General features: G+C 38.1%; 2 protein-coding genes and 1 pseudogene across 3 annotated transcripts; 1 reads left to right on the forward strand and 2 right to left on the reverse strand.

Moving 5' to 3' along the window:
• Positions 1-13,131: 13,131 nt before the first annotated feature.
• LOC149022964 (putative aquaporin NIP5-1) lies at positions 13,132-36,567 on the reverse strand. Of its 2 annotated transcripts, none has more exons than XM_089147376.1 (5): positions 36,335-36,567; positions 36,048-36,199; positions 34,921-35,340; positions 34,562-34,623; positions 13,132-13,504 (listed from the first exon to the last, which is right to left on the reverse strand). In XM_089147376.1, the coding sequence occupies exons 1-5, from the start codon at positions 36,546-36,548 to the stop codon at positions 13,462-13,464; spliced, it is 891 nt and encodes a 296-aa protein (XP_089003502.1). In that variant the 5' UTR covers positions 36,549-36,567; the 3' UTR covers positions 13,132-13,461. The 2 variants fall into 2 exon arrangements, with proteins under 2 accessions (XP_089003502.1, XP_089003501.1); XM_089147375.1 differs by lacking the exon at positions 13,132-13,504 and adding an exon at positions 30,698-31,123.
• An 11,434-nt stretch (positions 36,568-48,001) lies between these two features.
• Positions 48,002-51,065, reverse strand: LOC149022965 (TMV resistance protein N-like). Its single transcript, XM_089147739.1, has 2 exons — positions 50,884-51,065; positions 48,002-48,881 (listed from the first exon to the last, which is right to left on the reverse strand). Exons 1-2 carry the CDS (start codon positions 51,063-51,065, stop codon positions 48,002-48,004), a joined length of 1,062 nt encoding a protein of 353 aa, XP_089003865.1.
• Positions 51,066-53,067: 2,002 nt separating this feature from the next.
• Positions 53,068-116,254, forward strand: LOC149022966 (disease resistance protein RPS6-like; annotated as a pseudogene).
• The last annotated feature ends 5,094 nt before the right edge of the window (positions 116,255-121,348 follow it).

Raw genomic sequence — 121,348 nt, forward strand, 5'->3', positions numbered from 1 at the left:
TGCTTTGAATAATTGCAATTCTGCTTTTTTTTGAGCTTCTAGCCTCTGAATTGTTCTCTTTTAGAAGATTGTTCAAAATGTAATTTATTGACTCTTCTTGTATTCGGGCAATTTGATCCAAAGAGTTCCTTGTTCTTTATTTCTGTTCACACCGTTTACACAAAGGCCTGTCTTTGTGCTATGTTGGAGAAGGAAGGTTGTTGTGGAGGAGCATACCTTTAGGATGAACGTAATAATTGGCTCCAAGCATCAATTGTGCAAACATTTGTGCCTCTTCTAAGGTTGCATATCCCTTAAAGAGTGGTTGGGAATGTCCTCTTGTTACTTCAATTACATCTTCCCAGTCCAAGAATATTCCTATAATATTGCCTTGTGAAACAACATAAAATTCTGATTTGCCTTTTTGTGTTCGAAGTTGTCCATATAACAAGGCGTAGCATGCAAAGCATTGGCGAGTCCAGTGCTATTTTTTGTTGAGAGACACTTTTGTTCGCCATTTGCCATATGTTGTCCAAGCAAATTTGTTCTTCATCACTTATCATGTACCCATTGTAGTTTTCAAAATTCATGTTGGTATTTTTGAATAAAATATGTTGACCAATTTTGATGGTCTCTGGTGTGGGTATTCTCTGTGATGATGAAGGAGAAGAAAAAGTATTTGTACCAGAGGGTGATTATGTTCGGGTATTCGAACCGGTTGGTGTTCTTAAGAAATTGGCTGGTAATCGCCGAGTTTGAGGGTATTAGTGGTTTGTGGGACACAATTATGTAGGAGGTGAGCAGGTGTTAGGAGAAATGGAGAAGAGGAGAGTGTTTTGGAGATGTCTTTGCTCCGTTGTATCAACTCACTGAAGCATATCGTCTTCCCCGCAAATTATCCAGGGTCTTGTAAGATTTGATGTATGCGAGATAATAAATCCGCCGCTTTATTGTCCGTTCCTTTGATGTGCTTTATTTTATTTTAAAACTCGATATTATAAAGGATTTCTTAAAATACTCATCTCCACGTATTTTCTTCATTCAAATTTTGGTATGCTTTTACTATGGTTTCCAATCTATTCCTAATTGTGAATGGTCTATTTGTTAATATTTTCCATGCAATCAAGTCTCCTTAATAAGGCCGCAATTTCATATTCATCTTGGGTTAATGTTTTTATACCTGAATTTTTTCAATTGGTACCTCTTGATTTCCTCAGATAGAATTTAGGATGTTGTTCCGATGGTTTAATTTTAGAATGGCTCTTACCATCTTCACAACCATTAGTTTATATTATTCGGTAGTTTACTGTCAATGGGTAACCTCTGTGGGGTATGTTGTTGAAAAGAGTTTTGATTTTTGTATTAGTATAATATCTTGATTATTTCATCTATGTTCCCCATTTGGTGATGTTTTATGGTATACGGTGTCCTAAGTATTTTCCTAAATTTTGTATAAATGGTCTAGCTTGATTTGCTAATCCTAAAAATGACCTTATTTGTGTGATTGATGTTAATTTATCAAGAAATTCTTTTATTTTGGTGGCAATAGGTGGTTGTAATTTTATTGTTCCATTGCTTAATTTCATACCTAAAAATTTTATATATTTTTTTCCTAATTCCATTTTCTTTTTTGAGATTATTATTCCATTATTCATAAATTCTGCAAATATTATTTTCAAATGGCTTATGTGTTCTTGGGAAGTTTTGTTGTAGACTAAGATATCAATCAATATATACTATAACAAATTTCCTATGTTTAAGAAATATTTCGTCCATTCGTCTTTGAAAAACAGATGGAGCATTTTTCAATCCAAATGGCATAACTAACCATTCGAAATCAGGTCATTTGAATGTTGTCCATTCAATTGATTCTTTATGCATTTTTATTTGGTGAAAACCTGATTTACAATCAAATCTACTAAAAATTGTATAGTCTTGTATATAACTTAGCAAATAATCTCGTTCAGGTATTTTATACGAATCTTCATGTGTATTATCATTCAATCTCTTATAATTTATTACCATTCTAGTTTTACCTCTAATTTGTTCAGCATGATTATTTACTATAAAGGCAAGACTAGAATGTCTTGAATTTGATTTTTAAATTATTTGTATTTTATTAATTCTTTCATGTGCATTTCAAATTCTTCATTATCTTTTGGTGTATACTTAGCTTGTCCAGTGTCTATTCTCATTTCATTATTAATGATATTTAATTTACATATAAGTTTAGCTATTTCCCAATGTTTTAATGGGTTGTCTTTCCCTATAATTTCTATTTTTTTTTTAGATTTCTAATTATCTGCATTGGATTTCATTATTTAATTCTATATTGTAGTATAAGGATTTTCCCGTAACTAAGTGTTCAAAATGTTCGGCTCTATTATACAAAGGTCCTCTATTGTTCCTCTACATATAGTTTCATGGTGCTCATTATATTGAAGTTGTAGTGGGGTAAATCCACATTGATTTTTAGAGCATGCACAAGTTTGTGTTTGGGGTTTTTGTGTTGGTGTGGATTTTAGTTTGTTGACTTTAACTATTCCACTACAAATAGCTGCGGACTTTGATGCAAAGAATTCTTGATCAGAAACGGTTGGAGTAAGGACAGATTTGTCAAAGACAAGAGCTTCCTTAGAAGAAAACCAGAATTCAGAAGGAGGAGAAATTGTAAGCCCAAAAGCATGTCAATTAGGAGGCATGTCGGTTTTGATGTAAACATGGTAGATTGGGTAGCGTAAAGCATATTAGTTACATTGATCACGAAAAGAAATTTTAGCGGGTATAAGTTGATGAGTTTAATTATGAGGAATGTTATCTATACCGTAACTAAGAGTAGATTTGGGATTGGGTATAGGTTCAATATTATGTTCAAAAACGAAGTGAGATGAGAGGAGATTTTTTGTACGGCCAGTGTCAATAGTGGCCATAAGATAAATTTCTTTGTTATTTTGTAAGATAAGTTTAATCTTAACATGTAATGATCGAATTGTGGGATTAGAAGAACATTGAAAATCGATGGATTGGGTATTAGTTAATTCAGTATTTTCGTAAGAATCAAGGGGTTGTTCTATAAATAATTCATCATGGAACTGTTCAGTGGGTGTTTGTTCAGACGGTTGAGAAAATCGAATCATATTAATTAGGTATTGAATTTGCTGTTTTATTTCAGTAATTTGGGTGTCAAACCTTGTATTCAGATGTGTAAGTTGTGTTTTAATATTGGAGATATCATTTTTAATAGTGACAATATCAGATTCAATATGGGTTACATTGGTATTTAATTGTTGAATTTGATGGGTATGTAACTGTGTGGTTTGTTCCAATTGAATAAATCATAGGTCTAAGGGCGCTGTTGTAGATGGAAGATTTTAAGGAAGAATTATACTCGGAGGAGATGCTGATGTTTTAGGGAAGGGTGAAGGTTTTCCTGTTAAACAAGATTTATATGCTTCCTTATAACATATATTAAATTGATATTTATTTTGAAGTGATGGTCAAAAGCCGCAGTATGGACATCCTATGTGTAAATTTCCTTTATTATTTTCCCAAGTATGTTGACAAGTTATCATTTAATAAATATGAGTTAATGTAAGGTTGTGGAATTGTTCTTCGCCTTATGGTATTTCCTCGATTTCTTGTTCAAGATCTTTGACATCTGGTTGTATTTCTATTATACTATATATAATCTCTGTGTTAGATACATCAATATCCACTTCTAATAATGCTTGATTTGTATTTTATATTAAGTATGCATTTCTAGTATATGTATTTTGTAAGTTTGGGCAACTATTACTAAAATGTCCTGTATTGCCACATTTATAACATTTTAATTGTTTAGTATATGTTCTTTTTGGATCATATATCTTAACATGTTTATCTTTATCTAAAAATAATTTTTTAGAAGTAGATTTTCTTATAGAGTAATTAGATTTTCTAGGGTTATTTTGAATATTATAGCTTATTTGTAGTCTTTGTTCATATTGATGGTTTCTCATTTGCTTATATCTTTTTGCTTGTTTCCTATGAAATGATATATTTCTATTGTATTGTTGTGGTACATATATTATATCGTAATAATTATTTTCTCCTTTTAATTGTTTTTGTGTTAATTGATCCGCACATTTTGCTTTTAATACTTCCATTATAAATTCAATTTTTATTCCTAGACCTTGTTTATCAGATCTATTTTTTCTTTGTTCATCTAAGGGTTCATAAAATTTATTCCATTCTTCTATATTTGTTAGCCTAATACGCCAGGTAGTTTAAGAAATAATTTTGTGCTAAAGTCCTTATCAAAATATAATCTTGCTTTTTACACTATGATACATATAATCATCACAAAATTGTTAATATATTTATAAATTGTGTTAATGACATTTGTTCTATTGTTTTTAGGGCATCTCGCTTATTCAATGACATTTTCTATATTTGGATATTTTCCTGTTATAATTTGTCCTATATAATTTATGAAATTAAATAGATTATTTTCCATTGTTATAAATGTTGGTATTCGAAGTTGAAATTGTTGTTTATATTTTTCCTGCAGTTGCTTTTGTTTGAATCACCTAAATAAGTTTCTAAGCGTACAAATAATTCTTCAGGATAAATGTTCTATGTCAAAATTTTTATAAATATCATTTACTACTAATTGTTTCCATACATTAATTACTGAGTTCCATTTTTGTAGATCATGATATGTTAGATTTAAAATTGTTTATTTTCCCATATTTTGGAATTGTATTGGTTCATCTCGTTTGGTATCTTATTCCTCTAGATTTCCATTGTAATGATGTGGGGTTATTATTTTTATATGCTTTGGTGACCAATATACATCCGTGGGTTTTGCGGATGGTCCGGGTAAATTTGTTCTGATGTTCCTTGTTGAGAATTATAGGTTTGGTTTTGACCAACACTACTTTTTGATTCCCTGTCTATTAACGTATTCATTATCATTTTGTTCATTGTTTAAGATTTTTTGTATGCATTCGACTTCGAGATCAATAACATATTCATTATGTGGTTCTATAATGAATTCTTTTTTTATGTTAGAGTGTGTTTCTATCATTTTTTCTTTTTGTAATCTTTTAATTTAGCCTGTTCTATTTTTCTATTTCCTTCTTCCATAATTTTAATACATATTGCTAAATTTGCTTTCATATTAGAAAAATGATTATCCATTTTTTCATGTATTCATAAAAGTTTTCCATTATGTCTACTTATTTATTCACTAACGGATTCTGTATCTGTATCATTTTTAAATTGAGACAATGTTTTATAATTTTTAAATTTTATTATAGTATCTCCTTTAGCTGTTTGATACATTGAATGTTCCGAAGGAGTTATTGTGGTCTGTGTATCATTTTGTATTATTTGATAAATGTTCCAGGGTAGTCCTGCATATTCCAATAAATTTATTTTAGGTGGTGTTATGGCTTTTACTCCTTTACTAGTCATACTTTCTATTATGTCTCGTATATTTATTTGTAATTTGTTGTTGAATTTTGTATTCCTCGCTCCTAAAATCCTGTGCTAATTATAAGATTGTTTCCTATAAATCCTTCGTATCCTTTTGTTTGTATTCCCATTTGTATATTATTTATGAAAGCTTTTTTATCAATTAACATATCGGGCGTGAAGAATACCAATCCTATATTGTCGTTCATATCTACCTCCATTAATTGTATTATTGAATTTGTATTTTTCCATCGAGAATCATATATTGTTACTAAGGCTTTTGTACCTAAATGTTTTCTAGTGAGAGATTTTATTCCTACAAGAAATATTCCAAGTGTGTATTAATTTACTATTCTTTGGTTTTAATAATGTTTGTAGTTCTCTATCAACTATGGGTAATCTAACTGTTTGTCCTTCTAAACAACTTATGATTTCTTCATTTTTATGTTTTATGAATACTTGTATTTTTTAAAATTTGGCTGTGTTATATCTTCGTATCTCTTGGAAATTTGGTGTGTTATATAATGTTTTGGGGTTTAATAGATTTAACGCATTATTCCTAAATACTTCGTATTTTCATTTATATCTATTATTTCAGTTATTTTGTTTTCCTATAGACTTTCATATGTTTTAGATGATTGTCCTATCATATTATTATTATTGGAAATTTTTCTTATCATTTTGGTTATTCGGTAGTTTTTTTTACTGGCCATTTTAGAAGAATTTTATATTCTACATAATGAAAGAATTAGTTGATATTTATACTTGTGTATATTGTTGCCTTACAATACCGGCCATAGTACTTCGGCCGTCATGTTCTTCGATTCTTGTAGAAAAATCTAACAAAGATATTTGCACAAAAAGGAGTGAGCTCGAAAGAACTCAAGCAAGGCAAGTTATTCCATAATAACATAAATAACATGATACAAAATATAGAATGAAGCAATATGATATGAAATAGACAATGCACGTATGAATCTAACTCCATGTATGCTGGTCTCTATGGCAAACATGCTTTAAGTCATAGCATCATAATTCTTTGGGTAGGTCTCAACCACTCAGCACCGGTTGGTAATGGGTTCTGCATCCTTCTCTGACAATCCATGACTGGGGTTTAGGTCACCGCTCTTTCACATCACCGTTTGGTTTAAGTATTGGCGCATGTCAAGGTAAAGCCTAGCCAAATGCAAGTCATCTACTTAGTCATATCAACTTAGATCCAGATACGTTCATTCCTCCCCTCTCGGGATCCTTTCCGGATCCTTCACACTAGAGTCAAGATATCCGACTCTCTCAAATACAGACTCACCAACCCTATTGGTTATCCACAAATAATAGAAGGGAAGCTATCATGTCCCCTCACAGATGTAACACACCAGTCTTGGACGCCTATGAGCCTAGGTCTACTATTTGCAACCCTACCAATAAATGGCCCCCACAATGTGATTTATGTCCTCTCACGGATATAACTCACCGGTCTTGAGTGCCCACAAATCCCCATTGCTACCATGGGTCATTCGGTCTCAATACCCTTCCGAATCGGGTCTAATACAACAAGGACATCTTAGCCAAACACCGCTAGACAAGCCCTAGGTATGACATCCAATAATTCGGGAAAGCATCAAAGGGCACCATCGAAAACATCCCATACTATTCCCACTGATGTCAAAGGACAGAAATGTCTAAAGGACATTCCCCAATCCCAAATCATACCTAACATACACAATAGATGTCCCATCATATAGAAAGATAACATGATCAATCGCATATGTAAATGACAATGACAAGTATTCATAATAACAAAGAATACATAAACATGATACTACCGTACTTAAAGTACTTATAGCAGTAATACAATATTAAGAAATACAATAATGAAAGTGAATCGAAGATTATCTGAAATTATGGTAACAATTGTCCTTACCTTAAATGGAATCGAAGATAATCTGGAGATCGAAGAGAATGGTCCCAAAGTTAGTAATTGAACCCTAGACAAGCATAGATACAATATCAGAAGAAAAATCTAGAAAATCGGAGGTCAAATGGATCGAATAGGATGAAAGCACCAATGATGTCCTCAGCTGGCTGACTGCTTGGTTTACTGACCCAGTTGACTAGATGAACAATAATGGGGCCAAAACTGAAAATCTGATCCGAAACCTAGCTTTTGAGACTTGGATCACTCCGAAATTTGAAAAGAATATTAGCAACAAGTGAACTAAGACTATCTAATGAAGATTTATCATTAAACAAGGATCAAACCATGACTTTCCATTTTGAAACCCTAGCTTTCTAATTTGATAAAATCATGTTCTTCAATGGAATCAACTATAAATGCAAAGAGAAATCAGGGATTCAATCAATAAGATAATGAGCAATAGATTAGAGATGATTACTAGCATATAATCAAACCTAATATGCTAGAGAAATCAGATTAGGGAAAGAAGTCATGTTGTCATGTAAGATATCATAAGAAAAACAAGGTTAAGAATCATGTATGAGATTCATAGCATTGATAGAATAGAAGGAGACTTATTCTAATTCATAGAGACAATAGAAGAGGTGGTTGCAAGGTTTTAGCATCTTCTTCATAGTCCCAATAGCAAGAACAAGATCAAACAAGAGTAGATTAGAGGGAAAACAATAGATTACATACCTTGAAGATGAACTTAGAGAAGAAAACTAAGAATCTTGCAAGAGCTCACCAAGGAGAGACTTAAGTGGAGGCTTCACACATTCTCAAAGAGTTCTAGGAATAGAATAGGCTTATAACTACGAAGTCCACTTAAGTAGAACCTAAAATAACCTAAAAATCAAATATTCTCGGATTTATAAAGCAGCTAGTCGACTGGCTGGTTGACCGGCCAACGACCAAGCACTAATAGCAACTTAAGATAGGGAATTTGATGCCAAGATCAACTCAAAATCAATTGGGCTTCTTCCTACATCTTAATTGACTAGTCTAGGTTAGAGAGTTACCTTTAAATCATGTCCGAGAGTGCATTAGGTCCATCAACTAATCTCCCCTTCTTCAAGGTGTAGTTTCTTATCAAACACTGACAAAGCTTCCAAGTATGGAGCACCATCATCAATCTCCATGGGTTCGGGATCAAACACCATGTCTTCCACCGAGAGGGCCCATAGTTGTCTTCTTCCTTCCCTTCGAGTCTTTGGACCTACAATCAATTAGGGTTTCGGGTCAAGGTTAGGGTTAGGCTAGGGCTTGATTTCACACATGCGCCAAAGATCGCACCAAACGGTGATGTGAGAGAGTGTTGACCTAAACCCCAGCCAAGGTTGTCCGAAGGTTTCAGGACCCATTACCCGTCACATCCCCCCAGTCGGTACCCTAATTGGCATACCTGGGAGTGTGACCCACAGCCCCGAAGATCAAGTATCGAGGAAATCATCCTCCCACATATACAATAACATAATCATAAACAGGAAATAATCAAGGTTTTAATATTATAAACAAAAGATTCAAATCAGAAATGAATAATCAATTTAATCGAGTGCGGAAATGATACCAGATGTAATCACATCAAAAGAAGTAGAGTGAGGCAGAAATTCACTCCACAGCTACAACGGAAATGTAGTGTGTAAGTCTAAAAAGAATTACAATTGTTTCTAAAGAAAAGCAAGAATAGAATGTTCAAAGTAAACTACATGTTTTCTAATCTATAGATGACATTTTCAAAATAGTGGACTTCATCAATCAAACATAGATGTTCCATCACTATGTTACGTCAAATCGTAGTACGCAACGTGATCGCTCGATGAATCATCAGGGTAATCTTCATTGTTGCCAACACCTTGCATGTAGTACGCTTCATCGGCTTGCGATTCATCGTACTATCCTTCATAGTAATCAGTACCTGTAGAATAATCTAAACAAACGATTGTACAAAAAGGAGTAAGTTCGATTGAACTCAGTAAGGCAAGTTAACTCATAACAACATAAGTAACATATAGCAAATCATAACAAGATGCAATGCAAGTATGAAACAAATAATGTATGTATGCATCTAAACTCTATGTATGCTGGTCTCTATTGGCAGACATGCTTTAAGTCATAGCACCATACTTCTTTGGGTAGATCTCATCTCACAACGCCGGTTGGTAGTGGGTCCTTCATCCCTCTCGAACAATCCATGGCTGGGGGTTAAGTCACCGCTTTCTCTCATCACCATTGGTCTATGTAATGGCGCATGTCGGGGTAAAGCCTAGCTCAATGCAAGTCATCTACTCGCCACATCAACTCGGCCGAGATACGTCCATTCCTCCCCTCTCGGGATCCTTTCCGGTATCCTTCACACTAGAGTCAGCGTATTCCCTCTCGGACTACGGACTCATCAACCCTATTAGTTATCCACATATGGTAAACGGGAAGCTCTCATGTCCTCTCACGGATATAACTCACCGGTCTTGAGTGCCCATGAGCCCAAGTCTATCCATATGCAACCCTCCAATAAATGGCCCTCACAATATGATTCCCGTCCTCTCACGGGTTGGTTACTGGTCTTGAGCGCTCGTGAATCACATTGCTACTACGATTCATTCGGTCTCAATACCCTTCCGAATCAGTTCGATATGATGGGGACGCCCTAGCCAAACACTACTAGACAGATCCTAGGTATGACACCCAATGATTTGGGAAAGCGTCAATGGGCAACCCCGGAAACATCCCATACTATTTCGATAATGTCCAAGGACAGAAGTGTCAAAAGGACACCTCTCAATCCCAAACCATACTTAATCAAACACATTCTCATATCAGTAATGACATACACAATCAACAACTCATCATATAAAAGAGAATATAAAAGCATGATCTAATCATTAAACAATATAGTAATAAGCAATTCATATAAGCTTGAATAATGAAAAAGAAAACATAAGTAAAGTGCAACCGTACTTACAGTAGTACATCAAGTATAAAATACAAGAACAATAAATAAACTTAGAGTTTCTTAAAGTAGAAACCATAGAGTATGCGATATATGTTATTATGAAATAACTGTCCTTACCTTGATTATCACCGAAGATAATCCAAAGATCAAAGAGAGTAACTCCAAACTTAGCAAATAAACCCCTAACAATCATAGATACAACATTATGAAAGATACCTAAAGAATCAGAGAGCAAACGAGTCAAACAGAGCGAAAAATGAGCTACTGACATCATTGGTCGAGTGCTTGGTCTACTGACCCATTCGACCAAGCAGTCGACCAACCGAGTCAGTATGGAATTGCAAAAACTAGATTGGTCATAACTTCTTCATTTGAAGTCGGATTGATCCAAAATTTGAAGGGGAACTTCCTAGAATGTATTAGAACTATATGGGAAGGTAAAATCATCAAGTCAAGGTCAAAATATGGGTTCTTGATTTGAACCAAGAAGCTAGGGTTTCAACCTTATGGCTCTCATGAAAAGGCTAGGATCACAGGATGAAAGGGAATAAGTTGCTTGGCCAAAAATAACAAGAAAATCATTGAAAAATCAAGTTTAGATTAATCTAAACATTACCCACGAGGTTTCCCTCGCATGGGAGGTTACTAAAGGTTTCCAAAAAATCAAGCAAGGGTCGGGATTTCAAGAAAATATTCGGCTAGGGTTAAGATCATGACGATGATCATAGATCCTAAAGAATAGAATGAGATCATGGAATAGATGGTTACAAGAATGCAGCATCTTCTTCCTGATCTCAATCAAAAACAAGATTGAAGAAAGAATAATTAAAAATTCAGAAGAGATACTAACCTTGAATTGTCAGATTAGAGATGAGAGGCTTCAGATCTGCAGAGGAGTCTTCGAAATCACCAGAAAGAGTTTTGGAAAGGTCTTCCCACATTCACAAAGTGGTTAGGAGGCAGCCGTAACTAAGAAACACGAAGTAGGGTTAAAATAGAAGTGAAAAAACCTAAAATTGGATTTTCTCGGATTTAACACACAGTTGGTCGAGTGCTTGGTCGACCAATTAGGTCAGCAAGGCCAAAATAGGGAAATGGAGGCCCAACTCAAGTCCAAACCTCATGAGCTTTTGCACACACAACAAGTGACATACCTAGTGTGTAGAAATGCCTTCAAACCAAGTCAGATAATACTCCAAGTCCTTCAACTAATCTCATCTTCTTCAAGCTGCAGCTTTCCTTCTAGATCTGCACAGACTTCCAAGTATGGAACTCCATCATCAACATCCATGGGTTCATAGCCAAACACCATGTCTTCTACTGAGATGACCCATAGTTAGCTTCTTCCTTTACTCCTGGTCTTTGGACCTAAAAACAACCAGGTTTCCGGGTCAAGGTCAGGGTTAGGTTAGGGGCTGAGTTTCACATTACCAACCGAAACAGAGTGATTTGAGACCTACCCAAAAGAGTATGGTGCTATGGCTTAAAGCATGTCCGCCAATAGAGACCAACATACATATATAGAGTTAGAAGCATACCGCATTTATTGTTTCATATCATTGCATTATTGTTTGCTTTGGTTGCATGTGAAGATGCTTATTGTGATTGGATATACTTGATAAGTTCTTTTGAGCTTACCCTTCGGGGGACTTGTTTTTAGATGACATTGCAGGTCCGGAAGAGAACCCGTGCCATAGCACAGAGAACCCTTCCATATATGATGTAGCTCCGGAAGTCCTTGGACAAAGTGATAACCAGCAAGGCAGCCAACACTCAGGTTTGGAATGCATTGATGGCTCCTATTGACGGCATCCGGCATCATCTTGTTCGCCGATGGGATCATGCGCTAGATGCTGATCTGAAGCTTCAAGAGCATAACCCAAAGGTGAAGAAGAAAAGCCGATGGAAGATGTTGATTAGACTTCTCTTGTTTCTTCTAGACTTCTATTTTACTTGTATTAGCTTAGAGCTTTGCTTTAGATTTCGATCTACCTTCGCATATATTTTTGGGGTATATTTCTGCTATACTCTATTGTTGTCTTATGATTTGGTATCTTGTTCTTCGCACTCTGATATTCTTTTGTGATCCTTTAGAGACTCTTTCTTAACTTTTATTAGTAAAATACTTGAATATTATGTTATTGTGCTAAATGGATATGGTCGTTCCTAAACTTGATCTTTGGGGCTGTCGATCACACACTTGGGTATTCCAGATAGGGTACCGACTGGGTGGATGTGACAAGTGTTGATATCCATCCATAGAGCTTTTCTATCAACTGCAAGGTTAGATTCGTAAATCATGGAAATTTCAAATATTTGTTGCGTACCTTTCAGAGTGACTTGGAAAGTTCGAAATGATTTTATTCAACTTCTTTTCCTAAGTTGTGATTTATAATTTCTATAAAATCCGTTGGTTTCCTTTTCCAGATCGGATTTTACAAATTTTATCAAAGAGGAAAGCTTAAACAGACTTTCTTTTTTTTTTTTGCTTTCCTAATTCCTAACTTTTGATTTGTAGTTTATTCGAAATTCATTGGAAACATTCTCTTTTCTATGTCAATGCAGGGTTGGTAGAGTGGTAAGATCCATACTCTCAGTAGAGAGGTCATGGGTTCAACCCTTGTGGACGACAAAGCTCCCCCCTGAGGATGTAATTGAAGTATGAAAGAAACCAACCTCTCACATATACAATAACATAATCATGAACATATGTAATCAATGTAATATGATAAGAACAATGAGATCAAGATAAGAAGAAGAGAGACAATATAATCAGAGTGTGGAAATAAATGATACCAGTATATGAAAAATCACAAGTAGAGTGTGTGTGGAGAAATCGCTCCCCAAATCGCAGCTGAAAAGTAGTTCGAATACAATTAAGGTTACAATCCAATTCTCAAAAGAAAGGAAAGAAAGGGATAAACAACTAAGCTAATGTCTCTTCGGTCTTATACAGTGTATCCTCATACAAATAAACAAAAAGAAACAAGACATGGCTGCCTCCGTTCCAGAGTGGGACTAATCCTAGTACGCAACATTATCCATCGAGAGATCTTCAATGTAATCTTTGTGATCGCAAGCACCTTAAGGGTAGTATGCTTCATCAACGGGCGTCTCATAGTATGGGCCATCTTGTTCTTCCATTCCTGCAGGATAGTCTAACAAAATATTTGCACAAAAGGAGTGAGTTCAAAAGAACTCAGCAAGACAAGTTATTCCACAATAACATAAATAACATGATACAATACATAGCATGATGCAATATGATATGAAACAGACAATGCATGTATGAATCTAGCTCTATGTATGCTAGTCTCTATGGTAGACATACATAAATAACATGATACAATACATAGCATGATGCAATATGATATGAAACAGACAATGCATGTATGAATCTAACTCTAGGTATGCTGGTCTCTATGTCAGACATTCTTTAAGTCATAGCACCATACTTCTTTGGGAAAAGTCTCAAATCACTCATTATCGGTTGGTAATGGGTCATGCATCCCTCTCGAACAAACCATGGCTGGGCTTAGGTCACAGCTCTCTCACATCATTGTTTGGTCTAAGTGTTGGTGCATGTCAAGGTAAAGCCTAGCCAAATGCAAGTCATCTACTTAGTCATATCAAGTCAAATCCAGATACTTCCATTCCTCCCCTCTCTGGATCCTTTCCGGTATCCTTCACACTAGAGTCATCGTATCCTATGGCTACAACCAACTCGGAATACGGACTCATCAACCTTATTGGTCATCCAGAAATAATAGACGGGAAGCTCTCACGTCCTCTCACGGATATAACTCACCGGTCTCGAGCGCCCATGAGCCCAAGTCTACTATTTGCAACCCTACCAATAAATGGCCACTCACGAGTATCCACAATGTGATCTATGACCTCTCATGGATATAATGCACCGGTCTCAAGTGCCCACAAATTCACATTGCTACCACAGGTCGTTCGGTTTCAATACCCTTCCGAATCGGGTCTGATACAACAAGGACATCCTAGCCAAACACCACTAGACAAGCCCTAGGTATGACATCCAATAATCCGGGAAAGTGTCCAAGGGCACCATCAAAAATATCCCATTCTATTTGCACTGATGTCCAAGGACAAAAATGTTGAAAGGACATCCCCCAATCCCAAATCATACTTAATCAATCACATTCCCAATTCAATCATTTCATACACAACTGATATTTCATCATATAGAAATATACAAATAACATGATCAATCGCATATGTAATGACAAGAATAAATATTCATAATAACAAAGAATACATAAACATGGTACTACTGTACTTGAAGTACTTACAGTAGTAATACGACATGAAGAAATAAAATAATGAAAGTGAATTTAAACAGTTCCCAAAATAGAAACAAGATTTACGCAATCTATGTAATTATGGTAACAACCGTCCTTACCTTAATTCGAATCGAAGATAGTTTGGAGATCAAATAGAATGGTCCCAAAGTTAGTACTTGAACCCTAGACAATCATAGATGCAATATCAGAAAAGAAATCAAGAAAATCAGAGGTCAAACGGATCGAATCGAACAAAAACACCATTGCTGTATTCAGCTGGCGATCGGCTTGGTCAATCGACCCGATCGACCAGATGAATAGTAACGGGGCTGAAATTGAGAAATTGATCCAAAACCTCGCTTTCGGGACTCAAATTACTCCGAAATTTGAAAGGAATGTTAGGAATAGTAGACTAAGACTATCTAATGAAAATTATCAATAAACAAGGATCAAATCAAGACTTCCCAATTTGAAACCATAACTTTCTAATTTGATAAAACCATGCTCTTCAATGGTATCAACCATAAATGCAAAGAGAAATCAGGGATTTAATCAATAGGATGATGAGCAATAGATTAGAGATAATTACTAACATATAATCAGACCTAATATGCTAGAGAAATCAGTTTAGGAAAGGATCATGTTGTCATGAAAGAAAATCATAAGAAAACAAGGTTAAGAATCAATATGAGGTGCATAGCATTGATAGAATAGAAGGGGGTTTATACAGATGCAAAGAGGCAATAGAAGAGGTGGTTGCAAGGTTGCAGCACCTTCTTCATAGTCTCAACAGCAAGAATAAGATGAGACAATAGTAGATTAGAGAGAAAATGAGGGATTACATACCTTGGAGAAGAACTTAGAGAAGAGAAACTAAGAATCTTGCAAGAGCACTTCACCAATACCAAGGAGAGGCCTAAGAGGAGTCTTCCCACATTCTCAGAGGGTTCTAGCAATAGAATAGGGTTATAACTACGAAGTCCACTTAAGTAGAGCCTAAAATGACCTAAAAACCAAAGATTCTCGGATTTATAAAGCAACTGGCTGACTGGCATGGTCGACTGGCCAATCGACTAGGGCAGTCGACCAGGCTAGGACAACAACTTTAGACAGGGAAATGGGGGCCAAGATCAACTCAAAATCAAAGGGGCTTCTTCCTACATCTTAAATGACTAGTTTAGGTCAAAGAATTACCTTCAAATCAAGTCCGGGAGTGCATTAGATCCAATAACTAAACTCCTCCTCTTCAAGGTGCAGTTTCTTATCAAACACTGACAATGCTTCCAAGTATGGGGCACCATCATCAATCTCCATGGGTTCGGAGTCAAACACCATGTTTTCTACTGAGAGGGCCCACAGTTGGCTTCTTCCTACACTTTGGGTCTTCGGACCTACAAACATCAAGGTTACCGGGTCATGGTTAGGTTAGGCTAGGGCTAGATTCCGCAGATTTTCCATCTCTTTTAGGAGCTAACAAAGAATCATTGGAATTCTTTGAGATACAAGATAGTGATCTTGTAATTCCAAGGATTCAGACTATGGATAATGAACCTGAGGTTCATCCAGAAGATCCTAGTGGGAGTGGGAGTGGGAGTGTAGATGTAATAGCTACCTCAGAGAGTGAACAATCTAAAATGCACTTGTGCCATAGTGGGCGCGGGCTAGTTCCTCGTCGACGTTTCAACATAGAGGATGAAGTCTACATGGTAACTCCTGAAGAGATAGACTACGAGATGGCTCCAGTCGATAAGCATGAACCGAAGAGCGTGCAGGAAGCTCTTGCGGGAAAAAACTCAACGGAATGGTTGAAAGCGATAGAGGAAGAGTTGGAGTCGATTAAAGATAATCATGTCTAGGACTTGGTTAACTTACCGCCGGGCCGAAAGACAATTGGGAACAAGTGGGTTCTCAAGATCAAGAGAAAGATGGATGGATCTATTGAGAAATTCAAGGCTCGTATAGTGGCTAAGGGCTACACCTAGTGAGAGGGCATTAATTATAAGGAAACTTTTTCCCCTATGTTTAGGTTTACTTCCATCCGCCTCATTCTAGCCATTGTTGCTCAGCTTGGACTTAGAGCTTTATCGGATGGATGTAAAAACTGCTTTTTTCAATGGAGAACTTGAGGAAGAGATCTATATGGATCAACCTCAAGGCTTTGAAGCTAATGGACTTGAGCGCAAAGTGTGCAAGCTTAAGAAGTCCATATATGGCTTAAAACAAGCATTTAGATAGTGGAATATGAGCTTCCACCAAGCTATGATGGAAAGTGGGTTTTCCATGCTTGAGGAAGACCACTGTGTTTACACCAAGAGATCTGATAGTAATAATGTCATTTTGACATTGTATGTGGATGACATAGTTATGGCTAGTAATAACAAGGAGCTATTAGAAACCATTAAGAAATGGTTGTCCTTTGTATTTGATATGAATGACATGGGCGAAGCAAGCTATGTGCTTGGTGTCAAGATTGTCAAAAATAGGCAAAAGAGATTACTGGGTTTATCTCAAGAGACCTATATTGACAATTTCTTGAATAGATACCAGATGCACATCTGCAAACCAATTGATACTCCAATGGAGAAGGGTTTGTATTTGAGCCTCGATATGGGTCCTATTGGTGCTAAAATTGCCGGAGGCTTTGAACCGTAATCCTTCGCACCAATCCACTCGGATCCGGATCGATCCGACTCGATCCGACTCGCTCTTCGATCAATCAACCTCTCGCTCCTCTCGCTCCCGAAAGATAGAACACCAGTGAGAGACGAAGCCGATCGTCTTGATCGGCCCATCTCCGACGATCTAGTCAGTAGTTGATCAAGAGTAGAGCTCTCAGAGAGCTTTAATGGAAAATAAGCGAGAAGTGTGTGAATATTCGAATGAGCTTACCTTTCATGAAAATCTTGGCTCTATTTATAGGCTTCAATACGTTGTCTCTTATCACTGATGACCGTCGGATGGAAAGTATAGATCGGATGGCTATGATTAAGACTTTGTTTAACCTTTGGGCGGACCCTTAAATTCATTCATCTCATCAGGTGAATCCGGTTGAACCTGGTTAGACCGATATAAACCGGAAGTGGATATTTTAGTCACAACACAAGCCCCCAAGCCTGCTGATCAGGTCGAACTTGTATGAGACTCTGGTCAAGAGGTTTGAATCTTTTTTTCAAGTGACTTAAGAATATTCTTCATCTTGTATTGGTTGTGAGAATTCTTCAATACTTGAGCTTATCTGCTGCACATCTGACCACATACTATATTTCTGACCACTTGTTATATTTCTAATCACTCGTTGTATCTTTGATCACTTGCTGTATCTTTGATCAGTTGCTGATGAAGTATTCTTAGGAAAGAGTGGCTGATGAAACTTTTTGAGAAAATGGCTGATGAAGCCTTAATAACTGATCAGATGCCTTTTTGAGAAAATGGCTGATGAGAGCCTTAATAATTGATCAGAAACTTTTAGAGAAAATGGATAATGAGAGCCTTAATAGCTGATCAGAAACTTTCAGAGAAAATAGCTGACGAAAGCCTTAATAACTGATCAGATGCCTTTTTGAGAAAATGGCTGACAAGAGCCTTAATAGCTGATCAGAAGTCTTTAGAGAAAACGGCTGACAAGAGCCTTAATAGCTGATCAGAAGCTTTCTGTCCTTTAGACAATAATTGAAGAGAGTCTTAGCAACTTTGATTAGAATCTTCAATATAATCTGCTTTGTGTGAAATTTTCTTGATCAGCTCCTTTTGGCTTTGACAGAGTAGTAGTTTGAAGGAATTCTTTATCATATTGACTTATCATCCTCTGATCATTGCATATCTGATTAGATATATATTTCTGATCAAACTTGTATTCAGTATTAGTTTCTGATGAGATATTTCCGAAGAAAATATAGCTGATGAAGCTTTAATAGCTGATCAGATATTCTCAGATAATGGCCTGCAGAAAATCTTTGAGCTTTCGATAAATAATCCTCCGCATCCTTGAATTGTTTTATTCATTAATTCCATTGTTCTCAATCAAAAGGCTGCCTTGAAGAGATGTTGCCTTAGAGAGATGCTGCCTTAGCGAGATGCTGCCTTAAAAAGATGGCTACTGGAGCCTGACTTCGGAAAGTCGGGATCATTCCTCGGAAGGAACAATCCGGGATCACCCTCGGTACGGAATGATCCTTGATCAGCTACAAAAAGCATGACCAGGCCTCAGAAGGCCTCGGAAGGCTTTTAACCATGTGGTCGTGGGTTCGATTCCCATAGACGGCGCCAAATGTTGGTGCTAAAATTGCCGGAGGCTTTGAACCGTAATCCTTCGCACCAATCCACTCAGATCTGGATCGATCTGACTCGATCTGACTCGCTCTTCAGTCAATCAACCTCTCGCTCCTCTCGCTCCTGAAAGATAGAACACCAGTGAGAAACGAAGCCGATCGTCTTGATCGGCCCGTCTCCGACGATCTAGTCAGTAGTTGATCAAGTGTAGAGCTCTCAGAGAGCTTTAATGGAAAATAAGCGAGAAGTGTGTGAATATTCGAATGAGTACGTTGTCTCTTATCACTGATGACCGTCGGATGGAAAGTATAGATCGGATGGCTATGATTAAGCCTTTGTTTAACCTTTGGGCGGACCCTTAAATTCATTCATCTCATCAGGTGAATCCGGTTGAACCTGGTTAGACCGATATAAACCGGAAGTGGATATTTTAGTCACAACACAAGCCCCCAAGCCTACTGATCAGGTCAAACTTGTATGAGACTCTGGTCAAGAGGTTTGAATCTTTCTTTCAAGTGACTTCAGAATATTCTTCATCTTGTATTGGTTGTGAGAATTCTTCAATACTTGAGCTTATCTGCTGCACATCTGACCACATACTATATTTCTGACCACTTGTTATATTTCTGATCACTCGTTGTATCTTTGATCACTTGCTGTATCTTTGATCAGTTGCTGATGAAGTATTCTTAGGAAAGAGTGGCTGATGAAACTTTTTGAGAAAATGGCTGATGAAGCCTTAATAACTGATCAGATGCCTTTTTGAGAAAATGGCTGATGAGAGCCTTAATAATTGATCAGAAACTTTTAGAGAAAACGGATAATGAGAGCCTTAATAGCTGATCAGAAACTTTCAGAGAAAATAGCTGACGAAAGCCTTAACAACTGATCAGATGCCTTTTTGAGAAAATGGCTGACAAGAGCCTTAATAGCTGATCAGAAGTCTTTAGAGAAAACGGCTGACAAGAGCCTTAATAGCTGATCAGAAGCTTTCTGTCCTTTAGACAATAATTGAAGAGAGTCTTAGCAACTTTGATTAGAATCTTCAATATAATCTACTTTGTGTGAAATTTTCTTGATCAGCTCCTTTTGGCTTTGACAGAGTAGTAGTTTGAAGGAATTCTTTATAATATTGACTTATCATCCTCTAATCATTGCATATCTGATTAGATATATATTTCTAATCAAACTTGTATTCAGTATTAGTTTCTGATGAGATATTTCTGAAGAAAATATAGCTGATGAAGCTTTAATAGCTGATCAGATATTCTCAGATAATGGCCTGCAGAAAATCTTTGAGCTTTCGATAAATAATCCTCCGGATCCTTGAATTGTTTTATTCATTAATTCCATTGTTCTCAATCAAAAGGCTGCCTTGAAGAGATGCTACCTTAGAGAGATGCTGCCTTAGCGAGATGCTGCCTTAAAAAGATGGCTACTTGGAGCGCCGACTTCGAAAGTCGGGATCATTCCTCGGAAGGAACAATTCGGGATCACCCTCGGTACGGAATGATCCTTGATCAGCTTCGGAAAGCATGACCAGGCCTCGGAAGGCTTTTAACCATGTGGTCGTGGGTTCGATTCCCACAGATGGCGCCAAATGTTGGTGCTAAAATTGCCGGAGGCTTTGAACCGTAATCCTTCGCACCAATCCACTCAGATCTGAATCGATCTGACTCGCTCTTCAGTCAATCAACCTCTCGCTCCTCTCGCTCCTGAAAGATAGAACACTAGTGAGAAACGAAGCCGATCGTTTTGATCGGCCCATCTCCGACGATCTAGTCAGTAGTTGATCAAGAGTAGAGCTCTCAGAGAGCTTTAATGGAAAATAAGCGAGAAGTGTGTGAATATTCGAATGAGCTTACCTTTCATGAGAATCTTGGCTCTATTTATAGGCTTCAATACGTTGTCTCTTATCACTGATGATCGTCGGATGGAAAATATAGATCGGATGGCTATGATTAAGCCTTTGTTTAACCTTTGGGCGGACCCTTAAATTCATTCATCTCATCAGCTGAATCCGGTTGAACCTGGTTAGACCGATATACATGTGTTGTGACTAAAATATCCACTTCCGGTTTATATCGGTCTAACCAGGTTCAACCGGATTCAGCTGATGAGATGAATGAATTTAAGGGTCCGCCCAAAGGTTAAACAAAGGCTTAATCATAGCCATCCGATCTATACTTTCCATCCGACGGTCATCGGTGATAAGAGACAACGTATTGAAGCCTATAAATAGAGCCAAGATTCTCATGAAAGGTAAGCTCATTCGAATATTCACACACTTCTCGCTTATTTTCCATTAAAGCTCTCTGAGAGCTCTACTCTTGATCCACTACTGACTAGATCGTCGGAGATGGGCCGATCAAGACGATCGGCTTCGTTTCTCATTGGTGTTCTATCTTTCAGGAGCGAGAGGTTGATTGACTGAAGAGCGAGTCAGATAGAGTCAGATCGAGTCAGATCGATCCAGATCTGAGTGGATTGGTGCGAAAGATTACGGTTCAAAGCCTCCGGCAATTTTAGCACCAACATTTGGCGCCATTTGTGGGAAACTGAGCAAGAAGCTATAGCTCAAGTACCAGAAGAGCAAGATGATTCACTGATCGTTCTTCTGCAATCTTTTTGTTTCGGAGATCTTTGGCTCAGCGATCAAGTTTTTCTTCTAAGATCTGTCTTGAAAAAGCATCCAAGATCTTACGCTCTTTTTCCGATGAAGTTTCATATCCTGCAAGCTAGATCTGAGACGATTATGTGAATTTGGAGAAGAAAGCAAGATCTTCTTCACAGCTTTTATATCTTGGTTTTCATAAAGTAACAATAAGGGTGGAGCAAGAAGCATCCTGCTATATCTTGTTTCTTGATCTTTGGTTCTTTACCTTCGATCTATTGGATCTACTGATTATGGTTCCAAAAAACAACCAGCAAAGCGAAGACTTTTCTTCAGTAGCTACTACTTCAAGATCCCTGCAGCCAACGATGATACTCTGCCCATCATCAATCTTGCTGATAAGTTTTCCTTTCACTCGGAAATAAGTATCTCTGTTTTCAGATCTTAGATCTCGATTACCATTTTTCCAGATCTAAACATTTACGTTTCTTATATCTGTCACTGTTCTCTTATATCTAAATATCTCTATTTTCTAAAGATCTTTTATCACTCTTTTTTGATAAGCATGAAGGTAAACTTGTTGTAAAGACATCAGAGAAAAGTTTTCTTGTTGCAGTGATTACACGGATCGGCCACACATGACAATAATGGTGGAGCAAGAAACATCCTTCTTTCACCTTCAAGTGTTGTGTAACCAAAACCAAGCGAGACGACTAACTGATTGGCATCTCAGATGATCGTTGTTATTTTGATTAGCGTCTCGATCGGTAGTTTTTCTTTTTATCCTATGACCAGCGTTTCTTTTGGATTTGGTTCTTTACCTTCGGATCTACTGATTTGCTTTTCCATGTGCTGTTCTCCATTCTCTTGGATCTAAGTATCTCATCTCTTTCAGATCTGAGATCTCTATTGCTGATTTTCCAGATTTCCATCTCAAGAATCTTAATTAAGCCCCTCGGAGGAGTTGTGCCTGTGATCGTCTCCTATGGATTCAGAAATCAGATCAGATGAGGCAAGATGGGTTGTTCCATACCTTCTGTGGAACCCCTGCATATGTAGCCCTCAAGTTCCGGCTCGCAAGGGTTATGATGCGGCCAAGGTACAAGAATCACGATTCCTGAAATTATGGAGAACTGGTGGTTCAAGAAAGTATTCAAACACTATTTTTTCCCCTGAGAACGAAGCTCTGGAACAGGTTTTCTGACCCTGAATTTAAGCGTTTCCTTCTTGCTCCTGTAATCTTAAATCTCTCCAAATTCTGCTAAAATTGCCGATCGGATCTAGATTGGCAACAGATGAGGATGTAGGCATAAAATTAGAAACGATGTCCTTGGTTACTAATGTGCAGCGTGAGATGGAAAACGAGTTGGTGACTTTTAGCAAGAGTTCCAAAGAGAGGAGCAAAGAAGGCGTTGATCTCTTTGCAGTTAATGAGACATCTGAAGAGAATCAGAAACAGGATTTGGGGGAGAATTCTGGTTTGCAAATAAATCTAGAGAGAACTTCTGACAATGAAAATCATAAGTTGGAAACAGATGCGAGATACATATGGAAGACTTGATCCAAAATTATCGATTACTGGTGCGCACTGTGAATTGGAAAGTAAAACAATAATTTCTACCATGCACTGAAAAACTGGTTGAGGTGGGAAATAAAATGAAGGTGCAGAATATTGATACTCAGAATAAGGAGGATGCGAAGGTTGTTCAGAGAAAGCTGGACACAGATACTTTGATTCCAAAATTTGAGAAGTTGCTTCCACCAACATCTAAGAAGCAGCAGATTCCCACAATGCATGAGGCAATGGAGGATCAACTTGTAAAGTGAATTTTGACAACTCATTGACACCACCTTCTTCTGCAATTTCATTTGGCTACTGTTTAGCAATAGAATTGTTCGATGAAATGCCTCAGTACATTTTGGTGAGAATAAGTACAGAAATCGCCACATCAGCTACATCTCACATCTGTTCTCATGCAAAAGCTTCTGTTGTGTTGAAGGAGCTCCTCTTGTTTCTTGCAATTGAATTCGGCCAGCTTTTGCAAAGCAGCCCTGTTTTCTTCCAATGCTTGTGAATGGAAGTTGGTAAGATTCATGAAGCAATGCCATTCCTGCCTCTTAACTCTTCCTTCATTTCTGTTTGCTCTTCACGAAGCTCTAATTGAGAAGCTACTATTTCTTTTGATTGCACGAATATAGCCTTTGAATGTTCTAATGCAGCATCAATTTGAATTATAACATCCTTGGAAATCTCTGACATTTGTTGGGTTCGGAGATCAATTGATGTTAATGAATCTTGGATTTGGTTGGAGCTCTGTAACAATTTCCCTGATCTATTTTCCATGCTTCCTAGTTTATCCTCAACGAGTTCAGCTGATCTCTTTAAATCATTTATCAATCTCTTTGTTTGTTGCTTGAATGCATCACTCTGTAACTGATGGCGAATTAAGTTGGGTCTACAGAAAGAATTCAAGATACACTTTATGTGCTTGCTCACTTGTTGGTGCAAATCTCGAACAGCATTGCCAACTGCTAGGCTTTTTGAGAGAATTCGATTTGGGCTTTCAAGAATATGTGTTTGTTTCTCGCAACCGCTAATTGCTATTTGTTTCTGTTTTTGAGTGGATGGATTTGGCTTACAATAACTTGACAAGTTATATACATGATGAGCTTACAAGTTTTCCAACTCTACGTGTCATGGATATATCAAACAATGAATTCAAAGGTTCCATACCAGAGAAGTTTGGAAACTCTTCAAGCTTGGTACTTCTAAACATCTCTTTCAATAATATTTCTGGTTATGTCCCTCCAGAACAGATTTTCAGATCCATGGATATGAGTGCTTTCATTGGAAACCTCCAACTACGTGGAGGACCACTGTCACCATGTGGTTCAAAAGAAATTCCACATGTGGCTCGTTTCGAATTGGGAAGCAAAGGCACTGAGAAACTTAAATGGGTTCAGCAATCATGTGCAGCAGTTTTTTGGGCTTCCTCGATTTACAGCAAATGATGCACTGAAGAGCTTCAATTACCCAGAGTCAATAGAACCAGTGCCACCATTATCAGCTGTAGTCAGCAAGGTTGTTTTGCCAACAGGAATAACAGTTTCAGTATGGAAGTTTGAAGTGTAAAGTAATGGGAAGATGCAGGGATGCCACCACATACACCTAGCTGATTATCTACAATCCAGAGGATCAAATGAGAAGAAGCAGTGGCAGCAGCAGCAACAACTGCTGGGGTTATAGAGGAAGGCCATCGCTTGGATGGTTGAGAAAGGAGAGAGTACATGATGACTTTTTCGAAGCTTTCAGAATTTAATTTAATTATGATAAAGGCAATCAAAGGAGGTTGTCAACTAGTATCTTGATCTGAGCTGGACTTGAAACACTTCAAAGCAAAAACATTCTAGCAGTTTCTGAAATTTTGAGAACAAAGAAGTAGCAAATGTGAAAGGCTACATCAAATAACAGCCCAGATGATGGTAGCTTGAATAGCAGCAGCAGCAATGGATGTTACATTCCCAAAATTCTTATTTTTCGAAAGCTTTTCTATTCAAGTATCAACTCCTCAAAGAAGCATTTCAAAGATTCTTGAAGAATTCGAGTGCAGAAAGAGATCATGGAGCAAAAAATCTACTACAATAAAAAGATAAGTATATTAGAGTTTCTTGGTCATCATTTCTTTTTCTAACAATAGTTGATTTACAAATTCTTGGTCATCATTTCTTTTTCTAACAACATTTGAAATCTTCGATTTACAAATATTCATTCTACATTTGATAAAGAGTGTTTGTCATATATAACTTAGAGATGAATTTGGAATATCAAGAAGAATATATCAAAAACTCTAGATGAGTGCAGCTCTTTACTTGCAGATGGTTACTCACTTCAGCTTCCTTATGATGGGAGTTTGAGTAAATATGCATTTTGTTAGTACTGTATATAGTTAACTTATGATGGGAGTTTGAGTAAATAGAATATAAGTTTAGAGGAGTCATAGAAGTTTTTATTTTGTTTTATATGTTTCTGTTAATTGCAGATAGATATCAGTACCCTAAACAAACATTTGTGAAGTGTCTTATTTGTTTTTATTTATTAATCATAAAAGAATGTCTAGTTATCCTTCTGGCTGCATATAGGAAGGATGAGATATCGTCTTATCTTTGTGAAGTGTCTTATTTGTTTTTATTTATTAATCATAAAAGAATGTCTAGTTATCCTTCTGGCTACATATAGGAAGGATGAGATATCGTCTTATCTTTAATGAGGCAGGAATCCATATATTCTATACTGAACTGATATGAAATGCTTAGTTCCTGACCATTCATTAATTAGGCTTTTTATTAAGTTTCTAACTGTGGGCTTCCCTATAGTGTTATGATATATTATTCTCCTAGTATGATTGTTAGGTTTAGAATTGAAGCTTTAAGTTTGCAGGTGGAAATAGAAAAAGGAGGAAATACATCTTGGGAGTTCATCAGTCCAAAACTACATAAATTAAAATTTCTTGAGGAGTTGCAATTATTGCAAACTTCATATTATCATTTTATTATTTGATCTTGCACTTTATGGCAAACTTTGATCTTTTACTCTGCTCAATTTTAACAGGCTGAACATTAAAGCATTGATCATTGTGCAACTTTCTCTAAAGGCTTCTCTCAGCCACATAAAAGGTTGATTTCGGTTATGAAGGCTTCTGACCAGCAATTTTCTATAAAGCAGAGACTGATCATTGTTCTTGAAGACTTATATTATTCATGAAGACTTATTTCTATCAGTAGAAAGGAGACAGGATTTTCTGGTATTCTTGGAGAAATCAACTTATTAAGCGTGGTCATCTAAAATTTCTTCTTCATTATTAATCCAAAGAACATTTTTGCGAACTAGTCTTCTGATCATGCCATTTCAACGCGGATTCAGGGTCATTCCTTCTGAGGGTGATCCCGACTTTCCGAAGTCAGGCCCAAGTGGTCAGCCTTACGAGGTCACGTCATGCCTTTTCAACGCTGACTCAGGGTCACTCCTTCCGAGGATGATCCCGGCTTTCCGAGTCCAGGCTCAAGTAGCCAGCCATCTGAGGCGTGATTATGCTAGCTGATCCGGATCATTCCGTACCGAGGGTGGTCCCGACTCTTCGTGAGTTAGGTTCAAGTAGCCAGCCTTCCGAGGCCTGGTCATGCTTTCCGAAGCTGATCACGGATCATTCCGTACCGAGGGTGGTCCCGACTCTTCGTGAGTTAGGCTCAAGTAGCCAGCCTTTCGAGGCCTGGTCATGCTTTCCGAAGCAGATCACGGATAATTCCGTACCGAGGATGATCCCGACTTTACGTAAGTCAGGCTCAGGTAGCCAGGTCATGCTAAGCTAATCACGGATCATTCTTTTCGCGAGGGTGATCCCGGATTGTTCCTTCCGAGGAATGATCCCGACTTTCCGAAGTCAGGCTTAAGTAGCTAGCCTTCCGAGGCCTGGTCATGCTTTCCGAAACTGATCACGGATCATTCCGTACCGAGGGTGATCTCGGATTGTTCCTTCCGAGGAATGATCTCGACTTTCTGAAGTTAGGCTCCAGTAGCCATCTTTCTAAGGCAGCATCTCGCTAAGGCAGCATCTCTCTAAGGCAGCATCTCTTCAAGGCAGCCTTTTGATTGAGAACAATGGAATTAATGAATAAAACAATTCAAGGATCAGGAGGATTATTTATCGAAAACTCAAAGATTTTCTGCAGGCCATTATCTGAGAATATCTGATCAGCTATTAAAGCTTCATCAGCTATATTTTCTTCAGAAATATCTCATCAGAAACAAATACTGAATACAAGTTTGATCAGAAATATATATCTAATCAGATATGCAATGATCAGAGGATGATAAGTCAATATTATAAAGAATTCCTTCAAACTACTACTCACAAAGCCAAAAGGAGCTGATCAAGAAAATTTCACACAAAGCGATTATATTGAAGATTCTAATCAAAGTTGCTAAGACTCTCTTCAATTATTGTCTAAAGGACAGAAAGCTTCTGATCAGCTATTAAGGCTCTTGTCAACCGTTTTCTCTAAAGACTTCTGATCAGCTATTAAGGCTCTTGTCAGCCATTTTCTCAAAAAGGCATTTGATCAGTTATTAAGGCTTTCATCACCATTTTCTTCGAAAGTTTCTGATCAGCTATTAAGGCTCTCATTATCCGTTTTCTCTAAAAGTTTCTGATCAATTATTAAGGCTCTCATCAGTCATTTTCTCAAAAAGGCATCTGATCAATTATTAAGGCTTCATCAACCATTTTCTCAAAAAGTTTCATCAGTCACTCTTTCCTAAGAATACTTCATCAGCAACTGATCAAAGATACAACAAGTGATCAAAGATACAACGAGTGATCAGAAATATAACAAGTGGTCAGAAATATAGTATGTGGTCAGATGTGCAGCAGATAAGCTCAAGTATTGAAGAATTCTCACAACCAATACAAGATGAAGAATATTCTGAAGTCACTTGAAAGAAAGATTCAAACCTCCTGACCAGAGTCTCATACAAGTTCGACCTGATCAGCAGGCTTGGGGGCTTGTGTTGTGACTAAAATATCCACTTCCGGTTTATATCGGTCTAACCAGGTTCAACCGGATTCACCTGATGAGATGAATGAATTTAAGGGTCCGCCCAAAGGTTAAACAAAGGCTTAATCATAGCCATCCGATCTATACTTTCCATCCGACGGTCATCAGTGATAAGAGACAACGTATTGCAGCCTATAAATAGAGCCAAGATTCTCATGAAAGGTAAGCTCATTCGAATATTCACACTTCTCACTTATTTTCCATTAAAGCTCTCTGAGAGCTCTACTCTGGATCAACTACTGACTAGATCGTTGGAGATGGGCCGATCAAAACGATCGGCTTCATTTCTCACTGGTGTTCTATCTTTTAGGAGCGAGAGGAGCGAGAGGTTGATTGACTGAAGAGCGAGTCAGATCGATCCAGATCTGAGTGGATTGGTGCGAAGGATTACGGTTCAAAGCCTCCGGCAATTTTAGCACCAACAGGTCCTAAGACTCCAAAGGAGAAAACCAAGATGGAAAGAATTCCATATTCCAGTGCAGTGGGTAGCCTTATGTACAAGGCCGGATATTTGTTATGCAGTGGGTTTGGTTAGTCGGTACCAATCAAACCCAGGCGTAGAGCACTGGAAAGTAGTCAAGAGGATATTATGATATCTCAGAAGAACAAGTAGCTAACTACATGTTGTGTTACCAAGGATCAGATTTGCAATTAGTTGGCTATAGCAATGCTGACTGGACTAGAGACATTGATGAGCACAAATCAACCTCTGGATATGCTTTCTTACTAAATGGCAGGGCCATTTTTCGTGGTGTAGCAAGAAGCAGACTTGTATATCCCTCTCAACCATGGAAGCAGAGTATGTGGCATGCTCAGCTACGGTTTAAGAGGCTGTTTGGTTGAGGAGATTCCTACGACATACTTGATTTGTGATGACATCCAAAAAGGTTGCCCTTGTGTACTGTGATAGTACGATAGCTCTTGGCTATGTCAAGGACCCCAAGTATCATGGGAAGGCCAAACATATACAGTTGAGATATCATTTTGTTAGAGACATTATATCAAGGAAGTAAGTTGTACTTAAGCACATATCTACTAGTCCTTCTTACCAAACCTATAGCCAAGGATGTTTTTATTTCTCATGTAAAATCCTTGGGCTTGCGTAGATTGTGACTTACTTTTGTACTGAAACTTTCTTATTATTGAGTAATATGAGTTCATTCAAGCATTTATTTTATTCACTTTCTAAGTGATAGTATTCTTCTAGCATAAAACAAGATATGTCAATAGGCAAGAAAATGGCTCACTCACACGAGCATTCACCTCTGGCGCCTTGGAGGTGAGCAGAGATGAGACGGATTGTCAATCCTAAGTGTAGTGATCATCTGAGGCGAAAGGAACGGTTTGATTCAACTACACCCTAAAAGTGTTTGCTGGCGCCAACTGTATGTGTTACAGTGGTGAACATTTTAAGGACAAGAAGGTGATCTCTCAGAGGGATCGAGATACCTTTAGTTTAGTGAGTTTGAATAAACCTAGGACATTGTGGTATACTAATTCTTATTTGATGTGTTTCTTTGAATGATGTGCCATTCTGACATTCTAGGAAGGTTTCTAGTTTGCGGCTCACCCGTGCAGGTATATCACCGATCACACAACCCATTTTGCCAGTATGACTTGTGGATGTTATTGTTTGGGACAAAAGTGGTCTATGTATCTGGGATGCATAGCAGAGAGATCAATATATGTATATTTGGGATATACATGTGTCTGAGACACACCTGTGATAGAGAGATTGAATGTGTATATCCTGGGATATACATGTGTGTCTGGGACACACTGTGACAGAGAGATTAACATTTGCCCTTGTGCAAGTGGGAGATGTTGGGATTTATTAATTATTTTATTAATAAATTATATGCCCAAGGACAGAGTTGGAAATTCACGATTAGAGCGGTTACAAAATATAGGGTTATATATTTGTAACCACCATATCACTTGGGTGATTACATTATTCGTGTGTGAGATTTTCCTAAGAAAGGCGGCTCCCATCTCTCTCCTAGAAACATAGGAAAAGGGTTTCCTTGCTTTATATCTCTATACCTTCCTTCCACAACATTTTGGTTGTGGAATTTATTCCCTTTCCTAGTGATTGTGGAATCAAACCGGTGGAACTTTGGTAGAGGAACGAGACGTGAAATCCAGATTATTTCCATTGTAGTAATTCTATTTCTAGGAAAGCGAATCCAGGTAAGGATTTTTTTCCCTATCAATTAATTGAATTGAGATATATGGAATTATATTAACCTTCATCTTACATTGAGTGCAAGGATCCATTTAGCCGATCTCATTCAATGGATTAGTGTTCTTCTTTCTTGTTAGTTGTTAGGGTTCTTAAAGTAAAGTAAGGGGATCTTTCAGAATTATAAATATTCAAATCTTAGGAGGATTGGACATAACATTTAAACAACTAACAACATATAGAAGTTCTACAATACTTACGTTTGGTAAATATAACATAGGGCAAAATCTTGATGTAACCAATCAAGTAGTGAAATAACAAGTTGCAGCACCCTTTTTTTTTTTTACTTGGGAGATAACACAATTCATTTATTTATTTATTAATTTTTTTTCTTTCAAAATGACTACAGTTTATTAACATCAAAAAACTATTGAGAATACAATTAAAGGTTAAAAAAAAAATCCAACTTATTAGGTCACCACGTTGGTGAAAAAAATTAATAAAAAAAACACATATAATCATTTATGTACATATTTAGGATATCATCTTTTACATTTATTTCCATTGGAGATTTAGTTACTCCTATTGAGGAAAGCTTCAAACTGTCTGAAGACCCTACTCTTCATCCTTTATATCTTCTTCTGCTATCCTCACCACACAGTAAGCACCTGCTCCAGCTAGAGCACCTAACGTAGGGGCCAAAATATATATCCAAATTGAATCATATCGATGAGCTGCAACCGCAGGACCCAAAGTTCGGATGGGATTCATTGAAGCACCAGTCATTGGCCTGTTGATTTAAGGTAGTTAGTTTGAAATAAAATGAATAATAATTGACCACCATCTATATGAGTTTCTCAAGATGAATATGCAACACATGAAGATCAAAGGGCTCAATCCTATGGCTAGAGAGAGTAGTTAGAAATATATAAACAATCTGAGGAGCAAGAAACTAAAGGTATAAAACCTGGTTTTGATGGTGCCAGTCACCCCTACAACAAATGTTGCCCTTCTACATTGCTAGATGCATCATATGGAGGTTCATTACCCCCTTTGTTCAGAGAATCCTTCAACGGGAGATCCTTGTTGCTTCTTTGAAACATCTCTTGCAACTTCGCAATGGAAGAACGCGCGTCACCATTAACACGGTATGGGTCTACCATCGTTTTATGTCGAGGGTTTTCTAGCACTGACATTAGCTTCCAATGGCTCTAGTTTTCTATCGTTGGTCATCGATTGAGGGATTCAAGCATTTGATCTCTACCTCATTGGGTTACACTATCTTAGAGTGCAAGTTCAATCAAAATGAAGGAGGTGGGAGATGGATGAATAGTCAATTTCGAAAATGCCCTTGTTCCTCAATAGAGATCCATATATATGTGTTCTAGGTCCCTAGTTGCAAGCTTCGTGCAAAGGATTTTCATCTTGTCCATTTTTTATGCATTTCCTTATGTAAGAGTGACACGAGTTTGTAAGTCACCAAAGGGTTCAAGTTAGATTTAGAAGATATAATATTTTTTATTTTATATAATCTCAATTCTTTGATGTGACCTCTTGACATGTGCCACTCATCCATAAGGAAATGGATGATCCAGTTCATTATCAAAAATGGACTGGATAAAATTTCTCCTTGCTTTTACTTTCTACGTTCGGCCTAATATTCCCCCTTAGGACCCAATTACAAAATTCTGCAGTTGGGCTCTTCAAGACCCACTTGTTTTAATACATTGGGTCAAATACATCAACCGGCCCAAGGTCAAGGCTGTGAGTAACCCAACAGAAATTTATCCAGTCCATTTCCTTGTCTGAATGGACCATCCATTTCCTTGTAGATGTATGACATGTGTCCCAACATCACATCAAATGGTTGAAATCCATTTATTTAGTCAAATCAAAGACTTGTGATTAAATTTAAAAAAAAAATAATGTGACTTGTAGATGAACCTCAACCTTTTGATGTGATGTTGGGATACGTGTCACACATCTACAAGGTCCATTTCCTTGTCAGAAATGGACAGGACATTAGTTTGTAACCCAACCTTAACTTGGATCTTGGACACCAGTCCATCCAAGAATCCTTCTTGGACTGTATCTTCCCCAATGGGATCCATAGTTGTGATCAAAACCCTAATTTTCTCCCCCACTTTCACCAACAAACATGTAATAATTTATTCCTCTCCACCCTGGACAAAATGACATTAGAACTCTCACAATAATTGCCCCACGTCACCAAAGAGTTTTCCTCAATCTTTGTCACCCCGTCCAAAGGGTTTCGTTGGAGATCGCACCACCCAACCGTTATTTACTCTTGTTAGATGCATGAGAGAGAGAGAGAGAGAGAGAGAGAGAGAGAGAGAGAGAGAGAGAGATAATTATAGAGAGAGAGAAAATGAGAGACAGAGTTTATGTGGTTTGGTTGTACTTTGCAACCTACATCCATGAGAATGATAATTGTGCTTCCTTAGTCCTCTAATTGTGTTACATCTTACATATATAGACTAGAGTTGTTGTTGCCACAGGTCTAGGACTGTTACACTCTAGAGTTATGTTTTCACAAGTATATCTAGGTACTAAGGCTTTACATTGACAATGCCTAGTCTTGTGTGTTTGAGATAAGGTACAGCTCTAAGTATATCCCCATTGTTGAGATAATGCAGACTTTTGAAGACCTTGAGGTGTTTGAGATAATGCTAACTTCTGAACCTTCAGTTGTGGTTGAAATAATGTAGGCTACTGTGTTTTGGATGAGGTAAAACATTGAGTGTTATTTTCTGCTGAGGAATAGTGTTAGGCAAGGATTGTATGTGGTCTTCCAAAAACACCCTGATTAGTGAAGATGAAGTGGTGGCTAGGCAAACCGAGGTTCAGCCAGGGTTGCCGGTGAATTGCGGGTTTGCTGGAGATCGCACCACCCAGCTATTATTTACGTTGAACCTATGATGACTCTCAACTTCTTGTTCCTATTAACCTCCTCTTCTTCCTCTAGTAAATCTTTTCTATCATCTATCCTAGAATTATTCAGGATAAAAGTCAGCCTTCAACATCTTGTCTTTCACAATGCTATTATGGGCATCAATGTTGAACGTTATCACCGAATAAGCAAGAACATAAGTTAGCTGATGCTTCCCCTCAGCCAAAGGCTGCCCTAAACTCTCAAAAATTAGCTGATGCCCACTCCTCATGAGTTCCCCTTTTTATCTCACACTTAGCAGTTGGTTATGGTTTCCCTCACTCTCTTTCCTCCACGTGTCATGCCCCCAAGGCCCTATCAAGTTGTTGAAAAACTAAAACACAAATCACTTAAATTATACAAAAGTAGAGCGAACATTACATAGTACAAAATTGTGACATAGAAAAACTTCATGATCACAGAGTCCCACAGATTCCTTTAGGGCATGTTTGGTTACATGAATCTAGAGATTTGAAATCTCTGGATTCAAAAATCGGAGATTTATACCCGTTTGGTTGTGTGAATCCCTGGATTCATGAAATCTATAGATTCACCTTTTTACACTAAAAACGTAAATTTGTAGATTTATGGGTGAGGTGAAATCCTCACCCCCACTATAAAAGCGTTAAACATTTGAACCATGACTCTATAAATGTTTTTTCAGGATGAATCTACAGATTTCATTCCAAAGATTCAAGCTAACCAAACAGTTAATTTTATGAACCATGACTCCATAGAATTGAAATCTCTATAATTTTTAAATCTCCAGACTCAAGTAACCAAACAGGCCCTTATGTACAGAGAAAGGGGGGGGGGGGGAAGTCTTTAAGGTAATAGATGAAAAAACAGTCCCTCAAAAAGAGGAAAAGGAAACATATCTAAAGTGAAGCGACAAAGTGTCAAGAAGAGGAAGAGATTGTCTCAACAAAAGTAGGCAAGAAAAACTAAACAGTTTCTAGAGAAGTTTCTAAGTATCAGAAATCCTAAAGTGAATTTTGGACTACTCCAACCAGCACAACGGATGCATCTTTTAAGGTTGGAAAAAACTTTGAAATATAGACCTTTTATCATAGATGTCATTTGTTAATTCTTACCATTAAAAGATGGAATTGATGCATTCTTTGGCTTGATACCTGGCTTTAAAGTGGTGTCTTTATTTTTATTTTTAGATGTCATTTGTCAATCCTACTTCCAATGCAACCAATATTGCATATTGTTAAATACAATATTGGATGAAACCAAGAAGGTTTTCTTTACATATTGATGAAGAACACTTACCCAGCTACTAGAATGTTCAACATTACTGCTCCCCCAATAGCTATTCCTGCCAATTGTCCCACCTTTGGAGTGATAGAAAAGCCACCAATTCACCACCACAGAGGAAATAAACTAGTAAATAAATAAAGCAATAAAGGCACAAAAGGATGCAGGATGTACGTCTCTTTCATATTGGCAGAACCGAATGAAACCCACCCCCTGATGTGTTGAATTCTGACTACCATCAGTGTTTGGGATTCATTCCGTTCCTTGGTCAATATAACACACATGTTCCACCATCGACAATCCGTAAATAAATATGCTTCAATTAAATTTGAAATAAGGTAGGATGTAAAGAAAACTATAAAAACTATACTCACTGCTCTCGGATCAGTGGCAACAGCAAAGATGACAAACATGAGAATGAAGGTGATGATGAACTCAAGTGCAAAAGCATTTGTTGTATTAACTGAGGGTACAGTAACCCCACCAGAGATGAAGGGGTGTACTGTTTCTTTAAGGATGAAAGAGGCACATAAAGATGCTAAGATTTGTGCTGTCACATATGCTGGAACTTGGACCCAAGGGAACTTGCAAAATGTGGCAAAAGCTAGAGTTACTGAAGGATTAAGGTGTGCTCCAGAGATATGACCTATTGATAACACCACAATCATAACTGCTAGTGCTGAACAAGCTGCATTCCCTATAAGAGTCTCCACACCATTATACTTTTGGTTCACAATTGGTCCAGCAGCTGCTGAAAATATCAGGATGAATGATCCCAAAAACTCAGCTCCAACCTGTAATTGCATGATTATGGCATTGTTACAAAACAAAAGGTGGATATACTAAAAAGTCTTGAGTGCATTTATATTAATATTGTTGGTGCCATTAGACTAGATGTGAGTTTCTGGAGTATTTTACCATTCAACTCAAACTTTCTTCTTTCAAACGTAAAGGATGTTCTTTGGTAGTGATCATAGCTCCTGGGTTAAAAGGTCTCATATGGCAAACAACTCTTCTATAAATAGGGAATGAGCGATGATGGAGCTTATTAAATTCCAACCCCCAATTAGCTGTTCCGATTGATAAGGGAGTCTGGATCTTCTACCAACATGGAAATTTTTTTTCTCTCACATGATTAGATTCATAATACGTGTTCATTCTAAAAACAAAATCATCTTTTAAGTGTGAGAAAGAGAAGATTTACATTCTACGTTTTGGGGACTCTGAGAGGAAGGCAAGGGTTTCCGTTGGTTAAGCTACCAGCCCCATTGATTAATTAATTTATTTATTTTCCTTAATATTTTGGTGTTTAGGATTTTATTCCTTGCCTCATGATATATAGAATTTCACTGTTTATGATCCTAGATAGGTGTACTTCCCAGCACTCATGGTATTGGTATAGATATATATCATCATCTGGCAAACCATTATCTATCAATAAGAACAAGAAAAATTGAACCAAATACAACAAGAAAAGGTTACCCATTGGGAAATACGTTACCTTCTTAGAAGAAAGCACATACTGACCACTGTCGACCATGCCAAAGCATGAACAGCGCTTTTGCTTCTTCTTCTTCTTCTTCTTGGGTGACAACGTATTTTCTTCGACTTCTATTGAAGGTTGAAAGTTTGATGACTCCCATATATGTATTGCTTTTCCTCCAAAAGAGAAGAATTTCAGCAACCAAAAAAGAAATCAAAATATTCGGATTTTCCTTTTTTTCGGTAGAAAAATGAAAAAAAATAATGTTATGCTCCAAAAGAGAGTTGTAAAGAGATTTAGAATACCAGTAGATTCTCCGGTTTTTATGTTTTCTGATATGTGAGACTGGAAGACTTCGACGATCTCTGGTGGAACTTGTTCCATGTTATATCTGTAATGAAAGAGAAACCCAGAAATCCTATCCTTAAAAGAAAAACTCCAGAGTTGAGATAGTGAGAGAAATAACGTTTGATTGAGGCTTTGGATCGAAGAACAGGTCTTGAGGTCCTCATGGTGCATAGAGTGGTAATGCAAGAAACTAAACATTCATTAAAAAAACAAAAGGTGCATTTAGTCCAGAAGGATCCTCTACAATTGTTTGACTTTGAGAAAATGATAATAAATGCAATCTTACCTTCGTTTAGACAAACTAAATTCCAAAAAGAAAAAAAAAAAAAAAAAAAGAAAAACTACTTGGCCTTTCACAGGTTGACTTAAATATATATACAAGAAGATGGAGTAACGTTTCCACTAACCAGTTAATCAATTGAATAAAAACTAAAAAACAAGGTTTCCCTTTCAATATAGTAGGAGGAAAATGGATGAATTAGGATTCCGTTGAATACAGGTGGCCCAACTCTTTTTTCTTCTTTTTATATATTTATTTATTTATCATTATTATGTTCAACCTAGCCAGCAGGGCCTCGCTCTTGGTTTCGAGAGGTTTCCAATTCTGACTTCCTACATGGAAGGGTTGGTCTTTTATCAACTAAACCATCTATCGAGATTGATAGACCAACTTCAAAATTACTAGTAACCCACACTTAAGGATCTGTTTGGTTACATGAGTTGATCTGGAGATTTTAAATATCTAGAGATTTTAAATTTATATATTTTTAAATCTATGGAGTTGTAATCCATAAAATTAACTATTTGGTAAATATGTGGATTCATCCTGGAAAATTATTTGGTCGATGTGATTTTTGTGAATGCGCAAATGTTTAGCGCTTTTATAGTAGGAGTAAAATCTGGATTTCACCCCAAACCCATGATACTGAATTTTCACAACCAAACGGGTACAAATTTCACATTCATGAATCCAGAGATTTCAAATCTTTGGATTCATGCAAGCTCAAGAGATTGGCGTGATTCAAATTTTGAATATTAAAAAATTATAATGCCCTTACGTGATTTGACCAAATAACGGCCTAATTGTCACTCACACTCATCTCCTTCACCTTGCTTGTTGAAAACCATCACACCACTTCCACTACTCACTACCCCACCTTCCCCTGCCTGAGATCACCCACCACTAATCCTATTTTATGGATTACACACACTTCCTAACTTGACTTGATTCGGTAGCACTCCGCCATGACCAGTACAAACAGTGGCGGAGCCACGTTGGGACCGGAGGGGGCCATGGCCCCCCCGGATTTTTTGAAATTGTGAATATCCTTGTTTTTTCATTTATTTCTCTATCTTTAAATGTGAAATACCACTATTTGGCCCCCCTCCAAAAATTAAAATTAAAAATTTAAGATAGAGATGATGGGTACAAATGTCATTCATAATCTTTATCCAATGATTATCATTAAATCCCTAGTTTTAAGGAATAAAAGGTTAAATACTAATTAAAAACTAACTTAGGATCCATGAATTTCTCCTTATATATTCTTTACTATTTTCATTTCTATTTTTTCTCTCATGAATCTCCTCTTTTATTCCTATTTTTTCTCTTTTTTTTTTCTCACACGTCTCACAAAATATTGAAGTAGTTAGCAAACTTTGGAATTTTCCTAAATTTTCTTCACATTAGGTATTCACTCTCTCTTCTCAAATTATTCATTTCTCTCTCTCACTCACGAATTTTCTATTAATTTACCTAATTTTTAATGTAGACTCCACATTAAAATATAATAATATATTATGAGATGGGACTTACAGTGGGTCCCACATTGGCCCACATACATTCGCCCCCCCCCAATGTTCAATCCTGGCTCGCCTTCGAGTACAAAAGAGTAGAAGTAGCAGAAACCAATAAACGCAGGTTTTGCAACTCCCAAGGTCTACTGCGATTCAAATTTTTGGGTTGGTGGGGATTCATTTAGGTCAACTCATTTAAAGCTCCATTCATTTTATTTTTTTTTGGTAAGAAGTAAATAATTTTATTCAAAGGAGAAACCTCTATTACAACCTATTCATAACAAGTCAAACAGTAAAAGCCAATAAATAAAGGGTGGAGGAGAATTAATAGTTAAGAAGGCATCTTGTGTGAGTGCACAGTCTTTTGCTAGGGAGTCTGCCACCATATTAGCCCCACGTAGGACTTGTCTAAACGAGATAGACACAAAAGATTCCTTGAGGTGCAAAATGTCTGCAACTATTGGATATATCTTCCAAGGAGCCTTTGTTAGAGAATTTTGTAGAATATTGATGCTTACCTAATTGTCAACTTCTACCTCGACATGAGCTAATTTGAAATCCCGTGCCCAGATCAATGCTTGTCGAATGGTTAATGCTTCCACTTTAAGGATATCTTGAGCTTCCACACCTCTTCCAAAGCAAAATATCATGTGTCCTTGATGATCTCTAGCTATGCCTCCATATCCCGGTACTCATGAATTGTGGATGAGTGTTCCATCCACCATCCACATTTAACTTGATTTGAGGATGAATAGGCGCCTCCCATTTAATGTTAATGGGACATTTTTGAGGGGAGATTTCCTAAATTTTAGGGCAATAAAATTAGAGACCTTTCCATGTTTGTAAGTACGTTTGAGTAGCAGTTGTTTTGTCAGATGAGTCTATCAAGCTGGTATATGCTTTCCAATATAGCCAAAGTGCAGTGAAGATCCTGAGAGTGGATGTTGAAGCTATTGCTGATGGCTTCTGAATGATCATTTGTGAAAATGTGTTCTCTAGGTTACCGGTTATGATCATGTTAGAAAATTGAAGAGCCTCGCCAAACTTCCGTGCAATGAACATTGTATGAAATATGATCTGGGGTTGGATTATTCTCTCCACATTGAAGAGAACTGGGGGGGCATAAAAATCTTCGTTAGAGTAAAAGTGATGCAATTGGAAGCTTTTTGTGCAGTATTTTCCATATGAAATGAGTGACTTTTGGATTTAAAGGCATTTTCCAGAGTTTGTTCCAAGGGATCATCTGTAATTGAAGTGAAGTTAAGGAGTTATTGGTTCTCCTATATACAGAAAGTCTGTATGCTGATTTGACTGAAAATTTTCCATTTGTAGTCTAATGACAAATTAACCTATCCAGTTGTCTTGACAATGGTAAAGGAATTGTGAGAATCTGACTTACCATATTTGGCGGCCACCATTGTTGTAGAGTATTTTTGTTCCAGGAATGAGTGCGAGGATATATGAAGATTGCTACCTTTGTAGGAGTTATATGGGCATACAAATCAGCCCCTGTCCAAACCTGTGTTGGGTATCCAATTGTCTGTCCAGGGATATATTTCTTATCCGTCGCCGATTTGCCACATGAGTCCTTTCTTGAGAAGACCCCGACCCATTAGTAGAGATTTCCATCCCCATGAATCTGTTGTGTGGGGAACTACTTCCAAGAAAGAGAATTGTTTGCAATATTTTTGTAGCATCAATATGAAATCCAACCCTAACCTTGACCTAGAAACCCTGTTGTTTGTAGGTCCGAAGACCCGAAGTGAAGGAAGAAGGCAACTATGGGCCATCTCAGTGGAAGACATGGTGTTCGATCCAGAACCCATGGAAATTGATAATGGTGCTCTATACTTGGAAACTTTGGCAGTGTTTGAAAAGAAATTGCACCTTGATGAAGGAGAGATTAGTTGTTGGACCTAAAGCCTAGTTGGACATGGTTTGAAGGCATTCCTCTGTGCTAGATGAGTCATTTGTTGACTTGGGAGAAGCCCACTTGAATTTAAAGAGGATTAGACCTTGATTTCCCTATCTGGGCCTTGCTGTCAATGCTTGGTCGACTGCCTGGTCGACTAGCTAGTCAACCAACCAATCAACCAACTGCTGATAGAATCAGTGTAAGATCCTCTGATTAGGGTTTTGATGCTCTATTTAAAAGAACTTCATGTTTCTTAGCCTCTTTTGTTTCTAAAACCTCTAGAGAACGTGAGAAGCGTCTCCTTGGTATTGTTGAAGGACTCTTGCAAGATCTTAAGTTCTTCATCTCTTGTTTTCCTTCAAGGTTAGTTGTCTCTTAACTTCTCATTGATTTACTCTTGTATTGATCTAATCTTATTGTTGTGATTATGAAAATGGTATTGCAACCTTGCAAACACCTCTTCTACAATCTCTAAGGTTGAGAATGAATCTCCATTCATTCCAATGATGCTATGGACCTCCATACTTGATTTTTAGAAGAGATCATAGTATTCTCCATGAAAGCATGATTTAATCTTATTGTTTTGAATTCTCTAGCATGTTATATTCATTCTCATGTTAGTATTCATCTCTGATCTACTGTTGATATTCATCTAGAGTGAATCCTTGTTCTCTCTAGTTTCTCTTTTGAATTCATGGTTCGTTTTTTTGAAAACTATGATTTTGATCAAATTAGTAAGTATTGTTTTTTTTTATTATTATTTTTTATCATTGTTGGTGTCTAATCTATGCTAGATAGTCTTAGATTATTATTACTATTCTTCCCTTGAAATTTTGGAGTGTTTTGAATCCTGGAAGATGAGTTTCGGGTCAAAATTATGAATTTTGCTACGAAAACAGTTCACCTGGTCGACTAGACCAAGCTGCCAGGCAGGCTACTAGGCAAAACAACTTTGATTTTTTTGTCTGATTTGATCCGTTTGACCTCCAATCTTCTAGGGCTTTTTCCTAATGATGTATCTATGCTTGTTTAGGGTTTATTTGCTAATTTTGGACTTGATCTTTTTTTCCTCCAGATTTTCTTCGAATCTAATTAAAGTAAGGACAGTTGTTTCCATATTAATATAGATTTCATGAATCTTAGTTTCTAATTTGGGAATTTCATAGATTATCTATTGTTCTTATATTTTCTTAATATGATATTATTGCTGTAAGTACTTCAAGTATAGTAGGACCTTGTTCATGTATTCTTCATATTACTTTGATCATGTATGGATACTTACTCTTGTAATTTACATATTCGATTGATCATGTTTATATGATATCTTTCTATATGTTGGAATATCAATTGTGTATGTTACGAATGAATTGTGAATGTGATTGATTAGGTATGATTTGGGATTGGAGAATGTCCTTTTGACATTTCTGTCTTTGGTATTGGTGAAGAACTCCTACAAAATTCTTAGTTTCTCTTCTCTAATTTCTTCTACAAGGTATGTAATCTCCCATTCTCTCTCTAATCTACTCTTATCTCATCTTATTCTTGTTGTTGGGACTATGAAGAAGGTGCTGCAACCTTGCAACCACCTCTTCTATTGTCTCTTTTGATTTGTATAACCCCCATTTCTATTCTATCAATGCTATGTTCCTTATACATGATTCTTAACCTTGCATTCCTATGATTTTCTTCATAACAACATTATTTCATCTCCTAAACTGATTTCTCTAGCATACTAGGTTTGATTACATGTTAGTAATTGTCTCTAATGTATGGCTTATCATTTTATTGATTGAATCCTTGATTTCCCTTTGCATTGCAATTGATTTCATTGAAGAACATGATTTTAGAAATTAGAAAGTTAGGGTTTCAAATTGGGGAATTTTGATTTGATCCTTGTTACACATCTAATCTTTACTAGATAGTCTTAGCATATTGTTCATAACATTCCTTTCAAATTTCGGAGTGATCCGACTCCTGAAGCTAAGTTTCAGATCAAAAATCCATTTTCAGCCCCGTTAATGTTCATCTAGTCAACTGCTTGGTCGACTGAGTCAGTCAGCCAGCTGAATACAGCTTTGATGTATTCGGCCGTTGTGATCCGTTTGACCTTCGATTTGCTTGATTCTTCTTCTGATATTGCACCTATGATTGTCTAGGGTTCAAGTACTAACCTTGGGACCATTCTCCTTGATATTCGGACTATCTTCAATTCAAGTTAAGGTAAGGACAGTTGTTACCATAATTACATAGACTACTTGAATCTTAAATCATATATCAGAGCAATTGAGGATGAGAGAGAAAATAATATAAAAAAGAGAAAGTCCTCGATATTATCAGTCAACCAATTCATTCTCCGGTCAGTCCATTCACTGAATCAAAATTAACTTTCCCCAAATCTAAGCCTTCTTCTCTCAATTTCTTATATCATCGGTCATTCTAGTCTACGGAATCTATTACTCGATACCACCTCTGTCACGACCCGCCTTCACAGCTTGGTGTGGCCCACATTATAGACATTTAACTAGGGCACATGACAGTTCATTTCTCTATCAACCTATTTATAACTACTAAAACAAAAGGCTAAACTAAACATTCTCAATAACAAAACAAACAACCTGTTATATTTACATTTGACCTTTCAATAGTGTCTAATTCAGTACATACAGTCTCAAAGGAATATATACATCTATAGTCCAGTTAAGCAATGCATCCGTTGCAACAAAAAGAAAAGAAAAGAAGAGTTTTTTTTATCTTCTACTTTAAAGGTATTGTCAGGTGGTAGCACCCTTGCCCTTGTCATATATCTGTGGACCTGTCAACATGTACAATAGTGAGCTTTGTCTGTTCAAGTAAGCAATATAGACAACCATGTAAGTAAGTTAGGCAATTCATCATGCATCGATTATCACATCAAAGTCATATAACATTATGCATTTCAATTTTCCTTTCGTTTATTTTCATTTCTGTTTTCTAACAGTATAGTCTTGAGCCTAGGCAAATCCAGAGGATGCACATTTCTCTTCACCACCAAAGTGGCTTCTATCTCTTCACCACTGAAGTGGCTTCTAGGCACAAGGTCATGTACACCTGGTGGATTGCCATCAGCACAAACTCAATCTTTTCACTTTTCAGTCTTGCTTCATGCCCTTCCCTTTGGGTACATTAACTACCAGGACTTACAGAAGCCATTACATTTCATTTCCTTTTTTAGTTTTAGTCATAAGCCTAAGCGAATCATAGAGGATGTACATCTGTCTATACCACCAAAGTGGTTTCAGTCTTACCACAACGAAGTGGCTTCAGTCACAAGGTACAAGGCTATGTACATCTCATAGATTGTTGTTATTGGCTTAGACCCAGTCTTTTAGCTTTATAGTCTAATCACAAGGATTGGGAACTTCTTAGATTCACTTCATTATTGTATTTCTTAGCATTGTATGACTGCTGTAAGTACTTTAAGTACAATAATGCCATATTATGTATTCTTTTGTGATCATGAATGTTCATTTTGTTATTTACATATGCAATTGATCATGTTATTATATATCTTTCTATAAGATGAAATATCGGTTGTGTATGATATGATTGAATTGGGAATGTGATTGATTAAGTATGATTTGGGATTGGGGAATGTCCTTTTGACATTTTTGTCCTTGGACATCAGTGGGAATAGAATGGGATATTTCTGATGGTGCCCTTGGATGCTTTCCGCGCATTATTGGATGTCATACATAGGGCTTGTCTAGCGGTGTTTGGCTAGGATATCCTTGTTGTATTAGACCCGATTCAGAAGGGTATTGAGACCAAACGACCTGTGGTAGCAATGTGGATTTGTGGGCACTCGAGACCGGTATGTTATATATGTGAGAGGTCATAGATTAAATTGTGGATACTCGTGAGAGGCCATTTATTGGTAGAGTTGCAAATAGTAGACTTGGGCTCACGAGCGCTCAAGACCGGTGAGTTATATCCGTGAGAGGACGTGAGAGCTTCCCGTCTATTATTTGTGGATGACCAATAGGTTGATGAGTCTATAGTCCGAGTTGGTTGTAGTTGTCACATCCACCCAACCGGTACCCCATCTGGCATTCTAGAGTGTGTGATCCACAGCCCTGAAGAACAAGTATCAAGGAAATCATCCTCCCACATATGCAATAACATAATCATGAACAGATTAAAATCAATGTATAATGATATAAATAGAGATTCAAATAAGGAAAAGAAATGACAATATAATCAAAGTCCGGAAATGATACCAAATGTATATATAATAAAAAAGGAGTAGAGTGAGGCCGAGTCTCACTCCACAATTACAGCGGAATGTAGCTCGTAAGTCTAAAAGAAAATACAATTGTTTTCAAAGGAAAGTAAAAAAAAGAAAGTCAAACTAAATTAAGAGTCTTCTATTTTATAAAAAACGTTTTCATAGATATAGACTTCATCAATCAAACTTGGACGTTCCCACTCCACATTAGGGATAATCATGGTACGTGTCATGATCATGCGAGGAATCATCAAAGTAATCTTCATTGTTACCAACACCTTGCGTGTAGTACGCTTCTTCAGCTTGGGCTTCCTCATATGGCCCTCATAATATTTAGTACCTATAGAGTAATCTAACAATAGAGATTGCACAGAAAGGAATGGGTTCAAAAGAACTCAACAAGACAAGTTAATCCACAACAACATAAATAACATGATTGCAGAACATAATATGATGCAATGCGATATGAAACAGACAATGAATGTATGAATCTAATTCTACATATGCTGGTCTCTATAGGCATACATGCTTTAAGTCATAGTACCATACTTCTTTAGGAAGGTCTCAATCAGACAACACCGTTTGGTAGTGGGTCCGACATACCTTAGGACATTCCATGGCTGGGGTATAAGTCACCGCTCTCTCACATCACCATTGGTCTAAGTATTGGTGCATGCCAAGGTAAAACCTAGGGCGATGCAAGTCATCTACTTAGTCATATCAACTCAAATCCAGATACGTCCATTCCTCGCCCCTGGCGATCCTTTCCGGTATCCTTCACACTAGAGTCAACATAGTCCCTGACTACGGACTCATCAACCCTACTGGTCATCCACAAATAACAGACGGGAAGCTCTCATGTCCCCTCACGGATTGGTTACCGGTCTTGAGCGCCCATGAGCCCAAGTCTACTATTTGCAACCCTACCAGTAAATGGCCTCTCACGAGTATCCACAATGTGATTCATGTCCTCTCACAGATTGGTTACTGGTCTTGAGCGCCCACGAATCCCCATTGCTACCACAGGTCGCTCGGTCTCAATACCCTTCCGAATCAGGTCTGATATAACAGGGGTAGTCCTAGCCAAACACTGCTAGACAAGCCCTAGGTATGACAATCAATAGTTTGGGAAAGTGTTAAAGGGCATCATTGGAAACATCCCATACTATTCCCATTGATGTCCAAGGATAGAAATGTTGAAAGGACACTTCTGAATCCCAAATCATACCTATTCAATCACATTCTCAGATCAGTCACAACATACATAACCAATATCTCATCATATAGGAAGATTCACATAAACATGCTCAATCGCATATGTAACTGATAAGAATAAGTATTCATAACCAAAAGAATACATAGACATGATGCTACTATAGTCAACATACTTACATCAGTAATAGAATAATAAGAAAACACATTTATGGAAGTGAATCTAAGATAATCCAAAAATAGAAACTAAGATTCACGCAATCTATGTAATTATGGAAATAACTGTCCTTACCTTAAATAGTTTTGATGAATATCCAAAGATCAAAGAGAGAGGTTCCAAACTTAGCAAATAAACCCTAAACAATCATAGATACAACATTAGGAAAGAGGCCTAAAAGATTGGGGATCAAACGAATCAAATCGAGAAAAAAACAGAGCTACTGACTTGCTTGGTCAATTGCATGGTAGCTTGGTCCAGTCGACCAATCAATCGACCACCTAAATCAGTACGAAGCAAAAATGTGAATTTTGATCCGAAACTCAATCTACAAGATCTGAAACTCTATGAAACTTGGAGGAAACCTCTAGAACAATATTCTAACACTAAAGTAGTATAGATTAGCCACTAAAAATGATAAAAAAAACACTACTTACTAATTTGAAATCATGACTCTCTAATTTGGTAAAAATTCCAAGTTTTTGATGAAAAATATACTATGAATCCAAAGGAAAACTAAGAAGATCAATTCTCACTCCAGTAGATGACAAGCAAGAGATCATACATGATAACATCATGCAAAATAGATCTATCATGCTTAAGAAATCGAATCTAGAGAGTGATCAAAGTTTCATGAGAGTTTTACAAGGATCATGGCGAAGATCAATGTAAATGTCATAGAACCTTAAGAATGGAAGGAGCTCAATGAAGTGATGGTTGCTAATAGAGAATGCAGCATCATCTTCATTGTCTCATCATAGAGATTAAGACGTACTAAGAATAAATCACAACACATAAGAGATTCACTAACCTTTGATTGAAGAATCGGAGATGAGAGGCTTGAGATCTAGCAAAAGTTCTTTGAGTTCACCAAGGAAAGCTTTGAGAGAGTCTTCCCAAGTTCTCTAAGAGTTTTGGAGGTAGAGGATACTAAAAATGCGAAGTTCACTTAAGTAAAGAGCTAAAAACCCTAAATATATGATTTTCTCGGATTTTTGGCTCTGGTGGTCGATTGGCCCAATCGACCACCCAGTCGACCAAGCCTATCAGCAAGGCCAAGACAGGGAATTGAAGGCCCAACTCAAGTCCAAACCTAATGAGCTTCTCCCAATACAACATATGGCTTACCTAGTATAGAAAAATGCCTTCGAATCACGTTCAACTATACTTCAAGTCCATCAACTTGACTCATCTTCAACAAGATGTAGTTTCCTTTCCAGTTCTGAACAAGCTTCCAAGTATGTAACACCATCATCAACTTCCATGGGTTCTAGGTCAAACACCATGTCTTCCACTGAGATGGCCCATTGTTGGCTTCTTCCTTTACTCCGGGTCTTCGGACCTACAAACAACAGGGTTTCCGGGTCAAGGTCAGGGTTAGGATAGGGTTGGATTTCACCGTAGCCATAGGATACGTGACTCTAGTGTGAAGGATACTAAACCGAGTTGGTTGGTGCCATAGGGGAAGTATCTGGATCTGACTTGATACGACTGAGTAGATGACTTGCATTAGGCTAGGCTTTACCTTGACATGCGCCAATACATAAACCAAATGGTGATGTGAGAAAGTGGTGACCTAAACCCCAGCCATGGATTGTCCGAGAGGGATGAATGACCCATTGCCAACCAATGATGAGTGATTGGACTTTTCCCAAAGAAGTATGGTGCTATGATTTAAAGCGTGTCTTCCTATAAAGACCAGCATACATAGAGTTAAATTCATACATGCATCGTTGTAAAAATGTCTTTATATTACATAGATGCTTTTATTCATACATTAAAATACACCTATTTTAATAGAGTTAGATGCATCTTATGTAAAAATGTCTCAATATTATACATATATATATATATAGAAAGCATTACACATTCTATCGTGTTTTTATTGTCCTTGGTTACTGTGCACTTTTGTTAGTGTTTCCACACATGTAAGCATACTTTGCACACACACGCAAGAGAGAGAGAGAGAGAGAGAGAGAGAGAGAGAGAGAAAGATGTTACCCTACGTTCCTCGAATACTTCAACGATGTCATCATAAGACCATAGCCTACTACGCTCACCTGGATCTATGCGGTTCCCTTCCAAGACAATTTCTCTTCCCATGTCTCGAATGTGATCATGCATCTTTAGACGTCTACAATCAAACTTTAGAAGAGATCTTTTCATTAATCTAGGTACTGCTGATTTTGGATGAAAGCCACAAGCTTCCCATATGGAAATTACATCTTTTTCTTCCCATCCAATGAAAAAGCAAGCAGCATCAAGAAATATTTTCTTTGATAATCATTTTCTAGATTGTCGTAACTTATCCTCAACCTTTTTTGAATTTTTTCTGGAGAAATTTCTCTCAACATTTTTAACGTACTTTCCCACTCATCTTTGTTGTATACACATGATAGAGAAGACCCAAATACCTCTAGAATTAAAGGTAACCCTTTAGAATGGTATACCATGTCATGTGAGAGTTGCTTATAATCTTCTGGAGGTTGGCTAGTTTGAAAGGCATGCCAACTGAATAGTTGAAGAGAGTATGCACGATCTAACAATGGAGGCTTGTATATTTTATCTTCATCAACATTAGCCAAGTTCAAAATATGCTCATCTCTAGTTGTAATTAGGACCCTACTTCCATAACCAAACCAATTGAGTGAGCCAGCAAAAGCATCTATGTGTTCTTTACTATCGACGTCGTCAAGAACAAGAAAAACCTTTTCCTTGCAAACTCTTTCTTCTATCAATTTTTTTCCACTATGAGAATCTCCTATGTCAAAGTCCTTTTTGAAAATATCCTTTAGGAATTGCTTTTGCAAAGACTCTAGACCATTGCCTTGTGTTGCTTTTTCTCTAATATCTAAAATAAAACAATGCTTTCGAAAGGTTGAAAGGATGTCATTATAGATAGCTTGGGCAAGAGTCGTCTTTCCGATGCCACCAGAACCACAAATCCCCACAAATCGAACATCATTGGAGCTAATATCTAATAGATCATTTACTCTGGAATCCATATCAATAGAGTACTTACACATAGCAAAGCCTGTGTTGTCGACCAATTTCTGTCGAGCCCTTTCAACAACTAATTCAACTAACTCTGCTTGATCCCTATAGTTAACATATATAAAAAATAAATCACAAGAATTATCATGGGGATGAAAATATCAAGTAAAGCGAAGAATAAACAAATTTAAAGACTTCTTGATCAGAAATCCTAAAACTCTAACTGCTACAGAATGAAAAAAAAAAAAAAAAAAAAAAAAAAGACACCACGTTATGAGACTAACTTAAGAAAAAGTTTGTGGGATGGAGACTTACTTAGTGTCATCAAAAAGTACTTCTCCTTTCAAGCTCCCTACCATTCTCAAAGCTTCCCTCCAACCTTTTACTTTTTGGGGCTCAAACTTCTTTTGGTGTTCTAGGAATTCATTCTCAAAGCTTCCAGTTTGATTCCGAACATCCGATGGATCAACATAGAAGAATATGGGGAGGATTAGTTGATTGTTGAATTTGTTGCATTGAACTATCTGATCAAGTTCTTGAAGGCACCATTTGCTATTTGCATAACCTTTAGAGAAGACAGGGATCGAGATCTTGGAACCCTTGATAGCTCTCTCAAGGGCTTCACTAATTTCTTCTCCCGTCCATAATTTTGCACTATCAAGGAAAGCATTGATTCCTGCATCCTTCAAAGCTTTATAAAGGAAGCTAATGAAGTTTTTGCGGGTATCTTTGCCTCAAAAGCTGATAAACACATCGTAACTAGAAGAAGATATAGCATTGGATCCAGCAGAGGAGGAGGAAACCAAATCTTGTGCAGCCATGATGTTGGATGTAAAAGAACTATAGTTGCAGAAGAATAGCAGAGAAGATAATATGTTCAATTAGGTCTTTCATCAGGATGTATTATTGGACGCTGATCGAACTACATACAACAAGAAAAGAAAAAAAAATCGTTGTTTTTATAAACACCAATTTTTAATTCCATCTATTTACATAATGTCAAGCTCTCCACTTATTTTAACGAAGCTATAGTTGGAATATCTAGCATCTGTTCTTGTGTGTTTGCCTTGTGGAGTCAAATATGGTGCTGACCCCTTCTTTTTCTTTTTCCTTTTGTTAATATTTAGGCATCTGTTCTTGTTTGTTTGCCTTTTATTTATATATTTATTTATTTTTTATTAAGAATCTTGTTCCCTTTTATGTTAGCAAATTTAGAGTTTCCACGAAAGCTCATATATAGTTAAATTAGTCATTGTGTAATCATGGTTGTCATTAACCAACAGGGTTGGTTCAAGTGGTAAGCAGTTTGGTCCGCTTAAGTAAGGTTTCGGTATCGAAACCTTATGGATGCAAAAAATGCTCGCTGAGAGACTCACCCACCACAGCCAAGTGTGCGACCCGACTCGAATACCTGATTAGTCAAGACAAAGCCTTGAAAATCGGGGTTGGCAAACCAAAATAAATAAATAAATAAATAATCATGATTGTCTTTATATGTGTGTGGAATTGAAAAAGCCAATAAAAACCCATCCCCATAAACCATGATGCTTTCTCACGTCAAAAGGAATTTTCTATAGCCCAATTGATTTTTAAAATCATTGATCACCGCCATGTATTTGTACTTCTCACATGAAATTGAAAAAATTAACAAACCCCTCCTACCCATTATAGGGATAGGGATATTACATATGCCATCAGTAGGAGTTGAACCCATTACCTCTCCAGTGAGAAGTCAGGTTCCTAACCATCCTACCTACTCCTCCATCAATGTTGTCTTTATGTACAGACAAAAAATCCATCATCCTTGATGTCCTTCTACCCCATCGATTCCTGTCAAAACCAAAGTTTGTTCAATAATACGTTTCGGAGCCCAATAGGTTTTGTTAAATCAGATCTTCTAATATGGGAATTTTATAGGTATAATCCTAACTCTTTTGATAATTCAGGATTGATAGAGTGATAAGATCTATATTTCTTAGTGAAGAGGTCATAAGTTTGACCCTAGCGGATGACATATTAGTTATATTAAAGTCTCATCTAAAGATGTAGTCAAGGTGCGTTCAAGCTGGCCCTGATGAACCTTAGATCCATTCACAAGTAAAAAAACAGAATTCTTTCAGTGACTATCGTCCCATTGCAATCAGCAGTCAAGTTTACAGGTTCATTGCCAAACTTCTGGCTAATCGAATCAAGATTGTGCTGCACAAGGTCGTTGACCTCAATCAGATTGCCTTCATGAAAGGTCACCAAATATCTGATAACATTCTCCTTTGCAAAGAAGTAGTTCATGATTATCATCTGCAAAGGGGCCCTCCTAGGTTTGCTGCAAAAATTGACCTTCGCAAGGCCTTCGATTCGGTTCAATGGAGCTTCTTGTTTACCCTTCTTCACAAGCTCAATTTCCCTCTAGGTTTTATTGCTTGGATTTCAAGGTGCGTGGTAGACCCTAGCTATGTTAATTTTTTTTAATGGATCCCAGTCATCTAGGTTTTATGCTAATCGCGGCCTTCGTCAAGGATGCCCTTTGTCTCCTATGTTATTCAACATTGTGCTTCAAGTCTTCCTTGATTCCATCTCTGATGCTGCAGTTGATGGGGATTTCGATTATCACTTACATTGTGCAGACCCTCTCATTACATCTATCAGCTTTGCAGATGACTTATTTATTTTTGGCAAAGCAAATGAGAAAACATTGGACATCTTCAACAGGCTTTTTACAGAATTCTCTTCTCAATCGGGTCTCACCATTAATAAGGAGAAATCTCAATTATATTATTGCAATATCTCTCCAGGGCTCTTGACCACCATAGATCAGATCCTTGGATTCAGTCATGGCACCTTCCCGGTTAAATAGCTTGGTATTCCCCTCTCATCTAAGAGACTTCATGGTGAAGATTTTATGCCTTTAATTGAGAAAATTGAGCGGCGATTGGAAGGATGGCACCACAAAACTCTCTCATATGGCGGGCGTTTAACTCTCATTCGATCAGTTCTTTGTGGTATTGTGAGTTATTGGATTGGCATCCTCGCCTTCCCCAAGGCCATTATAAACCGCCTCGAGTCCATATTCTGTAGATTTTTATGGAAGGGTACTTCTGGTGTGGGATCCTACAGAATTTCCTGGCAAGAGGTATGTAAACCTATTAAAGAAGGCGGGTTGGAATTACGTAGGCTTGAACTTTGGAACAAAACTGCCCTTCTTCGCCATACTTGGTGTCTGGCTTCAAAAGCTCCAACAAATTGGTGTGTGTATGTTTGCAAGAGGTGGTTTAGCTTCGACTCTATTTGGTCTATGCATATTCCCTGGGATTGTTCACATACCCTCAAGGTTATTCTGAACCTTTGTTCTAGTCTTACACTTTGCAGTCGTTTTCTGATTAAAGATGGGAATCAAGTTATGTTATGGCATGACCCATGGCTTCCAAATGGTCCGATTGCCAAGCCAAATGACCTTATTGTGGAAGCCATTGGTCGTGGACATCATGATGCAGTATCTAAAATCATTTCTGCCGCCAATCAGTGGTTCAACCCTTGCAATGATCCTTTATTATGTGATAGATGGGAGGAGATCAAGACAACCAAAAAATGGCAGCGGCTTCAACAGGATTCCCTCATATGGTTACATACTTCCTCTGGTCATTTTTCTATGCAAAGTGCACATGAAGTTATCCGGCCTCATGCTCCAACCGTAAATTGGTGGTCTCTGGTGTGGCGGTCCATAGCACCAACTAGGTTCATGTTTGTTACTTGGATGGCTGCTCATCATCGGCTCCCTGTGAGAAGTCGACTGTTTAACTGGGGTGTTGCTCCTGACCCAACATGTGTTCTCTGTCTTGCTGAAGACGAGACACATGACCATTTATTTTTTTGCTGCGTATATTCCAAGCAGATCTGGAATTCGATTCTTTGATTACATGGTTTTAAGCCAAGTGATAGATCTAGCTGGGGCGAAGAGTTGACCTTGGCAGCTTCTCATTTCAACAACCAGGATTTGATGGGTAAACTATTTCGGTTCAGTTTTTGTTGCTTTCTCTATCGTCTTTGGATAGAGAGGAATAATTGCATTTTTCAGGGGAAGTCGGAGACTCACACTGATGTTTTAAACCGTATTATTTATGATACGAGGTTGAGATTCCTTGGGACAGAAATTCCAGTCATAAATAATGATCGCAATCGGTCTTTGTTTCATCGTTGGAAGATCAAGGTGCAATATAGGATTTCAAGACCACATGCTCTAACTTGGAATAAACCACCTGCAGAATGGGTTTCTCTCAATTGTGACGGCTCTGTCATGGGGAATCAAGGAGGATATGGGATTCTTGCGAGAAATGAGATGGGTGCAGTTATCTTCGCTGCTGCTAGTAGATGTCTGGAAACAAATGTTCTTTGCATGGAGCTCACGGCCATTCGTCGAGGACTAGTACTAGCTTTGGAACATTCTATCCAGAGAGTCCAGATTCGCTCTGATTCATCGAGTGCTATTGCGATGATTTTAGGTCGGTTTACCATACCATGGTATGCAACAGAGGATGTCTGTGACATCCAAGACTCATTGAGACGGTTATGCCAATATGGGCTTCATCATGTTGTCCGTGAGCTTAATGCTGGAGCAGATTTTTTGGCTGGGCTTTACCCATCTGTACATGAAATTTCTTTCTCTCCTCATTCTTTACCTGAAGCATTGTCTTGTATTATAAAAGATGACGCTGAAGGGAAGACTTATTTCAGATTGTAACTTTTTCTTTTCTTTCTAATACACGGCTACCTTTTTCCAAAAAAAAAAAAAAAAAAAAAAAAAAAATATAGGTTTTTGGTTTTTTTTTGGAGAAGAAAAAAAAAAAAAATATTAAAAAAAAAATGTTTTATTGGTGGGTTTTTTTTTGGGGAGGAAAAGGGGGGCCCCAACATTTTTTGATGGGGGGGAACTTGGGGGGGAGGGGAGAGGTTTTTTAAATTTTTTTTTTTGTGGGATTTTCTTTTTTTGGGGGGGTAAAACACCAGGTATCCTGTCCTTGCAAAATAGGTACACCAGAATGTCTTTGAGCAAAGTGAGTTGGTAAAAAATTAAACTATTCTATATTCGTGATCCTCGAACCTTATTTGGGGTCAGAAAAGGGGGAAAATACTTCCCTTTCAAAACCCTAGCCCAAAGTTTCGACGAGCCACTTTAATCCCTTTAAAAGATGCCAATTCATGATAGGCATTAAAGAAATGAGATAGCATCTCCATAACACAAAGGAATAAATAGGGGCTCAAGGGGTAGCCTTGTCTAATCCCTCGAGAAGGGGAAAAACACCCAAAAGGGAAACCCTTTTACTTAACAGAAAAGGTGGATGAGGAGATCAAAACCCGGATAAGACTTATATATCCAGTGGGTTATAGAAAATGTGAATAATAACTTATTCGCATTTTTTATAACCCACTTGAGTTTTTAAATAAAATTACACTCTCACGTGCAATTATACGTGGACTTTTCACTTTTGATACGATTAGATGAAATAATGTGGCATATAAATTTTCATTACTAATGTGACATACTGACATGTAGCTTTCGGAAGCTAATGAAGGTAAAGAATTGCTAATGGAGAGAGATAGAGAAAGAGAGGTGCTCATGAGTGTTTCTACTTTGATTTGCAATGAGACGGGAGGTACAATGGCTGGAAACACACAATATACTCACTCTAACTGCATTTCTACACATCATAAGTGACCTACATAATGTCCATACCTATACATTTAGAATATTGATCCATCATTCACTGTCCCTTCTTGATTGAAAAGACCCTAGCCAATGCAACCTTTCTAATCATTAGCATTTGAATTTGCTATTTTTATAACAAATTGATGGAACTGGGTATAAGTTATAATGACCAAAGAGAGACAGCAAAACAACCTTTCTACAGGCTTTCTCTGCCTCTTTTGGCTTTTCTTTGTGGCCTCTTTTGGCTTTTCTACAAGCCACATAAATGAATGAAACAGTTAAGAGTAGAGGGCAAAATATGATATACAGTTGTGAATGTCACAAGAACAACCATTGTGCTGTAAATTGTCTAGCCAGAAAACTCATTGAGCTTCCTACCTCAAAAAGAAGAAAAAAGAAATTTACGATAACACCGTGACATTTACACTCACCACAATGACAAGACACTGTTGAATTAGGTTTTGATTCTCATTTTGCTGTCCCTCCACTTCATGGAAGTTGAGGCCTTTTCTTATGTTGGTCTACTGATGTTAAGCTTGATGTATTGTGGTCCTCAGATTGGTGCATTCATACTCTTGTAACTTACAACTCTTTTTAATGGACTACTACTTTTCTTTACTTGAGCTCTTATGGAAATATTAGGAAATATCAATGGTTAACACTTCATAACTTAGCACAATTTGTTGATAATGCTTGGCTCTTAGGGGGAGATTGGAATTCTTATCTTTCGGGTAATGATAAACTTGGGGGCTTATTACTTAAGCAGCATCGCACAAAAGAATTTCAAAATTTCACCTTCGATGCTAACCTCTGTTCCTTACAAGCTCATGGAAATCAGTTTACATGGTGTAACAAACAAAAAGGTAGAAAGAAAGTGGAAGCTGTCCTTGATAGGTATTTAGTTAATCCCCTTTGGATCAATTCATTCCCTGAAGCCTTTGTCAAACACCTCATTGTAACAAAGTCTGATCACTGTGCCATAATCCTTCACCTTGACCCTTCGCCCCCTAACAATAGAAAACCCTTCAGGTTTGAGAAATTTTGGATACTTGAACCTTCTTACTTGAATATTGTAAACAATGCCTGGCTGACACATTTCCATGGATCTCCTTCCCACATACTCACATCCAAACTTCAAGTGCTCCAACAACAATTAAAAAAGTGGAATTGGTCTCACATTGGAGACCTACATAAAAAGGAATCTCAGATCAGATCGGACATTGAAAATCTCATGAAATGTCCACTGAACTTAAGAGATTTAAATTGGGAAATTAAGGAAAGCAAACTTCATGCTTTACTTAGGTTGACCCTCAACCAAATTGATCTCAAATGGTTCCAGAAATCTAGAACACAGTGGGTACAGCAGGGAGATAGAAATACTAAATTCTTCCACACCACTACCATGAAAAGAAGGGTCAGGAACAGAATCAGATACATCAGCTATAATGGTATCAGCTGTGATGATCATAAACAAATTGAAGCTGCCTTCACCTCTCACTTTAAAGCTGTATACTCTTCCTCCAAACCTTGCTTTGAAGAATCTTATCTTGATCCCATCAGAAACAGACTCACAACAGCTCACATCAGCATCTTGAATTCTCTTGTTACTGAACAAGAGATACACAAAACTTTGATTAGTATTCCTGATCAAAAAGCTCCTGGTCCCGATGGCTTCTCTAGTGGCTTCTATCACTCATCTTGGGAAATTTGCAAGAAAGACATTATTGATCATGTCCACAATTTTTTCAGAACTTCATCCTTCTCTACTTCCATCAACCACACATTTATCTCACTCATCCCTAAAGTTGACATTCCATCTTCCGTTAATGACTACAGACCAATCAGTTTGTGTAATGTCACCTATAAAATTATCACAAAAATCATGGTCAATAGGATCAAGCAAATCCTTCCCAATATCATTTCTTTCAACCAAAATGGATTCATCAAAGGAAGACACATTCAAGACAACATTTTGATTGGACATGAGATGATGCACAAGATAACCAAAGGAAAATAGGGAAAAGAGGCATCATGGCTGTCAAACTTGACATGAGCAAGGCATACGACAGACTTGAGTGGAATTTCATAGAGAAGGTACTTAATGCCTATGGTTTTCCATCTAATTGGGTAAGTTGGATTATGTTTTGTATCACAACCCCTCAAATGTCCATTCTCATCAATGGAAACCCATCCAACTTTTTCAAACCCGAGAGAGGTCTAAGACAAGGAGACCCCCTATCCTCTTATATCTTTGCTTTATGTGCTGAAGTCCTTTCCTCTCACATCGAGGAAGCTAGATGGAAAAATAAAATTAGAGGTATCAAACTCAACAATGGGGGTGAGAGTTTATCCCACCTCGCATTTGCAGATGATCTCATACTTTTTGCTCAAGCAAACCATAAGGAAGTTGCTAACTTCTACAAGATCATTAGCAAGTATTGTCTAGCATCTGGTCAAGCATTGAATACTCAAAAGACTAGAGCCCACTACAAAGTACCCCTAATCATATTGGAAAACAGCTCAAAGAAAAGTTCAACTTGACCCCCACTTCTGAGCTGGATCTTTATCTGAGCATTCCCCTGTTTAGTGGAAAAATCAAGCAGGCTCATTGTGATAGTCTTATTCAAAGAGTCAACAGTAGACTACAAGGTTTGAAGGCTAAACTATTGAGTTACACTGGAAAAACAATTTTGATCCAATCTGTTACTCAAGCCATGCCAAGCCACTTCATGTCATGTTTTATCCTCCCCAAAAAAACAATTGCGACATTAGAAGCTGCCAACAAGAAGTTCTTTTGGTCTAATGGAGAGAAAAGCCACATTCATACTATTGATTGGAAAACAATCTGTCAACCCAAATGCAATGGAGGGTTGAATATCAAAGATCTTGAAGCCTTCAATTTTGCCCTCATTGCAAAGAAGGTATGGGAACTGATTACTAAAAAAGATTCACTATGGTTTAGAACTATGAAAAACAAATATTTCAAGAACTGCAGCTTTCTTCAAGCCCAAGTGAAGAAGAATGCATCTTGGGGCTGGAAGTCTTTGATTAAGGTTCGTGATGCTATCAAGAATAACATCTTCTATTAGATCGGTGATGGTTAAAGCACTGACCCTTGGTCACATAGATGGATTGATCCATCTATCAAACAGCTGTCTTTGCATCCCATACCTATGGATGCCCCCGAAAGGTCTCCTGACTTTATCAATCAAATAACATTTACTTGGGATACTGAAACCATTCACAAATGGTGGAGTCCAGATCTAGCTCAATACATCTTGAATATCCCTCTTCCTTTATCAAGAAACAAGGATCGAGTCATTTGGGATCAAACACATTCGGGAGAACTTACTGTGTCTTCAGCTTACAATATTCTTACAAGCCATTCGGTTCAGATGTCCCAACTACACTGGAGGAGACTATGGAACCTCCCTCTCAATCCTAGAGTCTCTCACTTCACTTGGAAGTTGCTTCATAAGAAACTTCCTACTCCTCTGTTAGCCAACAGAGGTTGTAATATCATTGATAAATGTTCACTGTGCCCAACAGAGAATATTGATCTTAACCATATCTTCTTGGAATGTGATTTTGTTAAACAGATATGGAACAGGTTCAAGATCTGTTGGTGGAATCAGTATTCAAATATTAGTGAGCAAGCAGCTACTTGGATCTCTAAATCCAAACATCAGTTGCTTGAAGAACAAGTACTTTCCCTCCATCTCACCACACTTTGGGTCATTTGGTCCAATTTCAATAAAGTTGCTATCGGTGAGCCAAGCAAAACAACAAAAAAACATTTGGTGGCTAGCACAAACTCTGAACAAAGAATATCTGCAATCTTTCGCTCATAGAATTGGAGACAGAAAAAGAAGAAACAACATTCAATGGACAACTCCTCTAAGTGACTACATCAAATTCAACATTGATGGATCATCTATGCTTGCTGCAAACAACAGAACTAAGGTTGGCATTGGAGGCGTAGCTCGTGATCACCATAGACAGCATCTTCTTAGCTTCGCCTATCCTTTTCGGGACATACCAGCAATACAAGCTGAAGCTGAGGCCTTAAAAAGGGCTATTCAATTAGCAATTTCCAACAAGTACTGGAAAGTTATCTTTGAAGGTGACAATGAAGCCATTATCCACCTCATTAATCAACAACAATCGTTTGTTCCTTGGAAAATCAAGCACATATTGGATGATATCTTGCTTTTAAAAGAAGACTTTGACTCTGTCTATTTTACTCACACTCTTAGAGAAGGAAATTTTGTTGCTGACACACTTGCTACTTATGCTGCTACTACACAATCCCCCATTCTCCCATCTCCCTTCTCCCCCCACTCAATTTGTATTATGATACTACTGGCTGTAATTTCCCTCGTGGTTTTAATTATAAATAAATACCTTTTCATACCAAAAAAAAAAAAAAAACACTGTTGAATTATGGGTCTTCTAGCTTGGGAACCAACTTTTAACTATGTAGGGAAAGACATAAATCAAATTTTAGGTTGACAACAGATGAATTATCTTAATTTACTGCTAATGATCTAAGAAACAAATTTAGCACTCATCTTTAATTCCGTGTATCTAATGACTATTTGCAAGTATTGACCAAATTCTGAGGTTTAACTAGTACCGAATTCCAAAATATACAATTCTCAGAAAGGATATGAAATACCAACCAAGATGATCTAACCCTAAATTACTGGAAATTATGACTGGGGATCGAGGGAATTCTGAATTGTTTCCTTCTGTTTGATCAGACCAAAGACTCCCGTACCATGAAGTCATCAACATCTACTTCTTGCCTTTCTCAACAAAATTAAAGTAACTCCAGCGATACTCAGTTCCATCCCCACTATCCTCCCTTTCCCTCCAATGTCCACTAGGCATCAAGGGGAAATAGGAAAAGAAGAAAGAAGGAAAGAGTGATAGAAGAGAAGGGAGATTGCGAGAAGAAATCAACAAAATTTAAATTATAAGAATAAAAAAATCCGCACCTAGATGATTGCTCTTCTTTCGTTTGTCGATTCTCATCTACTAGTCAATTTGGTTTGAAGTCACGAAGCAACGCCTTTTTCTCTTGATTTCGCCATTATTAGGTCGATACTTATCCCAATAATCGGTTTTCCTTAGGTAGTAAACCAATTGTGATAGAATAGACCAGAAATTTTATAACATCAAACTCAAAGAATTTATAATATTTAAGTAGCAGAAGTCTATTTTAAATTGTAATAAACTGAACATTTCCATTATTCTAAAATATTCAAAATAAAAGGGTTCGACTATTACATTTATCAAATAAAATATTTCATCACCAATTACATAATTATTTAAATATAGATAAAAAGCATATTTTATGTCCTTAACAAATAATATATGAATGAGGTTCATCAGCAATATGGAATTCTTCTGTATCACGACCCAATTCTTCAAAGTCATGTCATACACATTCACCATCTAAAGAAAAATATTGGGTAAGTTTCGAAAAACTTAGCAACATCAAATCCAGCAAGATATCGACATGTTTGAAATAACGTATCGAAATAATACAAGAAATACAATGAAATGAAATAAATAATGTAATAATGCTAATGCACAAAATTATTATTTATCTTATTTGGAAAAAATATGATGCCCCATGCCATTACATGGCATGTACGTGTTATACAGCCTTGACATGTGAATTGCTCCATTTGGGATTCAACACATCATACCCCATGCCGTTACATGGCATGCACGCGTCATACAGCCCTGATATGTGTGTTGATCCCTCTAGTGTTATCATGGGTTTTTCCAATAGGAAATGACGAAGATTGATCCACGCCGTTACGTGGCCTACGCGCATTACACAGCCCTATCAACCCATCTAATTCTCTATCGGACCATGATAAATGGAAAAGTTAATGTCTTCTTCTTATAATGCAATATGCAATGCAATGCTAAATCTTGATATTTATAGAAATTTAGAAATATTAAATAGTCATGGCAAATCATAATGTACAAGAAAAGATAGAACATAATGATTCAAATTTCATAGATAATAATGATTATCACTAGCAATCAAGATTAAGATAAATCCAATGTTTCAAACTGTAGATAACATATATGATCTTCACTTGCGATATAAAAATCAAATAACAAAATGTTCAAATGTGTAAATATACATAAAGGATTCTCATTTGCAATACATATCAAATACACAATTATTCAAATAGGTGGATATAGTGCGAGATTATCACTTGCAATTTGGATCAAATAAAAGACAATATATCAAACATTGTATATATAGTGCGAGATTATCACTTGCCTTTCTAATAGATTTCAAAATATAGAAATCAGCCGACACTTTGTCAGCCAAAAAGCAATAACTAATTCTCTCTCTCTCTCTCTCTCTCTCTCTCTCTCTCTCTCTCTCTCTCTCTCTCTCTCTCTCTCTCTCTCTCTCTCTCTCTCTCTTCCAATTTTTATAAAGAAATCTCCCCCGTAAGGTGAAATCCCTCCCCCTATTTATATGCAAGAAATATAATATAACAATTAAGTAAATTAATAAAACTTAATGTATGATAAATTCTTAAGAGATTTATTACATTATATTTTAACTCTTAACGTATTTTGATTTCTTTACTTGATTATAGAGTATTGAAAGAGTTAAGATTTATTAAACTAATAATAATAATAAATACTTAACTGATATTATAATTATTAACTTAATATTTGAGTTTATTTAAGTATTACAAATTGAATAATAAAAAAAAACGATTAATTCAATTGTGATTTGGTTTCCTTATTTTCATTAAATAATTAATTTATAAAAATTATTATTACTTTCTAAACAAATGGTAATTACTATAAAACAAAATAATATATATAACTAAAAGATATAATAAATGATTATTTTATAAAAATTGACCAAAATACCCTTAGTAAAATCTAGGGGTATTACATATATACAATGAAAAGAATGAGTTCTAACGAACTCAATAAGGAACAGACAATTCTCATATATATGTCAATACGATCCACGAATATACATATGAAATGATATAGATGGTATGCAGAATTATGAATGCTACTAAGATCTAACTATGTAAGTCTCTAAGAGTTGACATGCTTTAAGATATAACACCAGCCCTCCTCTGGGTAGGTCTAGTCATTCTAATCCGGCAAGGACTGGCTACCTCTGTAGGGATCCTGAGTAAAAGGGTAAGTCCACATCTGGCTCTCAAACCATGGCTGGCGTTAAGTCAACACTCTCTCACCACGACCATTTGTCATGAGTACTAGCGCATGTCAGGATTTCTAATCAAATGCAAGTCATACTGGTAACATACTATATGGAGTCCAGATACTTCCCCTATGGCACCAACCAACTCGGTTCAATATCCTTTGCAACCTAGGAGTGAGAACCCTCACAGACTGGCTACCATTGTTGGACTCCACTCCTTAACCCTATGGTCATCCACATATTGTTGGGGCGGAATGCTCTCATGACTCCTAACAACACCCGGCCTACTCCTTAGACGTCCATGAGCCCAGCCCTAAATATGCAACCCTACCATTGCATGACCAACAGTGAATCACTGAGTCTCTGCACAGGACTGGTTACTGTTGTAGGATGAAACAGAGTAAGGCCACCATTGTCACGGGTCAGCCTGCTTCAATTCCCATGCCGAAAGGGTAATAGCATGTGGGGTACCTAGCCATGCAATTCTAGACTCTCCTAGGTATGTCATCTAGTAATCATGATAGTGCTAGATGCATCAATAAGCATGGGTCCCATACCACAACCCTCTGATATCTCCAGCCAAGATATCCCAATGGAATACCCCTTCCATCACAACTACACTACATCACTCATCATCATACCAAAACAATTGTGCAATATCATAAAAGATGACGTACATCAAGGAACACCACAAACAGCAAGTATACAATAAGATTCACAAGCTTTATACAATTACAGCAAGTTACATGATCAAAGAATAATAAATAGAACAGCTGAATCATCATGCATATGTAATTGCATATAAATAAGAATGCATGTTCTTACCTTGTAATTTAATAGAAGTCCTTTAAATTGCAATCCAAACACAATTATAAAACTTTAAGTAGAAACAGAGGACACCTATAAACAGAGTTACAATAATATATAAGTCAAATGAATCAAAATGGATCAAAGCCAAAAGCCACATGCTCTCTGAAAACCAACCGGTCTCTTGGGCCAGTCGCTTGGCTCAAGCAACCGCCTTGAGCAACCACCCCAAAAACAGTGTGTTGCAAATCCAAAACTCAGGCTTTTGATCATCCGTTTTAAATCAAATTTTGGGATGATTTCAATCCAAATTTTGAACTTAACACACCCGTAACCAAGAGGTAACACGAAACCTAACAATTAACACAATTTGGTTACCCAAAATCCTCCTCTTGATTAGATCAATCCTTTTCACGAAAGCAGGGTTTCATTTTCGGACCTGATCTCATCAAGAGCATTAAAAAGGTAGGTACCGTAATAGGAGGATCATGAACAACCAATTAAAGAGAGGTCACTACTACACTATTCAATAACTGAACGAGGAGACTGAGTGAATAGGGAGTCACTTACCTCAACCTGATCAGCAAGAATAGGAGGGAAAAGCTTCTAGATCACCAACAGCACTTCGCTCACCTTCCAGCACGTCTCTATTGCCGCATAACCACCAAAAACCGCAATCCCGAATATAATATTTGTAAAAGAGGTGAGGGTTGCTATTTATAGAAGTCTGAGGGGAAAATAGGGCAAAACCCCGCACCCAGAACCAGGCAGTTGCTTGGGGCGGTTGCTTGGTCCAATCAACTACCACTAGCAACCGCCCCCTAGTATATTGCTATACAAGGGTGCTTTGCTCAGGGGGTTGAAGTCCAAGCACAACCTAACCCTAATCAACACATGGGGAGGTCTTACCTTCATTCCGAACATCTCCAGACATCTCATGCCTTAATCTAGAGATCCAAATTCCCAGCAAGGCAGGTTCATCAACAAGAGAATCCAGATCCATGGGTTCTGGATATGGATCATGGACTTCTATCTGAACACTCCACAAATTAATCCGACTAGACCTTCAGGATCTCGGACCTGCAATACGAATTCCAGGTAAGAAATATGCGGGTTGTTACAAAAGTGGTTGAAAAAATGTAGGACCTTGCAGTGTTTTGGGTGGTTCGAAGATGCTCGAAGTTTTTTCCTTTGACAAGAGGGAAATTTTCCATTGGAATGGGCTGTTGACAAAGGGAGCTAAATAAATGGAAGGAGTAGTTGAGGTAAGTACCTCAGAAGTAACAAATGATGCGTGCAACTTTCCCTTGTTGAAGACGAGCACTCTTTTAAACCAGGAGAGCTCTGAATCTCAACCATCGCTTATGATTGAAGGTTGCAAGCTATTGCATAAAGAGTTGCAGAGCATAAGACTTGGAGAAGAAGGCAAAATGATAAACAAGGGGAGTAAATAGGTAAAACTATAAAAGTTAGATGGGATGTGGGTTTATTTATTACCTTGAAGCACAAAAATTGATAGTTGAGGATGTGGCACATCCCTGAATGTCCCTTTTAACGTTGGTTATAATGGAACATGTAGGAATAAAGAGAAGCAGATCTATTCTATATCCGATAAGTACCAATACGCAATGGGGTTGGTTGGCCCCTTTTCTATGAGCAAACGGTAGATACTTGCTCATCATTCAAATAGCCTATTTATAAGAATTTCCTTCATTTTGTCTTCCTCTATGATCGTTGCAATCATGGATAAATTCTGCTAAACGACAATATTATGAAGACAACACATTCTTATATTTCCACATCAAAGTGAAGTATAACACTTAACCCCCTTTTCTTTCATTTAATGTCTATTGGTGTTCCAAAAGTCTATTTTCGTAGTCCCAGAGAGGAAGATGCAATTTGGGTTGACATATAGTGCGACTTGTTAGATATATTGGGTCATATGGAGGGCGAAGAAGGCCTCCTTCTGGGGGGGGGGGGCTTGACCATCAGTGAGATACCACTGTGGAAGAGCTAGAATTCTAACCTTGTGTCAGGACCTACGAGCCAAGGGACAGTCTCAGGTAAATAGTTTCTATAGGGCGTACACCTCCCAAAAGGTAATGGAAGCATGCAGAGGTTTCCTTGAGCTGGACGGAGATTGGTCCTCGAGTGCAAAGGTAGAAGGGAGCTTGACTGCAAGACCCACCCATCGAGCAGGGACGAAAGTCGGCCATAAAGATCCGACAGTGCTGAGTGGAAGGGTCGTTGCTCAAAGGATAAAAGTTACTCTAGGGATAACAGGATGATCTTCCTCAAGAGTTCACATTGACAGGATGGTTTGGCACCTCAATATCGGCTCTTTGCCACCAGGGGCTGTAGCATGTTCCAAGTGTTGGGTTGTTCGCCCATTAAAGCGATACATGAGCTGTGTTCAGAATGTCGTGGGACAGTTCGATCTATATCCGGTGTGGGTGCTAGAGCTTTGAGAGGACATTTCCCTAGTACAAGAGGACTGGGAAGGACGCACCTCTAGTGTACTAGTTATCGTGCCATGGTAAATGCTAGGTAACCAAGTGCGGAGCGGATAACTGATGAAAGCTCTAAGTAGTAAGCCCACCCTAAGTTGAGTGCTCTCCTATTCCAACTTCCCTAGAGCCCTTGGTAGCACAACCGAAGATGGTGATGAGTTCTCTACCCCTATGGGGATGAAGTGACATAAGTCTTGAGAATCCAAGAAAAGGTCACGAGGAGACGAGCCGTTTATCATTAAGATAAGTGTAAAGTGGAAGTGCACGAGCTAGTTTGATGTATCCCATTTGATATCTTCATAGTTGCGAATCAGCAAACTCAACTCTACATTGTTCACAAAAGGTCGGGTCTTCATTTTCATCTCCGATTACTTGATAATTTCCACAAGCACAAATTCCACTTTTGATAGGCCCAAAGATTCTTTCACAAAATAATCCATCCTTTTCTGGTTTATTGGTTTTGTGATGAAAAGTATAGGTTTTTGTCACCTTTCCAACTATTTCTCCATTAGGTAGGATTTTATTCCCCCACGCACTTATTTGTTGAGGAGAAATCGATCCAATTCGAAGTTGTTGATGATTATAATGTGAAATCCAGCCCTATCCAAACCCTAACCTTGACCCGGAAACCCGGTTGTTTGTAGGTCCAAAGACCCAGTGTAAAGGAAGAAGCCAACTATGGGCCATCTCAGTGGAAGACATGGTGTTTGACCCAACACCCATGGAAGTTGATGATGGAGTTCCATACTTGGAAGTGTGCTGATCTAGAAAGGAAGTTGCAGTTTGATGAAGGTGAGTCAAGTTGATGGACTTAAAGTATAGTTGGACATGATTCGAAAGCATTTATTTATACTAGGTAAGTCATATGTTGTGTTGGGAGTAGCCCATGAGGTTTGGACTTGAGTTGGGCCTCCAATTCCCTACTTGGGCCTTGCTAACCAGCTTGGTCAACTGGTTGGTCGATTGGGCCAATCGACCAACAGGTCCAATAATCCGAGAAAATCCTCTATTTAGGGTTTTTCACTTTCTATTTAAGTAAACTTCGTGTTTCTTAGTATCCACTGCCTCCAAAACTCTCTGAGAATGTGGGAAGACTCTTTCAAAGCTCTCTTTGGTGATTTTGAAGGATCTTTGCTAGATCTGAAGCTTCTCATCTCCGATCTATCAATCTAAGGTTAGTAATCTCTTTTGTGTATTGAATTATTCTTCTATGATCTTATTCTTGATTGAGATTGGGAAGAATATGCTGCATCCTTGCAACCATCTCTTCCATGATCTCCTTCTATTCTTAAGGGTTTATGATCATCAAAGTGACCTTAACCCTAACCTTGATAAACTCTTCTTGAAACCCTAATTCTCCCTTTTTGATTCACTTTCTTAACATGATTGAATATAATTTTCATGATGGAATTGTGAATGACTTCTGATTATCTTCTAGAATTAGATATAACCTCCTTTAATCTTTCCCATGGATTCATAGTATATTTTTCATCGAATTCTAGGGTTTTCACCAAATTGGGGAAACCATGATTTCAAATTGGAAGGTAGTGCTTTAAATCATTGTTAAAGCCTAATCTATACTCCTTTAGTATTAGAAAACTGTTCTAAAGGTTTCCTCCAAGTTTCATAGAGTTTGGAATCTCGTAGATTGAGTTTCGGATCAAAATCCATGTTTTTGCTTTGTACTGACTCAGTTGGTCGACTGGTTGGTCGATTGGGTCAGTAGACCAACCAATCGACCAAGCAAGTCAGTAGCTCTGCTTTTCGCTCGATTTGATTCGTTTGCTCTCCAATCTTTTAAGCTTCTTTCCTAATGTTGTATCTATGATTGTTAGGGGCTTATTTGCTAGGTTGGGAACCTCTCTCTTTCATCTTTGGAAAATCATCAACGCTATTTATGTGATGATATGTCGGGTATGTAGGATGTGACTGATTTGAGAATGTGATTGATTAGGTATGATTTGGGATTGGGAAGTGTCTTTTTGACACTTCTGTCCTTGGACATCAGTGGGAATAGTATGAGATATTTCCAATGGTGCCCCTTGACACTTTTCCTGATTATTGGTTGTCATACCTAGGGCTCTCTAGCAGTGTTTGGCTAGGATGTCCCCGTTATATAACACCCAATTCGGAAGGGTATTGAGACCGAACGACCCGTGGCAACAATGGGGATCATGGGCGCTCAAGACCGGTAACCAACCTGTGAGAGAACATGAATCACATTGTGGGGGCCATTTGTTGGTAGGGTAGCAAATAGTAGACTTGGGTTCATGGGCGCTCAAGACTGGTAACCAACCCGTGAGGGGATATGAGAGCTTCCCGTCTATTATTTGTGGATGACCAGTAGGGTTGATGAGTCCGTAGTCAAGGACTATGCTGACTCTAGTGTGAAGGATATCGGAAAGGATCACCAGGGGCGAGGAATGGACATATCTAAAACTGAGTTGATATGGCTAAGTGGATGACATGCATTGGGCTAGGCTTAACCTTGACATGCATCAGTACTTAGACCAATGGGGATGTAAGAGAGCGGTGACCTATACCCCCAGCCATGGATTGTCCCAAGGGATGAAGGACCCACTACCAACCGGCATTGTGTGATGAGACCCTCCTAAAGAAGTTCAGTGCTATGACTTAAAGCATGTCTGCCTATAGAGACCAGCATACACAGAGTTAGATTCATACATTCATTGTCTATTTCATATCGCATTGCATCATGTTATGTTCTAAAATCATGTTATTTATGTTGTTGTGAACTAACTTGCCTTACTGAGTTCATTCGAACTCACTCCTTTTTGTGCAACCTCTTTTGTTTGATTACTCTACAGGTACAGATTACTATGAAGGGCAATATGAAGAAGCACCAGTTGAAGAAGTGTACTACACGCAAAGTGCTGGCTACAATGAAGATCATATTGATGATCCCACGATTGATCACGTTGCGTACTACGATTAGACCTAATGTGGAGTGGGAACGTCTGAGTTGGATTGATGAAGTCCATTATTATGAAGACATTATCTATAGAGTAGAAGACTCTTAGTTCTTTTGATTTTCATTCCTTTATTTTCCTTTGAGGACAACTGTATTTCTTTTAGTCTTACGTGCTACATTTCCGTTGTAACTGTGGAGTGAGATTCCACCTCACTCTACTCCATTGTTTACATCTGGTATCATTTTTCCGCACTCTAATTATACTATCATTCTTTTCCTTATTTGGATCTCTTATTTATAATATTATACTTTGATTATAACCGTTCATGATTATGTTATTACTTATGTGGGAGGATGATTTCCTCGATACTTGATCTTTGGGGCTGTGGATCACACACTCAGGTATGCCAGTTAGGGTATCGGCTAGGTGGATATGACAATACTGGTCTATTATAGAAGAAAATTTCTGATTCATTCCGATCAGGCTTCCTTCCTATTAATCCGGAAGTTCTTTTTAGATAAAAGGAAATGATTCAGTTCTAGAGCCAAAGATCTTAGTTCTCAAATGAGAAATCGAAAAGACTCTGGAGCATCCTCAGGGTTAGGTATTGCTCCTCCAATGATTGTAGTCCCAAATACTTCCTAACGGGCTCTAATATGATCAGATTTATAAGTAAGCATTTCTTGTAAAATATTTAGTCATCTCCCTCTTTTTAATTTTTCGAGTTTTGGGGTTAAAGGAGGAAAGAGAAAGAAGAAGAAAAAGCATCCAACCTCACCAAAACTTGGGTCTAGACTTGATAGAGGGGGAATGCAAAGAAAAATGTGGGTGTAGGATAACAAAACTAAATCATACAAGCAAGTCATACAAGCAATATATTCAAATATGTGATGGGATTCAAAAAATTGTACAAATAGTTAGATATATTACTTATTATAGATTACTTATTATTTTTTATTTTCATTTAGTTCCTTTGTTCTTCACTTCGGATCGAAAATGAAAGAGTTTAGTTAACCCAAAATCCAAAGGAAAAGAGGTTCATGGGTAAAGGTGAAGATGTAAGAGGCACAATTCTTTTGGAATGTACCTATTGTGACTGAAACGATGTTAATAAAGATAAAGAATCACCGGCGGGGATTTCCAGATATATTACTGAATTAATAATAAAAGAAAAGAAAAGCAGGATTATGATAAAGAAAAACAGAACGTTGACAAGAAGTTCTACCCATTTCAGAAAACGGAGCACAAAGTGCGAAAAAAAGATTGAACATGTGGGAGGATCCGAACGAATTCTTTTTTCTTTCATTTCCAATTAAAGGGAGAGCATGTTGTTACTTATGAAATGGCATAGTCAGGCACAAAATTTTACAAAATACACCTGGTCGATTGGAATTGAGAAAATTTTGCCCCTATAGTCTCAAACATCCTATTCATAGCGAGATAAAGAAATAGATCGAAGGGAACAAGGTGTGTATCGCCCTTTTGGGGTAAATAACAAAAATTACAAATTAAAATCCAAACATTTATCTATCCAACCATGAGGTAAATCAACAGCTACTCCTCTTATACGAAAATAATTATGCATCATTCGCATACTCATGGCAGCTTCAATAGTTGATATATCATATATCAACTCTCTCTCTCTCTCTCTCTCTCTCTCTCTCTCTCTCTCTCTCTCAAAAATATAGAAAAAAAGGAAGTCTGTGCACCAATATCTGCTAGAAGGACCAAGCCATAACAAATGAGAAGCTATACGACATAGCTCTAAAATAGCTGGCTCTTTTAGGTACTTGAATATTTCCCAACTGTTTTGGACCATTTACTGCTATTGCCTTTATGGACATAGTAGCTAAGTAATCCCAACGTGTTACATAAGGCAAATATTGTATAATTGTTCGATTTTCCGCAATTTTTTCCACCCCTCCATAAATAACCCAATATGCGTTCACAATCACATCTTCACCATCTAGAGTATCCAAGTTAGGTCTTTCTTTGATATAGATTTTCTATTCTAAATTGTTGTGGTTGTGGTACAGAAAATATTGCAATGGAAAAGGTGAGCAAGACACCCCCTACCCCTGCCGATCCATTTATGATAGATGAATGGGAATAAAATTTGCATTAAACCTTATTGGTTGATTTCCTTCAGCGGGGGGAATTGACTGAACCATTTTAGTTAGGCTCAAGTCTGGCGAGAATAATATTCTACCACTAATAACTCCTTTATTTTTACTAGCTATTATTTGATTGACTAATCATTTATATTGGATTGAGTAAAGAGTCAAATGTTTTGGTAATTCCTCATGGGGGGAGGAATAAAGAGAATTTTGAATCAAAGCTTTTGATTTCTGTTCATCTCTCGTCGTAATAATATCTCGGGGTTTGCAACGAGAACTTGGTATGTCTACCATATGATCATTAGCTAAAATATGTCTATGATTAACTAAGTGTCGGTCTCTGGGAATGGTCGAAGCCATACGCAATCAAAATAGGATGTTATCCAAACGCATTTCAAGTAATTGTAGTAAAACCTGACCAGTTGACCCTTTTGCTTTCCAGCGAAGTAATTGTCGCTCTGTCAAGCCATAATGAAAACACCTTTTTTGTTTTTCTTCTAGACGAATATGGTATTGAGATCTTTTCCCAGAATGAGATTGGTTTCTAGGATCACTTTTGGCTTTAGGCCTTTTACTAGTTAATCCCGGTAAAGCACCCAAACGGCGTATTTTTTTTAAACGAGGTCATCGGTAACGAGACATAAAGACTCCTCTCTCTCTTTCTTTTTTTTTTTTTTTTTTTTTTTATTGTTATTGAAAATTTCATTTTACATAGAATAACTCTTAAATTAAGTTAAGATTGAACTAAACGATAAATTAAGCGAAATCTACTAAAGTACTCTACACAAAGTACGAAGAAGAATGAGATTAATTGTATCAATATCCCAACTCTTTTGTATATATAGGAATAGGAAGTGAACAGGACGATCCTATTTTGGTCAAATACCTAGCGACAAACTCGATCCTATGTTCCTTTCATTACGGTATTTATGAACAAGTTCCTAAATGACAAGCCTAAAGGTTCTTTTATTGATGATATCGATATTGATGACATTGACGATATCGATGATGATCTTGATATGGAGCTGCTAACTATGAAAAATGCACTAACTATGTATATGACGCCGAAAATAGAACGATTTGATATCACCCTTCAATTCGAATTAGCAAAAGTAATGTCTCCTTCCATAATATGAATTTATTCATGATCTATATGTGAATGAGTCGTATTACTTATCCCTCGGTCTATTAGTGAACTACCTCTCTAGGAGATTGTGAAAGAGTTGGAATTTAAGAGGATTTAGGGAATGGATGCATGACTGTATCTGTCTGATTTCAAGATGATGCGTCCAAGGGGGGGGGGGGGGGGGGGGGGCGGGGGCCCCCCCCGGGGGGGGGGGGCCCCCGCGCGGCCCCGGCGCGCGGCGGCCGCCCCAACCAAGGCGCGGGGGGGGGGGGGGGGGCGGGGGGGGGGGGGCCCCCCCCGCGGGGGGCGTTGATGAACTTAATCACAAACGGCTCGCTAGAAGCACAGAGCTAATGAATGAAGAAACGGGAAAGGTGATCTAGATAGCAGGACGCTGATAGTTTGGATCTATCAGTATGTATCCGAACCTGAGTCTCAGATAGTATTCTTTTTGATCGATTGATCCGTCCCTCACCTTGTATGGTAGTGAGGTTTATATAGAGTGTACCTTCGAATCTCCTTCGTTGGATGCACTCGAGCCTTCTTCGGGTAGTCGTTGGATCTTATCAATGAGATCCGTTGAGCGATAGACTTCTACTAGTTTGGGCTAGTAGAGGACTCCCGAGATAACCGTTAGGTTATGCGATAGTTATCCCTTTGATGATGATTATCCGCAGCCGTCGCTTGAGTCTCCATCATTCATCGGGGTGATTACCCTAATCCATAAGTAAGATTAGGGCACGCTTGCAACCGAATAATCTTTCTTCTTCAGCAAGCCATCTTCTGGATCCGGTTCGCTCGGGAGCGATTCGGTTTTCTCCGTCTCGACCGGGGTCGAGGGTCGGACCAGGTATGAACCCGGTCTGATCATAAACTCTCCATATCACGAGCCCCCTGCACCAAGCGTTCGGTCGATCCCGAGGGCTTGGTTTTTAACTCGGGTTCGTCGTCAGTGATGATCTCTCGCGTGCTTCATTAAATGTCATATCACATTTAATGCGGTGGTCACTTTTCCTCGAGCGTTGTGAGTGTAAGGCCACGTATCTCCGTTGCAGCTTGATCCGTCGTGGCTCACGTCATCCAAGCGACGGCTTCCGAACGCCTATTTCGGATTCGTGAGTTCAAACTTTCAAAACGTCTTTTCAATCTTGATCGTTGATTTTGAATCAATCTCGATCGTTCAGATTCCCGAACACTCGTGCGGGAGTTTTAAAAGCGGTTCGTTGTCTTCGTAGGTTTCATTCTTCCCGTCTGGAATTTGAACCTTTGTTGTCCGCTTTGCGCCTTCCCCGCTCTCAAGCTTCCGTCTCACCGAATCGAAGTTTACCGGTCTTTTCTTTTTGTAGTTTATCGAAACGAGTAATGGCGGACGATAGGGCTTCTTTAGTACCCCATGTTGGTGATAGCAGTGATGCTTTTGCTTCTCCCCGCTCCCGAACAATCGGATAGTGATAACAAAACCCTAACCGTCCTCTTCCGCAGGAGTTCGCTGAAGTTTCTCAAAAAGGTTTTGAAAGAAAAACCAAAACTTCTCCCCGTCCTTCTCGAGTCCTGGATCTTCCAAGATCGTCGATTCTTCTAGGCAGCCTCAAACCTCCGGGTCCAATGGTGGGCTCTGGCTCTGTTCCTTCCATTTACAATGGAGAAACCCTTCTTTCAGCTGTCCAAGATTTTGACCTTCCTTCCACCTATCAAGTTAGGGCTCCCCACCCCGATGAGAGAGGGTTGATTCATCCCTTTCGGGTGAATTTTCTCTCGTACATAGATGCACCGGAAAGCGGGGTTCGCTTTCCTTTTTTAATCCTTTATTCTCCGCAGCTTTTTGAATCACCGGAACATTTGTCCCGAATGCTCCTCCCCAATAGCCGGCGTCTCATCGTCGGCTTCTTGGGTTTGTGTTTTGAGCTTGGCATTACGCCATCTCTTTCTCTTTTTGTACATTTTCATGTTCTTTCTATCTCCCATCCTCCCGGATGGGTCTTTCTTTCCAAACGCAATAAGGCTGAACTTGATTGGAGGGGCAGCATCCTTGTCAAAGGAACTTGCCCTTCTAATCACAAAAGATGGCGCGAACGATACTTTTTCTCGTCGAGCGCCTCCATCAGATCTTAACTTCCCGACCACCCGGAGGAGGTTTACTTCTTCGTCCGAAAGTAACCGGGCCTTCCCTTATCCAAAGAAGACGAGGCGGCCATCGTGAAGATCAAATCCATTCCGTGGTATCAAGAGATACATGGATATGAAGTGGAGTATAACTCCATCCTTCAAGATCGGGGCTTGGCTCATTGTGAGCTTCTAACCATCATCCTTTGATTTGATCGAAGTGATATGTCTTGAATTCGATTCTTGTCCTTCTTCTTTGCAAGGCCTCCCGTAACGAACCCCGAAAGCCTCATGGGGTGAAGGCCGCTAGGGCCGTTGTGACAGCCGAGCAACGATCGCCTGTGGTCTTGACTCGCAGATCAAGAGGCTTCTCTTCCCTCCCGACCCTCTCTTACAGGGGTATCGTGAATATCGTGCCCGTAGCCGATGCTTCGGGTAAAGGGAAGAAACCAATGGTGGAGAGGGCTAATGTCTCTTCCTCCGTCCCAACCAAGAGGAGGCATGACACAATTGATGCTCCCTCCAACAAAAAATCCAAAGCTTCGACGGATGGTGAGGAGGTCTTCATCCCCCATGGGACCCCCGAAGATGACCGACAGGGTCACTCGGATCCCGAGAAAGCCGCAGAGTGGAGCTCCCTCGCCTTGCTCCTTCCGATCGCCAGAGTTTGAAGCCCCGGATGACACCTCCCTTGTTAGTCAATCTACAAGGTACCGGTCTTCTTGCTTACTTATGTTTTCATAATTTCTTATGACTTCTTCTCGATATCTTCCGTCTTCCCAGGAATGCTGTGTTGAGCTTTTATCAACACATGGAAGCATTGAGCCGGGTTGGTCGCACCAGCTCCTTGCCGCAAACTTGTGAAGAGAAATTGGCCAAGGCCAATTCCGAAATAGACCAGCTGACCGCAGCTACCGTGGAGCTGCAGAGAAAGCATGAGGAAGAAGTGATCTCCCTCAAGGAAGCTCTTGAAGCTTCGAAAATTCGTGTCTCTCGCTGCCGAGCGCGAGGCCAGAAGCAAAAGGCAGCTGCCACGTTGTTTGGTGACAGCCTTGAAATCAAAAGTAGGGAGCTCGAAGAACATCCGAAGTTGGCAATCCCTAGCAAGCCCGAGCATATAAAGCCGCACCTTCGGAAGGAGTGCATTCGGAAATACCCGAACAGCGTACCTTTCTCCGAATTGCTAGGTTTCTACAACATCCAGGCTTATCGCATGGGGCGGAACGACGTTTGGGAGCAGATCCTTGGAACGATCCCCCGACTTCGACACCGCTCCTTTTCGTGAGGTATGCCACCCGGAGGTCTTCGGGAAAGTTGGTATGGATCTTCCAGACCGGGCTCAGTGGAGAAGATGATCCTTTTCCAGCCGACCCTCAATATGAGGCATATCCGAATGACGAGCCGGCACTTCCGGGAGGAGAAATCACAAGCCGAGTCTCAAGTTGTTGTCAGAGGATTCAGCCGATGCCACTCTTGAGGAAGGCTCTTCTCATGGTCCCGAGAAAAGTCCTCCCGACCAGGGTCCCTCGGGCAACAATGAAGAAAAGGCTTAGGGAGTTGTTCTTTTGTAAAGATGTACCCTCAATTTAATGAATAGACATTTCTTTATTCATGTTGGCCTCAAAATTTCCCCGCCTCCTCGTCGAAGTATTGCCTTGAATATCAAAGTATTAATGATAAAACTTATCACTTAACTTTTCATTCCTCGCCGAATAATGATCTTATAGAAATATTGTGAAGATGCGTTTCGGGAAGATGCGTTAATCTTCCCCACTACTTCATTTATTGCAAAGTCCGCACGTTTCCCTCTCGCGAAGTTCAAACGTTTTCCCGCTTTTTGTATACCATTCATCGTTTCCAATGAATCGGAAATACATCCATTATTTTAATGGCAAGTATGCGACGATTGGAGGTTTCTCTCGCATCGGTGCTCGCTTCCACATGTTTCCATGTGGCATCCCTTCGACCGTTGATCTTGCTTTTTGCGGATTTCGAAGCGTCGTTTCGATCTGGGTCGTCGGTTGTCCTTAGCCTTCAACCGTCGTCTTATACCTTAGGCTATTTAAAGCCTTCGTGGGTACTCTCCATCTATCCCGACTTCGCAAGATAGATTTGCTAAAGTGCCAAAGCAACCTTTCGTCCTTCGGCCTCGCTTCCGTATTCCTCGTACTCCAACGACAGCTCTATCCATTTCTCGAACAAGTGAGTTTTTTGATTTCTCATCTCTTTCCCTCTTCCCCCCCCGAAGTAAACCGCACAGTAGTTATACTTGGGGTTTAGTTTGTTGGTCTGTCGTAGCTTTAGAAAACTAGGGTTTCCCCATTGTTGCCGCTGCTTATTTCGTACCGATACGGCTGGTTTTTTTGTTGTTTTGCATAGTGGCTCCCAAGATCAACCCGAACTTTATCGTGAGCAAAATCTTGCAAGAAAAGGGTTGCGTCGGTGGTGGTTGGGGCCAGTGTGGTGGTTTCAGCTAGTGAATCCTCCAAGCGTAAGGCGACCGCCGGCGGTGAATCTTCAAGTCGATTCCCGCAGCCTTCGTTGATGCCGTCCCTACGCCTCCTTTTGCCCGAAGTGATCGCTCGTCTTTCCCAGAAGATCTTGATCACTCCGCTGCCGATGGTGCTGCCGGCACTCCCGCCGGTGAGCCCGTTGAGCTCAGGTGCACCCCCGAAGAAGACTCTTCGGCATCCGAGGCAACTATGTTGGCGTCTCGATGAAGGTGTGGTCCCAGCAGGTGCTGCTCCTATTTCTAACTCTAGTGCTTGTTTGGCATCCTCCTCCTCTCCTTCCGAGTTGGAGGATTTTGCCACCAGGAAGCGCCGTCGGGTGACAAGTGATGAAGCTCAGCCTTTGCTTGGTGTAGTTCATCCTTCTCATCCTTCGCTCGAATTAGTGTCAAACGAGTTTGACAAAGCGTTGGAATGGTGTACCGCTGCTCGAATGACTTCCGAGAGCGCAGCTTCTTTCCAAACTTCCAGATGAAGTCTTTACGAAGTCACCGGTGATGTAAGTCTTTCTTCATTATCCTCTCGATTTTGAAAAATTACTTTTCTCGCTCCTCGCTAACTCGAAAGTTGTTTGCAGGAGTCTTGTCGGTAACTTCCACAACCAAGTGGAAGCAAGCACTAGACTCAGAGGTTGAGCAATGAAGTTTCTAGGCTTCGGGAAATCTCTCGAAGCTAAAGATGTTGAGATCGCTCGCCTTCGGAATCTAGCTTGGGAGGTGGCAGGAGAAAAGAATTCGATGATTGGTCGTCTTCGGTCGGACTTGGATGATGCCAGGGAGAAGATCCGGCGACTGGAGCGGACAGCTTGAAAGTCGAGCTAAAGGATCTCAAACATTACCCGAAAGGCAAGTCTGTCGTTCCTTTGCCCGAATCCCTTCCAACCGATGTTCGCAGAGCCTCGCGTCTTCAAGTATTTACACAAGAAGCCTTTTGTTGATATGCTGAATGCTTATAACTTGCAAAGCGCATCGGGATGGTGAGAACGAAGTATGGGAATCAATATTAAGGAAAGATCCTCATTTTGATACGACTCCCTACAAAGGTCGTTTGCCATCCCGAAGTATTTACCGACCCGGGTATTCCTCCTCCCGACCGGACCAAGGATAAGATTGATCCTCCACCTTCCGATCCAGATATTATGCAATATCTGGAAGATTCTCCCGTTTATTCTCCGCTGGAAGAAGTCAATTATGACGAGCTTGTACCGAATGCGAGTTTGGTCGAGGACCATTCTTCTCCCGACAAGCCGGACAAAGAGTATGAAATTGCGGAGGATTTTCCGAATATCGAAATATTTTTGTAATCCTCATTTCTTCTCTTCTTTTCCTTGACTCCCCACCAATGGTTGACTCATATGTTTGTTCTAGCAAAGTCGCGTCGATCTTGTATAACTTGTTAACAACACCAGTAATGACTTTCTTCTTTGATCAAAGATTGTATCCAGCTCTTGTAATTATTTTGATACCGGCTCTCTTTGGATCTTCTCAAGAAATAAGAAATTACTTTATCTTTGAACTTTGCTAGCCACTTGAATCGCCGTTGCATTAGGTCTTAGTTGTCTGAAACAATGCCTTTACTTAAGGATTTCCGGAGAAATACAATAAGTCTGAGAAGGAACTCACTCGGGTTTTAAACCGATGCCTTATACTTAAGGATTTCCGGAGAAATACAATAAGTCTGAGAATGAACTCACTCGGCTCTTAGGTTTTAAACCGATGCCTTATACTTAAGGATAATTCCGGAAAAATACAATAAGTCTCGAGAAGGAACTCACTCGGGTTTTGCAAAAGGAACTCACTCGATTTTCATCCGATGCCCCGACTTAAGAAAGTTCGAAAATTTTCCATGCGGAAGTGTTGAAGGACCCACACGTTTTCATCCGATGCCTTATAGTTGGATCTTGTTCTTGAATGTGGTGTATGATGCCCCCAATCAAAAGATAGTTTGTTGAAAACCAAAAATTGCATTGATTGAGTTGAAAATGATTACATCACGAACAAAATCGAAATCATCCTCAAGGATAAAACTTTTTGAGATGCCTAGCATTCCACGTAACGATCCAACTCTTTCTCGGGAATCTATGTTCTTCAGCCTCGTAAGCTCCTCAACCGACCGGTTTCACAACCATATAGGGTCCTTCCCAGAAGGGTCCAACTTTCTTTGGTGACGCGGGTCGGAAGCTAGGGTGTTTCTCAACACCAAATCTCCGGCTAAGTACCGACGATTCTTCACTCGAGTATTATAATGAGACGCTATCCTTCTTTGATAATGTTGAGTTCGTGCTATTGCCTTTGCCCGAACTTCGTCCAACAAATCAAGACTATCAAGCAGTCCTTGTTCATTTGCTTTTTCCTCGAACTCACGATCCCGTAACGTCCCCGCCATTATCTCCACAAAGCCAATGCTTCGGATCCATATGCCAACCTGAATGGAGTTTCTCCCGTAGGTGTTCGAACCGTAGTTCTATAAGCCCACAATACATTATGTAGTTCTTCGACCCAAGAAGCTTTGTCACTTCGAGTCTTCTCTTTATTCCTTCCAGAGAGTGTTCGGTTAGTAACCTCTACCTGGCCATTGCTTTGGGGGGTATGCCACCGAGGACATACGATGCTCGATCATATATGTTCCACGGAATTGCTCAAATTGTGGATAGTCGAACCGAGTACCATGGTCAGTGACAATTATCTTTGGAATCCCAAAGCGATATATGATTGATTCAAGCACAAATTTCTCCACTTTTTCTCAAGAATTGTCGCCAGCAATCGGCTTCTACCCATTTTGTGAAGTAATCAATTGCTACTATCGATATTCCCGTCCGCCCGATGCCTTGGTGAATTTGCCCATGATATCAATTCCCCACATTGCAAAGGGAATGGGATTTAGAATTGAAGTCATAATTTCACCGGCGCGCTTCGATATCGTAGCATGAATTTGACAAGCACTACATCGACGAACGTAGTCCATAGCAGCCTCTTGGATCTTAGGCCAATATAACCCAAGTCTTAGAATTTTGTGGGCTAGGGCTCGCCACCCATGTGAGCGCCACAAATTCCTTCATGAACCTCAGCCAAAGCTGATTTTGCTCCTTCGGGGCCTATACATCTCATAAGGGGTCCAAGCATAAGATCTTTTGTATAGTCTCCCATTCCGAATGACAAATCTAGCTGATCGAATCTTGATCAACCTTGCCTCTACCGGATCCTCGGCAACTTGTCATCTCTTAGATATTCGATTATTGGATCCATCCAAAGAACGTTCGCTTCAATATAAGAAATTTCTTTCTCATGATAACTTGGAAAAGTTACCTCTTCAATGTAGACCGAAGGGTCTAGATTCTTTTCCTTGGCATTGGCTAGTCGGGATAGCTCATCTCGCCACCGAATTTTCATTCCTCGAAATCCGAGATATCTTCAAATTCCGAAATTGGTTCTCAAATGCCCGCACTATCTCCCGATATTTTTGCAAGCGTGGTTCTTTAATGCCATACTCCCCCCGGACTTGGTTGACTATAAGCCGAGAGTCACTATAAATAGTAACATCTGCAATAGCTAATGCCTTTGACAACCGAAGTCCCGCTATCGTGGCCTCATATTCCGCTTCGTTATTACTTGCATCAAATGCGAATCTCAAAGCATATCGAATAATAAATCCCGCTGGACTTTTTAATAGAATTCCAAATACCGCTCCATCTTTATTACTCGAACCATCCACATATACCTCCCAAGTGGTTGGTATAATGGGATCCTCAATGGTGGGTTCCACTCGGTGCAAGTAGTTTCTACTACAAAGTCGGCTAATGCCCGAGCCTTGATTGCGCTTCCGGGCTTAAAACTCACTTGGAACTCACTTAGCTCAACCGACCAGATACCATCCTTCCGCACAAATCAGGTTTGTTAAGAACTTTACTAAGAGGAAAAGTTGTAAATACCTCAATTGGATGAGCTCTGAAAATATGGCCTTAGCTTCCCGGCGGCCATCATGAGAGCCGAGCTCGCTTCTCAATCTGCGAATATCTCGTCTCCGCATCTAGCAACACGTGGCTTACATAGTAAATCGGCCACTGTTTCTTATCTTTCTCCCGAACAAGTACCGCACCGACCGCCGAAAGGGATGTCGCTAGATATAGCTGTAATGTTTCCCCTTCTCCTCGGTCCGGACAGATCGGTGGTTGTCCGAGTGCTTCTTTTAATTCCTCGAAAGCTTTCTAGCACTCTTCAGTCCACTTTGCTTCCTTATCGCCCTTCAGTGTCTTTAAGTGCCTTGAAGAAAGGCAAACATTTTTCTCCGGACTTGGAGATAAATCGATTTAAGGCAACAACTCTCCCGTCACAAACATTGTACATCCCGAACGGTTTTGGGAGCCTCCATATCAATCGAGCTTGTATTTTGGCAGGATTTGCCTCAATTCCCTCTCAGTGATACCATGAAACCCAAGAATTTGCCCGAGGAGACTCCAAAGGCACATTTTTCGGGGTTCAACTTCATTTGATGTTTCCTCGCATCGAGAAAACCTCACCAAATCTGCAATGTGATTTGCTTTTGTAAAGCTTTTCACCAAAGCATGTCGTCAACATATGCTTCAACATTCTTTCCTATCAGCTCTTTGAAAATCTTGTTGACGGCCCTCCGATATGTTGCTCCCGCATTCTTCAGGCCAAAAGGCATGACCTTGTAATAATAGCTTTCACGATCAGTCATGAAAGCCGTATACTTCTCATCCTCCTTATTCATAAGGATCCGATTATACTCCGAGTAGGCATCCATGAAACTTAAAGTTTCATATCCCGCAGTAGCATCTATCAAGAGGTCAATCCGAGGCAACGGGTAGCAATCTTTTGGGCAAGCTTTGTTTAGATCCGTGTAGTCCGTACACATCCTCCACTTCCCATTCGCCTTTTTCACCATCACCACGTTGGCCAACCAAGTTGGGCACTCGATTGGTTCTATGAAACCAGACTTCTTAAGTTTTTCAACTTCGTTCCGAACGGCTTCATACTTTTCAATAGAGAAATTTCTTCTTTCTCGTATCACCGGTTTCGCCTTAGGGTCTATCCAGAGTTTGTGCTCTACAATGGCCCGATCGATCCCCGGCATGTCCTCAGCAGAACCATGCGAATACATCTTTATTCCGTTGAAGAAATAACTTCAACTCATCTTTAAACTCTTCCACTGCTTCGGACCCGACATAAGTAATCTTTTTCTCATCCTCGGTACACAGCTGGATTTGCTCCAGCTTTCTCCACCGGTTCGGGCCTTTGCATCTCTCGTCTCTTCCCGATCATCTAGAACTTCTATGGGGAGGGCAGAACCTTCCTCGACCCTCCTTGTCTTTTAAATAGGCAACATAACACCGCCGAGAGATCTTCTGGTCGAGGAGACTTGACCGATTCCCATATCAGTCGAGAATTTTATCTTCAGTGTGCTTTGTCGAAACAATAGCACCTATCTTGGATAAAGATGGTCGCCCGAGAATCATATTATAGGCTGGTAGTTCTCGAACCACCAAAAAATTGATTCGGACAGCTTGTTTCTTTAGGAAAACTTCCAATGGAAAGATCCAACTGAACCGATCCTTCCGCTACCGCAGATGACCCCCGCAAAGCCATATAGGTGTGTAGATGAAGGTTTCATCAAGTCCCGATCCACCTTCAATTTTTGATACACTTCGTAAGAAATTAGGTCACCGCAGACTCCGTATCAATCAATACTCTATGCACTTCCCGCCGTGCAATCTCTACCTTGATGACTATAGCATCATCATGAGGTAAACAAACATCTCTTTCGTCTTCTTCGCTAAAGGTGATAGAATCTTCTCCATTCAACTTCTTCCGCTTCTCGCGCCTCTCCGGCTCCAACAAATTTGGATTTTATTTTCGGACTCCGAATGATTCGGGCTCTGGGCCCCCGAAGATGGTAAGGATGGGTGACCGAGGAGCAGCTTCAATCACCTCCTTGCCTTTTTTAGACTTCGGGGCCTCCCTCGATCGTTCCGAACTAACCGAACGATTCCTTTTAGGGGCAGCCGCACGTGGCCCACGTGGCTCCTCCCTTCTCCCCGCTAACAAAATCGGACAGATGTCCCCGAGATATCAATCTCTCAATATCTCGCCTTCGGATGACGACAATCATTAGTGTAATGACCATAGTCCTTGTGGAATCGGCAATACTTTTCCCGATCTTGCTGCTCTCCGGGTTTCAAAAGAATTTTAGGCGGCCACTTCAAAATATTTTTTTTTTGAGGATATTCAAAATATCGGCCGAGGAGCATTCAATGGAGTGTACTCACTTCTACCGGGGGATCTTTGGCGCCAAGGTTGGGATCTTCCAACCCGATCGTGAACATTCTTCTTTGGCTTCTCGCTTCGCTCAGAGCCTTTTGTTCCTTATTGGAGACTTTATTATCTCCTTGGCGCGCATCTAGAATCTCCATGACTTCAGCCTCGCTTCGGCATCTCTCGTACCAACTCAAAGCATAAGTCGTGGGTATATCCCGTAGTAATAACTCCAGGAGTTTCCGATTTGTGAGTCCCGTGAATAGAGCGATTCTCGCTACTTGTTCATCCAAGTTTTCTATCTCCATCGTCACTTTGTTGAATCTTTTCAAAACTCTCCGATCGATTCGTTCTTTCCTTGTTTGACAAGAAACAAGGTTTCTTCCGTTTTCTTGACCTCGTATCCCACTCGGGAATCGCCCTATGAATTGGCGCGCCAATTCGTCAAAGTTTACGATCCTTCCCGAGGGGAGGTTAGAAAACCACTTTTGTGCCGCTCCGAGCTAGAGATGAACCGAAAACCCGCATAAAATTTCATCGAATTACCTAAAACTGCCATGGTCTCGTTGGTAATAGCCGATGTGAGCTGTTGGATCTCCGGAGCCATCGAATGTTGAGAAGGTAGGCAAACGGAAGTTATGGGGAAACCGATATCCCGCAATTGGCTCAAAGAAAAGGAGTCTTTCGAATGACCGAGTAAATATCCTCGCTTATTCTTCCCTTAGCCAATTGCCCTAACTTCTCATTGATGTTGGCCAATTCTTGACCAACTGGGTCGGGTGATCTTCGGCAATACGATCACGACCTCGATTAACACGATCATCACGTGCTACTCGATCATCACGAACAGCCCGTCCTTCACGAACGTTTCTCTCGTCACGAATCGCTTCGATCATCACGAACGGTTCTTCCGACGAAGGGTGAGTGAGTTCTTACCTCGTATCCAACCTTGTATTTGAATCAGTTGTACTCTCTTGCGGTCCTGTCGAACCGATCGCCTCGCCTTGGTTGATCATCAATCCTCCGAAGTCCTCGGTCTCCTTCACGGAAATTCTAATCAACATTCCGGTCTTCACCATTCTTTGGTCACGTGGTATTTGATCACGTGGCAATGCACGTCTCCCTGAATCATGTTGATCGGGTTCTTGTGGTAAAACCACTGTCCGGTGAGCACGCGGAGTGCTTGGCTCACCTCCAAGAGTTGAATCTTTACCCGATCCAATTGATCTTGGATTGTATCGGGAGGAAGATTACGTCCTCCCCGGCCATTATCCACCTCGATAGGATTTTGGCTTTCCCGGGGAATATCTGGATTATTCACCCTAGGTATCTCGAACACCGGAATTGCGTTGTGCAGCGTCGCGGCTGCCGATCTAGTCACCATGGCTTTTTCAAGTCTTTCCCACAAACGGCGCCAAATGATGCGTCCAAAATCTGCTCAGCCCTTGGATCTCCACGTGATGTCCCGCAAAACGAAAGAGTCGATGTGGCCCGACCGCCGGGGTCGGGAGTCCACCTCCGAAGGCTAAGTCGCTTGATGAACTTAATCACAAACGGCTCTCGCTAGAAGCACGGAGCTAATGAATGAAGAAACGGGAAAGGTGATCTAGATAGCAGGGACGCCGATAGTTTGGATCTATCGCATGTATCCGAACCCGAGTCTCGGATAGTATTCTTTTTGATCGATTGATCCGTCCCTCACCTTGTATGGTAGTGAGGTTTATATAGAGTGTACCTTCGAATCTCCTTCGTTGGATGCACTCGAGCCTTCTTCGGGTAGTCGTTGGATCTTATCAATGAGATCCGTTGAGCGATAGACTTCTACTAGTTTGGGCTAGTAGAGGACTCCTGAGATAACCGTTAGGTTATGCGATAGTTATCCCTTTGATGATGATTATCCGCAGCCGTCGGCTTGAGTCTCTTTGTCATCGGGGTGATTACCCTAATCCATAAGTAAGATTAGGGCACGCTTGCAACCGAATAATCTTTCTTCTTCAGCAAGCCATCTTCTGGATCCGGTTCGCTCGGGAGCAATTCGGTTTTCTCCGGCCCGGACCGGGTCGAGGGTTGGACCAGGTATGAACCCGGTCTGATCATAAACTCTCCATACACAAGACAACAACTGTACTCAATTAAACGACTATGAGGGCAATGCTAGTTCCTGAAAAGAACCCAACCATTGTGAACCAGTTGAATAAGTAAGCCGGTAGGTTCAAATCAATGGAGTTGGTTTCAATGTTAGCCGTAGATAAACCCAATGTTGGGCTAGGCAGCTGTTGATGGGTGGTTACTCTTATTCTCTATAAATAATTGATGAATTGGTAGAATTGTACTTGAACACACCAATTCATCAAATGGCAACAATAACACTTATCTTTTTTTTCTTTTTTTTCTGTTGTTTTTCTTCTTTCTTAGTCATAGCCTTAAGAGATGGTGAAAGTTCACCAATAAAGAACTCCACGAGCTTTTGTCACTTTCTCCCAAAAAGCGTCAAAGTGTTTGATATGCTGGGAAAAAAGAGCCGTTCAATTACAGAAGTCTCGTGGCAATTGCCTTTCTCTTTTTCAATTTCTTTTTTTCAAATTGTTTGGAATTTATCTAAAAGTAGTTATGGACAATTCTTGATGTGGTTGCTCTTATTTTCTATAAATACTTAATGAATTGTACTTGAACACACCAATCTAATGGCAATATCAATACTTATCTTTTTTTTTTCTCTCTTTTCTTAGTCATCGCCTTAGTGTAGATATGGTACAAGCTCGCCATAAAAAACTCCACAAGTTTTTGTCGCTGTTTCCCAAAAAGCATCAAAGTCTTAGATATGTCAAGGCAAAGAGATAACTAAAATATCTGATTGTTAGATTCCATCCATTGGCACTGGCACTGGCACTGGCACTGGCACGCCGCATTCCAATGTGTTTTCTTGAGGAAACAACTACTCTTGACAAATCGTAAAATTTTGCCTGACTTAAACTTAGTCAATGTATGACATGAATTGAAGGTGATGACTCAAATTGAATGTCATAAATACCCTTCAAATATTTTATTATTTTATTTTACAGTATGCTTAGTTGTTCAGGTACCTCATTTGATATTAAGTGTAGTCTGAACCATGTAAATCTCAAATATCAATTTACTCTTAAAAATGATAGATTTTTTTTTTTTCAAATATATTTGATCAAGTGAAGCATTGGACTATGTGCATTGTTCATGAGGTGGGTGGGCCTTCATGGTTCAATCAATCCATTTCCATGAAGAAAAAGAGAAGGAAGAAAAACATACATATTCCTCCCCTCCAAAAGGAAAAAGAAAACAAAAGGGAAAACAAAACGAGAAAAGTGAATAAAATTTTAAAAAGCTTGAGTCCAAGTCTCTTCTTGGGTCATTCCTCTTTTCTAACTTTTTCCAAAACAACAACAAAATGCCATGTAATGATTACTGGTCAGTAGTGGTTATCAAAAAATTTGTTGGATAAGAAAATTGGAATGTGATTAGAAAGTCCTAAGAAACAAAGGACCCGTTTGGTAACCCACCAAAAACGAGTTCTTGGTGTCTCTTGCTTCGAGAAGCCGAAAAATGGGCCCAAAATTGTTCGATAAAATCACTTAGTTTTGCCTGCTTTTTGCAACATAGATTAAAATTTATAAAAAAATTTGCTCCTAAAAAATACTTTCCATGTTGTGTTAGTTTTTGAAGCAAAAGTTGGGAGCAAGATAAATTTAACAAAAATAATTTAGAGAAGGGTTTCATGAAATTTGATATTCTAACCATAAGAACTCTGCTAAAACCCTAACGACAATGTTTTTGCTTTTAAAAGTAAGTTTTGTCAAATACCTAAAAATGTATTTCTGCTTCTAGAAACAATTAGGAACCGTTTTCAGTGTTTTCTGAAGCAAAAATACTTTGTAGGTTATCAAAGGGTTCTTAAGGGAGTGGTTGGTAACCTTTTTGGAGCACATTTTTAGTCTTCTGTTCTCAAAGAACAATAGAATGTGGTATGAGTGTTTATTGAAATGCTTTATCTCGAAAAATGAATTAATGAGAAAAGTGGTATGAAGAACGGCTTCTGTATAATATGTAAGATTTGTTCTTTCAGGAGAATAGGAATTTGACAATGATCTTGAAGGTAAATATCTCTGGAGACCATCCCACCCCCACTTCTGCACATAAAACCCTCCACCCTACTCTCTTGACCTGCTCCCTTGCTTGAAAATAGGATTATTCATAGTGTGGGCTCAATTAAGAAATATTTCTAGAATAAATTTATCAAGCATACATTTTCCAAACACAGAATGGTCACTAGTAGAGAAACGTGTAAAAAAGATTTTATACAAGAGCTGGTCTCCCAAAATTAAATGTTACCAAAAGCCATACTAAAACACCTCTTTGCCAATGCAATACTCCCTTTTGTTCATTTTTGTTTAATATTCCTATTGAGCGCAAACATTGCTCTTCCGAGTCAGTTCTTTGCTTCGTTAAAGCAAAATTCATTTTACATTTTGGTTGCTCTCATTAAACGGATCTTCAATACTTCATTGAATCAAACCACTTTTAAAATTTGAGAATGTGTGAAAGTGAAATGATATTACTAGATAATGGTAATATGGTGGGTCACCCACATAAAATCCTTATTGACACACGTAAGGTGCATTTTTTTCAGCTAAAATGGTCATTTTATAAAGCGAAGAAGAAGAAAAAATTTAGCAATTAGTACCTTAAGAGGAACCAACCTCGCTCACCCACAACAACAGTTGCCCCCAATACACCCTCCCTCATTGGTTCCTATTCATATTTGATAACAATTAACTCATCAGAAACGATATCTAGGACGTCTAGAGGCATCCAAATCAAGTTCTTTAAGGATTGAAGCTGACCAAGGAATGTTAGTTTCAGAAGTTCCCGTCCTAGCTACCGAAGTCACCAAAAAGTCTGCCACTGTATTAGATTCACGATAGCAATGTGAAAATCTTTCAGTCTATAGGCATCAAATATCCTTGTAACTCTCTCCACTGTTGAAGGATATACCAAGGTATTTTCTTCTGCTGAATTAAAACCACCACCACTTTAGAATCACTTTCTACCCAAAGCTTAGTGATTTGTAAATGTCTTGCCCAATGCAATCCTTGAATGAAAGTTTCCAATTCAGCCTTAAAGTTGGTTTTAACATCTGAAAAAACATTGAAATTGAAAACCACCTCAACAACTTTATTCCTAAAAACACTTACCCATCCCTTCCCAGATTTCTTAGAGAAGCCCATCAATATTAAGTTTTACCCACCCTGTAGCAGGATATCAAAAAATTTCTTGTAGAAGAGCAACACCAATGATAGAAAATTTAAGGCCCAAGAAATGATAGGAGTAACTCTTCTCCCATCCATTTTAAAACCAAACTGTACTAAATCTAAAAAAAATTAAACGCACTACCTCATCAGTCCTAAAATTCAAAATTTCAAACCGGATTTGATTGCTGACTATCCAAAGGAAGTATAAGAGCAAACAACATCCATTAATCCAAACAGTCTGTAAAGGAAACAGTGAAACATGTTGTTTCCAAACTTTGAATGACTCCACAATTAAATCTTTTATTGTCTAGCCATAACCAAACTTTGCCGCAAAAATTTCTCCACATCCACATGAGAATAAATAGTGAAGAAAGAGATGTCCTATATCCTCTGAAGTATTATCACAGAGGTTGCAACATGAAGCCAACGTAATCCCTTTACGAGTCAAGAAGGCATCAACTAGTAGCCTATCATGAAAAAGTCTACAACAAAAAACTTGTTGTCTAGGCTGCAATGAAGTCTTCCAAATACTTTTTGCCCATTCCAATTGTTCTCATTTTCTACGATAGAGATCACATGCCGATCGAAAACTAAACTCTCCCCCCCATCGAACCTTGCCAATGACATACATCAACAAAACCAGCAGGGGCGGACCTGCATTGGGGCCGGGGGGCCATGCCCCCCCCCCCCCAGATTTTTTAAAATTTGTTATAAATTCCTTAATTTTCTGGTTTTTATGCTAATTCCTTTTGTTTTCTTCAGCTTTTTCTCTTTCTACATGTGAAATGTCACTATTTAGCCCCCCCCCCCCCCCCAATATTGAGAACCATTTTTAAAGGTAATATAATGGATATAAATGTCATTCCAAATTAAAAACTAGTTCCTCAATCCCTATTTATTCTCCCCTTTCTTTTCTCTCATGTTTTCTTCCTATTTATTCTTTTATCTTTTTACAAACGTGGATTAAGGAAAATTTTTGAAAAAAAATCTTATTAGGTATTCAAAATTTCATTCCTAATTAAAAATTAACTTCTCAATCCCTATTTATCCTCTCCTCTCTCATATTCTCTTTCTATTTATTCTCTTCCTTTTCTATAAGTATGGGTTAAGGAAAAATTGGAAAAAAATCTTCTTCACAATTAGGTATTCTTTTTCTTTTTCAATTTATTTATCGTTTCTTTTTTTTATTTTATACTATTTGTTTCTTTATTTCTTCTACAATTTTTGTTATTTGATTTTATACTGTGAATAAAATGTCTATAGTTAGTAAGGTAAAACTACCATTGATTTGCATCTACTAACAAATAAAATTTTGGTTTGCGTATGACTTTCTAGGTTTTTTTTTTTTTTGCTTTAATTTATCTATATTTGTCAAAAAAACTTATTATCAATAATGGGCTCTACAAAATAAGCATTAGTGCTTCCCAATGGGAAGGTTATCTAGACTTTTATTCTTCGCCCTCGCCCCCCCCCCCCCCCACTTTTGAATCCTGTGTCCGCCCCTGAAAACCAGTACACAGAACAAGATATAACAGAATAAGAGAAATTACATTTTGAAATTTAGCATTATCCACTGACGGAAAACTCCACTCTCCTTGCTGTAAACAATTTGAAACAGTCATACACACGTATGGTGTATATCATCATAATAAAGATAACACGCACGCTCACATCTATTAGTCGAAGCATTCTTAGATAAAAGGTTATATGTATGTACGAGTGAACACAAATATTGCTCTTTTGAGTCACTTCTTTGCTTCTTTGAAGCAAACTTAATTTTACATTTTGATTGCTCTCTTGTCAATCTGGTCTTCAATACTTGATTGAAACTTTTGTATTTGAGAACTTGTGAAAGTAGAATGATATTTCTATAAAATGGTAATAGTGTGGATCCCCCATACAAAATCCTTATTGACACACATATCGTGTATATCATCACGATAAAAATTAACATGTACGCTTACATCTATTAGCCTAAGCATTTTTAGATAGGATGTTATATGTATATACGGACCTAGTTACAAGTTTAAAAATTGAAGTGATTCGACCACAAACTTCACAATCTAGCTCTAGGTTTCCCATGGAGAAAGAGAATACTAGACCACAATGAAAGAATAGGATTTAAATTATCCGCTTAACTTTCATTTTACAAATAAGGTGACTCCTTAATTATATCAATTCTACGTATCAGAATAAGTGTCAGGGGAGCACAATCCTCTATCAGGAAGAAAATTTTGAAGAAGGCACAATTCTCTATTAGGTAAAGGATTCATACTCGTGCGTTCAGGGCAGTGTTTCATAGAATTTTTTTTGGTGACTTGAGAAGAGGTTGCCGGAAATTTCATAGATATTTTTCATAGGTAAGCAAAGAAAAGCCATGCGATGATGTAGTAAATCGTGGATATCCAAAAAGAATCCTTTTTATCATTAATTTTTTACGATGATATGACAAGTTTGTGATGATGGTTCAGAAAATAATATTTTCCTTTTCCAAATTTTTCAAGACTTAAGAAAAAAAAAACCAGATGACAAAGATGTGAAATGTAAGAAATTTCTTACAAAACACCCAAGAAAGTGGTAAGATCTTTCACTTATCCTTTCTTTGGGTTGAAAGAAAGTTTTATTTCTTCGATATGGATACTAACATTTAAATATTTTTATATTCATATTTGAATGATAACAAAGAGTAATTTAGATATTTTAAACTATCACAAGGAGGGACAATACTTCATCTCTCACGAGAACGAGATGTAAAACTTAAAATAATAATAATAAATATAAAGTTTAGGAGAGAAGGTAACCTTAAATCAAAATTAATCAACCAATTAGCAATAGATAGAAAACCGAGTCATGGTCAGTTGACAAAGTCACTAGTGGTTATATAGGAAAATGATATGTTAAAACTTCCTTATAAAATAAAACAAAAAAAGTCATGTGATGTGTCTAGTCATTATTGGTCATCTAGAAAATTTAATTTTTGAAAATTTCTTAAAATAAAACAGACAAAGTCATGTGATGGCGTGTAAAATTGCTAGAAATTATCTAGAAATATCAAATTTTAAACTTAAACCATGTGATGACGTGAAGAAGTCACAAAATGATTATATAGAAAATTCTGAGCAATGCGATGAAGAAAGTGGTAGAAGTTCCACAAAATTCATTTATTTTCATACTCATCTAAACCCTGCTCCTCAACTTCAGAGTTGGAGGGAAGCATTATCCAAAGACCAAGAAAATGTCAGCTACTCATCAGATCTCCTCTTCTTCTTCTTCGTCATCATCATCATCAACAACTACTTCTTGTCGTAAGATGAATTATGAAGTATTTTTGAGCTTTCATGGCAAAGATGTTCGTACCAATTTTGCTGACCATCTCTACAGAGCCTTAACAGGAGGTGGAGTTCAAACTTTTAGGGACTCTGAAGAACTCCATAAGGGAAACGAGATTGAAGAGGAGATACTCACAGCAATCCAACAATCAACGATCTCAATTCCCATATTCTCAGAGAGTTATGCGTCGAGTAAGTGGTGTCTTAAAGAGCTAACCCATATGTGTGTATGCAGAAAAACACTAAATCAAATAGTCATGCCCATTTTTTACAAAGTCGAGCCAAGGGATGTGCGAGGCCAGAAAGGAAAATATGAAAAAGCCTTTGAGCAACACCAAATCAATATGGCATCCAATGTGAAAAAGTGGAAGGATGCATTGAAAGAGGTTGGAGAATTGGATGGTTGGCATGTCAAGGATGAAACGTAAGTCCAATTGTTATATTTACTCAATTACTATTAGTATTTTACAAAATCATGATAAATCACCATCCAAAGGAAGTTAGATTTTTCGTATATTTCCATTCATATGACCAATTTGCATTAGTTGTATGGTATAAAGAAATATCTATGAATGGATTATGGGAAAATCATGTTACTATTATAAAAACACGAATTCATTGAGAGTAGCTATATTTATTCTTAAGAAATACCCTCGATCTTTCACTAAGAGAATATGATTAATTATGTCTAAAATGTAATTCTATATTCTCATTTTTTTTTTTTATTATGATCCTATGTTAGTCCTAACTGTAATTAATTCCTTCCACTGAAACCCAAATTAAGTGGTTTTTTATATTCATGCATAGATCTCCGATGGTGTTAATTTCCCTTGGAATTAATTCTATTAAAAACAACCCTCACAAGAAAAGGGGGGAAAACACCACTACCAGTAAATCCAATCATTCATTTTTTGTTACAAAACAGGGTCAAAAGACCCAAAAAAAACAAAACAAATCAAACTAGAGCATAACTCTTAAGCCAATCCTCTCCAAGGATGTCTGTCATTTCCTGTGGGGGATCATTGAAAAAGACCAGATCATCTCTTCCAATTAGCCGCCTCTTAGACAACCAATCAACAGCCTTGTTATTTTCACGCCTCACATGACTAAATCTAACATGGCCTCGAGAAGCATATAGGCTTCGAATTTCAGCAATTAATCTTCCCATCGATCCTTGCTCGTTAACTTCGGGTCCAAGGAACCTTATGGCCTTCAGCGAGTCTGATTCTATTTGGAGTGGCCATGCTCCCATTTCCAACGCTCCCTTTACCCCTTCTTTGATTGCGCGCATTTCTGCCTCTACTACATGACATAGAGGAATCTTGATAGCAAATCCTCCTTTGAACAGGCATTCTTGATCCTGGATCACCCCAGCTAATTGAGCGTAGCATTCCTTCACTTTCACAGCAGTATCTGTGTTGCACTTAAACCATCCTCTTCTTGGGCATGTCCACCCTAAAACTTCCAAGTCCTTATTTGGATCAAGAACAGGGCTTCGGCATGTTGTCCAAGCTTCCTTATTGGCTTGATAAAATTTCTCGATAATGAGCACACCATTCCCTGGTCTGGAAAAATCTACCTCATGGATATCTCGATTTCGCCATCCCCAAAGAAATTGTAAGGTACACACAAATTGCTCAGGCCAATTGTTGCTCCATTTGGCAGCAAACCCACAGATATTGGCATAGATCCATTATTGCTTTTCGCACCTAAAAAACCATATTTGATATTGTGGTTTAACCATACGTTTCCAAATACTTCTTGCAAAGCAACAATCCCTAAATACATGTAATACATATTCCACCTCTGTCATGCAAAGATTGCATTTATCATTATCTTGAAGATGCAAGTGGCACTTTTTAGTATTAGTCATCAACCTATTCTTTACACCTAGCCAAAAGAAACTGCAAAATCGGTTTGGGAGATGAAGTTTCCAAGAAGTATTCCAAAAATTTTCATCGAATATTCCCATATGTACAGCTGGTTCGTTCTTTATCAATGTCTCATATGCAGAGCGTATCAAAAAAATACCTTCAGTGGATGGGATCCAAGACATCACATCAGATCCATTGTTACTAGAGGGGAGTGGGAAATCCTTCAGTTTGGTGCAGATTTCTGTAGGGAGGTATCCCTCAATTTTTGTTGTCCATTCCATGCCATTACTTTCCAAATATTGGTTAACGACTTCCCACTGCCACTGACTGGGAACTGGAAAAATCACATGGTCTTCCAAATTACCTTCTATGTCTAACCAGTTGTCCCTCCAGAAATCAGTGTTCCTTCCATCTCCAGTTTTTATTTTGCAATGCTCTTTCATTCTATTTTCAACTCTGCAGATAACTCGCCACAATGGAGAATCAGGAGAGGCTGCTTTAAAGGGGTGTTTACGCCTTTTTTATCCATATTTATCTTGAAGAAATGCTGACCACAGTGAGTTTTGCTTTTTAACCCCCAAGCGAGTTTCATGATAAAGGCTTCATTCATCACCTGAAGCTTCCTAAAGCCTAAACTGTCTTCCACCTTCGGTCTACAAGTCTCATTCCAGCTCACAAGATGTGCTTTTTTTTTTTTTTTTTTTTCGATTGGACTCGCCCCATATAAAGGCTCGAGTTAGTTTTTCAACTTCACCAAAGACCCCTTTTGGAATCAAAGCTGTCTGCATCGAATAGTAAGGTATAGTCATTACAACTGATTTTGCCAGGACAATTCGTCCTGCAAGGGAAAGCGAAGAGAGTGTGATTAATTATGTCTATAATAAAAGCACGAATTCATTGAGGATAGTTATATTTATTCTTAAAAAATACCCTCAATCATTCGCCAAGAGAGTGTGATTAATTATGTCTAAAATGTAATTCTATACTCTCATTATTTCTTATTCTGATCCTATGTTAGTATTAATTGTAATTAATCCCCTCCACTAAAACCCAAATTAAGTGAATTCTGGTATTCATGCATAGATCCCAACTGTCTCAATTTTCCTTGGAACTAATTCTGTTAAAAAGAAGACCCGCCAAAAAAGAAAAAGAAAATCACCACTACCAATAAATTCAATCATTTATTTACAAAAAGAAAGGGAAAAGAAACTTAATCCTTTATAATATATTATTATTAATCTAATACCCGAATTAAATATCTCTACATATTCATGCTTAAAGCCCTATAGTCTTAATTCCCATTAGAACTAAATATTCTAGAACTCTCACCAGAAAAAGAATTAAAAAAGCAAATCTTATACAATTTAGCACTATTTTTAATTATTCATCTCCACTAAATTCAAATTAAATGCCTTTTGATATTCTTGCATAGAATTTAATAATATTTAAACAATCCGTAAAAAATAAAAATAAAAATAAAATAAAATAAAATAAAATAACAAAAAGTTGTATGCATATCATTCAAGGCAAAAATACTCAATTAAAATTTTTACATTAATGTTTAAGAACCCATCAAAACCATTACCCTCAGGTTTATTCTCACCTCTAGATGGTTTATTGCTATGTCTTATCACTTTGAACTTTTTTTTTCCTTCTTGTCTTTTTCTGATCAAAATATTTCATGTTTATTTATAAATTTTTAAGTAAACAGGGTGATTGTATTATAATAGAATAAAAATAGTACATACAAAAATTAAATAAAAATTACACACAAATATAAGCCTTTCGTACATCATCTGCTTTTAAAAAGCGAGGCAAATATACTAGATGAATAGATCTCATAAACTCCTATCATTTGTTTTGTAGATAACAATCCAACCAAATGATCAGCATAACTATAATTCTGATTACTAAATAAATTGCACTTGATATTTTACCAGTAACACAATAAATTTTGATAACTTTTGACTATTCTAGATTTTCACGATGTCTCAGAATTAGTATAATTCTGATTACTAAATAAATCTTAGATGTGAAGATCCAAAAAATAGATGATTTAAAAATGGAGAGCCATATTGGTTGTAAGTGACCATGACAGGATGAAATATTAGGATTTAGTTTAAAAGTAAATTAGTTTTCTAAATGACCATACCAAAATAAATACAAAAAATTAAAAAGAATAAAAGAAAATAAAAATTTTAAGGATACCCCAAAATGAATAACAAAACATATCCCAAAAAAATACACCAATTTGGCAATGACATCCAAAATGTCTCTTAAATTTGCATAATAGTACATTCTATTAAGGGCCTATTTGGTTACATGAGTTTGGAGATTTCAAATATCTAAAGATTACAAATCTATGGAGTCATAATTTATATAATTAACTGTTTGGTTAACTGAATATGTGGGATGAAATCCGTGGATTCATCTGTATTTTTGTGAATGCACAAATGCTTAGCATTTTTATAGTAGGGATGAAATCTCTGGATTTCACCCCATACCATAAATCTACCGATTCACATTTTTAGTGTAAAAAAATGAATCTCTAGATTTTATGAATCTAGAGATTTTCACTACCAAATTGGTATAAATCTCGCATTCATGAATCCAAAGATTTCAAATCTCTGAATTCATGTAACCAAACAGGCCCCAAATAAATTTTAGTCATGTTTAAATAATCTCATACTTCCTAAATTGCCCTTTAGATGTTGTGACTTTACAGTATTCCCCATAATCCCTTACCTACATTCAAATTTGGAAAAATTTGAGAGACTCTAAAAAAGGTGATTAAAATGTTATTCTAAAATTTTCCAAATAAATAATTAAACATTTACATTTTTTTATCCATTATACCTTAATTTTTATGGGAATAAATAAAAAAAAATCTACCAAAAAATATTTTATTATTTTTTAAAGAGTAAATTATTAAGAAAATTTTTAAATTTTTAACATTATTAAAATTTTTTTTTTTTAATGTTAACACGATTTTTTCTATCCATTCTATTCTTTTAGGGAGTAAAATATCAAATAAATAAAATGTCATGAGGATTAGTAAAAAAATTATAAGAGTAAATTATTAAAAAGTATTTAAATAAAGTATCAGGACTAAAATTGTAGGAGTAAATTGGTTAAATACCTTTAAAATAACATGGGTAGTGGTTACTAAATTTAAAGATTAAGATATTCAAAAAAAAAACATTAAAACGATACTTTAGTAGTCAAGGTCAAAGTTTTTATTAAAAAGAAATGAAAAGCATTAAAATAGGTCATAACTAAATATTTTCAAAATTAAAACCCATCAAATAACCTTATAAAGTAAATCTTTTTCAAATACATAGATTAAGGAAATTTTTCTAAAGTATAGGCTAAGATTAAGGGCAATATTGAAAAGTAACATGATATTAAGGACAATTTAGGAATTATGAAATTATCTAATTATGATTCAACGGAATTTTCTAATAGAGTGTACCATTGTGCAAATTTAAGAGACATCTCTGTCAATTTGATATATTCTTGAGGTGTATGCTTTTCACCATTCTATTTGGGTGCCCTAAAGTTTTTCCAAAAATAATATACAAATACAAAGTAATAGGTTTATTAGTTGTGGTTACTATTGCATGAAATATGCTCTCCATGTTTTAAAAAAAATATAAAAAAAATGCTCACCATATATTCTATTTTTTATATTAGTTTATATATATATTTGTAGGAATAATAGTTAACTCATATACTGTATCTTTTCTGTATTCTCTATACGAACGTTAGAATCAAATTTTGGGCAAGTTAACAGAATACTAGGGATGAGTTGTTGAGCGATCCATTGAGCTAATGTTTTCTTATTTTGTATGTGTTTTTATTCCATTACTAAAGAAAGGGAAAATTTTCTATCTCTCCTTAGTACTTAAGTTCAATTTACTCTTATTTTTCTCTCAAAAGTTTCATCTTTGATTCCTCCAAAAGTAAACTTGTACTTCTTCTCTGCTAATATTTAAAAATGGCCAATTTACCCTTTGTTTTTACCTCTTTAATCAGTTATGTTGATTTCTTAATTATTTTTCCTTTTCTTATTTCTTTTTCTCCCTCTTCATAGGAATCCATATCTAGATTTTTTTTATTTTTTTTCATTCTTCTTTTCTAGAAACTTTTATTTCTTATAAGAATTGATTTAATGTGGTGATTAAATATATTTTTAAATTTTTTTGTCTTCCTCAATAAACATGATTAGATGTCATTCTCTTTGCCATAGCATTGCAATTGAGGAAGATTACCATTCATTTGGTTTGTCTACCAATCATCTCCCATCTGAATGACACAAATGCCTCTATTGATTGGGCAGCCATAGGCATCTTATCTCATGTCCAGTCTTTACTTTCAGATTTTCTTTCGATTCATTCTAGATTTTGTTTTTAATCATCCTAAGAATATATTGGCAAAATTACCTTGTTGTCTAGGTGGCAAGTTCCACCCTTCATTATAGACCCGTCTTTTTTTTCAATGAGATCTTTCTCCCCTTCGTTTTTCATTAATAAAATTTCCATTTTCAGACAAAAAAAAATGATTAGATGTATTTTCTTTTTTGAATTTCTCCCTCTTTTATAAGAATCCATCAAATAAAATAAAAGACTTCTATAAAAGAGGGGGGGGGGGGAATAAAAACACACCTAATTCCATATTATGGATTCTTTATTAAAAAAAAAAAAAAAAAAAAAAAGAGAAAAGGAAGAAAAATTTTTATCAACAAAAGAAATAAATTGCTTTAATTAGCTAAAAGGACAAAAATACAGGGTAATTTGCCCATTTTTAAATATCAGGAAAAAAAGTAGAAGTAAGAGTTTTTTTTTGGGGGAGTCAAAGAGTAAAACTTTTGAGAGGAGAGTAACAATAAGTAGAGAGCAAGTATAGGGAAGTGATAGAAATTTTCCCTTAATGTAAGTCATTGGATTCCAATTGAATGAAATGTTAACATGATGTCAACTAAACATATCCTCACCCCTCATCTCCTCAAATGCCCACTGCACCAGCAACAGTACTAACAATTGTTTTTGCAATGATGTTCAAAAGGTAATAGCCACCATTGCAATTTCTACGATATAGATGACCATTTTGATTCACACTATTTTCAAAATGGATATCCATCCTCTTGGCCTTTACGGGTAAAATGATGATAATAATCATCGTAATCTAGCATTCTCCAAACCACAGTGTTGCAACACGATTGTTCAGCCACATGGACATCTTTCTTCTTAACATATTGCTATGAGTATGTCTCACTCCTCGCACCAGTAGCATTTGTCTCTATCCCTCCTACAATAACAAGTGAACAAATCAAGTAGCTTTTTTCTCAGCTTCCAACTGGTAATCCACGCCCATTAACTAAATTTGCAGGTACTTCCATGTCGTTGTGTTATTCCTCTTGGATAATTGATACCTGTGCAATTAACTCTAGATCTCTTTTTTTCCACTAAAAGGGTCATTTTGTATTAAAATACAAAGAGCACAATATTAATCATATAAGAAGGAACCAAACCTCATACCTGCAACATCAGTTGCCCCCAATACACCCAACCTCACAAGTTCTTATTCACAGATAAGCAAGAGAAAAGAAACTAGAGTTTGAACTGAGAGTGTCCAGATGCCTTGAGATCCAGATCACACTTTATAGATGTTGTCCAAGGCGAATTAACCTCTTAATGTCCCAATCTGGCAGCATTATTTGCCAAGAAATCAACAGCCTTATTATTTTCCCTATAGCAATGGGAAATCTTCCAAACAATGCTTGTTACATCCCCCAACCAGTACCCTAACCGCAATACCCGGAGGTGTGATTCCAAGTCCCACGGTAAAGTTAGGTAAATCACATAACCACATAGCACACTAACACAATCATGAGCAACGAATAATAAATGTTTAACTTTATTAAGAAACAAATCAAAGAGATAATCTTGGAACATAATCAAAGTGCGGAAAATAAATTGAGACCAATCAAAAGATCATCTACAAGGTATAGCGGAAATAATTCCATAGATCAAACGCGGAAGAGTAGATCAAAACTCTAAAGAAATCTAAAGTTATTACAATGGAAACAAAGTCTAGAAGAACAATAAATAAAACTATTCTAAATCTTCCATAGGCTTTTCTTCTTCGCCCTGGATTTATGCTCTTGCAACTTCAAATCAGCTTCTAACTCATGATCCCACTGGCGAATGAGATGCTACCTGCTACTATTAATAGGAGCCATCAGTGTGGTCCACACCAGTGTACTGGTCGTACCACTAGTCCACAGCTGAATCAAATAGGGAAGGGTCCTCCATACTGGTGCATGGGATCTCTTCCATACCTGTAAAGTCATCTAAAAATATATCCCTTGAAGGGTGAGCTCAAAAAAACTCAACAAGTAGTTCCAATACAATAAACAACTACAAGCATTACAAAGCAAGCAAGATGCAACGATATGACACAATGTATGCTAGTATGCTTCTAACTTTAAGTATGTTGGTCTCTATTGACAAGCAAGCATTAACATACAACACCATACTCCTCTGGGTAGGTCTCAAATCACTCTCCCTCACGGCTCTGATGCACGTTTTTTGGGTTCTCCGATGGTAATTGGGTCGTACATCCATTTTAGACATTCCATGGCTGTGGTTTAGGTCAACACTATTGCTCACCACCATTGGTCTGAGTACTGGCGCATGTCAGGGTTAATACTTGCCCAATGCAAGTCATCCACTGAGTCACATCTACTCGGAGTCAGATACTCCCTTCCGGACACTAGACAGTCCATTCTGATATGATAGCCTCCCTTCCGTGCCTATGTAGTCCATTCCGGTATCTCCATTCCTAGAGTCACTGTCTCCCTCTCGGACATGTAGACTCTCAATCCTATTGGTCATCCACATATAATAAGCGGGAAGCTCTCATGTCCTCTCATGGGTTGGTTAACGATCTTGAGTGCCCATGAGTCCAAGTTTATTACGTGCAACCCTACCAATGAATGGCCCCCACAATGTGAATTACGTCCTCTCACAGCTCGATGCACATCTTTTGAGAATTTTCATTGTTGCCACGAGTCACTCAGTCACAATTTCCCTTCTGGTAGGGTCAGATATGACAGGGTTTCCCTAGCCAAACTAATCTAGACCGGATCCTAAGGATGCCATCTAGTAATAAGGGAAAGAGCCAAGGGACATCATAGGAAAGTGTCCCATACCATCTCCACTAATGTCCAATGACAGAAATGCCAAAAGGGCATTCCCCATTCTCCAATCACAACACATCATGATTCCATAAATATCGCATTAGCGTCCAACTCACAATCACATCATTCATAATCAATAACAGTATGTAAATCATGTCATGAATAGCCTACTATATTACAGAAGTATTACAACGTAGAAAAAGTACAACTACAGTAGCTAACACATGCACATTAGTCCTAACATATCAAAGCATGTATTTTTGCATATTGTGAGTGAACATACTCACCTTATTCAACTTTATAAACTTTGAGTAAGAGATCAGATAGCAAGTCCAAAATCACCAAAATAACCCTAAATAAAAATGTAGAGAATATAAGGAACAAACTCTAATGATTGGAGACAAAACGGAGGCAAAACAGAGAAAAGTTGTTGTCAGGCACACCTTTGGTCGATGGCCTTGGTTGATTGTATCAACCAAAGCTACTATGCATGGATAGTAACTTCCATCTTGATTGGAAACTCTTCGAATCACATCGGAATAGTCTGAAATTAATAGAAAATTTCTAAAATAACATATAGAGACTTTCTATGATTATCTAAACATCAAACAAGGCCATTGGAATATAAATCTAATAAATCACCTAATAGGCTTAATTCGCAGATTCTCACGAAAAGGCTAGAATGAACGGGGATTCATTCTAAAGATAAGAAAATAGTAGATCATGCATAGAACAACCTAAGAATAGATCTAACATAGATTAGAATCAAAGAACTACAATAAGAGTAAATCATGGTCTCCTACTATATCAGAACATTGAAAACACACCTTATTGTCTAAGGAAAGAGTAGAGTGAATGGTAATTCACTCTAAGACTATAAGGATCAGAGATTAGGCCATTACAGTAGTGTAAGACATTCCTCACAGTCAAAACAAATAGTAGAAATAGTAGAGAGAATAGATCAATGAAGTATAGTATTGAATACTAACCTTGTAAAAGAAGAATCAATGGAGAAACTTCTCTTGGATGCTTGGAATCAACTTTGGGCTTGAAGAGGAGGCTCTGGGGTTCTTCTCATGTTCAGCAAAGTCTAAGAGTCAAAGTGGTTAGGTTTAGTCCGAAGTTACATATAAATAGAGCTCCAAAACCTAAAACTTCCCAAAATAGACAAATCTGCCCCGAGGTTGCTTTGGTCGATGGTCTTGGTCGATGGGATCGACCAAAGGGTTCCCCCCTTGCAAATTGCTGAATTTTGGTTTCCAAAAACCAAAACCACCACTTGGGTCCTCAACCAACTTAAGAAAGGGTCTTACCTGACTCCATAGGACCTCCCGAAGATGTCAACACTGTACTCAAGGTCCATCTACCAAGTCCAACATCACTTAGGCTAAATCTTCTTCCAAAATCACACAAGGTTTCCAATATGGGATCTTCACTATCAATCTCCATTGGTTCAAGGTCAGAACCAATAGGTTCAACAGAGAGGGTCCACAACTGTCTTCTATCTTCACTTTGGGTCTTCGGACCGATAACATAGGTTTCCAGATAAGGGTTGGTGCGAGATTTCACAATGCTGGCTAAGAATGATTCTAGGCCTCTCCATCATTGTAGGATGATCCAGGGGACTTTCCTTTGTTGTATCAACATCACTACAACCACTTAATCACATTCAACCCATAGTCGTTGCACCTCCATCCTTTTTGCCCATTCCAAACCTTGCATGAAGGCCTCAATTTCAGCTTCAAAATTGGTTTTAACCCCCAAAAAAGTACCAAAGTTAAAGACAATAGCTGCTGCCTCATCTCTAATCACCCCCCCCCACACCAGTTTTTCCAAGATTACCCAAGGAGCATCCATCAATATTAAGCTTTACCCACCCTGCAAATGGTGGCATCCAAAAAATTTCTTGACGACAACTAGAGCTCTTAATAGTGCATGTCAATCCTATCGCCCTTGATTGGGCAAAAACATTTGGTGAGACCATCCTTCCTTCAATCACATAATCATGATGAGAAAGATCGAAGAGAAAATGATACATCACCCAATCTTTAGAGAGCATCAATTCCTCGAAACTACATTTATTTTGGACAGACCACAAGTAGTATAGGAGGAGAAAACACCCATTCAACCAAGCAGCCCCTGAAGGTGAGGATACCTATGCAATTAACTGACTATAAGATTTCAGACTCTAAATTATTTTCATCTTATACCCCATCCACATCTGGTTCTTTTATTCATTTACCTAATGGGTCTAATGTGCCAGTTACAAATGTTAGAATTGTTTGTTTATTTTCAAAAGTTACCTTATCTAATGTCTTTACATGTCCCCTCATTTGAATAAAATTTATTGTGTGTTAGTCAAAATTACTACCTAATCTAACTGCAATGTTATTTTCTTCATGATTGTTGCCTTTTTCAAGACCAACAGATGAAGACGACATCTAAGACAAGTAAAGACACGGTGGTCTATATCTTCTAGAATCATTCCTTCCCATGGCTTCTGTGATTCCTCCTAATTCCCATTTTGATATTTGGCACTAGCGCCTTTGTCATCTTGCTTTTCCCATTTCCCCTAAATTCAAGAATTCAAATACTACTATGTGTTTTTCCAATAAATGCACTTGCACTGTGAACCCACTAGCAAAACAAACCCGCTTACCATTTTCCTCTAGTATGATCTTTATTAAATCATGTTATAAATTTATGCATCTGGACAATTGGGGTCCTTATAATACTTACTCACTTTCTAGGGCTCGATATTTCCTAACTATGGTGTACGATTACTCATGTAGTACATGGGTTTATTTAATGGCTTATTAGTCTATAGCTAATTCCTTAATAATTCATTATTTTTTTACCATGGTTCAAACTCAATTCAATGTCTCAATTCGTCAAATTTGCACTAATGATGCACAAAGTTTTCTTTTAATAAGGATACTTCACTCTTTTTTAATTCCTTAGGTGTGGTTCAACAATCTAGTTGTATTGACACCCCACAACAAAATGTTGTGGAGTTGAAACACTACCAACTTCTAAATATTGCTAGAGCCCTTCGTTTCCAATCAAATTTACCCTTTCAATTTTGGAGTGGATGCATTATTACCAATTAACCACTTACCAACACCTATACTCCAAGACAAAACTTCTCATGAAGTCCTTTTCAACCAAATACCTATCTTCTCTCACCTCAAAGTCTTTAAATGCATTTATTTTGGTTGAAAGCTAAACATCAAACATAAATTTGATCGACATGATTCTCCTAGTAGTTTGTTGGGACCTCATGGACAAAAGAGTTTCCAAATTCATGACATTTCCCAAATAACCATCTAGATTTCTTGTGATGATGTATTTCATGAAACCGTTTCCCCTACCAATTATATTCATCACCTACGACCTCCCCATCTCATGTGTTTCCTTTACTTGCGCCCCCCCCCCCCCCCCCCCTCCATCTAATGTTTATTGTGATACATATCCTCCTCCTCCAGCAGAAACCACCACACCCACGCTCATTAATCCTACCAGTGACTCCATCTGTAGTGAGTACACCTTCCACCAATGATACCACCACTTCTACCACTTCTTCAATTCCTCCTTCCACACGCCCCTCACGCATTCATCATAAACCAGGTAATTTAAAAGATCTCTATTTGCCTTTTTGCCCAAGCAAATTCGTTTTCAACTGTTGGCTAAGGTACACATCATCCCCTTGCAGGTTACTTAAGTTATCGTCGGTTTTCTCCTTCTCACTTATATTTTCTCACTACTCTAACTGTCACTACTAAGCCTACCAGTTTTGCCCAAGCCGTGAAACATAATGAGTGGTATGATGTTATGTAGAATGAGATTCCCTCTCTACCCCAAAACAATACTTGGTCTTATGTTCCATACCTCTTGCCAAGAAGATACCGGATCCAAGTCGTTTTTCAAAAGCAAAGGATGGGGCCGATGGTTCTATTGAGCAAAGAGACTCGTTTGGTTGCTAATGGATATATACGAATTAAAGGCATTGATTACCATGATACTTTATTTTCCCTTCTCACAAAACTTGATTTTGCACATGTTCTCCTTACCATTACAGTAGCTCATGTATGATCAATCCATCAATGAGATGTCAATAATGCATTTCTACATGGGGATCTTCTTGAGGAAGTATACATGACACCACCACATGAATATCATCGAAAGGGGGAAATATTGTTTGCAATTTGCGGAAGTCGTTGTATGGACTCAAACAAGCATCTTGCAGTTGGTTTTCCAAGTTATCAACTGCCCTACTTGGTTTTGATTTCACTCAATCTCAAGCTAATCACTCCTTGTTTGTTCACCGTCTAAACTTTGCTTCAATTTACATTCTAGTCTATGTTGACGATATCATCATAACAGACTTTGATGCTACTTTACTCCAAGCTATTAAAACTCATATCAATGAGCAATTTCATACCAAAGATATTGGAACTCTAAAATACTTTGGTGGCATAGAAGTTGCATGTTCTCATCAATGTCTTTACCTTTGCCAAAGAAAGTATACTCTTAACATTCTCAATGATTGTGGCATGACTGGCTCTTGACCCACATATTTTCCAATGGAACAAAATCTAAAGCTTTCCAATTTCACAGGCACCATTCTCTTTGATCCATCACTTATCGTCTCTTGGTTGGTCACTTTATTTACCTCATTGTCACTAGAATTGACATTGTCCACACTGTTAGCATATTAACTTAGTTTATGTGTTAGCCAAGGCAACCACATAAGCATGATGCACATCATTTATTAGGTAATTAAAAGGTACTTTTGGCCAAGACAAAATCCAGAACTGAACCACAAATTTCCCATTTGGAAAAGCACGAAACTCATGAGGACCGAAGTCCTCGCCAACAACGCGATTTCGCGAAACCTCAAAACTTGGTTCAGCCCGTTGGCCGCTGTTCATGAGGAATTCCCTTTCGGGGCCGGGATTCGGGACTGGGATTCGGGCCGGGGCTGGGCTTCCTAATTTTTAGCTTCCAAATTTTCAATTTTTTGTTTATTTCATGTTTTCCCAAATACCCGCTACCCCTTCCTCGGCTTCCCTATCCGTCGTTTCCCTCGGGTTGGTTTTTTGCTTTGTGCCGCCGTGCGGTTGTCGTTCTTGCCCTGGCTTGTCTGGGGGTCTTGTTCGTTGGTTTGGGGGGTTCGGCTGTCTCCGCCACTGTCCCTCTTGGCCCCTCTCCTGTTGTTTTTCCTTTTTGTACTATTTTGTTGTTATATATTTGTGTTGTGCTGTGTTGTTTATTGTGTTTTTGGCCTCTCTTGTGTTTGTCTTGTGCTTCTACTTGTTTTTTGAAAATACAACAAATGTTTCTTTATACTCTAATTGCTTAAATACGGGATCCCACCCCTCCTCCGCCTGGCCCGGCTTTCCCGTTTCCCCTATTTCCCGTTTCCACCTATTTCCCATTTTCCCGGTGCTGTTTCCTCGTTTTCCATGCTTTTGGCCAACACATCTTTCTTCATGCCCAACTAGATCTACATTTGCATGCTTATTGTGCCTCTGATTGGGCTCACCTTTGACTCGATTTACCGCAATGGGCTATTGCATTCTCCTTGGTTCTAGTCTAATTTCTTGGAAAACAAAGAAGCAACCTACTATATCTCAAAACTTGTTTTTGTAGTGTTCTCCTGACCATTACAGTAGCTCATGGATGCCCAGTCTATCAATTAGATGTCAATAGTGCAATTTTGCATGGGGATCTTCTTGAGGAAGTATATATGATACCACCACATGGGTATTGTGGAAGGGGGAAATATTGTTTGCAATTTGCAGAAGTCATTCTATGGACTCAAATAAGCATCCCGAAGTTGGTTTTCCAAATTATCAACTGCCCTATTTGGTTTTAGTTTCACTCAATCTCAAGCTAATCACTCCTTGTTTGTTCTTCTTCAACAGTCTACTTCAGTTTACATTCTAGTCTACGTTGACAACGTCGTCATAACAGGTTCTGATGCTACTTTACTACAAGCTATTAGAACTCGCGTCAATGAGCAATTTCATCCCAAAGATGTGGAACTCTAAAACACTTTCTTGGCATAGAAGTTGCACGTTCTCATCAGCATCTTTACCTTTTCCAAAGAAAGTATAGACTTAATGTTCTCAATGATAGTGGCATGAGTGCATGACTAGCTCTCAACCCAGAGATTTTCCAATGGAACAAAATCTAAAGCTTTCCAAGTTCCACAAGCACCATTCTTTTTGATCCATCACCAATCGTCACTTTGTTGGTGGCTTAATTTACCTCACTATCCCCAGATCTAACATTGTCCATACTGTTAACATATTAATTCAGTTTATGCATTAGCCAAGACAACCACATAAGCATGATGCACGTCATTTATTGAGGTAATTAAAAGGGACTCCTGGACGATACGTCTTTCTTCTTCATGCTCAACTGGATCTACTTTTACATGCTTTTTACGACTCTAATTGGGGTAGTTGCATTATGACTTGATGTTCCACAATGGGCTATTGCATTTTCTTGGTTCTAGTCCGATTTCTTGGAAAACAAAGAAGCATTATACTATATCACCGCTCATTTGGGCTATTGCATTCTCCCTAATTCTAGTCCAATTTCTTGGAAAACAAGGAAGCAATCTATTATATCTCGCTCATCATCTGAAGCTGAGTATAGATCCATGGCAGTTTCCACTTGTGAAATCACACGGTTTTCATTCCTATTATGGGACCTTGGTTTACCATTAAAAAATGCCCATCCTCTTATATTGTCATAATCAGGTGGCCCTTCACATTTATGCCAATCTAGTTGTTTATGAACACACCAAGCACATTGAGATAGATTGCCATGTCGTTCATGATAAAATACAACAAGGTTTGATTAAAACTGCAAAGATCGCTTCTGCTAATCAACTCAAAGATTTGTTTATTAAGTCTCTTGGTTGTGATCAATTTCAATGTCTAAAATTCAACTTTGGCATTCATGACCTAGATGCCTCACCTTGAGAGGGAGTATTAGTTGTATTTCTTTTTCTAAGTCAAGAGTATTAGTTGTAGTTACAGTTGATCAAATATGTTCACCATATATTTAGTTTTTCTCGTGGGTGGCCTTCTAGCACATTGGGTGGCAGCCTTTATTTAGAGGTATGAAGTCGAAGGAGATTTGTGGTTCAATCCTTCCTTCCCTTCACACCTTTCCCTTCCCCAATCCCATCCCCCTTGGGCATGTGGGTCCTCAGTCTCTATGACTGGCATCAACTTGGCCATATATATATATATATATATATATATATATATATATATATATATATATATATATATATATATATATATATATATATATATATATATATATATATATTCGTTTTTCACACTAGTTAAACTCATATCTTGTATCCTTTTTTTTTCTCCTGTCAGGAAATAAAAAGCATATCATTAAGTAAAAGAATGTAAGCCAGGAAACCTAGATGACAACCAGAGAAGAAGCAATTTGGTTTCGGGGAATAGCGCGGCCAACTCAAGCAGAGTTACTTGGAATGATTGGGCGTAGCGTGGGCTTCGCCGCCTCAAGCCCGCTCAACCCTAGCTAGGCGGTGGAAACTACCAAGCTGGAGTACGGGAGGGGCAGAGGGAATTTTCGGGGGAATGGTGAAATGCATGGAGATCGGAAAGAAGGTGGGACATTCCACCACGAACGAGAAAGGGAAAGACGGTGTGCTCCCTTACCAAGAAAATCTGCGAAAACATTACCCGTCCTACGAACAAAATTAAAAGAACCACATTAAAGTCCATAACAATCCGAATAATTTTAGAAACCAGACTAATACTAGACCAATCTAAGGAAGAACTAAAGCCTTGAAGTGCCAAAACGACCGGGAGACAATCGGAGTTCACTTGGATGTGAAATATCCCAAGGGAAAGTGTGAGAAGTAAACCATCTCTCACAGCCAGAAGTTCCATCAATGAGGTTGAGGGTCCAAACCCATTGTTGCATTGTGTGGCGACAAAAGATCCATTGGCATCCCATAGAATGCAGCTCCTCCCTCCTTTCTTCTATTGCTCTCCCAAGAACCATCCACAAAAACTTGAAAACAAACAATATCTCCTAAGTGATTTGCAAGGAAGTTGTTGATGATGATCCAAACCTAGAGTAGTATTCAAGAAATTTTGTATATCTGAAAATAAGAAAGATGAGTGATTTATAGTGTAATATATGGAAGCATCAATACCACAAAAAATAGCTGCATTCCTAGTATTCCAAATACACCAAATGAAAGTACTCCAAATTTGGTTTACTCGGTCCATATCCCCACAACCCTTAAATTTTGATTAAATAAACCATCCAATCATGAAATGGTCACCTCTAAACTCATCCACATTAATGCGAAGAGGGGAAAGTTCCCAACAACGCTTTGCATGGGGACAAAAGAATAGAGCATGACCCACATTCTCAACACTATGACCACACATAAAACATAATGGAGCAAGAGTAGCTTTTCTAGCAAATAAAGAACTACCAATTACTATTGCCTCATGAGATGTTCTCCAAAGAAAATGATTGATCTTAGGAAGGGTGGGGATATGCAATTTAATTTATTCCAAAAAAATAGAATGGGTAGATGATGAAGTAGTATTACCTTGAGCATTTAGCATAACCATACATTGGTAATATGCAGATTTAACTAAAGACTTACCATTTCTATTTTTGTACCAAATCCAAGAGTCATTAGTAATTGTAGACAAGAGAGGGATATTAAGAATGGCTTCTACCTCAATGGGGGTTAAAAAGGGATTGTATAAGGTGAATGTCCCATTATGTCTCTTCCCATTTAATTAACTCTCCCACCCAAGTGGGGCGGTTGTAAGAGGAGAGCTACTCATGCCCTTCAAAGTAAGAGAGGGCAACCAAGGATCCTTGTAAATGTGTGTGTGTGTTGGCCCCATTACCAATTTGTCTAACTAATCCATGCTTGAGAATATCCTTGCCAATAAGGATACTGTTCCAACCCCATGAACAAGAAGAAGGGGGTCTACAGTCTAGGAAAAGGGTGTCCTTTATGTATTTTGCATGCATTACTTGGGCCCACAGGGAGTCAGGGTTTGTGAGCAAATGCCATCTTTGCTTAGCCAACAATGCCTTATATATTGAGACACTGAACATCCCAAAAACCTAAACCCCCTCCCTTTTCTCTTTCCCAAAGTTATTCATTTTACTCAAAAAAAAAACCTTTCCCATGGTCATCCTTCCACCAAAATTGTTGGATTTTCTGATTCATTTGTTGCCATAATTCATTAGGAATGAGGAAATAGGACAATGCATATACCGAGAGGGAAAAAGCAACTGTTTTAATCAAAATTTCTTTCATTGCGGAGAAAGGAGTTTATCTTTCTAGCTTGATAATTTTAAGGCAAGTCTATTATGTATAAAAGAGAAAGTTTGTATTTTGGACTTACCAATAGATGAAGGAAGACCAAGGTAAGTACCATGAGATTAGACTTTTTTGATATCCAAAGTTGATACAATGTCACTCCTAGTGTCTTGGGGAGTCCTAGAGCTGAAGAGGACAACAAAGTTATCACAGTTGATATGTAGTCCTAAACTTAGTTCAAAATCTTGAAGGTTGACATTTATCTAAGAAGCATTTGATATAAGGCAAGGGAGAAAAGCATGCAAACATCGGCAAATAAAATATGATTAAGCTCTAGGGCACCAAGAGCAATTTTAATGCCTAGGAGTCTGGGATCCCTCTATTGGAAGTGAGTCTTTGGGACAGGGTCTTATGACATAGTGTCTTTGGAAGAGGATGAAAAGGTAAGGACTAAGGGGACAACCCTAACGAATATATCTTTGGGGGACAATTTTCTTGGAGAGGGCAACATTTATCTTGATCTGGTATTCCACCGTGGTGATTATATGCATCACCCACTGAACCCATTGATCAGCAAAACCAATGTATTTCAATGTATGTTCAATAGAAGACCACTCTAATTGTTATAGGCCTTGCACAGGTCAAGTTTCAGAGCCATTAATCCAAAAGTAGATTTTGACTTGTTGAAAAAATACAAATATTCATGGGCAATGTATATATCATTTGAGATAGTTTGACTTGGAATGAAGGCACTCTAAGTCTGGCTAATGATGGACTTAAGAATAGGTTTAAAGCAATTAGCTATACATTTGGCTATGACTTTGTAGGGAGTGGTACGAAGACTGATAGAACGAAAATGAGAGACCTCCTCATGGTGATTATCCTTTTTTATTCTCTATAAAAATGTTAGAATCACATGTTGGGTAAGTTAGCACAATTCTAGGAATTAGCTTTTAACATATTATTCTCTCTCATATCATATTATTCTCTCTCTCTCTCTCTCTCTCTCTCTCTCTCTCTCTCTCTCTCTCTCTCTCTCTCTCTCTCTCTCTCTCTCTCTCTCTCTCTCTTTATAAAAAAAAAAAAAAAAGAAAATATTGTCTCTCTTTCTCATGTTCTATTCACTTTTGTCTCCTAATTTGATTATTTAAAATAAAATTCCGAACAATACCAAAAGGAGAAGTATATTTGGATCAAAGCAGAAAGAGAGAAGTTGAGTTAACCCCCAAAACAATAAAAAAGAAGAGGAGAGAGAGAGAGAGAGAATATAAACTTTTTATTTTAGTGAGATTATGGGTTGTTTTAATTAAGGTAAAAGAATATTTTGAAATAAATAGTTTAATTGTTTTTTTTCATTTTGGTAGCATTAATGGTGGTTTAATCCCTGTAAATTTATTTACAATAATCTTGCTTAAGAAAGATCTTATTTCTCAAGATGACACTTGGCAACCATCCACCCATGTGGATTGGAATTAATTTCAATCCATGAGGGAGGAGGATCTCGAGTCCACCTTCTAGGAGAGTATGAGTTATATTCCTTTTTTTGGGTCAAGAGTATTAGTTGGAGTTACCATTCATCAAATATGCTCACTAATGGTTCCCCAGTCGGTTATTTCCCCTCTCGTGTTGGAATCCATCAAGGATTCCCTCACTCTCCTTACCTCTTCTCTCTTGCCTTAGAAGTCCTCTCATGTATCTTCCAATCAAGCATTGACCAGCAACTTATCTCCTCCATTCCCAAATGTATGTCTCTCAATCTCTCCCACCTTGCTTTCATTGATGATCTAATGATCTTCTCCAAAACTGATTATCAATCCATTTCCTCCATTCTATCAGCCCTCCCTACTTTTGAGTCTTTCTCCGGCCTCAAAGTTAACCTTGATAAATCTACCATCTTCCTCACTGTCATTCTTGACTCCTTGCGCTCTTCCCTCCTCCATCTCATAGGTTTCAAACTTGGTTCTTTCCCTATGACCTACCTTGATCTTCCCCTTATTCCTAGTAGGCTCACTCGTCACCATTGTTTTCCCATGCTTGACCATATTAGGAAGAATCTCCAACTCTGGAAAGGCAAACTCCTCTCCTTTGTTGGCCGAGTTGTGCTCATTAAATTTGTGCTCCAATCGTCATACATTTATTGGTGTGAATCTTCTCTCTTCCCAAATCTATCAGTCATGCTATGGAATCTCTTTTTTGTGCATTCCCGTGGAAGGGTCAATAAACCTCCCGCTTCCTTTATCCCATCAGTTGGTCAGCTATCTGTCCCCCAAAATCTGAACGGGGTTTGGGAATTCGCCGCATCTTGGATGTCAATATGGCTAGTCTCCTTAAGCTCATCTGGAAAATTGTTTCCAAACAAGATTCCATTTGGGTCAATTGGGTTCACTCTCACCTCCTCTGTTCTTACTACTTCTGGACTGTCCCTATTCCCTCCAACCCTTCCGGGGTTTGGAAAAAGCTTCTCCTTCTGAGGTCACGTGCACTTATGGCGATCTCTACTCTCATCTCCACTGCACCCCCACCTCATTTTGGCTCAACCCATGGCATCCGATGGGCATTCTTTACACCTCCTTGGTCCCCACACTATCTACAGCACCCGCATTCTCAAATCCACCCCCCTTTCCTCCTTCATTTCCTACTGCACCTGGTCCCCTCCTCCTCTCCCTTATCTCACACAAGTCTGGAATTCTCTCCCAGATCTTCCAAATTCACCTCATGATATTACTATGTGGCTCCCTACCCCCTCAAAAACATTCTCCACATCCTTAGCCTGGGACCTCCTCAGTACCCCATCCCCTTCCCCCTGGACCCCGTTGATCTGATTTATAGGTCATATCCTCCGCATTCTCTCACCCTTTGGAGAGCCCTCATGTTGTCCTTCCCACCCAAGCCTTCCTCATTAGCCATCACTTCCCTGTTAACCCGAACTGTACCCTTTGTTGGTATAACAATGAGGACCTTGACCACCTTTTTTTTTCCTTTGCCCTTTCTCCAACTACCTTTGGAGAAAAGCCCTTGCTTCTATTTGTCCCAGCTCGCGTCGTTCCTTTGGATTTGCTAGGGATTGGTCTTGGGTTTTGAGAAGCTTTTCTGGTTCTTCCATTTGTGACTGGATCGATAAGCTAGTCTTTGGTGCTACTATTCATCATCTATGGTGGGAGCGCAATCTTAGAAGATGGACCTCCAAATTCCGCTCTATTGACATGGTTTAGAAGGCCATCTATTTTGATGTTTCTTGCTAGATTTTCTCCTTTTCCCCATCCCCCGGTTGAAGACACCCTAAGGAACACGCTTATTGTTGTTTATGGGGTCTCAATTCCTCATTCCAGCCTCCCATTTAGAGGTTGTTTGTTGTTTCTTTCCTTTTGTTTATTACATTATTCATTCATCCAAATATATATATATATATATATATATATATATATATATATATATATATATATATGCTCACCATTATTCAGTTTTTCATATTAGTTAACTCATATCTTGTATCCTTTTTTGTATTCTCTATAAAACTTTAGAATCAAATTTTGGTTAAGTTAGCATAATTCTAGGAATTAGCTGTTGAGCAATTGTTCTCTTGCTTTGTGTATATATATTCATTTCATTATAAATGTAATTCATTCCATTTCATTCAAAGGAAATGTTAACAAGTTCCATTCTTTACTTGACATTATTCCTAAGTAGTCCCTTCTAAGTTGAATTACTTTTTTCATTTTCTTATGTATAATGCTGACCTTTTTCTTTCTTTGAATTGTATAGATTTGAAGGAGACGTGATAAAACAAATAGTTAAAGAAGTTTATGATAAATTGAACAAGAGACCCTTCAGTCAAAATAACAGCCTTGTTGGAGTCGAATCTCGCATAAGAGAAGTATTGAAGCTTTTAGACATTGAATCTAATGATAGAAAAATTATCGGGATCCATGGCCTTGGAGGCATTGGAAAGACAACGATTGCTAAGGCTGTATGTAATGAAATCTTCTATCACTTTGAAGGGTGTAGTTTTATTGCAGATGTTCGAGAAGCTGCTCAACAATATAATAGACTTCTTTTTTTGCAAAAACAACTTTTACGTGATACATTGAAGTATGAAGTTGGAGACATTACTAGTGTGGATGTTGGGAGTCATGTGATCCAACAAAGGTTATGTTCCAAAAAAGTCCTTATTGTCCTAGATGATGTGGATGAAGAACGTCAAGTAGAATATTTTGCTGGGGACCGCAAATGGTTTGGTGTGGGAAGCAAAATCATTATCACAACCAGAAATAAGCATGTTTTAGACTTTTGGGAATCAGATGGAAATTATGAGCCTCCACTAATGGATTTAGATGATTCTCTTAAACTTTTTAGCCATCACGCATTCAAAAGCCACCAATTTTCAGATGATTATTTGGAACTGTCAAAAGCCATGATTGAAATTACTGGAAGACTTCCCTTGGCGCTTCAAGTTATAGGTTCATCTTTAAAGTCAAAGGGAAAACTAGTGTGGGAAGACATGTTAAAGAAGCTACAAAAAGTTCCAAATAATAATGTCATGGAAAGGTTGAGAATAAGTTTTGATAGATTAGATGTTGAGGAGAAACAAATGTTTCTTGATGTTGCCTGTTTTTTCATTGGCACGTATAAGGATATTGTTCATTACATATGGGAAGGTTGTGGCTTTCATTCTATAGCAGGGCTTGATTCTCTTTGTGAAAAGTCTTTGGTAACGATTGGTGTAGGAGGTGTGCTACAGATGCATGATCTACTTCGGGATCTTGGAAGGAGTATTGTTTCTCAAGAGAATGCCAATGAGCCAGGGAGGCGCACACGAATATGGTCTCAAGAAGATGTCGTGGATGTATTGCACACACAAGCGGTAGGAACCAAATAAACTTTTGGTTGTTTTTCTTTGACGACATTGTGAATTATGTTTTTGATGGATTTTTCTTGGCTTAGTACAAGAGCACTAATGGACACTTAATTAAGTTCTCTCTCTCTCTCTCTCTCTCTCTCTCTCTCTCTCTCTCTCTCTCCTTCTCTCCTTTTATTTTTATTTTTTTTTGTGTATATATGTGTATTTGTGCAGGGAACAAGTAGTGTCAGAGGACTTAAAGTTGATTTTCAAAATATATCAAAGAATGAGGGCTTGACAAGTGAAGGATTTGTTGGAATGACACATTTAAGGTTACTGCAGATTGATTTTGCAAATTTCTCTTGGAGCTTCACCCATTCTTTTTCAAAATTGAGGTGGCTTAGTTGGAAAGGATGCTCTGACCAATTTATCGAAACTACTTTCTGTCCACGTAAATTGGTTGTTCTTAATCTATCTTATAGTAATATCACAGCTGATTGGAAGGGTTGGAGCTGCATCAAGGTCTTGCATGAACAGCTTTCTTATAGTTATATTTATTTTCTGAAATTTTAAATTCTTTAAAAAAGAACCTTCTCAAGTTATCTAGAGAAGTAAATATGAATTTTTTTATTTTTTGCTTTTGCAGATGGCAACACAGTTAAAGGTTCTAGATTTGTCATATTGTCATCAACTGTCCAAGAGTCCTGATCTTTCAGCAAATCTATTTTTGGAGGTTTTGCATCTTGAAGGTTGTGAGAATCTAGTTGAGATTGATGCATCCATTTGTTGTCTCACAAAGTTAATCATATTAAACATAGGGGGGTGTTATGAACTGAAGGATGCACCGAGTCAAATCGATAACTTGACTAATCTCCGAGAACTCAATTTAACAGGGGCAGCTACGACAAAGTTTGCAGAGAATTTGGGTTGTATGACATCACTGGTAGATCTTAAAATAGCGTATATGACAACCCTTGGATTGTCTTGCACTAGTTTGACGAAGCATCTCTTGTCTTCCTCCAAGCTTGACGAGCCTTGATATTCAATCCTGCGATGAAATTCGGAGTATCTCAGGTCTTCCCTCGAGTTTGACCAGCCTTAGGCTCGCATCCTGCAAGTCACTAGTAAGAATATCAAGTACATCAAGAGGCTTGAGAAATTTAAAGACATTGGATCTTTATAATTGCTACCACCTGAAAGAAATTGAAGGTTTTGACGACAAATTGGACTCCCTAGAGTATTGCAGAATTGATAAGTGTGAGTCATTGCGAAAGTTACCAAAGCTGAGGGGCTCGAAATATCTAAGGACTCTACGGGTTTCTTTTACAAACGACTTCATATCCGATTTTGAAGGCGAGGGGTTGGACTCTCTCGAGGTGTTGGAAATGGGATACTGCAAATCATTGAGAAGAATACCTTATCTACAAGATTCAAAAGGTTGAGGGAACTAAGAATCACCGGATGTCCTCAATTGTTAGAGATTGAGTGCCTTGGGGACTATGAATCATTACAAGAGTTGAAGATCTGTGATTGCCGAGAGTTGAAGATCTGTGATTGCCACCATTGGATGGAAGGATTACTAAATCTTTCCAACTTACAGAAGTTGAGGAATTTAGATATTGATAATTTGGACAACTTAACTGAAATTTCTGGCCTTGATAGATTGGGATCCTTGCGAAGATTGAGAATAAAAGAATGCAAGAATCTATTGGAGATTAATTGCATCAGTGGATTGGAGAACTTAGAGGTATTGAAAATCCGTTGCTGTAAAGCCCTGAAAAAATTACCTGATTTGTCAAACGCCAAGAAGTCAAAGCATCTAGTGATTGAAGGACACGAGAATCTGGATGAGATTGAGGAATTAAATTTCAGTTGCTTTGAATTCTTAGAGGATCTAAAGATTAGTAGACTCTGTCACTTGAAGAGATTACACAATCTGTTTATCTTAAAAAAGTTGAGATATCTTCGAATTGTAGGCTGCAACAATCTAACCGAGATTCATGGAGTTGACAGATTGGAGTCCTTATTTCATTTGTGTATAAAAAATTGTGAGTCCTTAGAAAGCTTACCTGATCTGTCAAATTTGAGAAAGTTGGGTATACTACATATTGAAGGTTGTAAGATTCTAACCGAGATACATGGAGTTGACAGATTGGAGTCCTTATTTCATTTGGGTATAAAAAGCTGTGAGTCCTTAGAAAGCTTACCAGATCTATCTAATTTGAGAAAGTCAGGGAGGCTAGACATTGAAGGTTGTAAGATTCTAACCGAGATTCATGGAGTTGAGTGATTGGAGTCCTTATCTGATTTGCATATGAATAGCTGAGTCCTTAAATTTGAAGGGTTGAAGTGGTTACACATTGAAGGTTGTAAATCTGGATTCAAGGAGCGTTGAAGGATTGGGTGCTTACTGGATTTGTCAAATTTGAGAAACTTGCAGATGCTACATATTGAAGGTTGTAAGACTCTATCCGAGATTCACGAAGTTGAAGGTTATTTCTTGTTTCCTTGTTAAGATTTCAAACTGGCTAATGAATTTGGAATTTAGTTCAATAATGTGTAGTCTTTTCCAGACCCACTCTCTGTTTTCAGTATGACTGGTAGGTACATTTTAAACCATATCAATAAGACGATAGTTATGACAGGCCTGTGTTTTTGGCAGGAATTATATGGGACCCTAAGTAGGTAGAAAACACTAGTTTTCCATGTCATATTTTTGTTCTTAAATGTGTAGGCCCTTGTTTCAGCTTCTACATTTCAATATGCTTGTGTTTTTGGTCTGTGGCTTCAAGGGATGAGGGAGCAGAGTATGGTTGAACAATGCCTTGTGCTCACATTTGATAGCTATCCGAAATGCTGTTGCATGGAAATTTCATTTTCTAAATATTTATTTTCATGGAAAATACATTATCATTACTTTAGCAAAAATCATTGTTCTACCTGGGAAATATATTCAACTGCAAAGTTGCTCACTCAAGGCCTGACTCTCTGCTTTTCTTTCAGCAAAGGTTAAATTATACACCTTGGATATGGTTTTGATGAATTATAGAGCCTGCTGTAACTCTGTTCAAGATTTGAATTTCATATTTCTTAGCCATCAAAAATCTGTTAGACTTAATTTTCTAAGGTCCCTAACATAAATCCAAAGGGTACTCAATTCCCAATTCATGTGATCCATGATTTTCCAGTTTGCATAAACTTGACTTTGTTACATTTAGCAATGAATGACTAACTTGGTTTGTGAATTTTAGGTGTATGGCCTATCTGGGGGAGTTGTCTTTTGTAAGGGATGACAAGGTGGTTTTGAGCTGCAACACCAGTAAGAGCCTTAGCTTAAATGTTGGGCAGTCCATCTCTTTGGTCTTCTTATAAGGCTCTTCTGATTACTGGGAAAGCAATGGTTTTGAAGAATTTCATGCATATCAATAAAATGGACTCAGGGAAGATTTTAAAGAGTAAGTGATAAGCCTGGTGAGATTCAGAGTAACATGGCTTTAGTCCCTTTGCAGTGCAAGTAATGGGGGGAATCTATTTTTCAGGGCTAGATGATCATGATGGTTCTGATTCCAAGCACAACTTCTAATGGTGATTGTTGTCACTAACTCACGGCCATTTTTATCACACCATGACAACTGAGAGCTGTTGTGTATAGCCTGTGTTGATATATCGTGCTTTCGTCTTTTTTACTTGCAGGTACCTTTTCTTTTTTCTTTTTTCTTTATTTTCTTCTTCAAAACTTTTAGAAGAACCCAGAGTCCTGTCTCTCTCTAAGGCCAACCCTCTTTGCATCCATCTCTCTAAGACTTATCACAAGTTGAGAGAGATGATGATCTGTTGGCACTGAGCAAGATCAAGAACAAGTAGGTGTTCCTGGTTGCACCTATTGTTTGGTGGTTTTGATTAACGGAATAAATAAGGTTTCTTTTGTGAATTTTGGACCTTTGAGTAACTAATGCTATTGACTGGTTCACGTCTGTTTTGGTTATCACTTGTTACTGTATTTGGGAATCAAGAACACATGTACGATGAGTGCATTTTCATCTCTAAATGCACCACCTGAACCTGTACTTCCCGGATTACCTTTTGAGCTTCCATCGTGTCAATCTTGATCCACCCTAGTAAGGTTTGCACCAATAGGGAGCTCTTCAGGTCTCCTCATATTATTTGGATGCACCACCAGCTCAAGACAATGAGTGAGCTAGATGTCATGCACAGGCAGTGGTCTCCCTTTTAACAACAAACAACCACCATTTATTTCATCTATCACAGTCTTGAGCACCCAACTACTCTCGCCCATTCTTTCCTTCATGCCGCCAATAGTTATAATTGAAACCGAACATAATACAACACAAGAATGAAACCCCTAATCAAAACACTATGCAGAAAGGACTTCATGTTCCTTGATTTCCACAAACCACATAGCTCATCAAATGAGATATTCAGAACCTCTTCCAAACTTATTGAGTGTTGAGGCACAACACAAAAACTTAGGAAAAATCCTCTCCCTCCTTATGGCATAATTCACATCGGGAAGCAAGGCAAATACCTCTCTTTTGTACCTAATCACCTGATGGTTGGAATCCTTATATTGTGATTGCTTATGTGAAGATTTATAAAGATTACCTGATCTGTCAAACTTGAGAAAGTTGAGTGGGCTACATACTGAAGGTTGTGAGATTCTAACCGAGATTCATGGAGCTGAAAGCTTGGAATTCTTGACATGTTTCAACATTATTGGATGCAAGACCTTAAGAAGATTACTAGACCGGTATATATTCTTGGAAAAGATTACTAGATCTTACAAAGTCAAAGAAATGATGGGAACTAAACTGTGTTTTTCCTTCATGGCCAAACTGCTATTGATCCAACAAAACTCTTGATTGATGTTGGCTGCTCAAAGCTACAATTGGGTTTGTCTTAACAAGTTTATTTCTTCTGCCACTGTCTCAAATAAACCCGACTTTATTGCATTTAAATTGAGTAGCCCTAGTTGATCTACGAATTCCACGGGTTTTTCTTATTTTTATAAGAATTGGTTCTAAAATCCAAACAAGTTCTTCTATGAAGAACCATGCGGAAAAGAAGTACACATCAACTTTGGATTTGAACGGCATTGCCATTATTTCCTTTTTAATTGTTCAGACTTCAAACTGGTAGAAGAATTTTTTTCAATTACAAAGCCTTTTTTTTTTTCTTCTTCTTCTTTTTTCTTTCTTTCTTTCCTTTATGTAATCTTTTCCAGACACACTCTGTTTCTAACATGACTAGTTGACACATATTTTGAACCACTTCAATAAAAGATAGTTATACCAAGTATGTTTGGCAGGAATTAAATGGGACCTCAAGTAGAAAATCTATTGCCTTTCTGTGGAAGATTTGGAGCTATAAAGTGAGGCAAGAGATTTGACAAAAAGTCTTGAAGAAAAAGAATGAAAAATAAGAAGATATCCTTAACACAATCCCTTTTAAATATGTTAATGCAACTTTTGGTAGGAAAAAGTTCAGCAGGTTAATTTATAGAGTATTTCTCAATTCATTGATTCAAGATGACGTCCCCTAGTGTATGCTTTTTGCTGATGATATTGTGTTGATTGATGATACTCAAGTGGGGTTAATACCAAATCAGAATCATGGAGAGCAACTTTGGAACCAAGAGGCTTTAAACTAAGTAGAACGAAGACAACATAGCTAGTTTATAACTTAGTCATGATCAGGCAAACGATGAGGTGGTGATATTCGATGATAAGGAGATTCCTCAGAGTGATTGTTTTAAGTACTTAAGTTCAATTATAAATAAAAGAGGTGATATAGAGGATGATGTTTCCCAAAGAATTAAAATAGGGTGGATGAAGTAGAGAGGTGCATATGGGGTCTTGTGTGATTGGTTTATTCAATTAAAGCTTAAAGGAAAATTTCATAGGACTGTTATTCGACCAGCTATGATGTACGATGCAGGGTGTTGGGCTATCAAGAAGAATCATATAGATAAACTCAGTGAAGCAGAAATGAGGATGCTAAGATGGATAAGTGGAAAAACTAGGAATGATCATATTAGAATTGGTTTGGGAGTTGCTCCAATAAGTGATAAGCTTTGAGAAAGTCATTTGAGGTGGCATGGCCACGTTTTACGGAGAAGTGATATAATGCAGATTGAAAGGATTATAAGAACTAGGGGTAGACCTAAGATATTCTTAAGAGAGATGGTGAGAAAAGATATGCATAGCTTAGGCCTTGTATCTAGCATGGCCTCAAACAGAACTAATTGGAAGGCAAGAATCCATGTAGCCTACCCCATTTAGTTGGGACAAGGCTTATTGTTCTTGTCGTTGTTCTCAATTCATTGATTCATGCATATTATGTGGTCATGGCCACGTTGTTTTTCTCTTCTGCTGTTTATATGCATGTTGTACATTACTTATTTATGAATGTTCAAGAACTTCTGATCTACTTCACAAATCAAATGTATGCCAACATTTGAAATCTGTATGTGTGCCACAGAAACATCATAGAATATATCTTCACAGTATGGTTTGAGAAAATTTAAGATTTGCAGCTCAAAGACTTTTTCTCTCTTTCGTCTGGTTTTTGATGATTATGTACTTGCTAATTTTTCACCAAAAAGAGAGAAATGACATAAGGAAACTTCCTTAATGCATGTAGGTTATTGATTCAATTTCCTGGAGAAATAAGAAATGAAAAGGCAATTGGAGTTGAAGCCCAGAGAACTTTGTCTAACAGAAATGCATCAAAACATGAAGTTCAAAACTGTCAAGTGGCCGAACTGAAGGAAGAAAAATATGAAGAGTTGCAAAGTAAAGAAACCAAATGAAGGAAGAGTTGTTCAAAGAAAGCAACTGTATGAAGCAAGAGACCAAAGAAAGCTGCAGAGGCTTTTAACAGTATGCATACACAATCAGTGAGTTCAGTTAATTTTGTAATGATGAAAAAAAAAATTTCTACAGTTCAATTTGTGATCAACGATTCACTTCACGAACAGGTTAATGAAGTGACTGCACAAGTTGTCATGTACTTATCAGTCTTATTTTATAGGTAATCTTTTCTTTTTTAAAATTTTACATTTGAGCAGTTTCACAGATGTGGTTAAGAGATATGATGAAGTCTTGTGTCTTCTTTCCTTCCTCTTCAGATTGAGCAATAGTGGATTTGTGTTTCATTTGTTGCTAGTTATGTTCTTTAACGCATTGTGTTTCCAGATTTGAGACCCTAAGTAGGTAGAACTGGAGGTGACTCCCTGCTTTTCTTTAAATGAAGGTTAAATTATACTCCTTGGATATGATTTTGATGAATTATAGAGGCTACTATAACTTTGTTAAAGCTTTAAATTTCATATTTTTGAGCCATCAAAATTTGTTAGACTAATCCT

Source organism: Hakea prostrata, chromosome 3 (genome assembly GCF_041222555.1).
Source record: "Hakea prostrata isolate BN-2017 chromosome 3, UWA_Hpros_2, whole genome shotgun sequence".
Taxonomy (NCBI): domain Eukaryota; kingdom Viridiplantae; phylum Streptophyta; class Magnoliopsida; order Proteales; family Proteaceae; genus Hakea; species Hakea prostrata.

Excerpts from the sequence above, each read along its gene's own strand:
- LOC149022964 (XM_089147375.1), bottom strand. The coding sequence starts at position 36,548 with ATGCACCATGAGGACCTCAAGACCTGTTCTTCGATCCAAAGCCTCAAT. Across the intron at positions 36,200-36,334 it reads AAAAACCGGAGAATCTACTG|CAATACATATATGGGAGTCA; the intron begins GTATTCTAAATC and ends TTGGAGGAAAAG. Across the intron at positions 31,124-34,561 it reads TTGAACATTCTAGTAGCTGG|GCCAATGACTGGTGCTTCAA; the intron begins GTAAGTGTTCTT and ends TTAAATCAACAG.
- LOC149022965 (XM_089147739.1), bottom strand. The coding sequence starts at position 51,065 with ATGAACTACTTCTTTGCAAAGGAGAATGTTATCAGATATTTGGTGACC. Across the intron at positions 48,882-50,883 it reads ATAGTCACTGAAAGAATTCT|GGATCAAGCAGAGTTAGTTG; the intron begins GTTTTTTTACTT and ends TGTTAACTATAG.